This window comes from Prunus avium, chromosome 2 (assembly GCF_965620075.1).
Source record: "Prunus avium chromosome 2, drPruAviu1.hap1.1, whole genome shotgun sequence".
NCBI classification, from domain to species: domain Eukaryota; kingdom Viridiplantae; phylum Streptophyta; class Magnoliopsida; order Rosales; family Rosaceae; genus Prunus; species Prunus avium.
Window position 1 is genome coordinate 4001538 of NC_142285.1, and position 133080 is coordinate 4134617.

At 40.1% G+C, this 133080-nt stretch overlaps 8 protein-coding genes, 1 long non-coding RNA gene and 1 other non-coding gene across 10 annotated transcripts; 5 read left to right on the forward strand and 5 right to left on the reverse strand.

Moving 5' to 3' along the window:
* Positions 1-16865: 16865 nt before the first annotated feature.
* On the reverse strand, positions 16866-16972 carry LOC148296287 (small nucleolar RNA R71). The gene has a single exon (XR_015834158.1). It is a non-coding gene; the product is annotated as a small nucleolar RNA R71 (small nucleolar RNA).
* A 25655-nt stretch (positions 16973-42627) lies between these two features.
* Positions 42628-43002, forward strand: LOC148296288 (uncharacterized). The gene has a single exon (XM_088248465.1). The coding sequence runs from the start codon at positions 42628-42630 to the stop codon at positions 43000-43002; it is 375 nt and encodes a 124-aa protein (XP_088104591.1).
* A 787-nt stretch (positions 43003-43789) lies between these two features.
* Positions 43790-44355, reverse strand: LOC148296289 (uncharacterized). Its single transcript, XM_088248467.1, has 3 exons — positions 44173-44355; positions 43983-44084; positions 43790-43900 (listed from the first exon to the last, which is right to left on the reverse strand). Exons 1-3 carry the CDS (start codon positions 44353-44355, stop codon positions 43790-43792), a joined length of 396 nt encoding a protein of 131 aa, XP_088104593.1.
* A 31-nt stretch (positions 44356-44386) lies between these two features.
* On the reverse strand, positions 44387-46344 carry LOC110744622 (uncharacterized). The gene is made up of 2 exons (XM_021944608.2): positions 44451-46344; positions 44387-44409 (listed from the first exon to the last, which is right to left on the reverse strand). The coding sequence occupies exons 1-2, from the start codon at positions 46342-46344 to the stop codon at positions 44387-44389; spliced, it is 1917 nt and encodes a 638-aa protein (XP_021800300.2).
* Positions 46345-48988: 2644 nt separating this feature from the next.
* LOC148296290 (uncharacterized) lies at positions 48989-52913 on the forward strand. The gene is made up of 3 exons (XR_015833981.1): positions 48989-49126; positions 49416-49500; positions 51824-52913. It is a non-coding gene; the product is annotated as an uncharacterized LOC148296290 (long non-coding RNA).
* A 2302-nt stretch (positions 52914-55215) lies between these two features.
* Positions 55216-63232, forward strand: LOC110771855 (putative disease resistance protein At4g27220). The gene is made up of 5 exons (XM_088249357.1): positions 55216-57963; positions 58326-58562; positions 59207-59806; positions 60241-60826; positions 62908-63232. The coding sequence occupies exons 1-4, from the start codon at positions 55216-55218 to the stop codon at positions 60778-60780; spliced, it is 4125 nt and encodes a 1374-aa protein (XP_088105483.1). The 3' UTR covers positions 60781-60826; positions 62908-63232.
* A 12929-nt stretch (positions 63233-76161) lies between these two features.
* On the reverse strand, positions 76162-77393 carry LOC148296291 (uncharacterized). Its single transcript, XM_088248468.1, has 2 exons — positions 77181-77393; positions 76162-77121 (listed from the first exon to the last, which is right to left on the reverse strand). Exons 1-2 carry the CDS (start codon positions 77391-77393, stop codon positions 76162-76164), a joined length of 1173 nt encoding a protein of 390 aa, XP_088104594.1.
* Positions 77394-78840: 1447 nt separating this feature from the next.
* Positions 78841-83972, forward strand: LOC110771853 (TMV resistance protein N-like). The gene is made up of 5 exons (XM_088249548.1): positions 78841-80178; positions 80435-81539; positions 81629-82063; positions 82197-83084; positions 83193-83972. Exons 1-5 carry the CDS (start codon positions 79700-79702, stop codon positions 83844-83846), a joined length of 3561 nt encoding a protein of 1186 aa, XP_088105674.1. The 5' UTR covers positions 78841-79699; the 3' UTR covers positions 83847-83972.
* Positions 83973-103099: 19127 nt separating this feature from the next.
* On the reverse strand, positions 103100-110683 carry LOC110752485 (glycosyltransferase-like KOBITO 1). The gene is made up of 11 exons (XM_021953149.2): positions 110224-110683; positions 107974-108123; positions 107802-107854; positions 107157-107265; positions 106898-107032; positions 106694-106738; positions 105499-105686; positions 105271-105412; positions 104483-104529; positions 104232-104319; positions 103100-103615 (listed from the first exon to the last, which is right to left on the reverse strand). The coding sequence occupies exons 1-11, from the start codon at positions 110584-110586 to the stop codon at positions 103331-103333; spliced, it is 1605 nt and encodes a 534-aa protein (XP_021808841.1). The 5' UTR covers positions 110587-110683; the 3' UTR covers positions 103100-103330.
* Positions 110684-116503: 5820 nt separating this feature from the next.
* On the forward strand, positions 116504-122446 carry UBP24 (ubiquitin-specific protease 24). Its single transcript, XM_088248996.1, has 7 exons — positions 116504-116893; positions 117439-118101; positions 118285-118472; positions 119302-119549; positions 120273-120418; positions 120749-120925; positions 121925-122446. Exons 1-7 carry the CDS (start codon positions 116879-116881, stop codon positions 122111-122113), a joined length of 1626 nt encoding a protein of 541 aa, XP_088105122.1. The 5' UTR covers positions 116504-116878; the 3' UTR covers positions 122114-122446.
* Positions 122447-133080: the final 10634 nt, after the last annotated feature.

A 133080-nucleotide genomic window follows, 5' to 3' on the forward strand; every position in this document is an offset into this window, starting at 1 on the left:
CGTCCGAATCGGCCTCTCCACACTGGGCCGTGAAACGGCCGATGTGTTCAATGGACGAGGTCTGCCCATCCCCGGAGAAAAGCATGAACTCTGGCAATCGATAGTTCCGGGGGAGGAGGGTTCGGTCAATTTCTGGCGGATACGGCCTCGTGTATCTCGGCATGTCCGGCCGCCTCTGAGCTAAGCCGTCTTCGATCATCCGACGGACATCTTCGAGCCGGATCCCCTGAGGTGCTGCCTCCTGTTGGGCCGCAAACGGCCGTGTGGCCTGTGGCACCTCGTTCTGAGGCCTTGCCTGCTGGGCCATTTGAACAAAAGGCTCGGCCGGGATGACCGAGCTGGTCGATGCTAGATGAGCACCGTAGGTTTGGCCAGCGTGCACATGCGTTGTTGCTGGGACGGCCGACCCATAGTGAAGGTGGGAACCCAATGGACACGACGACGCCTGCAAAGGTGGTGAGACGGTCAGGCTCCCCTGACTGTACTGTTGTGTCGTTACTGCAGATGCGTTGCTTGGGCCAGGATGGGTATGGACGGCGGTAGTATGAACCGAGCCGAGCGGGTGAACCGCGGGATGTGTGACACTGCCGTGCCCTAGTGATACGGCCAAAGCATGGAGCGGTCCGTGCGCCGTCTCCGCCGAGTAGGTTGGTCCGGAATTCGTCCAAATGGGCTGGGATTGCCCCCAGCTGTTTGTTGGTGGCAGAGAATGCTGGCCATAGCCGGATGCTTGGGTATGGGCCGAGACGCCGAGGCTGCTGCTTTCGCCATAAGGCTCGATTCTATCGCGCTCTTGGCTCCTCGGTCCTGTTTTGGGAGGTGTGGCAGGTGAGGCCGCCGGCATCCTCTCTTGAAAGAGCGTTCGCAGTTCTGAGGAGAACCTGTCCATCGCGGCCATGAAGGATGTTTCTATCCTGAAACGATGAAATTAATAAGATCTTGGAGGGGCCGAGTCGTCAGGTTTAGAGTGTGTCTGCCGCGCAAATCTCACGGCCTGGAGTTCCGGGCCGAGGGGATGTGCGTTAACACGGGGTTTCCTGCTTTTGGGTGCGGTGCGGTTGTGCACGGACGTGCCAGCACGGTTTACCGTGCGTTGATTTTTCGATGAGTTTTGGATGGGTGAATGGTGCGCCTGTTTGATCTGCCTTCCTGGTCAAACGATTGTAGCCGAGAGAGGAACTGGTCTCGGCTGTTAGGTTCACGGCCTGAACTACAAGGCCGTCGAGTGATGGTGTTGGTGGTGGGTTTTGGGCGGTGCTCCGGCGCGCTGCTCAGGGAGCGACGGTCGTGTGATATATGGGGTGAGTGAGCGGACAAACAGAGATGGTGCTCCGGCGCCTTGAAAATCAAGGGTCGTATGATATATTAATGAATGGATTCTGCTTACAATCTAACACTACACCTAGGAAAGCAAGTAAAGATATTGAAAGTGCATTACAGAAGAAAATAAGTTGCTCCGTGGGAGGCTTGTTTTGGTGTTTGAACCCTTTGAAAGTAGTCTTGAGCCTTGTATTTATAGGAAGAGTCCCTGGATGAGTAATCGAGGCTGAAATTACGCATAGTGGAGTCTGATTAGCGCAAGTGGGCAATCCAATCGACATTTGGGATCGTGAAGTATGGTGATGAGACTCCAGAAATCCTGGTGAATCTCGGCCGCCGCGCCCAATCGTGGGTTTTGAACCTCTGGCCGTGGAGACGCATTTATTGCCTGGATAGCTGGTGAACCAACATCTCAAGCTGTCAGAATTCTTGTGAGAATGTCCACGTCTAATCACTCTGATCTTCACCACCAAATCTTGACTTCAGTCACTTCCCACCTTCCCTCATGCATTAAATGCTACTTTGTGGCCAATGGGTTTTGCTGCATTAAGCAGGCACTACTTCATTAAATGAAGCCTGGGACCCTGCTGTCACGTGATGATTTGCCTTTAATGTCTTGGCCGCAATTTTGTTCGGCCTCGGCCTCGGCCTATGCTTGAGGCCGAGATGATCATGCCTTAGCATTTCTTCTTTTATTCTTTAAGGAAGGCGAACATGCCCTGGCGAAACGCTGCGTTTCAACCTCGGCGAACAAGTGCCAGGGCCGAAAGGAAGGGCTCCTTCGGCCAGCTCGTGGCCGTGATTTATCAGGCACAAACAGAGTGCCTCCATATACCCCTTCATCCCTTTGCACCTCGTGTTTCCACGAGTTCTGGGAAGGAAGGCTGTTTTCCTGGCTCCCTGAACCTGCTAAGCTCTTCCACACTTCCGCTTTCCAAGGCTGTCCTTTTGCCCGAGAGATGACGAGTGAAGAAGAACAGTCTATGAGGAAGAGGCTGCTGCATCTCAAGGATATAGCAGTGATAGGTAAACGTCCAAGACTCTCGCGCTTTCTTTTATTCTTGATTTGTTAATTTCTAACAATCTGGATTGTTTTTGGTGATTGACAGAGACGGCTCAAGGCGAACCCCTTATTCCAGAAACCACTGGTAAGACTTTGATTGATTTTACTTTTCTGATCTCTCTTCCTTTATATGGGTCATTCTTCTTATTGCGGCTCGGGCTGATGTTGCTTCTTCTGTTAATGTTATCTCAGAAGAGAGAGTGGAAGGACTTTCTGTCCCCCCTTCTTCTTCTCACCCCTCTGGCCCTGAGCCATCAAGTGTAGACAAGGGAAAGGCCCCTCTGGTAGAGGAAGCAGAGGAGGAAGCAGAAGAAGAAGAAGAGGAAGAAGAAGCAGGGGGAGACTTGCTTTTTCAGAGAAAACGAAGGGCCTCATCCTCGCCAAGCTTTGAGAACGTCAATCCTGACGGAGGTTTGAGTTTTCCCCTCTCCTTTTTTTTTTGTTCTTGCCCTTGGTAAGCGATCTTTAAATAAGATTATTTATCTCTGATCCCAGGTGCTGGTGAGAAAAGGGCAAGAATAGATTCCTCTTCCAGCGAGAGTGATGAGCCAGACTTAGACCCCCTGCCAGTCCCTCAGGTTCGGCTCTCAACCTTGCTTGTACTCCTTTTGATTCTCTTCAATATCTGTCTGAAATCGTTGGCTGCGATTGCAGCGCCCAGGCAAGGAGAAAGTTTCTGGCCCTGTTTCATTTGATGGGCGCCCTCAAAGGATTTGCCTGAAGGTGAAGACCATCAAGCTTGAAGAAGGCGTTGACCTCCCTCCATATGAGCCTTTACCAGTGCCAGATTCAGCCATGACCCACATGGATCGCCCTATTTTTTCGAACCTTAGAGCATCTGGGGCCTTCGGGCCCCAGTCCAGGCGTGCTACCGATCTTACAAGTGCGGAGGGGAGGAAAGTCCTGATGACCTTGAGCAAGCCGAATGTGGTGCTTGTCAACGCGGTGGAAGGGCTTAAGGTTTTGTGGAATACGATTAGGGCTCCGACTTTCGATCCTGTGGAGGATCATGATACCCTCTCAAAGATTCAGCCCCTTCTTTGTCAGATCGCTGAAGTGAAGCCACATATTGCCCCGGCGTGCAACCACTTGGAACGATGGCTAAGCAAGACACTGAAGCACATCTGTACGATCAAGAGCGTCCTTCCCTCTGCGGTAAATCCTGAGGAAATCCTGGAGGATCATTGTGATCGCCGAGCAGGGTTTGCAGAAGCCGTTGAAGCGGCAGAGGAGGTTCTGGACAGGCTTGAGGAGTTGGAGCAAGAGGAGGCTGCTTTGAAGGGCGAGATTTCTGCTGATCTCAAGTCGAAGGCTGAGCTGGAGGCCAAGATGGCGGACATTCGGGCCCGAATTGCGGCCAGTGGACCTGCTGTTCAAGATTTGACTTCTCGCACCTTTCGGGCCAGGTTGGCCAGCAAGAAATTAACCTCTACAAGGCGGGCCTTTGATTTAGATATGGACAACCTGTCGGACTTGATTTCCACCATTCTAGAATTCATCGCTTAAATTCCAGTTTTTTTTTATTTTGGTCCGTAGACATTATGATGATTTGGATCATGGCATGATACTCTCTCTTCTTTAATTTGTCTTCGGCAATTATTTTCATTCAACCATTAATTAGCTCAATAACTGCAATTTTAGACAAAACGAATTTCAGGAGAGTGGCTATTTAATCCCAATAAGTATAAACCTGGTACCAATATTCGTTTTTAAGGAATAAAAGTAACCAAGTCTGAGAAACCCTTCCAAAGTTGTTTTTTGGGCCTATCCTCATAAAGTGGGCTTTTTGTCTGTTACGCGTCGTGTCCCCAAGCGCTGCTTTGTTGAGAGTCGCGCCTCGGAACCCATCATGCCCTTTTCGAGCACGTGTCATGCCGATGGAAACTTGTCAGGCGGCTGAATCGAAAGGTCGTGTCGGGTTTTAAATGCCTGACACAAACCTGCTCCCTCCTTTCGCCTTTCCATTTTCTGTCTTTTCGACGTTGCGTCAAAAGAGTCCGTATTTTTCTTAGAGCAAAAAATTTTCAACTTCCTTCTTCCTTCCGAACCTTTGAATTCTTATTTGTTCCAGAGCTTTCTGAAAAATGGCGCCTAAGAAATCTTCGACCTCTGCCCCCGACACCTCTTCTTCCAGTGCAGCTTCCGCCGGACCGCCGTTTATTTCTGGGTTGGGAGTAAACACTTTTGCCGCCGTTTTTGACGGTTGGGTCGAAAGGTTTGTTGCTGGTCGTGCCCAGTTTTTTCTATGCAAAGATGCCATCAGTTTCGTCAATAGCCACTGCATATTAGGCCCCCGGTACTTCGACCAGAAATCTGATCAACTTTGGAACTATGAGGTGCATCTCGTTCGCGCTCCGTTGCCGGTCTGTCGCAAAGGGGGTGTTGACTGGTCAAATTGGAACAAAATGCTTCCCCGGTTCTTCCCAAAAATCGATGTATCGAGTGTTGAACTCCACTGGGCAGACTGGGTGAAGAGAATGGAACCTCGATACGGGGATCGCTGGCTTGATAATGGAATTTATTAGGCCATCACTTGCTCTGTCATTCAAACGCAGGCCGATTCTCCTCTTCTAGGTTCGGCCCTGGTCTTTTGGAACAGTGCGTCCAACACCTTCGACTTCGGGGTCGGGCCTATGTCGATCTCCATCCTCGATCTTGCGGTGATCTTTGGATTTCGACCGCATGGGCGGAGTGCTGACTGGCTGGGGGATTTTGAAGATGGTCTTTCTCAGGAGAAGGAGAGAAAGAAGAACCTCGAGGATCAGGAGGTTGATTACCCAGATGGGGAGCATGTGATGTTCCTGTTATACTGGTTGAACAGGTTCATCTTTCCCAGCGCTTCCAATTGCATCACCATGGAATGGCTCCATTTGGCCGAGGGTTTGTCTTCTTACAGGGATATAGCTACTGGTCCCTTGATTCTGGCCTCAATTTACAGAGCCTCGAGGGAGGCGACCGTGGAGCCCATCAATTTCAACGTGAAGGGACCCTTATGGATGGTTCAGGTCTGGCTTCAGTGGACTTTTCCCGAGTTGCGGGCCCGAAAGCTGCGAGTTGCCTCTAACGCTGTGCCTTTGAGGGAATTACTGTTGAGCACTGCCTCTGGTAAGACTACTGAAGAGTGTTTTACCTTCTTTTTATGCCGGAAGACTAGGCATGCCTTTCAGTGGCTGGTGAATCTGAAAGGGGGTTCGCCCTGGTTCGAGAATCGATCAATCTGTCAAGGTCCTCGAAGTGGCAGAGCCCCATTGGCTTCTGATAATGTGGACATTTTTTCCTGTCTGCAAACGCGTGACTTGCCCTGTGGTGGGAGGATGGACTCCAGGAACTACCAGTATGGGGTGGAGGCCTACAGTCCTCAATTTTTCAGCAGACAATTTGGATGCCCCCAGGTGATCCCTGAATTGGACTATTCACTAATCAATAAGGGTTCGTCCTATAGGTTCCCCAAGTTAAGTAAGGATGATCTTTTGGGTGTCCGGGCCAAGTTTAGAGAATCAGCCCGAATCCTGGAGCTGAGGCCTTATGAACCTGACTGCTGCTGCACTCAATCCTTTCAGTTCTGGTGGGATCATTGTTTAAGCAGATATGGACCCCTGCACGAGGCCTATCCAAGAGCTTTCAAGAACTGTCCCTTTCGGGGGGATCTCAAGATTGAAGACAGACGGATCTTGCTTGAACAAATTGCGGAAGACAACCAGCTATCCTTAACTGGTAAGAATCTTGCTTCTATTCCTTTCTTTTCTCAGTTTAGGCATAATCATTTTCGTCTTCCAATGCAGTTGCGGTCAACTATCAGTCTTTTTGCACGCCTGGCCAATTGACTACCTTGAGGCAGGGAATTGCTGGTGGACTGAAGATCCCTGCTGTTGTTCAGCGGAGCCAGAAAGAAAGAACTCCCCTTTCTTCTTCGCAGGCCGGTGGTAATCTTCCATCTTCTTTTCCCCAAAAAAAAAAAAAAACTTTTGGGTAGACCAATTTTTTGTACTTCTAAATTCTGGTCCGATTGTTGGTTTAAGCAGGCGTTCGTGTGGGTGGCAAGAAGAGGCCTCAGCCCGAGGGAGCTGGGAGTGGTGTGAAGGAAAAAGCTCAACCCAAAGTGGCTTCAAGCAAACGGGCCAGAGTTTCTTCAGTTGAGGCTCCTGGGATTGCTCCGGTGGGCCTCTAACTTTCCTTGTTTTGCCTCTGTTGCTTTTTAGATTACTTACTCTTCTGATTCTTTTGCAGGTTCCTGTTTCTTCCTCTCCTTCAATAGTTCCGCCGCCAGGTGGTGGGTCCGAGGGAAGAGTTGCTGAAGCTGGCTCTGCTGCTGAGGTCAGTGATGACCGTTTTTTTTTTCTTTTTTTTTTTTTTTTTTTTTTAGCATGATTCATAAAGACAATAGAATCAATACTGATACATGATTTTAGGTTGCTGGGCCGGACCCGCAAGTAGAGAAAGCCCAAAGTGGAGGCGCAAGTGAGGTGGAGAATCGGACCAAGGTATGGTCCGAATAAACGCCTCTGTGTAATGATTCTTGGGAAGTATCTTCTGACATGTGGATTTGTTGCAGGCAACTTCAACTTCTTCCATTCCAATTGAGACTTCTGGTCCTGAGAAAGAGGTGCCCGAAGAAGCTACTCCCAAGGCAAAGAGCCCTATTGCAGAGACCTTGGCCGAGAAGAATGACCAAGGAGGGGATGCCCCACATGATGATGCCCCCCGAGCCCAGGAAGATGTGCCCAAGATGTCGGCCGCTACACCCGCCGCTGATTCCCCTTCTGGTTCTGGGAGCGCGAAGATACTTGTCGATCCAGGGACTGGGAGCTCTGACAGCACCTTTATTTCTAATGCAAGGGCGAAGATTCTGCTAGGAAAATGGCTGGCGTTGCCTCTGGCAGACAAGGTGGCGGATGAGCAAGGTGTCAAGGTTTCCAACGCTTTAGACTCCATTTGTCGTGCCTGCCCTGATTTCGTAAATTTCTGCGAGACTGCCAAGACGGATCTGGAAGCCCTCGTTGGTAAATTCAAACGTGATGATCCGTTGATGCAAACACCCAATGTCCTTCCTGGCTTGGAGGCAGAATTGGTCCAGGCGAAGAAAGTGATGGAGGCGCAAGACCAGGAGCTGAATGAACAAGACGCAGTGCTGAAGCAAGTGTGTTGGCGTTTGAAAACCGCAGAGGCTCGACTGGCAAGAGTGCAAGCGCAGAAGAGAGACCTTCAGGATGCGGCGGATCAAATGCTCACCATTCTGTCCTCGGCTAAAGAAGATCTGGACAAGGCAGACATGGATGTTGGGCTGGAAATATGGAACGAAAAGTTGAAGAAAATCCGAATTGATCGGCTGCGTGTGGACGTGCTGCATTTTTCGGACAAGATCAAGACTTTGTTAGACCTGCTGGTGTAAACCTTGTTTAAACTTGTTTCGGACATCTTTGTTAATTTTCTACTCGTTTATTTGCCCTTTGAATGCTTCTGAAGATGGATGAATAATTAAGTACGAGACTGCAAGTGGGCTAAAATTTCAAATAACTTTTGTGCATACATGTTCACCCTTGATGTGGGTAATTAGTTACAACCCAATGGCAAACAAGATTTTGCATCAAGCATCACTCCCCTAGTCATTACTAAGATCGATGCCTGTCATTTCCCATAAAGATGGAATAAACTTCTTTATCCATTGCCCGTTTATAGGGTGTTGGTGGAGGGCTCCGTCCCTGTCCCACAATAGGTAAGCTCCTTTTCCCAGGATTCGATGTACCACGAATGGACCTTCCCAAGTTGGGCTCCACTTCCCAAATCCTGACACGTGGGCTCCTAGGGGTAGAATAGCTCGCCAGACGAGCTCTCCTTCCTCAAACGTCTTTCCTCGGACCCTTTTGTTGTAGGCACGGGCTACAGCCTGTTTACCAACCATGAGGTGATTCAGGGCTTTAGCCCAAATCGGACTCAGCTCTTCCAATTCCTTCATCATGGATTCGATGTATGCTGCGTCATCCATGTCAGGTTGTTTTTCTAGGCGTAGAGATTGCACGTTGATTTCAACTGGCAGAACCGCATCGTGACCGTATGTCAATGCGAAAGGGGTAGTACCGATAGATGTCTTCTTTGAGGTTCGATCTGCCCAAAGTGCCTTGGACAACCTTTCGTGCCAGTCCCTAGGATTATTTTCGGCCATCTTTTTGATGATGTTGATCAAGACCTTGTTGGTAGATTCTGCCTGACCGTTTGCCCGCGGGAAATACGGACTTAATGCCGTAAGCGTCTGAAAAGTCTTGGATTTCCTTGGAAATAAAAGACGTGCCTCTGTCAGTCGTGATTGTTTCTGGAATTCCAAACCTGTAGATGATGTGCTGTTTAATGAAGGTGATTACTACCGAAGAAGAGATGGATTTAACTGCGCTCGCTTCTACCCACTTTGTGAAGTAATCGGTGGCCACGATGATAAATGTGTGCTCATTACTTGAACTGGGCACAATTTTGCCTACAAAATCCATAGCCCATCCTCTGAAAGGTCGAGGTTTGACGATCGGATTTAAAGGGACAGCTGGTAGGTGCTGTATCGGACCATTTTTTTGACAATCTTCACAACCTTTGGCGTAGTTAAAGCAATCCTTTTCCATAGTTGGCCAGAAATAGCCATATCTTTTAATCAGCCATCGCATCTTTTTTCTGGATTGGTGCGCACCACAGGATCCTTCATGAATTTCTCCCATGACCCTCATGGACTCTTTCGGTCCCAGACATCTCAAGAGAACTCCTTCCTTGGTTCGCCGGAACAAATCTCCATTCATGATTAGGAATTTGGTGGCGTGATATTTAACTTTCCTGCTCACCCTTGGGGATGGGTTGATCAAATAATCAATCAGAGGTTTCCTCCAATCCCCGACTTGCACCTCATTTGTATTTATTTCGAGGTCCATCCCTCTATTAAGGATTGAAGGAAGTGACCTCTTCTGAACTTTAATGACCCTTTCGGACTGATGCTCTTGTATCTGAATGCCAGATGCTATTTGTGCCGTTTCGTTGGCCGCCAAATTGTCGTTTCTTGGGACATATTTGACTGATATTTCCTTGAACATAGAGCTTAGATTGCGGGCTGCGACGTAGTAGGCTGCCATAGTCGGATCCCTGCATTTATATTCATTTGTCAGCTGCCTGATTATTAACTGAGAGTCTCCGAAGACCTCCAGGTGGGTAACACCAAGTTCTAGTACCATCTCCAGGCCGATGATTAGAGCTTCATATTCGGCCCTATTGTTGGTACTATCAAAATCAAGTTGAAATGAATATGCATACTTGGCCCCGAATGGGTCTTCAATGACAATGCCTGCACCAGCTGTTGATTCTGATCTTGATCCGTCGAAGAAAAGTTTCCATGGCTTGATTTGGACAGTTTTTACAGGAATTAAAATTTGTCCTTGCTGACCAGGGAGCTTTCCAAATACATTCTTGATTTTTATTTTTGGAGCTCTCTGATCGGGCGGGAAGCCTAAGTTGGCTATTTCAAATGCGCTTAAATCCTCAATTTCGACGCAAGGATGAGCAGCTAAAAAGTCTGCAATAGCCTGGCCTTTGATTGCCTTCTGCGGAACGTATCTGAAACTGAATTATGAGAGAGCCAGAATCCACTTTCCTAACCGTCCCCTTAGTACAGGTCTATTGAGCATGTACTTAATTAGATCAGTTTGGGCTATTATATGAACAGTAAATGGAAGCATGTAGTGACGTAACTTTACTGCTGTAAAATACAATGCAAGGCATAGTTTTTCAATGGCAGAGTAACGAGTCTCAACCTCCTGTAATATTCTACTTAGATAAAATACAGCCTGCTCTTTACCCTCTATATTATCTTGGGCTAATAAGCTACCGATGGAACTATCTGAAGCAGAAATATACAATTTTAGAGGAACGCCCTTCCTTGGAGGCGTGAGGACTGGTGGATTACTCAGGTATTGTTTTATTTGATCAAATGCTTTCTGCTGAATCGGCCCCCATAGGAATGGATCCTTGTCCTTTATTCTCAGCAAAGGAGAGAAGGGTTGAACTTTTCCAGCCGAATTGGCGATGAAACGCCTGAGAAAATTGATCTTCCCAAGTAGGCTCTGTAATTCTTTCTTGTTGCGAGGAACAGGGGCATCAATGATTGCCTTGGCTTTGTTCTTATCCACTTCGATACCTCTCTGATGAACCAGAAAACCTAAGAAGTTTCCTGCCTGGACGCCGAAAGCGCATTTCTTTGGATTCATTTTCAGTTGATGCTTCCTCATTCTGACGAAAGCTTTCCTGAGATCTCCTACATGATCCTCCTGTTCCTTTGATTTGATGACCACGTCGTCTATGTATACTTCCAGGGTGTGTCCGATCATATCATGGAAAATAGCGTTCATTGCCCTTTGATACGTAGCCCCAGCATTTTTCAGTCCGAAAGGCATGACTACGTATTCATATGCTCCCACGTGTCCTAGGCATCTGAAAGCTGTCTTATGAATGTCTTCTTCAGCCACCATGATCTGGTTATACGCTGCGTTGCTGTCCATAAATGACAGAATCTTATTGCGAGCTGCCCCGTCGATCAGCATATCAGCCATTGGCATGGGGTATTCGTCCTTCGGGGTAGCTTCGTTCAGGTTTCTGTAGTCGACACATACTCTGACAGCCTTGGTGACTTTTTTCAGGACGGGTACGATGTTTGCCAGCCATTCGACATATCGGGCTGGCCTAATGAATCCTGCCCTCAATAATCTCTGGATTTCTTCCTTTACCTTCAACTCAGTTTCGATTGACATCCTCCGCTTTAACTGCTTTACTGGTTTATAGCCTTCTCTTATGGGCAGACGGTGTTCTATCAGACTTCTGTCCAGTCCTGGCATTTCATGGTAATGCCAGGCGAAACAGTCTCTGAATTCCTGCAGGAGCGAAATTAATTCTTCCTTCCTACCAGGATCCAAGAGGCCACTGATGAAGGTTGGCCTTGGATCCTCGTCAGTTCCCAAATTAATTTCCTCAAGAGGATCTTGAATTTCTGGAGGTGTTGTGCTGAGCTTGGTGGGCCCCAATTGAATCTCTTTATTTAGCCCTGCTAATTCGGCCCAGTTATCTTCAGAAACGAACTCAGCCATAAAGTTGGCCGGATCCATTCCTAATTCTTCTTGCATTTCTTCTTCCATTTGCAGCCGTTCCACTGGAGATATCCCTGCCAGACTCGGCTCTCGTTCCTGTAGGTCTTGTTTATCCATGGGAATTGGCGAAGGATATTTGGGGCCTTTCCCACTCTTCTGCTGAAAAAATGAGGCCCTGCTGGATGAACTTCTGGGCCATCACTACTGGAGAGTGGCCGTTCTTGATTAGTTCTGGAATGGTGAGAGGAGCTATGTCCTCGTTATAAAATCGTGCATCAATACTATTGGCAGACGGCAGGAATGGCTGTGGATCTGCCTTTATCATCTCATAATCTTCTAATTCTTCGTCCCACATTAATAGTTCTTGTTGGAGGGAAGATGGTATAGACATGCTCTGATGTATCCAGTCCCTTCCCATCAGAGCGTGGTAAGAAGATGTGCTATCCACCACCAAGTATGATACCATTAGATTTTTCGATCCGACCTCAAATTCAGCTACCAGAATGCCATGAGTGGCAGTAATGGTTCCCGCGAAGTTAGACACTGTCAAATCTGTAGGAATGAGATCTGCCTTGTTCTTACCCAGCTTCTCTAACCTCTTGAATGGTAAGATATTAACGGCAGCTCCTCCGTCAATTAGCACTTTCTTGAATGGTACGCCATTGATCCTGGCTGAGATGAACAAAGGTCTCAAATGCTTTGTCATTGCTCGGGTAGGTCTGGTGAAGAATACCCGAGGAATTCCTTCCTTGGAATTTTCCATCTTTCCAGCCGTGTTTGATTCGTTTACCTTCATGATCTCAGGTCTTTCATCATGATCTTCGATTATATGTATCAACGCGGTTGGGTGATCTCCAACCAGGCTGTCGCCCTCCATGTATCCTGGCTGATCCTCTTGTGACCTATAGAAAGCTGGGAGGATGTATACCATGTTTATGGGCATAGTTTTCTGAACCGTGGGCATCGACTCAATTTCCATCGGCTGATTTCCCTGACATTCTTTCTTTGCGGCGATTGTTGAGGATGTTGGGTTCGCAGCCTGTCCTGTTATGACAGTGGTCCTCGGGTCCCCTTCCAGGGTTCCGAATGTCAAGGCCGGGGTGTGATTAGGCTGCTCACCCTCCTCTCTGTCTTCGATCTTTAAACCCAAGGCGGCTTTAAATTCCTCATGATCGAGTTCATAGTTCAACCAATCATCATCCTCTTCTTCGGACATGTTCTCATCTTCTTCTTCTTCCAAGGATAATTTGGCCCGAATCATCTTTTGTGGCATTATCACCTTCAAACCGGGCCTTGATGGTCCGGCTTCAGGTTTTGCATTCTGATTGTGCGAAACATCCTCACTTTCGGCCTTTGCAGGGCGTTTGAGGATAGTTTTGCCTATTGAAAGCCTTGGCATTTTGGAATAATGTGGTGAGTGATAAGCTGAAGCCTGCTGTTGTGATTTTGGACCTTTTGATTCTCGTTCGTCCTGGATCCTTGGAAAAGATGGCGATGCTTTCGGTCGAAGAACTCCAGTGGTTGGTCGTTTTCTACTTTGTACTTCATTATCCCTGTCTTCGGCGTCGGCAATAGAATCAAGGTTGACCGCCTGGCTCTCCAAATATCTTCTGGCTTTCCCGTATTGCCTTTTGACTCTTCGGGCCTGGGTATTGGTTAACTCCCTTTGGGGCTTGCCTCCCTTCCCCACTAGGTACCACCTACCGTTTCGGACCGTTGCGATTTTTTCAGGTTCGATTGGCTTTACATTGGTCGAGTTGGATGTGGTAGATGGTCTGCTATATCCTTCGTTCCGTATGCGCATTTTCCCAGGTTGTGCGGATGATGTTCCGGATTCGGGCCGGACCAATCTTGTGCGCCATTCGTCTCTATCTTCTAGTCGCATGCGCCCGGCATTCTTTGGTATTAATGGTTCTTGTATAGCCTTTCCGTTCACCCTTCGGGCCCTGACGCGGGCTAAAAGGACCATAGTTCCGGGCTTCGCCCGGGTTCTGAAGTAATCGTTCATCTATATTTCCTCCCGCAGCAGGTATCTCGAGCTCGCATTCACACTTGCATCGGCTGCACATCACGATACCGGCCGTGATGGTTGCTTTTGGCCTTTCCGCCAAGGAGGAGCTAGTCTTTCTTGCTTCCTCAATATCGACTACGACCCTCTTCTTATTCTGCCTTTCGGGCCAGTTGACCCCGACCATGTGAGTGGGAAATGGCTCGTTATCGACTCTCATAGAGGCTGGTTTATCCAGGAGGATCTTACCTTCGTTAATGAGATCCTGGATGGCATCTCTGAACTGAACACAATTGTTAATAGCATGAGAAAAGGAATTATGCCATTTACAGAACAATTTGCCTTTTACTTCTTCTTGCTTTGGAAATACGTGTTTCTCGTCCAGTTTGATCATCTTCCCTCTGAGTAGTTCATCGAAGATGTTTTCCGCTTTGGAGAGATCGAAGGAATATGATTTATGTTTTTGCTTGTAGGGCACGAAACCTCCGGTTGGTGGAGGGTTACTCCGCTGTTCTTTTCCGGGTCTGATTACTGCTTTGCAGGTGATTGGATTCTTTATTTGAACAATCTCTGCGAGTGACACCTCTGGACCGACGTTCTCCACGCTGGTTTCAGCAAACTCGTTGATGACTTCCAGATGATGGACTGGGTTCTGTTAAGCTCATAATTTCATACATATACATGCCCAATTTACTTACTTCTTTTGCTTAGTTCCTATAATTCTAAGTTATTTCCCTCCCTTTGTGTGTTTTGTAGGCCAATAGAGCAAGAGAGCATAATTCATGCAATTCAAGCATGTTAAGGCCTAATTTGGATGAATGGAAGAAGAGCTTAAAAGACAAACTCATTTTGGCTACAGCCCCCTGCCAGTCCAGTTCCGTAGGTCATATTGCAAGCTTTGTTTCAGCAACCTACACAGCTCGGATGAGGCAGCATTCTTCATGAAAGTTGTTCCAATGGGTGTGTACTATAACATATCCAAAATTCAGCCCCATTGGATAAATATGGAGTCTGTTACCTAGCAAACACAGAGCCATGCTCAGGATGGATTTTATCAGCGCGCAAAATGCGTTAGAAATTTGTTTTGGCCTTAACTTCCTCCTCCGACCTTGGATTGGCCCAAATGATATATGGCTGGAAAGAAGACATTCTGAACTTCAATTTCGAGTGCTTAAAGTCCTAATTTGATTAAGAGAAGCCCAAGTTGTAAGCCCTTGAAGTTGCTGGTTATGCTGACCTCAACATGTGCTGGTTGGATGCTTGGTCATGGTGAGCTAGGTATGAGCTATCATTTCTGGTTGGAAGCTTGGTCATGGTGACATGAAGATGAGCTAGGGCTGCTGGTGGGATCTATTGGTGAAGTGCATCAACCAATTCAGATTTTATAATGCAAGTGTTGTATGCATTAGTGAAGTGCATCAACCAATTCATCTTTTATAATGCAAGTGTTGTATGCATTAGCCATATTGAATTCAGATTTGTCACTCCCCTCTCCCTATAAATACCACATCCATTCCACATTCAAGACAACAAATCCTGAGATTCACAACCCCCACAATTCACTCCAACCATCCTCAAACACTCTCAAAATCCCAAACACTCCAACAATCACCAAAACAACTCCAGCAAACCTCTCTTCCATTTCCCTACGAATTTCATCTTCCTTAGCCATCACCACTCACTCAAACTCATCCCAAATCACCTCCATATCCTCCATACATCTTTCTAGAAGTGGGGAAGCTCTTGGAGAAGCATTAGAAGTGGAGAAGCACTTGGAGAAGCCTTGGACACCACAAGAACTTCAGAAAAAGGGTTTTTCTACTCTTATTGTATTCATTATGTTTTCTCATTTCTGTTCAAGTCTCTTTTCCATTATGAGTAGCTAAATCCATAACTAGGGCTTCGATGTAACCTAACATGAATATTCTGGGTTTATAAGTTTGGAGTTTCAAGTTTGATTCATGATTCATGTTCTTATTCATTATGCTTATAAGTTAACATGCTTGTTTGAATGATTGATCACCATTAGAACTTGTTTGTTAACTATCTTGGTTTGAATTAAGAGTATACACCATGCTTTAATTCGAATTGAACTATGAATAGGAAGAGTATGTATGGACATTCGACAACAGGGATTAGATACATACTTGGTTGTTTAAAATGTTCTTCTATGCTTAATGGGTTCCTAATGCTTAATTTTAGGTTAGACAACAAATGATCAAATTAGGGAATTAGGAACACAAGGTTAGGACCAAACACCATGGCCTAATCATACTTTAGCTAGAATCAATCTTTGAATCTGAATTAGACTTGTTACTTGAATCTTTATAACCCAGAATTGAATTGTTATGGTGATTCGAATGCCCTAGTCTCAAAATCTGTTTTCCAACTCTTAAAACCACTCTTTGTTACATTTGTTTACTTGTTTTTGTTTGCAATTTCATTTTGCTTCTTTTGTTCAACAATCACAACCACTCTTGTTTTAAATTCTGTTTTAGACATAACCTCCTACTTTCTTGAATTTGGTAATCTAAGTACATAACTAGTTTTAACTTCTCAGTCTTCGTGGGTACGACCTCGTACTTGTCTTGCTATACTACTAATTGCCCCGTACAATTGCGAGTTAACATAATATTAACAACAAATTTTGGCGCCGTTGCCGGGGACTGAACGAAAGTTCTTCCCTGGTTATGTGCCCAAGGTTACCCTATTCTTTTTAGTGTTTCTAATTAATCTAATTTTCTGTTTCAGGTAGTTTATGTCTAAAAATCCATTACTTGAACAAGTGAGGTCTTCGTTCCAACGTTCTAGATCTTTGAACGCAGGACCATCATTGCAACCCAGACGAGTGACCTCTGAAATTCAGAATCGTCTAGAAAGGGAGTTGTCAACTGCAAAAGAGCAAGCTCTTGCTACATTTACAAGTCTTGCTCTCCACACTGAACTTCCCGGTTCTTCACTTTCAAATTCGGAAGCAAGTTCAGACCAAGAAGAAGAAGAAATGATGGCTGCCATTGAGTTCATGGGAGAACTTGATATCCCAACAATTCCAGCATCTCCTTCAAGCATTTTGCTGCCCACTGTAGCTCGAAATTATGAGCTTAAATCTTCTCATCTTAATATGCTGCCTTCCTTTTATGGTTTACCTAATGAAGATCCATTGACTCATATAAAGGATATTTTTAATGTTGTGAGTTCTTTTCCCTTGACAGGTGTGACAGAAGATCAACTTCGAATGAGAGTGTTTCCATACACTTTAAAGGATAAGGCGAAGTATTGGTTGAATTCTTTGAAGCCTGGTTCACTCACTACATGGTCTGCCATTCAAAAGAAGTTCCTGGAAAAATACTTCTCCACGCAAAAGACCGACATGCTTAGGGACAAGATCTTGTTATTTGCACAGCAAGATGATGAATCGTTTTGTGAAGCATGGGAGAAATTCAATGGGTTGCTCAACCAATGTCCTCATCATGGGATTCCATTGAAGCTTCAAATGCGTATGTTTTATAAAGGACTAACCCCTTCTAGTCATAATATAGTCACCAATTTTGCAGGTGGTTCTTTTAAAACCAAAACTCCAGAAGAAACGTACGAACTCTTTGAGGAGATAGCAATGGAGACCCAACATACGGATACAAGAGGTAAACGTGTTATTAGTGGTTCTAATGATGCTTCTAGTGTGCAGATTTCAAAACTGGAACAAAAGCTAGATGCTCTTCTTGCATTAAACTCAAGAAGCCCTCCGAAGGAAGTGTGTAGCATTTGTGAATCTCATGACCATGCTACCACAGCTTGTCCACTTGGGGCTGGATATCCAGAATTTGTGCAAGAGCAAGCTAAGTTGGTAAATTCCTACGACCAAGGTCCAAGAAATGATCCATACTCTCAAAGTTATAATCCAGGTTGGAGGAATCATCCAAACTTTTCATGGAGAAATACCCAGAATCAAGCAAATCCCCCTTCATTCCAAAGGCCACAACAATCATCATCATCATTGGAAGATATAGTGAAGCAGATGGCAATCAACCAATCCAATTTTCAGCAAACTACACAAGCTGCCATCTCCAAATTGGAAGTCCAATTAGGCCAAATAGCTGCTGAAATAACTCAAAGAGTGCCTGGGAAATGGCCAAGCCAAACTGAGATCAATCCAAAGAACCCAGAAGCCAAGGCCATTCATGTGCTCAGATCAGGTAAGATCATTGATAATAAAGATGATTCTAATCTTTCAAATGATGTTGTGATTGTAGAAAATGAAGAGGAGGAGACCATGGCCACGGAAGGAGAACAACTCAAAACTTCTCAATCTGCTCCTAAGGCCAAATCAGATTCTCAGAAATCCGATCAATTCCAATTGCATAAAAGGGATGACAAATTTGTGCCACCACATCTTCAAGAAGATAGATACGTGCCACCCGCTCCATATGTTCCACAGATTCCATTTCCAGGCCGTCTTAAGAAAGCAAAGCAAGATAAGGCTTTTAAAGAGATTTATGATATTTTGAGTAAAGTTAATATCAATTTGCCTTTGCTTGATCTTATTGAACAGATTCCTGCATATGGAAAATTCATCAAGGACTTGAAAACTCACAAGCTCAATTTCGCTCCAAATGAAGGAGTAAAGCTCGACCAGAATGTAAGTGCTGTATTGCAAAGGAAGCTTCCACCAAAACTAGATGATCCTGGCAGCTTTGACATTCCCATTAACATTGGAGGCAAGAAGGTTGGAAGAGCCATGTTGGACTTGGGAGCAAGCATCAATGTTTTGCCATATTCAGTTTATCAAGAGCTTGGCTTAGAAGGGATGAAGAAGACTTCAATGCGACTTGAACTAGCTGATCATTCTATAAAATATCCAAAAGGTATTGTAGAAGATATTCTAGTTCAAGTTAATACACTAATTCTCCCTGCTGATTTTGTAGTGATGGACATGGAAGACAATCCAAATGGAGATCGTGTTGATCCCATTCTCCTAGGCAGGCCATTCATGGCCACTGCAGACACAATCATCAAAGTGAAAGATAGCACTCTCTCCATGACTGTTTTGGGTGAAACTGTTGAATTTAAAATGCTTAATGCTCTATCTCAACCTTCTATCTCTCTTGATTCTTGCTTTTCAATTGATGTTGTGGATCATGAGGTTTCTTCCAAAATTTTGCAGAGAAAGTCTAATGATGCTCTAGAAGCTGTCTTAACACAAGAAGAGGAAGATCTTTGTGAACCGGAGTTCCAAGAAGTGGTGGCTGCCTTAGAAGTGTTTCCGCCATACCCACCATCCTTTAGGCCACCAATCGAGCCTCTTGGACCATCATCCACGAAATTGGAGCCATCCATTGTCATCCCACCAAAGCTAGAACTTAAACCTCTTCCCAATAATCTTAAATATACATATTTGGGTGCTAACGAAACTCTCCCTGTTATAATTGCTGCAGGTCTCTCCTCACATGAAGAAGAGAGCTTAATTAAAGTTCTAAAAGAGCATAAAACAGCCATTGGGTGGACCATAGCAGACATCAAAGGAATTAGTCCAAGCATGTGCATGCACCGGATTTTAATGGAAGAAGACAGCAAACCATCTCGTGATGCCCAAAGGAGGCTAAATCCCAACATGAAAGAGGTGGTTAGAGCTGAAGTTTTAAAGCTACTCGATGTAGGAATCATCTACCCAATTTCAGATTCTAAGTGGGTGAGCCCTGTGCAAGTTGTTCCAAAGAAGTCCGGAATCACCGTTGTGAAGAATGAGAAGAATGAGCTAGTTCCTACACGAACTGTCACTGGTTGGAGAGTTTGCATTGATTACAGGAAGTTGAACACATCCACTAGAAAAGATCATTTCCCCTTACCTTTTATTGATCAAATGCTTGAACGTTTATCTGGCCATGCTTACTATTGTTTTCTTGATGGTTTTTCAGGTTATAATCAAATTCCCATTGCTCCGGAAGACCAAGAGAAAACCACATTCACATGCCCATTTGGCACGTTTGCTTATAGAAGGATGCCATTCGGTTTGTGCAATGCCCCAGCAACTTTCCAAAGATGCATGATGTCAATCTTTTCAGATATGGTGGAACGATTCATTGAGGTATTTATGGATGATTTTTCAGTTTTTGGTTCCTCTTTTGATAATTGTCTTCACCACTTGTCTCTAGTGCTTAAAAGATGCCAGGAAACAAATCTGATTTTGAATTGGGAGAAGTGTCACTTCATGGTGAGACAAGGCATTGTACTAGGCCATGTGATTTCAAGCAAGGGAATCGAAGTGGATAAAGCCAAGATCGACCTCATCTCAAATCTTCCACCCCCTACCTCTGTTAAAGGAATTAGAAGCTTTCTAGGTCATGCTGGATTCTATAGAAGGTTCATCAAAAATTTCTCAAGCATTACAAGGCCATTGTGTAATCTCCTTGCTAAGGATGCTGTTTTTGAGTTTAATGAAGCTTGCATGGAAGCTTTTTCTACCTTGAAGAGGGAGCTAACTTCAGCCCCTATTATCATAGCTCCGGATTGGTCTTTACCATTTGAAATAATGTGTGATGCCTCTGACTTTGCTATTGGTGCAGTTTTAGGTCAAAAGAAGAACAAGCTGCCCCATGTGATTCATTATGCTAGCCGGACCTTGAATGATGCTCAAATCAACTACTCCACAACAGAGAAGGAGTTGCTTGCTGTGGTTTTTGCTTTAGAAAAATTTCGTTCTTACCTTGTTGGTTCTAAAGTAATTGTTTATTCTGACCATGCAGCCCTTAGATACTTGCTCACTAAGAAGGATGCCAAACCACGCTTGATTAGATGGATTCTCTTGCTGCAAGAATTCGATTTGGAGATTCGAGATAAGAAGGGATGTGAGAATGTGGTAGCTGATCATTTGAGCAGAATTGTGGTTGAAGAAAAAGGAGGAGCTGTGCTACCCTTGAATGAGACTTTCCCTGATGAACAACTATATGCTGCCCAAGTCAAAGAGCCATGGTATGCTGATTTTGTTAATTATCTTGCTTGTGGTGTTCTTAGAAATGATCTAACTTCTCAGGATAAGAAGAAGTTCTTTTCCATGGTGAAACATTATGTATGGGATGAACCTTTCTTATTCAAGCATTGCCCGGATCAACTCATCAGAAGATGTGTTCCAGAAGAAGAGCAAGAAAGCATACTTAGGCATAGCCACGAATTGGCCTGTGGAGGTCACTTTGGAGCTAAGAAAACAGCACTTAAAATTCTGCAATCTGGTTTCTTTTGGCCCACTCTATTTAAAGATGCATTTAATTTTTGTGTTAAGTGTGATAGGTGCCAAAGGATGGGGAACATAAGTCGCAGGAATGAAATGCCATTGAATAACATACTTGTTGTGGAGCTCTTTGATGTGTGGGGTATTGATTTCATGGGACCATTCCCATCTTCCTTTGGTTATACTTACATACTTGTTGCTGTTGATTATGTGTCTAAATGGGTGGAAGCCATAGCCACCAAAACCAATGATTATAAGGTGGTGCTGAAGTTCTTGAAGGATAATATTTTCACAAGGTTTGGTACTCCAAGGGCTGTCATTAGTGATGGAGGCAGCCACTTCTGTAACAAGCCATTCGAAGCACTCATGAAGAAGTACAACATCACCCATCGAGTCTCTACACCATATCATCCGCAAACTTCTGGTCAAGTGGAAATAAGCAATAGAGAAATTAAGCACATCCTGGAGAAGGTGGTGAACAATACAAGGAAAGATTGGGCAGCCAAGCTCAATGATGCATTATGGGCTTATAGGACAGCATATAAGACTCCCATTGGAATGAGCCCTTATCGTCTTGTGTTTGGGAAAGCTTGTCACCTGCCAATGGAGCTTGAACACAATGCTTTTTGGGCCATCAAGAAGTTAAATTTTGATCTAGACAAGGCAGGCCATGCAAGAAAGTTTCAGCTGAATGAATTGGAAGAAATTAGACATGAGTCTTATGAGAATGCAAAGCTTTACAAAGAACGAACCAAGAGTTACCATGACAGAAACATTCAACGGAAAGAGTTCTCCAAAGGTATGTCAGTTCTTTTGTTTAACTCACGTTTGCGTCTCTTTCCAGGAAAATTGAAGTCTAGATGGCAAGGCCCATTCACCGTGGTCAATGTTTCTCCCTATGGAGCTGTGGAGATTCAAAACCCTAAAGATGGCTCGACTTTCAAAGTAAATGGACAACGTTTAAAGCCATTCTATGAGGGAGTTTCAGCTGGCATCCAAACTGGCCATGTGGTAGATCAACTTCCCTTCGTACCATCAACTTAGCTGATTGCACAATGTCTTGCCAAGACAGTAACTAAGGCGCTTCTTGGGAGGCAACCCATGTGTTCAAGAAGAAGGTGCTTGGTAGCAATCGACCTAATCGCATCAAGGGGGAGCATTTCAATCCTTTCTCTTTACTTGTTATTATTTTAAATTTCTGTTTTTTTAATTTATAAAAATTTAAAAAAAATAAAAAAATTTAAAAATTTAAAAAGATTTTTCATATGAGCTAACTTATGGTAACTCCAGTGAGCACTTCCGTCAATACAGTGTCTAGGAGTTCTTTAGGCGACACCTTCGGTGTCTAAGAAGTTTGGGTTTTAAGCGGGACCATTGTGACCCCTCCAACCTTCCCGGATCCCCTGGCTGTGTTTTCTGAGGCCCTTAACTGGTCATCCGTGAGTTGCTTATATATTCATTTTTTTTATTTTTTTATTTTTCCTAAACCTTCTTCTAAACTTTTCCCTTTATCATTTGTTTGTTCTCAATCATCTTTTGTATGCTTTCACATTGAGGACAATGTTCAATTCAGGTCTGGGGGGAAGGTTTTCAATTTCAATTTTCTTATCCATTTGTGTTTTCAATTTTCGTTCTCTTGTCACTTTTTTTTTTTTTTTTTTTTTAATTTTTTAATTTTTTAAAGAATGTCATACAATCAATGCTATGGAGCTGCTATTTGAGGTTTTCATATCAGAATTTTGCACTTCACAAAGCTTTTGCTCTTAGAATTCTGGTGGCTAAAGTACCATGCTCAAATTCTTGAAGGAAAATAGTGGAGACTACCCTAGTGAGCTATATCGAGCCTAATTGCTTTCTTGAGAGGGTTTAAAGTGTTCTATTTCTCATCCATACTTATTTTCTTCAATTCACTCTAATTGATCTCATTATTCCATTTTGATTGAATACTAAGGATGATTCTCTTTTGCAGATATCATGTGCTTGCTCTCATTCATGAATGAACTCATTGAAGTGATGCTAGGCTATGTGTGCATAACCATTCTATGTGCTTTCTTTTCACCCTACCTATATGTGTGTTCCATCAACCCTCTTGAAGCCAAACACTTAAAGCTTTTTCTTCTATCACCCTCATCATTTCCCTACCTTTGTATCTCAATCTGAGATACTTGACCTATTGTAGCCATACCCTATAGCTTAGAAATATACCAAGGTGTGCCAAGATAAAGTTTGAAGCAAGGAAGTTGCAGCCATGTACCTAAATAAAGATGATGTGAATCTGTGCAATGAAGTTAATGAAGATGCAGATCAAATCAACGAAGATGAAAGTGTTTCGATTTGATCTAAGTGTGAAAAATAAAGTCTATGCCAGGAGATACCATGAAGTTTGCTGCCATGCCAATCTAAATCAATGATGCCTTGCAGATTAATGAAGCATGCAACCTTGGTATGTTCTTAAGTTATTTGTTTTTCCTTCCAATTCTTCCATTTCCCCTAAACCTTAGCCTTTCATTACAACATTGTGAAAGACCTAGCTGATCTTTGAGGATGTATTCATGGGTGCTGGTAAGTATGTGTGTATCTCTATTCTTAGTATTTAATTCCTTTCATGAGATCTAACCAAATTTGTGCTTCTATTTCATACACTCACTTATGCTTTCTTGAGAGAATTAAAACATAGGTTCTGAGTGATTGAGTGTTATCTGTGAGAATTAGAGTCGAAGCATGTTCTCTATTCAAGGTTTGAGTGTGCTTGCTTTGAAACTGTGTGCCTTTGAGCTATAGCTTCCACTTGTACACACTGATTGATGACCTATCTTGGCAACTCTATGGTGTTGGAGGTATGACTAAAACTTTCTTTCATTTTCATTAGTTGATTTCAAAGTAAGTTTTCTAACCATTTTGTTTTGTAGAGTTAGAAAAACGTTTGTGGGTATCGTATCTGTTAAACCCTCAGGAGACACAACTCCTCCTACTAGGGATGCCTAGAGGTTTAAAGGCTTGTTGCATACGCTCAATGCAATCGAGTTACCTACGAAAGTGGTCTAGTTAACTTCTTATTTTGTTTTGTTTTTAGCTTTGTTTTTCTTTTGTTTTGCTCGAGGACTAGCAAAATCTAAGTTTGGGGGTGTGTTAAGCTCATAATTTCATACATATACATGCCCAATTTACTTACTTCTTTTGCTTAGTTCCTATAATTCTAAGTTATTTCCCTCCCTTTGTGTGTTTTGTAGGCCAATAGAGCAAGAGAGCATAATTCATGCAATTCAAGCATGTTAAGGCCTAATTTGGATGAATGGAAGAAGAGCTTAAAAGACAAACTCATTTTGGCTACAGCCCCCTGCCAGTCCAGTTCCGTAGGTCATATTGCAAGCTTTGTTTCAGCAACCTACACAGCTCGGATGAGGCAGCATTCTTCATGAAAGTTGTTCCAATGGGTGTGTACTATAACATATCCAAAATTCAGCCCCATTGGATAAATATGGAGTCTGTTACCTAGCAAACACAGAGCCATGCTCAGGATGGATTTTATCAGCGCGCAAAATGCGTTAGAAATTTGTTTTGGCCTTAACTTCCTCCTCCGACCTTGGATTGGCCCAAATGATATATGGCTGGAAAGAAGACATTCTGAACTTCAATTTCGAGTGCTTAAAGTCCTAATTTGATTAAGAGAAGCCCAAGTTGTAAGCCCTTGAAGTTGCTGGTTATGCTGACCTCAACATGTGCTGGTTGGATGCTTGGTCATGGTGAGCTAGGTATGAGCTATCATTTCTGGTTGGAAGCTTGGTCATGGTGACATGAAGATGAGCTAGGGCTGCTGGTGGGATCTATTGGTGAAGTGCATCAACCAATTCAGATTTTATAATGCAAGTGTTGTATGCATTAGTGAAGTGCATCAACCAATTCATCTTTTATAATGCAAGTGTTGTATGCATTAGCCATATTGAATTCAGATTTGTCACTCCCCTCTCCCTATAAATACCACATCCATTCCACATTCAAGACAACAAATCCTGAGATTCACAACCCCCACAATTCACTCCAACCATCCTCAAACACTCTCAAAATCCCAAACACTCCAACAATCACCAAAACAACTCCAGCAAACCTCTCTTCCATTTCCCTACGAATTTCATCTTCCTTAGCCATCACCACTCACTCAAACTCATCCCAAATCACCTCCATATCCTCCATACATCTTTCTAGAAGTGGGGAAGCTCTTGGAGAAGCATTAGAAGTGGAGAAGCACTTGGAGAAGCCTTGGACACCACAAGAACTTCAGAAAAAGGGTTTTTCTACTCTTATTGTATTCATTATGTTTTCTCATTTCTGTTCAAGTCTCTTTTCCATTATGAGTAGCTAAATCCATAACTAGGGCTTCGATGTAACCTAACATGAATATTCTGGGTTTATAAGTTTGGAGTTTCAAGTTTGATTCATGATTCATGTTCTTATTCATTATGCTTATAAGTTAACATGCTTGTTTGAATGATTGATCACCATTAGAACTTGTTTGTTAACTATCTTGGTTTGAATTAAGAGTATACACCATGCTTTAATTCGAATTGAACTATGAATAGGAAGAGTATGTATGGACATTCGACAACAGGGATTAGATACATACTTGGTTGTTTAAAATGTTCTTCTATGCTTAATGGGTTCCTAATGCTTAATTTTAGGTTAGACAACAAATGATCAAATTAGGGAATTAGGAACACAAGGTTAGGACCAAACACCATGGCCTAATCATACTTTAGCTAGAATCAATCTTTGAATCTGAATTAGACTTGTTACTTGAATCTTTATAACCCAGAATTGAATTGTTATGGTGATTCGAATGCCCTAGTCTCAAAATCTGTTTTCCAACTCTTAAAACCACTCTTTGTTACATTTGTTTACTTGTTTTTGTTTGCAATTTCATTTTGCTTCTTTTGTTCAACAATCACAACCACTCTTGTTTTAAATTCTGTTTTAGACATAACCTCCTACTTTCTTGAATTTGGTAATCTAAGTACATAACTAGTTTTAACTTCTCAGTCTTCGTGGGTACGACCTCGTACTTGTCTTGCTATACTACTAATTGCCCCGTACAATTGCGAGTTAACATAATATTAACAACAGGTTCTTGAAGTAGACGGGCTTAGAACTATTTCTTCTTTGCGCCTCTTCTTGGAGCAACAGCTCATATTTTCCAGCTCTTTGGGCCACGTCTTGCAAATCCATGAATTCCTGATCGTCGAACTTCTTCCGAAGTGATAGCCTGAGAGCGTTCTGCGCCATCTTGATGAAGTGCTTCTCATCCATTGGGATTTTGCATTTCATTTTGAGCTTCTTAAAACGGGCGATGAAATCCTGCACCGTTTCGTGTTCTCCCTGCTTCATGTCAGTCAGGTTGTTGATAGTAATTTCGGGTTCAGGCCGATAGTATTGCTCCATAAAAGCTCCTTCCATCTCTGCCCATCCTGTAATAGAATTCGGGCCCAGATTTGAATACCACATGAACGCTTGGGCCGAGAAGAGGCTGGGTTTCAATGGCTACGCATTGGGCCGAGAAGCGTCTGATATGCTCCAATGCTGATGCGTATAAATCTTCTCCATTGAACAGACTGAAATTTGGTACCTTGAACCCTCTTGGAAAGGGCAAATCATCTATGTATGCAGGGTATGGTTTCTGGCCATTGTAAACAAGCTGCCTCAGCCCTTCTATTTCATTTCGTATGGCTTCATCCGGATGGCGTGCCGGAGGTGGTTCGACAGCGGCCTGAGGGTTCTGACCTGCCTCGTCGTCGTCGTCAGAATCTTGAGCCTGCTCGACTGCTCTTTCATGATCTCGTCTATTTCGCCCATTACCCCCGCTATTACCGTTGTTGTGGGCAATGTGGACGTTGAATCCTGCAGGTTCTCTCCATTTCTCTGCGTACATATTCTTTCGAACGTGCCCTGGTGGTAAGGCTGGCTCGCCGGTTCTTGGTGCTTGATATTTAGAAGAAGTACCAGAGGGTGTGAACCGCTGACCCCCCGGTTCCTTAGATGGACTACTTGCTTGCGTAACGATTGGTCCAGCGGGCATCATGTCTGGAGTACCTGTGTTAGTGACCTGGAAAGGTGTTCCACAAGAACTTCCTATCACTACTTTGGGCGACGTCGAGTTAGCATGGCCGCTCGTTTGGCCTAGAGAATATTTTGGAACTCCTGAGGAATTATTTTCATTCTCGAGGAGCCCTTTTTCTTTCCTGGGGGCATCCTCTTCCTGTGCCATTCATATGATTCGTTCGAAGATTTGACTTAGGTGAACCCTAGTCTCGTTCCCTTGTAGAGTTGTGTTCTCATGTCCTTTTTCGACGGTCTGGACGATGTTCTGCGACATGAGATTCATGGAATTGGTCATGGAAGTGGTCATCGTCTGAAAACCTTCTATCATGGCCTTTTCCAGTCGTTCAAAGGGATATTCCGTGGAGGATTCCATTGACTCTGTTTCTACGATCCCTTTGTTTCTTTCGTCAGTGGCTAGTGTGGACTCCGCCATATAGACTTTCCTTCTGGTCCTTCTCACCATACACGAGTGAAAGTCCCACCGGGCGTGCCAAAAATATGTTGGTCTTTCTTCCTGTTAAGTATTCTTTTCGCCTAACGTCGCGTTGGGCCTGCTCGGAAGAACACAGGAATCGTTGGACCTACACCAATGCCCCGATTGTGTCTTTTTGACCCGCGCAGATGTTACTTCAATATTCAACGAAATTGAAAGTTGAATCAGGTTGATAAGAGGTCCGGTTCAGCCCTATCTTGGGCCTAACCTTCGAGCCTCCTCTGATTCGTGAGTTCTGCTTGGTAGGCGTGCCACTGTTGGAGATATGACCAGTCCAACAGACCTGGTATGAGCAGATGTGGTTAGTATGATGTGGAGTTTGCGCCTTCTTTCTGAACCTCTGTTCAAGCCATTGTGCACCAGGTGGGGTACTGGCCTGGATTAGTTCTTTTCTATGCCCCGGTTAAGAGGACTTCACAATTCTTTCTCTCGTGTGTATGTCAGCTATGGTTGGTGCGAGCAATACCTATCCACGCAAGGGGAAGAGACAAAGTTCTTGGTCAGCCAGTACCCTGTGTGGGCTTGTAGACCTAAATTCAAATATGTATATATATGTTTTTTTTTTTTAACACAACTTCGGGCCCAACTGTGTGCCTTTCGGGCCCGATTGGTCTGTATCCCTCAAGCCTAAGTGGCCCGATTCGGGCTAAACAACCCTTCGTGATATTTGCAATTTAAATGAAATGAAAATGAAACAATTTAAGTATGACAGACACAGAAATAGAAGCGAGCATGAGCGCAACATGATTCTTTGAATATGAGTTCCATCGTTTTCATTTACTTAGTTCTTAAATTAGTGAGAAAGATAACAGAAATCCATGCTCATTAATCCCAAACTAAGAAATACATTATCATTGCGATCTAAGGTTCATAGCCTGCTATATTATACAAATTCAAATTGAACATTTTCAGAAGTTAATCGTACCATGGGAATGGCAGAGAAATAAAAAGACGAACGCAGAGATCGTCTGGGTGTCTGAAGTCTGGGCGAAGTAACTGGAATGCTTTGAGTGCTTTTTTGAGTGTTTTACAAGACGTTGCGTCTGTTTTGGAGAGAGAGTCCCCTTCTTCTGTGCTGGAAGCCTTCTATTTATAGAGGCGGAAGAGTTCTCGAATGATGATGACTGGGTAAGGATATTTGCTTGTTATCCAAAGTCAGCTTGCTGATTTGACGTCCTGAACTGGTCCATAGAGGGAAAGATCGATCTTCTTGCCGAGAACCGCCAGACTTTCGAATTGGTTTCCCGGTCTGAAGTAGTCTCGTACTTGGCGATTTGATGTGCAAGTTGGCTTCTAGCTTGGTGGCTTCCTCAGGCGGCTGGCTTATCACTGGAAGAGGGAAAAGTCAAATCGTCATTTAATGTTGATGTTCCTTCTCTAATCTCGCGTGGGTTTGGAACAGTTTCCGACTTTTCACTTGTCAGTGGTCCAATCATTTTGGGCCTTCTGCCCTTTGGGCTTTGTTCGTCTTGCTTAAGTGTTTATTTTAAACAGGAAGAGTCTTTCTGAGATATAACCCATGGACAATTATTGGGCTTGGGCCTTTGCCCTGTCTCTTTTTTGGGGATGTAACCAGTTTTGGTTTATTGACCAAAATTGGGTACAAACAGTAATATTACCATATTGAATCTTTTGGATGTTTGGCTCAACTGGATTTCGTTGGATGTTTGGGCCAAGTGGCAGTAGTCGCATGGCTTGAAGCTGATTCAGTTTGTGGCAGCCACTCAATTGCAATCCCTCTGGTGCTTGTTTTTCCTTATCTTTGCCGTTATTTCAATGTCTTCGTCAATTCAAGGATACAAAAGAAAAGACAACCCTTTTCAATGGTAATAGCTCTTGGTAGTTTGAGTCCTTGTTATCTTTAGTTGTGATTCTAGTGAATTGTTAAATGCTCTGGCTCCCCCTTTTTTTCTTCAGATAAATTGCAACCAAGCTTGAAATATTATGCCTTTCATGGTTGCAGGGATTCATTAATAGTGGGAAACATTACAAAATGAGAAAAAACTCAATTCAAAGAAAAAACTCAATTCAAATGCAGCCCAACACCAACAAATAAAGCAAGCCCATAGATACAAACCATAAAAACAACAAAATCCATAAAACATTACACAATGAAACCCTAGATCTAGAACACAGGAGCCGCCACACCACTAAGCATGCCAACAACACCACCTGAGCAGATCCACCACCACCAAGAAGGAGTAACCGATACCAGGGGGTATCAAAAAGGCCAACGGAAGATGGGGGTGAGCAAGCCACCCACGCGAAAGCGCTCCCATAATCTGAGAGTCAAGTGCAGTTTGCACTTTAATCGCAGCCACATCCCAGAGTTGATGGACTCGCAGGGCAAACCGCGAGAGAGAGGAAGAGAGAGAGAGAGAGAGAGAAGGGTGGGGTGGTTGGGATGAGATTTGGCGGCAACCAAAGTGGTCGGATCCACCGTGGTTGGCCCGAAAACCAACTACATTAGGATGGGGGGAGGTTAGGAGAATGCGGGGTGGGGGTTGGGAGCTTCGAGGTGGGGTGGGAGCGGGACTATGGTTGCAGCTAGGGTGGGGGTGGGGTCTGGGTTACAACTGATGCTAGGGATTGTTTGGGTTCTTGGGGAGAAGAAAATACAGAAGGGGAGAGAGAGAGAGAGAGAGAGAGAGAGAGAGAGAGAGAGAGAGAGATGATGGGGTTCTATATTTAAATTTTTTTTAATTTTTCAAATATTTTATTAATATTTTAAAATAAAAAACAAGCGAAAATTGGGACTCACAATGCCATGTAGGCAACTAAAAGGGAGATCTTACGGAAATCTTAACGGTGGAACTACATTGTAACAAATTGAAAACATCGGGGTATGTAATTGTAAAAATTGAGAAAATATGAACCAACATGTCTTAAGGCTGTAACCACGGAATACTAAACTATCATTAACCCTAAAAAAATGGTGCACCGAGTGCACTGTGTCTACCGCGCAAATCTCACGGCCTGGAGTTCCAGGCGGAGGGGATATGCGTTGACACGCGGCTTCCTGCTTCTGGATGCGGTGCGGTTGTGCGTGGGTGTGCCAGCACGGTCTACCGTGCGTCGAGATGTTGATGTGGATGAAAATGGTTGAGTGGTGCGCCTGTTTGAACTCGTCTTCTGATCAAACGATTGTAGCCAAGAGAGGAACTAATCTCGGCTGTCAGGTTCACGGCCTGAGCTACAAGGCCGTTTAGTGGTGGTGTTGATGGTGGGTTTCGGGCGGTGCTCCGGCGCGCTGCTCAATGAGCGGCGGCCGTATGATATATGGGGTGAATGAGCGAATAACAAGGACGGTGCTCCGGCGCCTTGAAAATCAAGGGTCGTATGATATATTGATGAATGGATTTTCCTTACAGTCTAACACTACTCCTAGGAAAGCAAGTAAAGATATTGAAAGTGCATTACAGGAAAATATAAGTTGCTCCGTGGGAGGCTTTGGTTTGGTATTTGAACCCTTTGAATGTAGTCTTGAGCCTTGTATTTATAGGAAGAGTTCTTGGAGGAGTAATCGAGGCTGAAAATCTGCATGGTGGAGCCTGACTAGCGCAAGTGGGTAATCCAATCGACATTTGGGATCGTGAAGTATGGTGGTGTGGCCCCATAAATCCTGGTGAATCTCGGTCGCCGCATTGATCGTGGGTTCTGCGCTTCTGGCCATGGAGACGCATTTATTGCTCTGATAGCTGGTCACCTAATCTCTCAAGCTGCAAGAACCCTTGTGAGAATGTCTGCGTCTAATCACTCTGTTTTCTGTCGCCAAATCCTGACTTCAGTCACTTCCCACCTTCCCTCGTGCATTAAATGCTTATTCGTGGCCAGTGGGTTTGCTGCAATAAACAGAGGCATTGCTTCATTAAATGAAGCGTGGCACCCTGCTATCACGTGATGATCTGACTGTAATACCTTTGGCCGTGATTTTATTCGGCCTCGGGGTGAAACATCTGCTTGTCCGGCAAGAAGACCACGAAGCCGTTATTCGTAGATTTAGGATGTGATTTTTCCTCATGTGTATTTGTAATTGGCCATGACCTGGCCGTTTCCTTGTAAACGTGACCCCTTTTTAAATGAAGTATGATTTTCCTTTTCTCTTGTCTGAAAGTACGCTTTTTCCGTTCACCTCTGTTGTGCCGTTTACTTTATTTACTTGCTAATTGCAATCCTTAGAACTCCTTCTCGGCCGTTTTCCATAACGACGGGGTATATTTCTTCAAATACTGGCCGTTTATTGGCAAGTTGTGCCATTCCCCATCCTTGTCTCTCAACTGAAATGCACCTCGGCCAAGGATTCGTTCAATAATGAATAGCCCTTCCCAATTGGGTGAGAACTTGCCGAACCGAGGGTCCTTCGTCTCGATAGGAAGCACGGCTCGCCATACTAAGACGCCCTCGGCGAAAGTATTTTGTTTGACTTTTCTGTTATAGGCTCTCGCCGCAATCTGCTTCTGCGCCTGCATTAGGTTATAAGCATCGAGTCTGGATTGCTCCAAATCTTCTGACTCCTGAGCCATGGCTTGTGTATAGTCCTTCCCTTTTTGCTCAGGTTGTTCGGCCACACGAAGAGACCGAACCTTTAACTCCATTGGAACGATGGCGTCGTGACCGTAGGTTAAGGCGTAAGGAGATGCGCCCGTGGCCGATCGCTTTGAGATTCGGTAAGCCCAAAGGGCTTCGGGGAGTAAGTCGTGCCATGCCCTAGGTTTTTCCTCAATCATTTTCTCAAGGATGCCCTTGATTACCTTGTTGCTCGCCTCGGCCTGTCCATTAGACTGGGGATAATAAGGTGTTGAGTGGACCAATTTGATTCCCATCCTTTCGGTGTATTCCCGAGTCTCAGCCGATGCAAAAACTGGGCCGTTTTCGACCGTAATAGTTTCAGGTATACCGAATCTGTGGACGATGTGGTTCTCGAAGAACTTGACCACCTGTGCGCTAGAAATTGACCGATAAGACTCTGCCTCGACCCATTTAGTAAAATAGTCGATCGCCACCAAAATCCATGCGTGTTGGTTGGACGCGGCCGGATGGATCTTGCCGATGATGTCCACGGCCCACCCTTTGAACGGCCACGGTTTAGTAACCGGGTGGAGGGCTTCGGCCGGTACCCTTTGTATGGGGCCGTAAATTTGACACTTAATACACCCCTTCGCATACTCTATGCAGTCTTTTAAAATGGTCGGCCAGTAATAGCCGTGCCTCCGAACCAGCCATCTCATCTTAACGCCAGACTGATGAGCCCCGTAAATCCTCTCATGGGACTCGGTCATGATAACCTTGATGTCTTCGGCGCTGGGACATAAAAGCAATAAGCCGTCTGATCCCTTTCGATACAGCTCATTTTGATAAATTAAATAACACCGAGCCCGGAAACGTGTAGTCCTCTCATGGCCGATGATACTTGAGTCGTCATTCCCTTTTCGGCCAAAGTTGGCAAGGTACACCTCCCAATTCTTATCACCCGATCATGGTCATCGTCCGGGATGTTCACACCTGACACTACCTGGGCCATCTCGTTGGCCTCATGGTTTTCGGCGTGCGGTACATGAATAAAGGAAATTCTGGAAAACTCATCGGCCGTGTTGAGGACCGTCACATAATACATGGTTAAATTCTCACTTGTGCATTGGTATTCCCCGGTTAGTTGGTTAATCACCAGCTGAGAATCACCGTAGACCAAAACACGGGTTGCCTTCATTTCTTTCAGAATCTCGAGACCGATGATGAGTGCTTCGTATTCGGCCTGATTATTGGTGCATTTGAAGTCGAGTTGGAAAGCGAACTGCCATCTTTGCCCTTGAGGGGATTCGATCACGACTCCGGCCCCTGACCTGGCCTCGGTACTAGAACCGTCAAAGTACATGGTCCAGTAGTTCTTTTCCATGCGGGACATGCCGATCTCGACCTCCAACTCCTCTTCTTGCCCATGAGCCGGGTGATGAGCCAGGAAATCGGCCAATGCCTGACCTTTGATCGACTTCTGAGCCACATATTGGAAGGTGAATTCAGACAGAACCATTGTCCATTTCCCAATTCGGCCGCGTATGATCAGCCGAGTGAGCATATACTTGATGAGATCGGTCTTGGAGATGATTTGAACGATCAAAGGAAGCATGTAATGCCGCAACTTGGTGGCCGCGAAATAAAGCGCCAGGCACAACTTTTCGATCGGTGAATAGTTTAGTTCGGCCGTGTTAAGGGTGCGGCTCAGATAGTGCACTGCTTGTTCTCGTTCCGACTCGTTGTTCTGAGCCAGCAGACAGCCGATAAAGCCCTCTGAAACCGAAATGTAGAGCCTCAAGGGTTTCCCTCTTTTCGGCGGCATAAGGACCGGTGGTTGGGACAAATATTTCTTGATGTTGTCGAGGGCCGCTTGATGCTCTGTTTCCCATACTAACCGTTCCGTGTCTTTTAGCTTGAGCAGAGGAGTCAACGGCCGGATTTTTCCTGCCAAATTGGATATGAACCGCCTTAAAAAGTTGACCTTGCTGAGGAAGGACTGAAGCTCTTTCTTGGTCTTCGGCGGAGGTGCCGTCATAATGGTCGTAGCTTTGTTTTTATCCACCTCGATTCCTTGTTGGTGAATCAAAAAACCGAGGAAATTCCCGGCGGTGACGCCTAAAGCACATTTCTTTGGGTTCATTTTTAAACCGTAGGCCCGCATTCGGTCGAAAGCCTGCCTGAGGTGGCCTACATGGTCAGCTCTGAATGGGGATTTGACGACCACGTCGTCGATGTAGACTTCCACGGTCCAGCTGATAAGGTCGTGAAAAATAAGGTTCATAGCCCGTTGATATGTTGCGCCGGCATTCTTCAGGCCGAACGGCATGACCACCCACTCATAGGTTCCGATTGCGCCTGGGCATCGGAACGCTGTTTTGTGGACATCCTCCTCGGCTATGAAAATTTGGTTGTAACCAGCATGGCCGTCCATGAAAGACAGGAGCTCGTGCTTTGCGGCTCCGTCTACCAGGAGGTCCGACATGGGCATGGGGTACTCGTCCTTGGGAGTTGCGAGATTCAGATTTCTGTAATCGGTGCAAACCCTCAAAGCCCCCGTCCTCTTTAAAACTGGCATGATGTTGGCCAACCATTCAACGTACCGGGCCGTTCGGATGAAGCCGGCTTTAAGGAGCCGTTCAATTTCCTCCTTAACTTTAAGTTGTACCTCGGTCGAGAACCGCCTCGACGACTGTTGGAAAGGTTTAAATCCTTCTTTGATTTTTAACTCGTGCTCAACTAAACTTCTTGGCAGTCCAGGCATCTCATGGTAATCCCAAGCAAAACAATCCTTATATTCATGGAGCATGCCGATAATCTCGGCCACTAATTCAGGGCCCAGAAGTTGGCTTACAAAAAGAGGCCGTGGTTCGGCCTCCGACCCTACATTTATTTCTAATAAAGGGTCCTGGACTTCGAGGTAGTCATCCTCCATTTCGGTGGGCGCCGTTTCCAGGTCGTCAAAAGTCAAGGCGTCCGTTTCGTCTGACTCGTGGAGGAATTCGATTAGGTTGATTGGTGAGTTCGGCCGTAAGGATTCCCCCGCCCAATGTTCCAGCAGTCTTTCTAGCAGGTCGGTCACGGCCGCTGCTCCTTCTTCTTTAGTGGCTTTATCTATCATCTAAAGGCTGGTGAGGTCGATCAATACTTCGCGCGCCGAGTCCTGTCGGACATTCTCGGCTCCTAATTCCAGTACTTTCTGGGCCGTCGTTCTGGTTGGCCGGCCGCTCGCGTCGTGGCCGGTGAGGACAACCCATCCCACGTCGTCGTTGTAAATTCGAGCTTGTACGGCGTTGGCCTCGAAGGGTTTCTCGTCGGTCGGGTGTATAGACACCTTCTGGCCGTCCCAAAAGAACAGTAGTTGGAAGAGGGAAGATGGTATGCACCCAGACTGGTGGATCCAGTCACGGCTGAGCAATATATTGTAGTCCGCGCTGGACTCAACTACGTAGAAGGCCGCAACTCTTGTCTGGTCGGCCACGGTAATCTTTAATGGCAATACACCGATGGTTTTAGACTTATCGCCGACGAAGCTGCTCATGACCACGTCGCTAGGGATGAGGTCCTCTTTTGACTTGTCTAGCTTCCTCATCAGGGAATAAGGGAGGATGTTGACCGTTGCCCCGCAGTCAACGAAAACCTTGGACACGGGTACACCCTCCACATGAGCCGAGATGTATAACGGCTTGAGGTGTCGGTATTTGTTCGGCTCGTCTCTAGGTATTACCTCGTTAAACGCTACAGCCAATAATTCTTCCTTTGTCTTTAGCCTCTGATCAAGCTGCTCTTCGGCCATGTCATTATCCAGGCCATTGGTCTACCCTCCTGGGGCTGAAAACTCAAACGGTAGCACCTAGATCATATTCATGCCGACTTCCTTCGGCTCCTGCGGGTTTCCCCTACCAGCTTCTTCTTCGGTCTTACAGCCGTCTTTGGTGAGGACCCCCTTCTCGACCATCCCGAGGATCCCCTCATATTCTTCATCGGAGCTTCCTAAAGTGGGATCGTCTTCGGCCTCATGCCCAAAGAAAGGATCACCGAGGCCCTCGATCATAGGCCTTCCGGCCCCTGGGATATCGCCTGTGGATGTCTTGATATCAGGGGGGTTCGAGGCTTCGACCTCCTCCTCTAGGGCCCGTCTGGCTTTAGCCAATGTGTCCCTAGCCGTTAAGTAATCGTCCAAACGGCTTACCCGGGCCCTTTTCTCGGCCGTCAGACCAAAGATAGTGTCCGCCGAAGTCACGGTCAAATATTGACGGAGATATTCCAAATCGCCCTTGCTGAAAGGGACTTTAGCCTCCGATCCTCCGAGGTCGGGCTGGTAACCTGGCATGCCCCTCGCTCTGGCTTCCCTGTTCGCCTGGTATACGGCCTTAATGGCCGAGTCGGATCTGCTAGTGATGAGGAGCCCTTCCGCCTTTGTGTTCCTGAGGGCCAACTCCACGATTTTGCAGTTCTCAGGGGTCATGCCATATAGGTCTGTGGCCGAGTGGTCTTTATGGAATTCCATGAGAAAGGACAAACCGTTTGCCGAAAAAGGGGGGCCCCTTCTGCGGTAGATGTCGACGATACCCTCGTCTGTTCTCTCCAGGACCGCGGCCTTTGGCTGAACCGAAATGGCCGTCGTTCCAAGGGGACTCTCGTCCTGCCTAGGGCGCCACGTCCTTGGCGGCTTGGTGCTGGCAACTTTTGCCGCCGATGGGACAATTGGAGTGGATGGTGGCCCGTCTGTAGCCGCCATTTTCTTTTGGCGCTTGGAAACTTCGGCCTCGGTCGTCCGTATTCTGGCCTGCTGAACGTGTCTCTGCATTCTCCTCAGCTGGGTTTTTGTCAGCGGTTCGGCCCTGCCCCCAGGCCGTGCATGGTACCAGCGGTCATCCCGTATGACCAGTGGTTTGAAAGTTTTTACTGGCCTAGGGGCGGCATCGTCCTTGGGGCCCATCAAGGTACCGGGGGTTTGTGCCCCCAGTCGGTCGAAAACCGTCCTGCTGGCAGGCTGATGGTCGTACTGACCGCTAAATTTCTTCATGGTTGGTTGGGGTGGCTCGGCGGCTTTCCTCTTGTTCTCCTGCGGCCTGGGCTAACCGATCTCATATTTGCATCGCTCGCAAAGCAACGGCTCTAATTCGGCCAATGGCTCCTTTCCCTTCGCCGGCCGACGAATTTCCCTATATGCGGCTCGGAGTTGGGCGTTGACCATGTTGATGATAGGTGGGGGGAACGACTTGGAATCAACCTGCATGGCCGCCTTCTCCGGAAACTAGAGCTTCTTTTCGTGTATCATTTTCTGGATGACGTCTCGCGGGACAACGCAGTTGTTGGTGTTGTGAGACTAAGAACTGTGGTATTTGCAAAACGTTTTCCCTTTGAGCTCGTCGGGCTTCGGAATTTTATGGCCGAAAGATAATTTGACCTTTTTCTCGGCCAATAACAGATCAAAGATAGCCTCGGCCCTCGTTAAGTCGAAAGTGTACGCCTTTGTCTCCTGCGTCGCGAACTTGGCGTCGGGAATTTATGTGCGGCTTTTGTCGGTTTTAACAAGTCCTTTGCAAACGAAGGGTTTGTCTATGCTGACTTCGGCCGAACTCATCTCTACTTCGTCGCCCTCGGCCACCGCGGGGCCGTCTGCTTCGGTGTAGCTGACAATGGGATTTCTGTAGTAAGTCCCTTTTGAAGCCGTCTTCTTCTGCATCTCTTCCTTCAACAAGGATGCATATCTGTCCACCTTGTTGGTCAAGTCATGCATGTCTCGGAATTCGAGTCCCTGGAATTTCTTCCGGTACTCGAATTCAAGCCCTTCTTCGGCCATCTTGACAAATTCCCTCTCTGGTAGGTTCGTCCCGCACCAGTTCCTGCACCAGGTAATCACGAGGTGATTCGTCTGACGCCTGGCTCATTCTAGCTAGCTCGGCGACTGTTATCTCCCGGTTGGTCTGATAGAAATGTTCGTGGAATATTCTTTCCATGTCAGGCAAATCCCTCACCGAATTCACTGGAAGGTTTATGAACCATGAGAAAGCCGCGCCGATCAAGGAGTGAACAATCAAACGGAGCTTTTGGGCGTCCGAATCGGCCTCTCCACACTGGGCCGTGAAACGGCCTACGTGTTCGGTGGAGGAGGTCTGCCCGTCTCCTGAGAACAGCATGAATTCTGGTAATCGATAGTTCCGGGGAAGAGGGATTCGGTCGATTTCTGGCATGGACTCGGCCGTACGATCCGTCGCCTCTGAGCTAAGCCGTCCTCGATCATTCACCGGACGTCTTCGAGTCGGAGCCCTTGAAGTGGCGCTTCCTGCTGGACCGCACACGGCCGTGGGGCCTGTTGCACATCGTTCTGCGGCCTCGTTTGTTGGGCCACTAGGACAGGGGACTCGGCCGGTATGACCGAGCTAGTTGACGCCAGATGAGCGCCATGGGTTTGGCCAAGGTTCGTGTACGTTGCCACTGGAATGGCCGAACCGTAGTGAAGGTGAGAGCCCGGCCGAAACAACGACACCTGTAATGGTGGTGAGACGGTCGGATTGCTCTGACCGTACTATTATGATGAAACAGCGGTCGCGTTGCTTGGGTCAGGATAAGTCTGGACGGCCGCAGTGTGAACTGGGCCGAGTGGATAGATCACGGGATGCGCGAGGCTGCCGTGCCCTAGCGATACGGCCAAAGCGTGGAGCGGTCCGTGCACTGTCTCTGCCTAGTAGGTTGGTCCGGGATTTGCCCAAGTGGGTTGGGACTGCCCCCAGCTGTTTGTCGGCGGCAAAGAATGCTGGCCGTAACCTGACGCTTGGGTGCGGCCAGAGATGCCGAGGCTACTGTTTTCGCCGTAAGGCTCGATCCTTTCGCGCTCTTGGCCTCTCTGTCCGGCTCTGGGAGGCGTCGCGGGCGAGGTTGCAAGCATCCTCTCCTGAAAAAGCATTCGCAATTCTGAGGAGAATCTGTCCATTGCGGCCATGAAGGATGTTTCTATCCTGTAGGCCTGCTTGGACATCATGTCACATCCCGGATCGGCTCTGCCGTAGCACGATATTGTCCGCTTTGGGCCCCCCCTCTCTGGCCCTCACGGTTTTGTTTCTGGGAGCTCACGACCAACTTCCCAGTGGGTCACCCATCCTGGGATTGTTCTCGCCCCCAACTCGCTTAACTTCGGAGTTCCTACAACTCCGAAGCCAGTGAGCTCCCAAAAGGCCTCGTGCTATATGGATGCGGGTGTGTACATATAAGGCACATCACTCACTCTCCATTGGTTGATGTGGGATCTCACACATCAGCTACTCCACTACTGCCTGTTCTTGCATGGACTCGGCCGTACAATCCGTCGTTACTGGAACGCTGGCTGTGATTGGCGGGGTGGACTCAGGAGACTTAGAAGTCATTTCGACTGCTTTGTTTTTTAGCTTTGCTTGTGCCCTGGTTTCCACCATAAGTTTTTGACAAGTGTCCCACCGAGCGTGCCAAAAGTGTCTACTGCGCAAATCTCACGGCCTGGAGTTCCGGGCCGAGGGGATATGCATTGACACGCGGCTTCCTGCTTCTGGATGCGGTGCGGTTGTGCGCGGGCATGCCAGCACGGTCTACCGTGCGTCGAGATGTTGATGTGGATGGAAATGGTTGAGTGGTGTGCCTGTTTGAACTTGTCTTCTGATCAAACGATTGTAGCTGAGAGAGGAAGTAATCTCGGCTGTCAGGTTCACGGCCTGAGCTACAAGGCCGTTTAGTGGTGGTGTTGATGGTGGGTTTCGGGCGGTGCTCCGGCGCGCTGCTCAGTGAGCGGCGGTCGTATGATATATGAGGTGAATGAGCGAATAACAAGGATGGTGCTCCGGCACCTTGAAAATCAAGGGTCGTATGATATATTGATGAATGGATTTTCCTTACAGTCTAACACTACTCCTAGGAAAGCAAGTAAAGATATTGAAAGTGCATTACAGGAAAATATAAGTTGCTCCGTGGGAGACTTTGGTTTGGTGTTTGAACCCTTTGAATGTAGTCTTGAGCCTTGTATTTATAGGAAGAGTTCTTGGAGGAGTAATCGAGGCTAAAAATCTGCATGGTGGAGCCTGACTAGCGCAAGTGGGTAGTCCAATCGACATTTGGGATCGTGAAGTATGGTGGTGTGGCCCCATAAATCCTGGTGAATCTTGGCCGCCGCCCTGATCGTGGGTTCTGCGCTTCTGGCCGTGGAGACGCATTTATTGCTCTGATAGCTAGTCACCTAATCTGTCAAGCTGCAAGAACCCTTGTGAGAATGTCTGCGTCTAATCACTCTGTTTTCTGTCACCAAATCCTGACTTCAGTCACTTCCCACCTTCCCTTGTGCATTAAATGCTTATTCGTGGCCAGTGGGTTTGCTGCAATAAACAGAGGCATTGCTTCGTTAAATGAAGCGTGGGACCCTGCTGTCACGGGATGATCTGACTTTAATACCTTTGGCCGTGATTTTATTCGGCCTCGGCCTCGGCCTATAGTCAAGGCTGAGATGATCGTGCCTTAGCAACTTTTCTTCTGTTTTCGGAAAGGCCAACTGTCTTGGCGAAACGCGACGTTTTGGCTTCACAAGCGAGCGCTAGGGCTGAGAAAAGGGGCTCCTTCGGTCAATCCATGGCCGTGATTTATTAGGCACAAACACACTGTAGACGTTGCCGTTTAAGAGTAAGAGGCAGGAAGTGAAAGGTTTATCCAATGAGTGGTAGGGGTGGGCATCGGGACCGGAAAACCGGAACACCGAACCAAACTGGTGAAAAAAAATCGGTTGAACAAAAAAGTCAACAAATCGGACCGAAACTGGACCAAATCGGTTCCGATTCCAATTTTACACCACACCACACCGGACCAAACCGGACCGGTCATATATATATATTTTTTTATTTTTACAAATTGTTAAAATATAATGTCATATTTTAAATGTTATCATCACTATTTTTCCAAGTTCAACTTCAAAAAATTTCTAAATGTATGAATTGGATTATTTGTTAATTTTTAAGCCAAAAAAATAAGTTATTTATTATAATTTTTTAATTAAAATTAATAATAAATTAATAATCCGGTTCAAAATCGAAACTAGTCAAAATCGAATCGGTCGGTTTTTGAAATTTTTTTTGGCCAAATCGGACCGAACCGGACCAGTTAAATAGTACCAATTCCGATTCCGATTTGAAGTGAGAACCGGACTGCGCCCACCCCTAATGAGTGGGTTGTTGGAGTCCAGATCTTCTGTCCCTCTCTTTCTTGTACCCACTTGTCCCCTATCTAATTCTTTGACACCTCTCTATTCACTGAACTCTTTTTTTGTTTTTTGTTAATCAAACTTAACTCTTAATACACAGCGTTAACTTTTAATAATTAAGCATAAAAAAATTGAAAATTAAACAAAAAAAACCAACATCCATCAAACTCCCACCCACCCAACACCGTCAGCCTACCCACCCTGCCAACAGCAATACCTTCTTCACCTCGTCGGTGACAACACCATCTCCACCTAGACGGCGAGAACACCGCCTCCTCCTACCTCTCTCTTTCTCTTTCGGTCTTGAAGATAATCTCATATCTGGATCTAATTCAGCGAAGCTCATCATTCAATCCCTTGCAATTGAAATGATGGATCGATCTATAACAGGTATTTTGCACACAAAAATCTTAAACAAAACCACCCCAAATGAATACAGATTTTGCACAAAGGGATGGATGCCTCTGTCTGTTGGGCCCAATGCTCATCCAGATTTAAAGCTTTCTTCAAGAAATAGAAAAACAGATAGAGAGAGGGAGATAAGAGACTTTGAGGAGGAGCAAGGTGGAGATGGTACTACCGTCGGCTAAGTGGGATGGCTATGGGCCGTCGGTTTGGATGGGGACGGGGGTTTCTGGTGTTGGGTTGTCTTTATTTTTTTTTCCTTGTCAAAGTTATGAATCTTCTATATATATATAAAGTAAAAGGTATAGAATGGTAAAACATTCAAAATATCAGAAAATGTCATTGGTTAATGCAAACATCAAGAATTGAAATTATTAATAAATGAGAATAATATGGTAAATTTACAGTTTTTCATATTTAAAAAAATTAAAATTAAAACAAAAATTAAATAATTAATCCTATTTTTATGGAACACAACTACCCATTATCGTTTTTAATTCTAAAATATCGACTCACTTTTCTTTTCCTCGTGCATTAAGAAGGTATCTCGCAGAAATTCATTAATATAAAACTGGTAACAAAAATATCCTTAAAATCCAAGTTAATTATTTGAAAATTCCTTCGCAAGTTTCAGAGGAAATTGGGTTGGTGGAGATGTGTGTTGTTACTGCCTGCCTTTTGTTTCCCAGCATGTTTTGATATTCATAGTGAAATTATATATAGGATTAACTACACTTTAGTTCCTACAGGTTTAGTGCCAGTATCGAAATGGGCCCAAAGATTTCATTTAAGTCAATATCTTACCCAACATTTCGAATCCTAACCAATTGACACCCGCCGTTACATTGACCGTCAAAGTCAGACGTTAAATGCTGACGTGGCAGGCGTGGGACCCATCTCATACCCAAACAGCAGTTAGACAGAGACGACACGAAGGGCAATTTCGGCCAAAAAAAATACCAACGTTCGCCTTCTCTCTCCAAGGCACGCGTTCCAAGGCGATGCCTCGATTACCCAAACTTGGAAAAATCAAAGAAATCAAAAACTGAGTTTTGTTCGTGTATTGAGAGAGACATAGAGGAGAGACGAGGGTTTGTTCGTGTTTTGGAGAGCAAATATTTGAAATTGACTGCAAAAAGAGAGGAAAAAAGTTGAGAGGAAACTGACGAAGAAGATTCGATTGGCTGGCCGGAATGGATGAAGAGGTGCCGATGTGTTGGTGCGGAAAGGCTGCTACAATTCGAACGTCGTGGACAGATTCGAATCCTGGGAGGCGATTTTCCATGTGTGCAGCAAAGGTACGTGAGACTAACGAGGGTTTGAAGGGTTGTCAATTCTGGGCATGGTTTGATCCGGCCATGTGTGAACGGTCAAAGGTAGTGATTCCTGGGCTTCTAAAATCGCGGAATAGGCTGGAGAAAGCAGTGGCGAAGGCAAGACAAAGAGAAAAGGTTGTTTGGGTGTTTGTGGTGGCTTCGTGGGTTCTATTGGCAAGCATCATTTTGGGAGGGATGTGTGGATGTGGAGTGAACAAAAAGAGGAGCTTGGAATTAGCTTCTGCCATTTAATGAATTGTTTGTGGGTTATGTTTGTGATTCCGTGATTCTGTAAGTTTGTAAGTCTTGGGTTGTTAGTAGCATTTTGTAATGGTTTAATTGTTATGTACATGTTTAGGGTTTTAGGGTTAAGGGTTATGGGGTTTAGCTTAAGGGTTATGGGGTTTAGCTTAAGGGCTTAATCAGAAACTGCCATGTAACTTGATGAAGTGAATGGAATGGCAAATTTTGTACAGAATTACATTGAAAAGAAGTGAATGGCCATCATAAAGAGTATGCAAATGAAGTGATTGGCCATCTAAATCTGTGTGGTAGTGAAATAATGCAAAGGAATGCCAAAAATATAAAGAGAAGTTAGAATGAATCTTATAGCCAGATATGGCAAAAACAATGTAGGAGAGAAGTCACCTTATGCAAAAGAATGGCAAAAACAAAGTAGCAGGGAAGTTAGAAAAAGAATGGACCTAGAACAATAAAGTGAATGGCCAAAATAACGAAGTACAATGCCAACCCAAAAACTCAGAAAATTATGCATTCAAATTGGGCTCAAAATAGCCAGATAATAACATTGCATATCGTACATATTTCATGTCCATTCAATATGATTCCAAAATGGCAGTTTCAGTGGATGTATTTGCATTCACAGTGGTTGAGGCTTATGTGAATGCCATTACATCCATAAAAAAAAGTCAGTACTTAAGTTACACAGGACCAATTTATCAAAAACGAAAAGCTCCTAATCACAAACTGCCAGTCTAACAAAAAAAGGCGAGTCATCAAATTCCTGTAACAGTGAGCTTCAATCTACAACATTTGATCCTGCAGTTGAAATAGAAGTTGATGGACGAGGACATGAAGTTGAGGCCGGTTGTGCTTCAGAAGTGGCACGTCCTTTCTTACTTGGTTTTGGCTGCAAAATGTTTAGGATGTTAACCTTTTATTTGGATATTTACGAAAATTGATAATAACCATCATAAAGACAAGTTACTTACCAGAGGCTTCCCTTTTTGCACACGCCTAGGAGGCTTGGATCCTTGCTTTAGGGTGCTTGGACCAGCAGCTGGAGTGGATGCGGCAGATGGATCAATAGTGCTCTACAACAAAAAAATGCTTGTTAGTTAGCAACAAAAGCTTAGGGTTAGTGTCAGTATAATCCCTGCACTCAGGATGAAGTTACTATACCTGGGTATTTTCAGTACCCCTCTTCCTCTTAGTTGCAGGTTTGGGTTTGGGAGGAAGATTCCTATGACAAGTCCTCTTATTGTGCCCCTTTTTACCACATTGGCCACATTTGACAGAGTCCTGTGTGTTGGGAATGCGAGACGATGAAGTTTCAGCTTGGTTGCTTGACGCTCTCATCTTCATTTTCCTCTTCTGCTCTCCCTCTTCCTTGTGTCTACATTTTCTTGGCCTTCCAGGCTGTTTAGAGTAAGACAGAGGAAGACATGGCGGAAAGTCACTCTTAGCCCACATATCCATCCCATTCATAGGCAGTATGAGATTATCATATGTCTTCAAGTAAGTTGATGTGAAATAGCATCCCTCCACAAAATCCATGACATTCACACCCCCTTTATAATTTATGGCTGCAATAGCATGAACACAAGGCCATCCCTGCAAATCCCAAGCTCTGCATGAACATGTCCTCAAATCCAAGTCCACAATATATTGTGCATGGCCACCAGCTGCCACTTGGAATTTACCTCCACCTGACCACATTGCCACACAAGCACCTGCCTTGGCTTTATTTCCCTCCACCTTCTTAAATATTCTTGGGCAGATAGGCTTGTTCCATTTCAGCATTTTTTCCCTTCTTCCTTGTATTCTCCTCATCAGCTTACATCTAATATACTCAAACATTGACAGAATTGGTCTATCCCTACATTCCAATATGGTAGCATTGAAAGACTCGCACAGATTATTCAACAACATGTCACACTTCAAATGAGTGTTGAAGTGTGACTTGGACCAATGCCTTGGAGGTTTATCTGGAGTGGTTAGCCAACCATATGCATCCTTGGACAGGTTTTTCAGGTCTTCCATGGCCTTTGTAAAGTGGGGGACAGTTGTTGCATATGATGCTTCCGAAAACTTGTCTCTCAGGCTTTTTGCTTTGAATAATAGCCTATAGTTGGAAAACAAGTGTCTTGCACAGAACCTGTGGTCACAATTAGGGACCACTTGCTCAAAAGCAGGCAGTAAACCTTTTTGTTTGTCGGATATAAAGGTGAAGCCAAATTGATTTACAATTTCACAATCCTTCACCAATAGCTCCAGAAACCAAATCCAAGATTCCTTGCACTCTGATTCCACAACTGCATAAGCAATCACCCAGGTTTCATTGTTGGCGTCTATACCCACAGCAGTTAACAGTTGCCCTGCATAAACACTCTTCAAAAAGCACCCATCTAAACCAATAATAGGCATGCACCCACATTTGAATCCTTCCTTAGCAGCCCCTAAACAAACATACAACCTTTGAAACAAAGGTTGTCCCAACTGTTGTTGGAAATCACACTTAACCATTGCTGTGGTTCCTGGGTTACTCTTCCTTAATTCCTCACAATAATCCCAAATTCTTGAATATTGTTCATTGAAACTGCCCTCAATCAGCTTTAGTGCCTTATCCTTTGCCCTATACACTTGTTGTCTTGACACCCCTGTATTATAATCCTGCTCAACAGTCTGCTTGAATGACCTGATTGGCCACTGGGGATTGGACTTCAAAGTCTCAGCATATTTCTTGCTTATCCATGTTGACTTCATAGTAGGATTCTCCCATACCTGTGTACATGTGTGCTCACCTACATATGTCTTCACTTGCAATGTGTTCTCGTGTTGCATTTTGGAAGCATATATCATCCACCCACAATCTGGGTCTCCACAAACCGCCTTCAGCTTCAAAGCCTTATTCCTAATAAACACTACATCCCTATTATGCAAAATCGAGTATTCTCTGACAGCTGCCCTAAACACCTTACAATCAGTAAACAACATGCCAATCTCAAACTTTGGATCCGCCATCTCAGTTGCAGGATTGAACTCTGGCCAATTCTTATCAACTTCCTCGTCAGAATTATACTTGGCATAATCCCTGCACTCAGAATCTTCAGAATCCAATTCAACATCTGTAGGCCAATCAGGAGCGGCCTCCTTCTCAGTTTCTTTAACCCCTGTCCATTCACTTTGGTCATCCACCCATTCATTAAAAAAAACATCATCTTCATCTGCATCTTCATCTTCACTAAAATTCTTGGGAATCATATATTCTGAGTCCTCACTATTAGAAGCATCATCATCATCATCATCTTCAAACTCTGCAGCATTTTCCAATCTTCTTCCACTTCTCAACATCATGGAATGCCTTTTGGACTGGGTCTAGAGGCCATCAACCCTTCCTTCCACAGCTTTGTCTTTATGGTGAATGGTTTTTTGTCCTCCTCAAACGGCCGCATCTTTTTTTACCAAAAGCACGCTTCAACCTATGAGACATGTATTGATCCTCGCCTTTGCCTTTATCAAAACAACCATGAGTTGGCTTTTCTTGGACCTGGTCAGAATTCTCCTCATTATTCACAGTGGCAGTTTCTTTGCCTTGTTTAGAAGCTTCATCAGTGAACCCATCTTTAGTCAACCCTACTTCATTCAATGCTTTGCCTTGTCCACCTGCTTGTTCTGTGAACCCTTCTTCATTCAATTCTTTGCCTTGTCCACCTGCTGGTTCAGTCAACCCTTCTTCATTCAACTCTTTGCCTTCTCCACCTGCTTCTTGATTCAACCCTTCTTCATTCAACTCTTCTATTACAACACTTGTTTTTTTCACATTTTGCACCAGGGATACTCCCCCACCCACTGGAACAATGGCACCATAATTGTCATCAAGCTCTTCAATGACTACCCCAGTGTTGGTCCCAACATCATCATCCAAATTTATAAATATGTTTGAACCCACTTGACTGTAAAACTGCTCTTGACTGCATGCGAAGACATGTTCTAGAAATATATTTATCAACCTAGTGTCTGGCACAAAGACTAGCATGTCTAAGACATCTGCATCCTCACTTAGCTTAACTAGGCCACCATCAAAATTATCACCTGGAATACTGTACCAGTAGTTAATCCTGCCGTCGTGCCCTAACTCCTTTACCATCGCATCTATCTCAGTCATTGACATTCTATCCTTATCACAATAATCGAACCAATCAACAGACCCATTCACATAATAGTTACCTCTTATTTCACCATTGTGGTACATCTGAATAGAAAATCCTGCCTCATCCCCTGCAATTCGAAAGCCACACATGAATTTTAGCAAACAAAAATACATGTAAGCCTATTTACAAATACACACATACAAATACAAATACAATACAAATACAAATACAAACAGACACATACGCACACACATATACAAATACAAACTTTCTATGTCAGTACACACATAGACAAAAGGTAAGATTCCCAGTGGTTGAAGGACCACATACAAAAGCCAAAGTTTACTTCCGTTAACCACCTACCATTCACACCATATTCCATTTACCAATTAAATAGACACAGTGATACCGACACCTAACTCGAAACTCACAATCCAATATAAAAGCCAAACTTTCACTCCACACCAAACTCGAAACTGAGACTCTCTATTTGAAAGTTTCACTCTGAAACATCAGCTGCCAAGAACCTTACACAACAGTAAGCCATACGTACCGTAGAAAGGTTCTCCATATCCTTTCGGGCGAACTTCCCAACTCATATTCTTCAGATCTCTCGTCTTCACTCCGTTTTTCCTCTTTTTTTGCAGTCAATTTCAAATATTTGCTCTCCAAAACACGAACAAACCCTCTTCTCTCCACTATGTCTCTCTCAATACACGAACAAAACTCAGTTTCTGAGTTTCTTTGATTTTTCCAAGTCTGGGTAATCGAGGCATCGCCTTGGAACGCATGCCTTGGAGAGAGAAGGCGAACGTTGGTTTTTTTTTTGGCCGAAATTGCCCTTCGTGTTGTCTCTGTCTAACTGCTGTTTGGGTATGAGATGGGTCCCACGCCTGCCACGTCAGCATTTAACGTCTGACTTTGACGGTCAATGTAACGGCGGGTGTCAATTGGTTAGGATTCGAAATGTTGGGTAAGATATTGACTTAAATGAAATCTTAGGGCCCATTTTGATACTGGCACTAAACCTGTAGGGACTAAAGTGTAGTTAATCCTTATATATATAATATATTTTCTTTAAAGTTGATAAATCAAGAAAATTTGCTACAAAAACTTGGGCATGGCATGCATATATGCTTCAGCTGATGTTCAGGGAAATATTTAGGTTTAGCTTTTAAATATTCTAAAACCATCTTTTAGAAAAGGGTAGCAGGATCCCCTTCGCTTGAAGAAATATTTGACACTTGAGTTGGGTTAGTTTTCTATCTATATGGAACCAAAAAGTGATATTTCTTTGTTAGAGGTATCAATGAGGAGAATACGTCAAGTATCCCCTCACTTTTATTTTCCTTGTTATAGAGGGCTAGTATTTATACCAGCCTTCCTCGTTAGTTAAGGTTAATGAGGTATATATTCTTTCTTATCATTCTTTATTGTTGAACGACAATTCATTAATAAATTTGGTAACCCATATCCTTAAAATCCACTTTAATTATTTGAAAATTCCTTCACAATGTAAATGTGTGTTAGGCAATGTTGACCAATACAACGTGGCAGCTCAAGTTCGATCGATATTATCATACATTAGAGTAGTTTAGAATATTGAATCTTCAAAAATACAAAAAGATCCTTGAAATTTTTTATTTTTGGTAAAAAGATTCCTTGAAATTGGGTTGGTAGAGAGATGTGTGTTGTTACGTGCTACCTAGGTTTGCTTTTAAATATTCTAAAACCATCTTTTTAAACATGGCATCACCTTCTCTTGAAGTAATGCTCGTTATACATTTTCTCCTCGTCTCTTTTTATATATAGCTAACACAAACTCATCCTTTAGCTCTTCTACATAGCGAACGTGACATACTCATTCACTTCCTCTAAGTAATTCTCAGTTCATATATTGTCCCTTTTGTGGTTATAATTAATTATATCATTCAAGCTTCTCGCAAGAGTTCACCAGCTGAAACATTGCATTGGAGAGCTAGGTAAGTCTTGAAATAGTTGTTTGCCTTCACACTTCAGCACAACGCAAGTGATTCGCTTGACACTTTACTTGGAAATCTCATGTTCGTGACCTTTGTAATATTCTTTCTGTATTTTTGGGGATTAAGGGCCTGTTTACTTTTTTTGGTTTCATGCCTATAAGTTTTCTTGCTTTTCTTCTTCCAAACCTACTTAGCATTATTTTGTCCTATTTCTGTATTATTTATTATCTCACAGCACAAATATATATATCTTTGTTTCATCTATATATTTCTGGCTTTATGTCTGCAGTCTTTCAAGGTAGTTGTTGCATGGCGTTAGTGAGATAATGAGCATTCGGATTACGGATAGTGCTATAAATTGCTGCTAACTCAAGGTTGGTTTTTCTTAGAAATTTTTAATTTTCTTTATCGACTACCTCTTGGCACACACTCATGCGTTCACCAATTTACTTTTGTTTCTTCTTCTTATTTGTTTTTTATAATTGTGATGGAGAACCTTTTAGAGTAAACATACATTAGTTTATGCATTAAAAAACAAGAAAACAAATGAAAAAAACAAAAGAATGAAGTTGTTCAGCAAAATTACATAACCAGGGATATTTGAAGGGTTTTTAATGTTTCACTATTTGTGGTCTCTTCCTTTATATATAGATTTCATTTTATGATCATACACCCATTTTATTAGATTGCTTTCTTAATTAAATAAACTTTTTAAGTTAGAAAACTGTTGAAGTTAGCTCAAGTGGTGAGGGAATGCAAGGTAATGACAAAGAATTAGGATAGGTGTAGGTTCAATACCCTCTAACATAGCCAGAAAAAGAAATAATGATTAAAAAAAAGGAATGTTATTTTCTAGAATTTTGAATGCTTCACCCAAAAAATGTGTTAATTTTAAGTTAGTATATATCCATGTTTTCATTTTTAGCAAGTACCTACCATTTTTTGAAATTGTTACACGTAGGGTTCATTTTAAATGACAATGTGGCACACATAGGGTCCACTTAAAAAAAAAAAATGAAGCAGAATAAAATATTAATAAAACATTTGAAAATTCAACTTAAGATTAAAAAAAAGATTCTTAAACCAAAAAATTAAACTTAATAAAATAAATACTTATGGTCCGCTTGATAATGATTTCAGTTTTTTGTTTTTATTAGTTTTCACTTTTCATTTAAAAAAAATTAAAACTACAAAACTTGTTTGGTAACCAACTTTAGTTTTAAAAATTAAATTGAAAATTGTTTAAAAGTTGTTTGATAACTTATTTCAGTTTTATTTGGAATTTGGAAATGAAATTTTTTTGGGGTCAAATTGTGAAAATATGAGATCATATATAATGAAAGTCCATGTTTCAAATATGATCTTAGTCGGGAGGTCCCAAATACGGAGTTTGGTGACTTAAGTGCAATGCATGTGTGGTGTTGTTAATTGGTAAAAGAGAAACGAGAGAGAAAAAAAACTATCCTTATCTCTCTTAGGGGTCGTTTGGTACGGCAGACTGTCATGGACAGGACTGAATTCTGGGACTGTCTTGGATTAGCTCGGATTGGCTTAAGCTGGATTAAGTACTGACCTACGTTTGGTGCTATGTCGGACTAAGAAGCTGGATTATAAAAATAGTGAAAACCTATGTTTGGTGCTGTGTCGGACTAAAAAAATAAATATTTAATTAAAAATTTTAACCTAAAAATAAATAATTAAAATTCTAATATTTATTTTTTTGTCAATTCATTATTTCATTAAACCACAAACAACAAGGAAAGAACGGAATAAATTCTAATATTTAATTAGTGTTGTCCCTTGCGTTATCAAGTAAAGAGCAAGAGGACCCAGCAAGCAGCAGCATTCATTTTCTTCTTCTTTTCTCTCTCTCTCTCTCTCTTCTTTCTGATCTCATTTTCTTCTTTTATTTTCTTCCTCTTTCTTTCCTTCTTTCTTATCTCTGTTTCTGGTTTAATTATTTCTAGCTTTTTCTTTTTGGAACTTCTGCGAATTGGAACTGCTTTTCTCTTCTTTGTTTTGGGGTTTCATTATTCTCTTTTTCTGGTTCTTCTCTTTTACCAATTCCCTACCTAAACCCTTTCTAATTCGTGTTTTTCTCTTGTGTACAAACAGAGATGGCGAAGAGAGATGGTTCTGGGTTTTGCAGCTGGCTGGGGTGGCGAAAAGAGATGGTTCTTCTTCGGGTGGCTTGGGCTTCTCGGTGCTGGGTCTGTGCATGGCTTGCGGGTGGGTCTATATTTGAATATAGGATTTGTTTTGAGGGAGAACAAATCCCGGGGAGAAGGGGGAGTGCTGGGCGTTGGGTTCTACCATAGAACGTCGATTGGGTCTGTGGTGGCTTGGTTTTGATTCAAGCCGTAAGGACATCCAGCCAGACTAGCGAGTTCTAAATAGCGATGGTGCTATTTTGCGAACCGCTTTTGGGGCTCACTCTATTAGACATGCGAGTACAGATATTTTTTTCACTATTGGACTATATAGTCTCATTTAAGCTAATCTCCTCTCTTACCAAACATGGGTTTTAAGTGTTATCCAGTCCAGTGAGCATAGTGAGGCATAGCAAACATACCCTTAGTGAATTAGCAGTAAATTAGAGAGAAAATTAGTCAAGTGAGCAACGTTTTCGAGGACAAAGCACTGGTCATGTGCCGGTTATTGATTTGAACTTTGTGATATTATTTGTCTGCTTTGCAGTGAGCTGAATGAAACTATGAGGAATTAATTGGATTTGAAACTCGGATATAGGTTTTAAAATGATGGATTCGACTGGAATTTGAGCGGGGTAGTGTTTGTCACCAAAATAGGTGTCGTCTTAAATTTATATAAATAATCGCAAGTGCATAAATCGAATGTAATGTAGACATGTAAGAATGAGGTCATACAAACAAGAACTGCACGAAGAAGATAGAAAGCTAATCCAACCCGAATTAATTCAATTACTAACCTAGTTCCATCCAAGGATGATTTGTTGGTTGAAAAGACAATTAAATAAAGCATAAAAAAAAATTATGGGAATGACAATAAACTAAGGTATTAGAATCCACACCACACTATTCCATAAAACTCTAATTATTTACCTATCAATTCCCATAGAGTAGCAATCTAGAAATCAATTTACTACTTTCTCAAGATATATCAATTAAGCCTCCAATTTAATAAATCTTTTGTAAATCCCCCCTTCATTTATTAGTATAAATTCTAAGCATCACATGTAAAAACAATTATTTAACTATAAAGGATCAAAGTTTCCTAAGTATCCTAAGTGAAAAAGGTTATTTGAATGACAAGAGATCAAAGAAATTTGTATACTAAAAATATAAAACCAAGGATGTATTAATAAATTAATCCAAAACTCTTAACTACCATAAATATATGATAAAAGCGGTGAAGAGAAAGTTAATTTATTAATCATGTGAAGCCAAAGTTATTAACATTGAAGAATATAATTAGGAAATAAAAGAAAAAATATGATAAATTAATTTTATAATGGTGTTTCATCATTAACAGAATTTAACTAGACATAAATAAAATAATAAACTACAGCAAAAGATAAAAACTAAAGTAGAAAGGAAAAATTAAAAACTGCATCATAAACCAAGATTATAAATTTACGTTCGATTTGTTGAAACATTCTTCACAACTGGTTCCGTTCGATTTGTTGACCAAAACCAAAAATTAAGTGAAAAAACCCAAACCACTGATTCTGTTTGGTCGGTTTGGCAGTCTATCGATGTAAATTGCAGCCCTAGGTGAAATGGGATATGAGGGCGACAACTAGGGTGAGATAGAGGGTGGGGGCCGCGTCTGGAAGTTAGATTGGGGGAGGGGCTGTTTGGCCTCGTCGCCTAGCGTGGGTTCGGGGTGCCCCTTGAGGTTGACGATGTCCTTTTAGAAGAGATGAAAAAACAAGGTTTTGTTTGTTTGTTTTTAAAATATTTTTTTTCTTATTTTTAAATTCTTCTTTAAGAACAATCAAGGTAGATGACCCTTGGGGGCTTTAGGTTGCTTTGCCTGGGCCTTACTACACACACATACCTGTATGGATTAATCACAAACCCAATAATACATGATCTACTCATAAGACAAATAGAGTGTTCAAGATTTAAGGACTAGTATGCATTATTGCGACTTAATATTCTTATTTGACATAGAAGTACAACTTCCACGAAAGAACTATTAATTGATCGCGTTTAGTAAATTCACCATCTATAGAGCAGATGCATACTTTTCTTAGTGTCTCTACATTAATGACTAAAGAACAGTCGTCCTCCTAATTAAACAAACATAAGATGCCCCAGTTTTTATGGATTATCAATACTCAGTTAACAATCCTATGGCTATGAACTACATTGACTATGAGGATGAGAGAGAAAGATCTCATGAATCTAATTAACTTTTTTACTTTCTCTCTATTTCATTTTCATTCGACTATTGTTTAAGCATATAATTATTTATTGGAATATTTCTATCAATAATGATCTGGCCATTAATTTAATATAATTACTAAGTAAATATAGGTAATATCCATAAATGATTAGGTTTTATAGGATATTTCCCACACAATATATAATGGAACAGTATTATAGGTGGCCCTTTGAGTTGGGCTTGACTAAGCATCTACTGATCGATTGTTTATTGAGCTCGACTTGACTTAGCATCTATTGATTGAGTGTTTATGGTTGGCTCGACTGAACTCATTTTTTAAGTGAGTTTAGAGCATCCATAATTCTAAAACACCTCTTTAGACAACATTTATGGAGGAATTGAAAAATAGAGAGACCCCTAGAACACCTCTTTAGACAAATTTTACTGAGTAATTGAAAAATATGGAGACCTTTAGGAGCTCCTAAATTTGAGAGAGAGAGAGAGAGAGAGAGGGGATTTCTAATGGCTCCCTATAATTTAATGCTCCCTTATTTTAATAGTATTTTAACCATTTATTTAATGCCAACTATTTTTTGTTGTTGCTTTTGTGTCTGCACTTTATTCAAAAATTGAATTAAAAAAAATATTAAACTAGAGAGTATGGTTGGAGTTGAAATTTGATAGAGAACTCCTAAAATACTAAAGAGCATGATTGTGGTGGATGCTCTTAAACTCAAGTTTAGCCCAAGTTAATAAAATATTAAAATCAATGAAAAAAAATAAATCAATGAACGTTTTTAAGTACACAAATATAATAATTGCGACATCTTTGCATTTAATTATAAGATTGTAAAGCCTAACGTTTATGACCAAACTTGAATGAAGCAAACGCAAGCTATTTCATAAAAAGATGTGAGCTGCTAACGAGATTTGTCAGCTGGGCACACCAAAGCTCAAGCTGGGGTCATTTTAACAAGGGGAGAATTTCACTTAGACTCCCTGAAGTTTGGTATAATTAGAGTCAGATCCGACATGTTTCATTTACTACAATCACACCCTTTTGTTAGTCTATATCTGTCTCGTGTTAACTATAGTTCAAAGGTCAAAATAAAGACTAAAACTTAAACAAAATAAAATATAGAAAAAAATCCTAGAACAACCCAAACACCCCAAGAGCATAAGCCCAGAAAATCACCCCACCCTCGTCGCTCATAATCATCGTTTCAAACCTGCTGTGATTGACATAAAAACTAAAGTTTAGTTGCATATCTAGAAACGCTTAGTTTCAAATCTAATGAAATCAAATCACCATCCATGAAACAACCTGAAAGTAGATGGGAGGATTTCAAATTAAATTGAAACAGAGCATCTCGTCGGTAGAATATAATATAATATCATATACGAATCCATTGATGATGGGATGATTGAGAGATCTCAGAATCCCATTACCTTGAGCAAATCAAGGAGTGGGCGGTGGGTGTTTGGCAAACGTGTTGTCAAAGTAGGAATTGAGAAACAAAAATAAGAGAGAGAGATACCAGCGGTGGGTGTGGCTGTGATGGTTTGGTGTGTTGAGAAGTTTTTTTGGTGGGGGAGGAGGAAGAGTGTTGTTTATAGATTATGAGTTAGAATTGCTAGGAGATTTGTTTGGTTAGGTTTTTGATTGGTTTACCTTTGAATTTTTCATAATTAGAAGTGTAGGTGTTGAACTGCAACATAAAATGGAGGAGATTGGTACTTCAATTGCATCTAAAATTGTAGAAAAACCGGTGGCACTAATTGGGAGACAACTCAGTTATCTAATTTACTACGTTTCTAACATAGAAAGTCTAAAGAATGTGCTTAAAATTCTTGATGACAAGAAAAATGACCTGCAAAGATTTGTGGATGCTGCAAAAAGGAATGGTGCAACCATCAAAAATCAAGTTCAGAGCTGGCTGGAGAATGTAAACAAAATATTTCATGAAGTGGAAGAACTTGAAAAAAAGGTCAACGAGCAAAGGCGGTGTTTGTATGGATTGTGCCCAAGTTTGAAATCGCGGTATTCTCTGAGTAGGAAAGCCAAGAAAATTGCTGAGCGTGTACTTGATCTCAAACTAGACGAAGGACTAAGTAATAATGTTGCCAATCCTGCACCTCGACAACAACTAGGGTCAATAATCTCTAGTGAAGGTTTTAAGGGTTTTGAATCTAGAAAAGATGTCATGAATGATGTACTTAGTGCTTTGAGGAATGAAAAGACAAGAATAATTGGGATTTGTGGGATGGGAGGTGTGGGTAAAACCACAATGGTGAGAGAAATCATCAAGAGATTAGAAGGAACCAGTCTGTTTGATGATGTTGTGATGGCAACTGTCTCCGCAACAGTTAACATTAGGACAATTCAAATTGCAATTGCACAGTCACTAAGTATGAAATTCGTCGATGAAATTGAATCTATAATAGCACAAAGTTTACATGAGAGAATCAAGCAGAGTAAAAGAATCCTGATTATATTAGATGATGTATGGTCAGAGCTTAAATTTCAGGATGTAGGAATCCCTTTTGGTGTTCATGAAGGGTGCAAAATTTTGTTGACATCTCGAAATGAAGAAGTTTGTAAAGTAATGGGGTGTAAAGATGACATTTTTAGAGTCCAAGCCTTAAATAAAGAAGAAGCATGGGAGCTTTTCAGGGCGACTGTAGGTGAATCCTTGGACAATGATCCTGATTTGTCTCATGTTGCAAAATTGATTGTTGACGAATGCAAAGGTTTACCCATTGCTATCATAACTGTTGGGAAAGCTCTTCTACCAAGTAATGGCAAGCATGAATGGAAAACTGCCTTGCATGAACTGAAACATTCCCTCCCTGAAAACATCCCTGGAATGGAACCTGAGGTTTATTCTTGCATAAAATTGAGTTATGATAAATTGGATAGTGATGAAGTCAAGTCATGCTTTTTACTTTGTTGCTTATTTCCAGAAGATTATGATATTCCGATTGAGTATTTGGTGAGGTATGGGGCGGGTCGAGCAACTTTTAGAAACACCAACACAATCGAAGATGAAAGAAACAGAGTGCATTCTTTCGTTGGACAACTAAAAAGAAGGTATTTGTTGATGGATAGTGAAGAGGAAGAGTGTATCAAAATGCATGACATAGTTCGTGATGTTGCTATATCAATTGCCTCAAAAGATCCTCACAAATTTATGGTAAGATCGTTTGATACAGAAGGTGGAGATGGAGGATGGTCAGGATTACAAAAAGCTACAAACCAAGAACATTACAGTGCAATTTCATTAATTAATTTTAAGTTAGATGAAGATAATACAGATGGTTTGGAGTGCCAAAAACTTGAGCTTCTACAACTAATAAATTTCTCCAGTTCAGAATATTCCCACCACTTTAAAAGGTTGAAAGAACTCAAGGTTTTAGCTTTCTTGGGGATGGATATGTCAGGTTATTTGGCCTCGAAAAGATCTCTAGCTCTTGGAGAACCCAAGTACCTTCATACCTTGTGTCTAGAGGATTGTAAATTGGGAGACATATCTCATGTTATTGGAGTTTTGGAGAATTTAGAGATTCTCAGCTTTGCTCGCTCTGATATCAGTAAGTTGCCTAAAGAAATCAGAGATCTTCAACGATTAAGGATTCTAGATGCAACAGATTGTGAAGGACTTGAAGAAATTCCTCATGGTGTCTTATCCAACTTAAGGAGGTTAGAAGAGTTGTACATGGCAAAAAGCTTTCTCAATTGGGGGCCAACAATAGGAAGCAAGGACGAAACGAGCATGGCAAGCCTTGATGAGGTGACGTCTCTATCTGTTCATTTAAAAGTCTTAGTCATAGAAATACTTGTTGGTCAGATAGTGCAGAATGAGTTTCTCTTAAAGAACGAGCATATAAGATTTCATGTATCTATCAATACTAGTCGATCACACAATGCTGGAATGCCTGGTTATCTATTTGAAAAGAGTTTGATGCTTTATGGTGATGTAACGGAATATATGGAGATTGGAACAATTGGATACGTTTTGAAGCAATCTGAAGACTTAAGCCTACAGGACACATACAATTTAAAGAGTTTGATGCTTTTGAAGCAATCTGATGATCAAGGGAGCTTTCAACGCTTGAAAGTTTTATCAATCATGTTTGACTTCACCATAAAGTATCTTATGAATGGAACAGATTGGACTCGTCAACATCCAGACAAGCGCTCCTTTATGAACCTAAGATCCATTGCAATTAAATTGTGTTATGAGTTAAAATATGTCTTTTCACTATCCGTAGCACAAAACTTGGTACAACTCCAAAGCTTAACAGTTGAAAGTTGTCATAAAGTAGAAGAGATCATATCAAATGAGAGAATGGAAGATGAAAATGCATCTCACATGATAAAATTGTCAAAATTAAAAGTTTTGAAGCTTTGTTATATGCCCGAGCTCTTTGGTTTCTACACGAGCAACCAACACGACTCTACCTATGAGGTATATATGTATCTAAATATGTTAGTTAAACAAATAATTAATCTTTTGATGCTTAAATGGTACATATGCTTTTGCAATAAATATGTCATTGAATATTGATTTTTGTGTTATTATTTCTACATACATAAGTTAGAATAATAGTTAAGTTTGTCTGCATATGCAATAAATGTTTATTTGTAAATAGTAATTGAGGGAAATAGTGGGTAGGAAAAGGATTTCTCAAAATTTATGACAGAGGATGTGGGAATATAATTAAGGCAATTTGGAAATAAGACAAATGGTGGAAGTTCATTACTTATGTATTTCTTTCTTTTTGGCTCATGTGTAAGTTCATTATTTATGTAGAATTAATTATTTTACAGATTATAAAGCCTAATGATGAAAGTGTGAAGAAGATGAAAGAGACTAGGAATGACAATCAAGTTGCTGGGTCGACCTCATCTAAATCAAAAGTATTTCCTTCAAATTGCATTTCATGGTTACCAAATCTAGAGGAACTACAAGTGAATTCTTTGACAAGTGATGTGGTATTTGATTTAGTAGGGCATGACTCAGCATTTTCTCAACTACAGACATTTGAAGTGTGCGATTCAAATGAGGTATGTATGTGTTTGTTTGCATGTGATTTTCATAGCGATTTTAGAGTCCCTTGGATTGCATGGAGGTAAGTAACTTGAAGTTTAGAGTCCCTTGGATTGCATGGAGGTAAGTAACTTCTGTGAGTAAAATGTAGTAGGTACCCATAGCACAGATATCACGTGCTAAAATTAATGATAAGCAACCAGCCACGCCATCAGAAACAAAAAAAAATAATTAAAGAATCACGTGCCCTGATCATGGGGGTCCAATATCACACCACAGAGCTACTCAGAAAACAGCTTTATTCAGACCAAAAAAAAAAAAAACAGCTTTATGATATGACCCATGCGCCGTGCTACTTGTTTTCTTGTTACTAAAAATAAAAAAATAACAATACATGTACCACAACTATTGCTTTATGATATGACCCATATGCCCCAGCTTTAGAATATTAGACATTATTTATAATATTAATTCTATGCATTACTCAAATTTTAAGTTATATGTCATCTATTAATCTCATAACACATGAGTGAACGAAGTACCATATAATAATTTCTCTGTAGAAAGAGCAAAGGAGTCGAACATGAAGTTGTCGCCTTTATGAGTAATACTTATTGAGCTGTCATCAAATAACACTATTTTTCTTCTTTTACATCACAAGGAGCATTTGTGGAAGAACGTTCAACCTGGATTCCAAGGTTTTCAAAATGTAAGATTTTTAACAATTTTCGGATGTGGCAGTCTGAAATATCTATGCCCCTATGAAATTTACAAGCTCCTTGAGAATCTCCAAGAAGTCTTTATATATTTATGTGAGAATATGGAAACTATAGTACTGGCAGCTGCTTCCATAGAGGACAATATCCATGAAGAAGGGAAAGAGACAGGTGGCAGTGGCGCGAGGACTTTGTTTCCCAAACTACTGATCAATAGCTTCACACTTGAGAGATTGCCAAACCTTGAGAGATTTTGCCCTGATGTCTTTTCTTTTGCATGGTCCTCCTCCACGAGAACTATGGTGGTGAAAAGTTGTCCCAAATTAAAGACATTGGGCTTTGCACCAGTAAACAAAAAGCTCCCCGCAGCAGTTGCAGAGAATTTGAGTGATGATCATGTAAGAGGTAGAAAAGAATCAGGATCTGGATGTGCATCATCAACTGGATCTAGATCTGGATTTGGATGTGCGCCACTAGTTTGCTTACAAAGTCGTCCATCTAGTCGCAACTTTACTCAAATACTGCCCTGCCCTGCAAATAGAGAGGTACGTCATTATTCTAAAGCAATATTTAGTGTCTATTTTGTGAAAATTGGTCTTAGGTATAGATGTCATTGAAGATAAAAGATAAATAAAATAAAAAAGAAAAGTTAAATGGGCTTGGCCCAAGCACGACCCATGACAATTGTAAACACTTGTTCATTTTCATTTGGGAAATGATCACCATTATTTTCGCAAACAGTTTTATTGATATCTAGAATGTGATAATATACAATAATTAAACTGCTTAGTTAAACAATAAACAACATTGGTAACTTCTTTTTATATGAATACTGGTAACTTGCTTAGTTCAACAATAAACAATTCACTTTTCTTTTTTAAACAACGTTCTTGATTTCTAGAATGTGATAATATCCCATATGTTTATGATTGAAACACTAACAAATTAATATACAATTACTTTTCTACCCTTTTGGCAGGTTACGCCGGCGAATCTTCAGACCTCAAGTGCTAGCCACAATCTAGAAGATCTTCGTGTAGAAAGTTGCGATTTATTGGAAGTGATATTTTTGGTTCAGGAAACCCCTTCTACTCAAGCATTTGATAAGCTGAGGGAATTGACGTTGGAGAATTTACCAACGCTGAGCCACATATGGGAAAAGGGTTTACAAGTTAGCTCAGGCTTTGGAAACCTGAGATTACTGGGAGTAGTGGGCTGTGGCAATTTGAGATACTTGTTTTCACTGCACATAGCCAAACTTCTTACCTGCCTTGAGATAATAGGAGTTTTCAGTTGTAGTGCGATGGAGAAAATTGTTGGAGAGGTAGAAGGAGGAGGAGAAAGTATTGAGGATGAATTGACATTTCCGCACCTAAATTATATCATACTTCGGAATTTACCCAAACTTGAATCTTTCTGCTCTCAAGCTTATACTTTGAAGTGGCCAGCCTTGGAGGAAGTCAAAGTTGACGAGTGTCCAAAATTAAAAGTGTTTGCTCCTGAGTCTCTGTATGTATAAGCAGCCGACATGTGTCTATAAAGCGTCCACGTGTAAAGAAAAGAAGGTATGTTTTCAATTGAACCAAGCACTATGGTCGGTCACTATAAAATCAGTAGAAGATATATATAGCTTAATATATTTTCATGAATTGGCGTTGCTTTTTATTTTTCTTTGCCTTATCTTTCTTATGTCATTCGTCCATCTCCACATTTTTTATTATTATTATTTTTAAACTTCTTTTCAGGATTTACTATTGTTTAAGCATTAGAGAATAATTTCTATACCATAATTTTGTCTCTAATTGGCACAGAGAAGCCATAAACCCCTGATTACGGGTCTGACCTCTTATCCCAAGGTATATCTTGGCGTATTGGTATGGGGGATCGGACTTTGTTCTGGAAAGACAAATGGCTCTCTGACAAACCTCTCCTTGAGCATGCTGGGACCTTGAACCCCATTGAGCAGGATTGCCTTGTCTCTAATTTCTTTAAAGATGGTTGGTGGGATATTCCTAAGCTTAGAACTGTGGTTTCTGAGGAACTTGTTCAACAGATTGCATGTCATCCTATTTGTTGTCTTAATGGTATGCAGGATACTCAAATTTGGTCTCCTACCTCAAACGGTATCTTTACAGTTAAGTCAGCTTATAATTTGTTTTTCAGTAACCATGGCGATGTTTCTTTGCCCTGGAAAGTCCTCTGGAAAAAGAAATTGCCCCCTAAACTCCACTTCTTTCTCTGGCTCTTGCTCCATGGTAAAATTTTGTCCAATGAACAGAGAGTTATTAGACAGATTGCTGTGGACCCTACCTGCGATGTCTGTGGTTGGTTCTCTGAGTCCATTATTCACATTCTTAGGGATTGCCCTCGAGCCCGTTCTGTTTGGAATTCCATCCTCCAGCCCAACCACAATCCCCACTTCTTCCTTGCTGACACTCAACCTTGGCTTCTGAGCAATATTTTTGCTAAAGGTAATTAGTCTGGTCAGCTTCCCTGGAGTGTTGTCTTTGTTTTCACCTGTTGGTACATTTGGAAGTGGCGAAACAATTTCATCTTCAAGGATAAAGAGGATCTCCCTTATACTCCTAGGCGTGTAATTGTCTCTGCTGCTAATGAATGGTTCCAAATCATCCATAATAGCATTGGGCACAGTCAGAAAGTTCATGCCTTCTTTGTCTGGGTTCCTCCTAGCACTGGCTATTGTAAACTCAATGTCGATGGGTCCAAGCGTATGGCCTCGGGTTGTATTGGGGCTGGAGGTGTTATCAGAGATGAGCATGGCAAGTGGATAAGTGGCTTCTCTGTGAATCTGGGAATGGGCCAGGTGTTGGACGCTGAGTGTTGGGGTTTATATTTTGGTTTGAAGCTGGCTGTGGCAAAGGGGTTGTCTAAACTTATTGTGGAGTTGGATTCGGCTGTGACTGTGCAACTTATCCACAAAGCTGATCACTTGGATTGCCATCCTCTTGCTCCCTTAATTAATAGCTGTTGTGATCTAATGAAGCAAGTTGGGGATTGTGTGGTCCATCACATTTACAGGGAGATAAATTGTGTCGCAGATAGGCTTGCTAACTGGAGTCACAACCTGGACCTTGGTGTTTGTGTCCTTGATTTTGCTCCTCCTTGGGCAAGTGACCTCTTGGATGAGGACTTGATTGGGATTCCCAGATCCCGTTTCATTTGTTCTTAAGTCTCTTTTTTGTTTGTTCTTGGGGCTTTGCCCCCTATGTTTATCAAAAAAAAAAAAAAAAAAAAAAAAGCTCTATGTTCTTAAAGATTATTCTACGTACCCTGATAACACAAATGTAACTCAATAAAAATTACACTAATTTACTTATATGCTTACGAATTAGGCTTTTAATTGGACTATAATACAAAATAATCTCTAATCAACTAATTAATATAAAATAAAATAAAAATTGCATTTAAAATGTCTATATATGGCTCCTGAAAATGCTTATTTATATATGGCTCGTTAAAATGCTTCTAAGGATGGTATCCATTACATGCATTTTCTATTTTTTAAAGTAGTATTTAACCATTAATATTTGTCCAGTAGCACTTGCATAATATCCATTACATGCATTTTCTATTTTAATCATAGATAATAATTTTTTATTCTTTATTTTGCATAATCTTTGAGAAGAATGTCATCAGAAGCCAAGAAGCTACATGATATGTTGCGGTGCACATCTACAAGATACCATGACATACGAATTTCGTTACCGTTGCTTTCATCACTGATTATACATGTTCTTTGTTAATGTGCCTCATATCCTGCCACTGCATCTCTTTGATCAGATAATTTAGTTATTATGTTTAGTTGTATTATAAAACTGGATTTATTTGGACCTTCCTTTTCATATGTATTATAAAACTGGTAATATTACCATATTGAATCTTTGGATGTTTGGCTCAACTGTTAATCAAATTACAAGCATGATAGTCAGGCGTGGCTTCAAAACCCGCTTGTGTGCACTGTACATCATCGTTTTAGTTTTTTTTGGTAACAACAACAATTAATAATAATAATAAAGGAAAAAACGTTATTTTCTGTAAGTAAGAATCATCACCATATCTATCTTTGGCTCTCTTTTTTAGTCCTTTGACAACCTTTTTTTCAATTTCAAGGATTTCAACATCAACAATCGAAATTCCTAATTTCTAAATTCATTAATTTCACTCAAAATCAAATAGTCATATTTAAATCTCAATTCAAATTCAAGTATGTATCTAAATTTCAATCTATATTATCATGTTGATTGGTTATCCCCACCCACCTTATCTTCAAAATTTTAAGGACAAATGTAGCTCTTTGTAAAATGACTTTTAAGGACTTATGCCACCTCATTAAAATTTAATCCAACATATTGAAATTTTTTCATAATCAAAAAGAAAAAAAAAACTCTAATGCAACTTAACAATTTGAACCTTAACTCCTGCCATCATTTACTTTTTGTTTTCTTTTTTTTCCCTATCTCTTCAACCTCTCCCCCTTTCCTGTTTGTTTTGTTTGCAACATCTTTCCCCAATCGTTTTTTTTTTTGTGGTCAATATCTCCCCCAATCAGTTTAGTCTTTTTTTTTTTCCTTATTTCTTATACCTGCAGCTTCTCCACCCAATTGTAGAGGTTTGGTTTTTCCTTCTTCCTTCCTAAACCCTAAACAAACTCTCCAAAAAAGAAGTTTTTTTTTTCTTTCTATACTCTCTTTATAATGGCTTAACTGATCTATACATAATAATCAAAATCGTTCAAATTCAATTTAAGGTGACCTTTCTTTCTCAGCCCTGTCTTCTTATACGCCATCTACATTTGTCATTGCTTCGTACATCCTCTCCTAACAAACCCTCCAACTCAACAATGAGACGAACCTCCAATTCTTGGGTCCCAACCCCGAATTTTCTCAAGCCACCACCAAAACCAACCAAACTTAGAGAAAGGATGAGGGAAAAAAAACCTATACAATTGGGTGGAGAAACCGCAAAGAAAGAAAGAAGAAAAAAGAGAAGAAAAGAAGAATAACGATTGTAGGAGTTAATTGTTAAGTTCCATTAAGCTTTTTTTTTTTTTAAAGGTTTTAAATTATTACATTTGATAAAAAGAAAATAATAATTAAAGGGTATTTTAGGAATAATGGTGGGTGTAAAGATAGGATTATGTTTTTTAAAATTTATATGGTGGGTGGGGAAATAGGACAAGGGGGTGGAAATAGCAGCACTCTTATCTACGGGCCATATCTCAGTCAGCTTGGGACAATTTTTCAGTCTCGGCAAACCAAGATTAATAAAAATTCCAGCTTGGGCCACTCCAACAGATCTTCGAAAGTCAATTCTTGTAGATATCTGAATGGCTTAACTCCACAAGTATCATTGCCATAAAACTCAGGACCTATCCGCACCACGTTGTTTAACCCGAAAATATGGACGGCAGTTGCCCCAGCGATGGCAATAAGGAACAATGTTTACAATCTCAAAGTTCAATGGAAGATAGATTAGAGAAAGAGGTGTCTCCTAACCAAACTGCAAATCTCATACCCCCAAAAGATTCAATTACAAGGTCCTTGACGTTTGTATGAGGCTGGAGCTTTTGGAGCAGTTCTCCATCTTTTGCTGGATCCTCAGTTATACCATCTCCCCATCTCATTATTAGTTTATCCAGATCCTTCTTGCCGCTCATGATATTCTCTTCCAAATCATCCTCGTCATGCGCAATGTTACCAAGTCCTGAGATCACAAGTGTTTTGCTCAAATGCTCAAGCTTTTAAAACTCTAATGTAATGGCCAGTGTGTTTGTCTAAGACAAAATATGGTAACTGTTAGCAATATTGGCATCTTGTGTGAGTGTCACCTTGTGAAACACAAAGACATGAAACACAAGACAACCCTTGTCTCATGGCACTTGTCTCATTCCTTGTTTTAGGGAATACTTTTCTTGAGCAATGTAATCCTTGTCTTAGGGAATGTTTCATGGAATGTCTTAGGGAATGTTTCATGGAATGTTTTAGGGTTATTACATGTATATATGTTTTGATGTGTAATAGAATGAACATAAGTTGAAATCAGAAAATATGCATAGCTTCCAAAATTCTCTACACTCTCCATTATCTCTACTCAACCTTCAATATTTCTTCCTAATTTGACATGGTATCAGAGCAGCGATCTTGCTGACTCTAGTCTTGAATCGTTGCTGCAATCATGGGAGAAAACGACTTCTTTCCCACTGAAAGTAGCACCACCGACCCGGCTACTCCTTCTACCTTCACAGAATTTGCTACTCAAATGGCTGAGTTGATGAAGATACAAGCATCAACATCGACTACGACTCCGACTCCGACAATTACCTACGAAACCTCCTCTGCACAAATTGGCATTAAATTGGATGGCTCCAACTATGCCTTATGGTCTCAAGTTATTGAGATGTATGTTGCTGGCAAAGACAAGCTGGGATATCTCACGGGTGAACTCCCAGCACCTTCCCCGACAGACTCTACATTCAACCGATGGCGGACAGAAAATGCAATTGTGAAAGGGTGGCTAATCAACTCCATGGAGCCAAGGTTGATTGGCAACTTCATTAGATTCCCGACGGCCAAAGGAGTATGGGATGCAATAGCCACAACTTACTTTGATGGCACTGACACCTCCCAGGTGTATGATCTTAAAAGGCGAATCTCCCGTATGCGACAAGGGGGAGGCTCGATTGAAACTTACTACAATGATCTCCAAGGCTTATGGAGAGAAATCGATTTTCGTCGCCCAAATGAAATGAAGTGTGAGCTGGATATCAAGAAATACTATGATATCATCCAAGAAGATCGAGTTTATATTTTCTTGGATGGTTTGGATGACCGACTTGACAAAGCCCGAAGTGATGTGCTCCAAATGAGTCCATTCCCTACAGTAGAGCAAGCCTATGCTCATGTTCGACGAGAAGATATTCGACAAGCTGTGATGTTAGGAGCTCCAACACCAACCGGAGTAGGATTGGCAACAAAAGGAACATACCGACCCTCTCGCCCAACTCCAACCCCAGTTGCTGCTTCTCTCCAACTACAAACCACTACCAACAAGACGACTACTCCACCACCTTCTCGACCCAAGGCTCCCACAGATGGGAATGGTTGCACTCACTGCGGAAATCCAAAACACACTCGAGAAACCTGTTTTAAATTACATGGCTACCCGGAGTGGTGGGAGGGTCTCAAGGCTCGTAAACTTGCTGCTAGAGGAACGGGTCATGCTGCCCTTGTCACCATGGACTCTCCGATAACATTAATTCCTCATGAAGAATCTACCTCAGCACCAGAAAAGAACTCTTCATCTTTTAGTGACTCAGGTAACTGCGGATATGTATTTCATACATCATATACAAGTGACCCCACATGTTGGATTATTGATTCAGGAGCCACAGATCATATGACGTTCGATCCAACTGATTTTCTAAGTACAACTACACCACAACGAACAAGTATTGCCAATGCAAATGGTGTTACCTCTCCCGTGGTCGGTGCTGGAACCATTGGCCTCTCTCCATCCCTTACTCTTCAAAATACTTTGCTTGTCCCATCATTGTCTAATAAATTGATGTCTGTTGGCCAAGCTACTGAGCAACTAAATTGTTGTGTACTCATGTATCCCGACTTCTGTTTATTTCAGGATATTCTCACCAAGGAGATCATTGGTCGTGGTACTAAGAGAGGGGGGTTGTACTATGTGGATGATTTCAGTATGGGAAAGGCACATAGTGTGAAGCACTCATCGACTTGGAAGGATCGACAACTTTGGCTATGGCACCGACGTTTGGGGCATCCGTCTTTTGGCTATATGAGACATCTATTTCCAGATTTGTTTTCAAATTCCTGTACCACTGATTTCCAATGTGATACTTGTATCTTGGCCAAGAGCCACAGAGCCTCTTATCCATTAAGTACAAATAAAAGTGTTGCTCCATTTGCTTTGATACATTCTGATGTTTGGGGTCCTTCACCTATCTCTACCACTTCTGGCGTTCGGTGGTTTATTACCTTTGTGGATGATTGTACCCGCATGACTTGGCTCTTCATGATGAAAAATAAAACTGATGTGTTCCCTATATTTCAGTTATTTCACAAGCAAATTGAAACTCAATTCTCTACCAAGATTCAAGTCCTTCGTTCTGACAATGGAGGTGAATATATCAACCATGATTTTCAGACCTACTTCCAAATGCATGGCATCATCCATGAGACCACTTGTCCTCAAACTCCTCAACAGAATGGTGTTGCGGAACGAAAAAATCGACACCTCCTTGAAACAGCACGAGCTCTTTTGATTGGAGCTCATGTTCCTCGCCACCATTGGGATGATGCTATAGTCACTGCGGTCTACCTCATCAACCGAATGCCTTCCAAAGTTTTAAACTTCCGGACTCCATTACAAGCACTTGCCCAACATGGGCCCTTGCCCTCTGTTCAAATGCTTCCGCCCCGAGTCTTTGGTTGTGTGGCATTCGTACACCTCCATAAGAATCAACGTGGCAAGCTTGATCCATGTGCTATCAGATGTGTTTTTGTAGGCTATGCTGCCCATCAGAAGGGATATCGATGCTATCACCCCTCCATTCGTCGTACATATGTCACTTTGGATGTCACTTTTATGGAGTCAGAAATGTTTTTTCATGATCCGATGACCAACTCTCCGCCTCATAGAGACATACAAAGAGAACCACTGGGCAAGGAGGCCCTGGAAATTCAAGAACTTGAAGATTGGAGCAAAACGGATCCCAAAAGTCCAGAAGAAAATGTAACCTGCCCAAAAGCGACCGGTCGCCAGGAGTCTAGCGACCGGTCGCATAGAAATCCTGAAGGTGAACAACGGTTCTGCCCAAAAACGACCGGTCGTCAGGAGCCCAACGACCGGTCGCCAGACAGTCCTGAAGCTGAAATTCGAACCTGCCCAAAAACGACCGGTCGCCAGGAGCCCAGCGACCGGTCGCTCCCACGCACTGAAGCTGAGCATCGACTCTGTCCAGAAACGACCGGTCGCCAGGAGCCCAGCGACCGGTCGCTTCCAAGCACTGAAGTTGAGCATCGAATCTGTCCAGAAACGACCGGTCACCTGGAGACCAGCGACCGGTCGCTCCACAGCAGAGAGCACAATATTTTTTCATACTTCGCCGACGATGATGACGAAGACCCCCCTCACATCTCAGTACCAGCTGATCAATCTCCTGAGAATACTCCTGAGGTACGTGATTCTACTACATCTACTGTTTTAGTTGATGAAACTGTTAGATATCAATTACCCAATAGACAGAACCGTGGAAAACCACCAATTCGGTATTCACCGGAGAATGGCAAAGCATCGAAGTATCCAATTGCAAACTATGTTTCTGCGGAAAAATTATCTGCACCCCTCCAAGGCTTTGTACACCAGTTATCTGCAATTCATATTCCAACCAAAGTGAGTGAGGCATTGAAGGATCCAAAATGGGTTCACGCAATGAAGGAAGAGATGCATGCTCTGGAGAAAAATCACACATGGACACTGGAGAATTTACCTCGAGGAAAAAGGACTGTCGGATGCAGATGGGTTTACACCTTGAAATACAATGCTGATGGGTCAATTGAACGTTACAAAGCACGACTTGTGGCAAAGGGATACACGCAAACATATGGTATTGACTATGAAGAAACCTTTGCCCCGGTTGCAAAACTTAACACTGTTCGAGTGCTATTGTCCCTTGCAGCAAATCTTGATTGGCCTCTCCACCAATTTGATGTGAAGAATGCCTTTCTCCATGGAGAACTCACAGAAGAAGTCTACATGGATATTCCACCAGGATATGTTACATCTATTCCTGCTAATGTGGTGTGCAGATTACGAAAGGCATTATATGGATTGAAGCAGTCTCCCCGGGCATGGTTTGGGCGTTTCACCTTGGCAATGAAGACTTATGGTTTTAAGCTGAGTAATTCTGACCATACTCTGTTCTTAAAACACAAGGGAGGAAAGGTAACAGCTCTTATCATTTATGTCGATGATATGATTATTACTGGGAATGATAAGCAGGAAATTTCTCAACTCCAACAATGTTTAGTAAAGGAGTTTGAAATGAAAAATCTTGGTGGACTCAAGTACTTCTTGGGCATTGAAGTTGCTCGATCAAAGCAAGGCATTTTTCTCTCACAAAGGAAGTATGTTCTAGATTTATTGGCAGAAACGGGAATGTTAGATTGCAAACCTGTGGACACTCCAATCGTTCAGAATCACCGCCTTGGGGAATATCCCAATCAAGTACCCACTAACAAAGAAAGATATCAAAGATTGGTGGGACGACTGATCTACTTATCCCATACCCGACCCGACATTGCGTATGCTGTAAGTGTTGCTAGTCAGTTTATGCATTGTCCAAGTGAAGATCATATGGATGCGGTTCTTAGAATTCTTAAATATTTGAAGTCCGCACCGGGTAAAGGACTTATGTTCTCTAAAAATAGTCATCTGAATATCAGTGGCTATACAGATGCAGATTGGGCAGGGAATATCACTGATCGACGATCAACTTCAGGGTACTTCACATTTGTTGGTGGTAACTTGGTTACTTGGAGAAGCAAGAAACAGAATGTTGTTGCTTTGTCTAGTGCAGAGGCCGAATTCAGAGGAATGACCAAAGGAATTTGCGAACTCCTTTAGTTAAAGAAATTGCTTACAGAGATTGGATATGCACCTACAGTAGGAATGCATCTACAGTGTGATAACAAGGCTTCAATATCCATTGCACACAATCCAGTCCAACATGATCGTACTAAACATGTTGAAGTGGATCAACACTTCATTAAAGAAAAACTTGACAATAAAGAAATTCAGCTTCCGTTTGTCAAGTCCGAAGACCAACTGGCCGATATTTTGACAAAAGCAGTTTCTAGCAGAGTATTCCACAACTCACTGATCAAGTTGGGCATTGGTGATATCTATGCACCAACTTGAGGGGGAGTGTTAGCAATATTGGCATCTTGTGTGAGTGTCACCTTGTGAAACACAAAGACATGAAACACAAGACAACCCTTGTCTCATGGCACTTGTCTCATTCCTTGTTTTAGGGAATACTTTTCTTGAGCAATGTAATCCTTGTCTTAGGGAATGTTTCATGGAATGTCTTAGGGAATGTTTCATGGAATGTTTTAGGGTTATTACATGTATATATGTTTTGATGTGTAATAGAATGAACATAAGTTGAAATCAGAAAATATGCATAGCTTCCAAAATTCTCTACACTCTCCATTATCTCTACTCAACCTTCAATATTTCTTCCTAATTTGACAGTAACAATCGGAGCTCTTTGAGCTTCCCCATATTTGGCGGCATCCTTTTCAAATTTGTACCTCCGGTTCCAAGACGACGCAAGTTGATTAGCCTTTCCAAGTTGGTTGGTAACTCAACAAGAGCTCTTTGAGCTTTACAATTGAGCAACATAGTGCTTGTAAATTATACAAAACACACATTGTATCAGGTAACTTTATCATTCACAACACATATAACAAAATTATCAGAAGTTCACACAAGCATTTTATTAAACAGTTAATGTGCAATAATCCAATGCAACAAGTATTATGAACCACAATTAACATGACTTCACAATTTGATGACTCAAATCTGGGCTCGAATGTTTTTTTTTTCGTGTAGATTATAAATATTGAATAGGCTTATTATCACAAAACGTCCTTAAGGTTTACGAAACTATCAGATTGCATCCTTAATGTTTTTTTGTGTCATTCATAGTCCTCAAGGTTAGTATGTGTGATCACAAATGGTCCATGCCGTTAGGTTCTATAAAAAACTTCGTTAGTTTGCTGATGTGGCATATATATATATATATATATCACAAAACATCCCTGAGGTTCACACATCTATCACAAATGGTCCCTGCGAAATTTTTTTACATTTTTTAATTTAAAATTCATAAAATTTTGGTTTTCTTTTTTATTTTATTTAAAAATATATATTGTATTTTAAATACATATGGCACTATATTTTTGAAGATGTAGGCTCCACATATATGCCACATCAACAAACTAATGAAGTTTTAAAAAAATAATTTAAAATTCATAAAATTTAAAAATGAAAAAAAATCATTTATAGATGGATTTTAACCATGAGGACCATTTATGAACCCCAAACCCTTGGTTTTTTCATTTTTAAATTTTATGAATTTTAAATTATTTTTTAAAAACTTCATTAATTTGTTGATGTGGCATATATGTGGAGCCCACAACTACAATAATAGTGTCATGTGTATTTAAAATACAATATATATTTTTAAATAATTTAAAATTCATAAGATTTAAAAAAGAAAACCAAAATTTTATGAATTTTAAATGAAAAAAATTAAAAAAATTTGCAGGGACCATTTGTGATAGGTGCGTGAACCTCAGGGATGTTTTGTGATACATATATAAACCACGTCAGCAAACTAACGGAGTTTTTGACGAAATCTAACGGCAGAAACCATTAGTGATCACACATACGAACCTTAAGGACCACGAATGACACAAAAAAACATTAAGGATGCAATCTGATAGTTTCGTAAACCTTAGGGACGTTTTGTGATAATAAGCCTATTGAATATATACGTGAGTGCGCAACATATTCGCATAACCAACTAGACAAGATTACCAAACCATGCAATAATGTTACACTTACAACATGCAATACTGCTCCAGCAATGGTATTTATTTTTCTGGATTCATGGATAGTGCTATAATATTCGTTTTGTAATTATTCATAAAATTAATCCTAGCTTTCAAAAGAGTTAATCTAAGCAATGAACTCTTTTACAAAGGCAGTAATTAGTCATTCAACGATTAATTCATGGATTCAAGAGAGTTGTGGATTATCAGGTTGCTCTTGTTCATAGGTCAGCTGATAGTCCTTGCGATGATGGCTTTAATTTCCTTGGAATTAATCACCATTGAGCGTCTATTCGTCATTTCAGCAAACAAAGCCATGCAATTTGTTACTATTTTGTCCTTTTAATTAATTTTTCTTTTGGAGACATTAATTTATTGACTTGCAAGTACGTAGTTGAGTGTATAACTATAAATTATTATATCTTTTTTTTAAAGGAAAATTAAGATTTCATTACCACCAACCATCAATTACAAAGAAACAATATCTAAATACGTGGTCTTGTTAAAACCTTCCTAAAGAAAATTCAGTGGGACAAAACTTTGGGGTAGGAAAGAATGCCACACATACCAAAACAATACAAAGACAGAAGGGGTACATTAAGTTATAGAGCAATCAGCTCGCACACAATCCATGAGCCAAGGAGGACTGGCCTCCAGCCAAAACGCAAGGCTATGGTCTCGAAGACTGAATCTGGAAATTTGATGGGCAACCTTATTCGTTTGGTGAGAGATAATGTCTAATGGACACCTGAGGTAGAAAGGAGAGTTGTGAGCTAGTTTCTTCCACTAGTCCACCTACCGCAGCAAAACAAACGGCATCAGAATTCACAAGGTTAACGGCAATAAGAGTGTCCGACTCAAGAATCAAGTGTCGTGAACGAAGCATCAGCCGCAAAGGACAAACCAGATTTCATAGCAGAAAGCTCAGTGGTCAACACAGAGAGCATACTAGGTGCAGCCATAGCCACCGCACCAGCAAGGTCCCCATCAAAATCCCGAACAATGTTACCAATTCCGTGGGATCCATCGTTCATATCCACTGCAACATCAACATGTTGGAGTTTTTATATTGTATGAGTTTTCTTGTAGAGGAAGTATATGAAGAAATGCAGCAGAGAGAAGAGTTGGTGTGGGAGAGAGAGAAAGAATGTTACTGAGCTCCAATAGCAATAGAATGCAACGTGCTCACACACATTTCATTTCTAACAGAAACATTCCTTTTTGTACAACAGAGAATATGATCTCAGCCATACAATTTAGTGTCAGCAATATGAGCTGCACACTTGGCATGAGCTAGGACCTATGAGACCTACACTCTAGAATGAAATCTAAGCCTTACACCTATCTATCTAACAGACTTAAACCAGTAAATGATTTACATTTCAACATTCCCTTCTAAATTGTTAACTGGTTTAACACCAAGCAATCCTCTCAAATAGTTGAATCGATCTTTAGGCAGAGCTTTGGTAAAAATGTCAGCCACTTGTTCTTCAGACTTGCAGTACCTTAAATCCACTACACCATCTTGTAGGGCATCTCGAATGAAATGATACATGCGGTTGATGTGCTTGGTCTTTTGATGAAAAGCTGGATTTCTAGTCATTGCAATAGCAGAAGTATTATCCACCATTAATGGAGTTGCATCAGTTTGCAATTCCCCAAAATCTTCTAGAACAAACCTCAACCATATAGCATGTGTAGTAGCCTCACTTGCACTAACATATTCGGCTTCAGCTGTGGAGAGAGCAACACTGTGTTGCTTGACTGATGCCCAAGAAAACACTCCACTGCCAAAAGAGAAAGCATAGCCAGAAGTGCTTCTCATGTCATCTTGGCTTCCACTCCCATCACTGTCACAATATCCAATTAGGATAGCTTATTTTCCCTTCTGATATTCAATACCAAAATCAATGGTGCCTTGGATATACCTTAACACCCTCTTAGTTGTTCCATAGTGTTTCTTTGTTGGACAATGCATGAACCTAGCTAATAGGCTAGCTGCAAACATTATGTCAGGTCTTGTAGCTGTCAGATACAATAAGCTGCCCACAATTTGTCTGTATTCACTCTCATCTGCAGAATCACTCCCATCATCCTTGCACAATTTTTCACTTGCCACAAGAGGAGTACTAACTGGCTTACATTGTTTCAAGCCAAACTTGCTCAACAGTGTCAGTGCATACTTCTTTTGGTTTATGAAAATGCAGGATTCAGTTTGAATCACTGCAATACCAAGGAAATGATATAAGAGACCTAAGTCAGTCATTTCATACCTTCTCATCATTTCAGACTTGAACTCTGCAATCAATTCCCCAATGCTTCATGTATACACAATGTCATCAACATAGATTGAGACAATTAGAGTTCCAGAGTCTTCCTTAGTCTTGCAGTACAATGTGGCCTCACTTGTGCTTCTGATATATCCACAGCTAATGAGGTAGGCATTGATCTCCTCATACCAGGCTCTTGGAGCCTGTTTTAAACCATACAAGGCTTTCTTCAGTTTATACACCTTATCTTCATAGTTTGGAACCACAAATCCATCAGGCTGATCTACATAAACTTCTTCTTTAATTACACCATTTAGAAATGCAGATTTAACATCTAACTGGTATAACTTCCACCCCTTTTGAGCTGCCAATGCTATGAGAGTTCTGATGGTATCTAGTCTGGCCACATGAGCAAAAGTCTCATTGAAATCAATTCCAGGCTTCTGTGCATAGCCTTTGACTACCAGCCTAGCCTTATGCTTCTGTATTGAGCCATCAAGGTTCAGTTTAGTTTTATAGACCCATTTAACACCAATTACAGGTTTGTCACCTGGTCTATCCACTAGTTCCCAAGTTTCATTCTTCTCAATCATCTCCATTTCTATCTCCATTGCCTTATTCCAAGCTTTATCCCTTGAAGCTTCAGCAAAAACTTTCTGGTTCAATGATGCTCATATTGCATCTAGCATAGATCTCAGTGATATCTCTGAGCTTCACAGGTGTAGAACTTGGTGATTCATTTGGTGAATCAGCATTTGAAGCATTTGTGATCATCTCATTTGAGCTGGAGATATTTTCAAACTGTGTTTCTGGTGTAGATGAAGTTGTGACTTCATACTCTTCTTCAATACTTCTAGAATTGTCTTCAAAGCTCATTGGAACCGTGACATACTCAACAGCCTGTTTGTCCAAATCCCATAATGCGCGTTCATAAAAAATGACACTTCTAGACACAGTTATCTTATTGGTCTGCAGGTTGTATACTCTATAGCCCTTTTCACATTTTCCATAGCCAACAAAAATGCATTTGACAGCAGAGTCTTCCAATTTAGACCTCAATTGACTAGGAACATGGCAAAAACAGATGGAACCAAATACTCTCAAGTGTTTAATTCCAGGCTTTCTCCCACTAAAGGCTTCAAAGGGAGTTATGTTAACTAAAGCCTTTGTAGGACATCTATTTTGAATGTAGACAGCAGTATTCACTGCCTCTCCCCATAACATGTATGGTAATTTCTTCTCATTCATCATTGCCTTGCTCATTTCTACTATTATCCTGTTCTTTCTCTCAGCAACTCCATTTTGCTGAGGTGAGCAGGCCACAGTTAGTTGTCTTTCCAAACCAATTTCCTCACAAAGCTGCAGAAATTCAATGGAAGTGTATTCTCCACCTCTGTCACTTCTAAGTTACTTGATTTTTAAGCAACTTTGCAATTCCACCATAGCTTTAAACTTCTTGAATATATTAAACACTTCTTACTTAAACTGCATGAAATACACCCAGCACATTCTAGTGCAGTCATTAATGAAAGTCAGGAAGTATTTATTTCCCCTTATTGTTGTAGTCTGCATAGGTCCACAGACATCTGAGTGCACCAGCTCCAGTGGCACACTTGCTCTCCATGGTTTCTCTTTACCAAAAACTTCTCTGTGTGCTTTTCCAATTGCACACCCTTGATAGATTCTCTCTACATTACCAATGACAGGCTATCCATAGACTAGCTCTTGTTGTTGTAACAGCCTCAAGCTCTGCAGATTCAAGTGACCAAACCTCTTATGCCAGCACCAAGTGGATTCTTCAACAGTTGCCTTCATAGCTATAGAATTTGCATACTTAAGTGAAAGTGGAAAACATCTATTTCCTGTCATGGAAACTTTTGCCACTAAGTTTTTCATATAGCTGTCATCAAATATCTCCACCATGGAATTTCCAAAAACCAGAGAATAGCCATGTTCTACCATCTAACCCACACTAAGTAAGTTCTCATCCAACCCTGGTACAAGCATGACTTCTTTAATGTATCTAGGACCAGATTTTGTGTCAATTACCAGAGTTCCTTTCCCAGTTGCTTGCACCAAGTCTCCAGTGCCCATTTTTACTTTTGCAGTGACCTTGGTGTTAATGTTGACTAGAAGAGATGCATGTGAAGTCATGTGGTTGCTACATGCACTGTCCACATACCACACACCATTATTTTTCACTATTTCAGCAGCATGACAAGCATAGAACATAGTGCCTTCTTCCTCTTTGTGTGATGCATAGTTAGCAGCTTGATCTGGTTTTCCTTTGCAATCTTTGGCTATATGACCAAACCTCTCACATTTATAACACTTAGGTTTGCCTTTGAACCAACAAGCACCATAGTGCAACTTGTCACAGGTTTTGCAAGGAACCTCGGCTCCTTCAGTCTGATTTTCCTTCTTGGAATTGTTTTCAGACTTGGTGTCCCACTTCTTCCCTTTCTGAGATTTCCAATTCTTCTTAGACTTGGAACTACCTGCTTGTCCTGTGTTTGATTGGTCTCTAGAACCCACATTTAGGCTGTAAAATGCCTTTTCTATCACTCTCTCATTATGCCTTAGTAAACGTTGTTCATGGGATTTTAGGGAGCCTATATCCTCCTGGACCCCTATGGATTCTGTATCCTTGGTTTCCTCTATAACTTCAGCAATAGAATCATATTCTCTAGTTAAACTAATCAAGAGTTTCAGAACAATTCTTTGCTCAGTTAACTCTTCACCATAAGCCTTCATTTGATTCACTAGCTCAAGAAGTTTAGTGACATAACCAGATAATGATTCATCATCATGCATACGAGTGTATTCAAATTCTCTTCTAAGAGCTTGAAGTTTCACATATCTCACCTTCTTATCTCCTCTGAACTCTTGTTGCAGGATTTCCCATGCTTCCTTGGTTGACTCCTTCAATGCAATTCTGGGAAAGATGTCATCAGAAACTACACCTAGTATCAGCCCAAGGCCTTAGCATCCTTTGCAATATTCTCTTCCAAAGCAAGCTTTTGAGCTGTAGTAAGATCTTCTCCTTCCTTCTTCATAGGTTGATCATATCCATTTTCAACCATATCCCACAGCTTGTGAGATTTGAAGATTGTGCACATCTTTATTCTCCAGAAATCATAGTTGCTCCCATTGAAGATTGGAGCACGAAGCTCACCCGTTCCAGATCCAGCCATGTGAGACCAGAATCAGAGGGTATCTCAGCTAGCTCACTACGATTCCACTATGCCTAGTCTCAGATCTGAACCTGGCTCTGATACCATGTTGGAGTTTTTATATTGTATGAGTTTTCTTGTAGAGGAAGTATATGAAGAAATGTAGCAGAGAGAAGAGTTGGTCTGGGAGAGAGAGAGAGAGAATGTTACTGAGCTCCAAGAGCAATAGAATGCAACGTACTCACACACATTTTATTTCTAACAGAAACATTCCTTTTGTACAACAGAGAATATGATCTCAGCCATACAATTTAGTGTCAGCAATATGAGCTGCACACTTGGCATGAGCTAGGACCTATGAGACCTACACTCTAAGAATGAAATCTAAGCCTTACACCTGTCTATCTAACGGACTTAAACCAGTAAATGATTTACATTTCAACACAACATTTAATTTAAAATACCCAGTCGGTGGCGGTTGGCACCGGACCACATTAGACTGCAAAGAAGCCCTCCTATGACGATCCAAAATATCAGCTTTGTGTTCGACATCATAGTTCTTTACTCGACAAAGAATCTCCCATACTTGTAGAGCACCAACACCAAACAGCACATTAACTCTTTGAGCCAAAAAAAAAAAAAGCAAAATAACTATACATATTATATTAAGTATTCTTTCCGTCTTTTTTTTAGAGTATCTCCAATCATGCTCCCTATTTTAGAGTATAGTTTTAATAAAGACTAGATAGTTATTTTAGAGCTCTTCATAAAATTTATATATGGGGAGTTATAATGAGTATTAATCTCTCCAAAAAAAAATTTCAACTTGAAAATAAGAATCATGATTGATGGTTCTATAATAGGAATAAATTCATTTAAAATATAATTAAATTATTAATTATTAATGATAGAGAGTCATTTGGAGTTCATTTCTCTTCTCGGAGCTTCTAGAGGTCTCCTTAATTTAAGAGCTAGATAGAGAGCACAGTTGGATTTAGATTTTCTGACATTCTCTCTAAATTTTAACTTAGGAGCACATTCAAGTTACCCATTGGAATTTATCATTCCAAGTGTTAGTTTCGAGTTTGAAGATGTCATTTTCTTAACTCTCCCTCCTTTCATCTTATTCCCTCAAAATTCAAAAACCATTTACTTCATCAAAACAGAACCCAAAGGTTTATTTTTCAGTTAAGAAAATATTACTTAAAAGGTGAAAACGTTCAATCCTTTCAACTTAAATGACGTTGGAAACAAAAAAAATAAAATAAAAATTACAAGAGATCTTACCACATAAAGCGACCACCATTAGATTTCATTTAAATGAGCTTGAGTGGATGAGATTCAATGAAAATGAGAGAAAAGGAGACAGTAAAAAAAGAAGTGCAAGTTAAAATTGAAATTGGTTAGTTGGTTACATGTAAAGATGGTTTAAACTAGTTGGTTATGTAAAGCTGGTGCATAACTGAAAATGAAAAGCTGTACAAAACAGAGAGAACGTTTAGGGCAGGGCATTTCACCTATATAATTACATTTCTCTGTAGCTGGGGGGAAACAAGGGAGGCATATGTAAAGGAAAGAAGAAGAAGAAGACGACGTCGTACGAGGGAGGATTCAAAGAAGTAAATAGATAAGAGTATATAAATGAGTCCACCAGGATCAGGAGACGCAACAGTTCGGGTATGTTATAAGATGACAGTTTTCATGAGAGGAGATTTTTGGCATGCGGAAACCCCCACCAACAGATCTCTCCCATCGCTCAACAGCCAATTGGTCATCGTCATGCTCGTCACTCGCATTCTCAGGGTTGCCTTCAAGCCTCGTATTGTCGCTGATATTCTTTTAAGTAGTCTTAGCTCTTATAAATATTGAAATGTCATATCTTCTTATATAAATGTGAAAAGAAAACTGAAATATACTTTCGTACAATGTGAGTTCCATAGGATTTTCATGTCAAAATTGTGTTATTCATCTATGTTCGGAAATAGGTGCTAACACAACAGTTCGTTTGTTATTATTATATGTGTAAGCATGTTATATGTGTTGGTTCGTATAAAATAAAAATCAAGTATAATTTGTTGAGTGCATTTCACCCGTGACCAGGGACAGATCTACAGAGGAGCAAGGGTGGTCAAGTGACCCCTGCAACCTCTGAAATCTGCCAATGAAGGGGAGAAAATTGACCCCTGCAAAGTGTTTGATGAAAGTCCCCAAAGGGGCGCAGACTATTGCTCCAGTTTTATATTAAAAAAAGGGCGCAAACTCTGTTTAAACAGACAGCCCGATACCTCCCCTCCCCCAAATCAGTTTTAGCTCATATTTTTTTCCAAATGTCAAACCCTAAATCCCCAAACCACCGGTGCACTTATGATGCATTCTTGAGCTTCAGGGGCACAGATACACGCAAGGGATTTACTGATCACCTCTACAGGGCTTTGGAGGTGGCAGGGATCCACACTTTTAGAGATGATGACGAAATCGAGAGAGGAGCAAATATTTCAGCAGAGCTTCAAAAAGCAATACAAGAGTCTCGAGTATCCATCATTGTCTTCTCCAAGGACTACGCTTCCTCGAGATGGTGCCTGGATGAACTAGTGACGATCATGGATCGTAGAGAAACTACTGAGCACATGGTCATGCCGATTTTCTATGATGTGGATCCATCCCATGTCAGGAACCAGACAGGAATTTTTGAAGAAGCATTTGCCAGACACCAACAGTGCTTCAACAAGGAGATGGACAAGGTGGAGAAGTGGAGAAAAGCTCTCGGAGATGTTGCAGATTTGGGAGGGATGGTTTTAGGAGATCGGTACTTTTTCATTCCCAAAATGATGCTTTTTAAAGTAGATTATAGTGAAGCTTTTTCTTTAATCTCATGGCGTTGTTAGATGGCAGCACTTCTGTTTTGAAAGTTCATTTACTTAATATCATTCATTTCAACCTATGATATAAATATCAATTCTCTTCTATAAAATAAAAATAAAAATAATAAAGAAATAAGTTTCTGTTTGTTGAAAAGAAATAACTTATTGTGCCTTGTGTATTTTAATATCAATAATTTATAGGTCCGAGTCGCAGTTTATCCAAGAAATAGTTGAAGTTCTTGGAAATAAACTAGATCACACATGGAATAGGAGATTAAGAGTCAATCCCCATGTAGTTGGAATAGATTGTCGTGTGAAAGGCCTAAACATGTGGTTAGAAGATGGATCAACTGATGTTGGAGTAGCTGTAGTCTATGGGATGGGTGGAATTGGCAAGACCACCATTGCCAAGACTGCTTATAACCAGAATTTCAATAAATTTCAAGGTAGCAGCTTTCTTGCAGATATTAGAGCAACTTCAAAACTTCCCAATGGTTTGGTTCACTTGCAAAGGAACCTTCTTTCAGATCTCCAAAAGGGGAAAGCAAAGAAAATATACAGCTTGGATGAAGGAATCACAAAGATCGAACGGGCGATACGTTGCAAAAGAGTTCTTATTGCTCTTGATGATGTGGACAACTTGGAACAATTCAATGCAATTCTTGGAATGCGAGAATGGCTTCATCCAGGAAGTAAAATAATCATAACAACTAGACATGAACATTTGTTAAAGGCTCATGAGAATTGTGCAATATTTGAGGTGGAAGGGTTGCATGAGTATGAATCACTTGAGCTTTTCAGTTGGCATGCCTTTGGACAACCCCATCCTGGCGAAGGTTACATGGATTTTTCAAGACCTGTAGTGCAACACTGTGGAGGGGTTCCATTAGCTCTTCAAGTTCTAGGATCTTCTCTCTTCGGAAAAGCTGCAGATGTATGGAAAAATGCATTACAGAACTTGGATGTGATTACTGAAGGAAAAATTCAAAAGATTCTCAGAATAAGCTTGGATTCCCTGCAAGATCATGACAAACGTCTGTTCCTCCATATAGCATGTTTCTTCATAGGAAAAGACAAGGATTTTTCAACTACAGTCCTTGATGAATGTGAGTTTGCCACAAACATTGGAATTCAAAATCTGGTTGACAGATGTCTGCTGATAATTGATGGATTCAACAAGTTGACCATGCACCAATTACTTCAAGACATGGGAAGGGGAATTATTCGCGAAGAATCGCCTGAGGATCCTGGAAAACGTACTAGAGTGTGGAATAAAGATGCTTCTAATGTTTTGAGAAAATTAACTGTAAGAAATACCTTCTTTTATGTCTATGTATTCGTAATTGTGTTGTGCATGTGACAAGTTACTTACCCAATGTTCTTATTTGTTAACAGGGTACAGAAACTATTAAGGGCCTCATGCTCAACATTCCTATGTTAATAAAAGATGAGTCTTCTAAGATAATATCCAGTGGAAGTAACAGAAAAAGATTCCACGTTGAAGATTATGATGGAAACTGTTCAAGCAGCCGACGTCGGCTTGGTTTCTTCTCTTGGCAGTCAATTAGTTCTTCTTCAACAAACTCATTTACCGTATCAAATGAGATAGGTTTCAAAACAGAGGCATTTAGAAGGATGCACAATCTTGAACTCCTGCTGCTTGATAATGTAAAAATCAGTGGAGGCTTTGAAGATTTCCCAAAAAATTTAATATGGTTGTCTTGGCGAGGATTCGCTTTAAAGTCAGTACCAACCAATTTTTACTTGGAAAGTCTAATTGCTCTTGACTTGCGGAACAGCAGCCTCCAACATGTTTGGAAGGGAACTAGGGTATGCTACTAATCTCTCTCTAGCTCTCTCTCTCTCTCTCTCTCTCTCTCTCTCTCTCTCTCTCACACACACACAGACAAATTTAAAGATGATTATATATTCATAAAAACTAATTACTTCTTTTTTAAAACAGTTTCTTCCAAGACTGAAAATCTTAAATCTCAGTCATTCACATGGCCTTGTGACAACCCCTGACTTGTCAGGATTCCCTAACCTCGAGAGATTAATTCTTAAAGGTTGCATAAATTTGAAAGAGGTGGATGAATCCATTGGAGATTTGGAGAAACTTGTTTTCTTGAATCTAAAAGATTGCAAAAATCTCATGAAGCTTCCAATAAGAATTAGTATGCCGCGATCTCTCCAGAAACTTATTCTCTCTGGTTGCTCAAATCTTGTGCTGCCTGCCAGTATGATCCTTAAAAATCAGTCAGACTCTACACCTACTGACATGAAGAAACTCAGTCTGTTATTTGCAGTTAAATCGTGGCAATCAATCCGATCATGGGTATTGCCAAGAAAAAATCTCCAACTTACCAGTGCAAGTTTGCCACAATTTTTAAAAAGCTTAGATATGGCGTACTGCAATCTGTCAGAAATTCCCAATGATCTTAGTAGCCTATCCTCATTGGAGTATTTGGATCTAAGTGGAAACCCATTTTTGAGCCTATCAGTAAACATGAATGGTCTTAGTAAGCTCCAGACTCTTTTGTTGGAAGGTTGCACAAACCTCGAAATGATTCCCGAGCTCCCACCAAGTGTAGAGATTTTGCGCGCATGGTATTGTACTTCATTGAAAAGAGTACTACTAAACTTACCCGACATGTTAAAAACAATTAGACGTGCGGTTTTAATATGCGAGAATTTAGTTGAAATTCAAAACGTGTTCAAAATGAGACCGTTGAGAAGCGTCGACATAGAAATGATCAAAGATATCGGTTTGTTCAATTTGGAATCCATAGGAAGCACTGACGTTGAAATGCTCAACTGCTTGACAGGTACAACAAGGAAGGGTCCTCTCCAGGTTCTCTCTCTCTCTTTCTCATGTATTGTATAGTTTTTTATGATGATTATTTTCTGTGGCCTGTAATATTTGAACGTATATAAATCTCTCCATGCATGCATGAAACAGGGACTGGATGAATGTGGTATATTTAGTATATTCCTTCATGGGAGCGAGGTTCCAGATTGGTTCTGCCACAAGTCGAGCATGGGTAACTCTGAGCTGTCTATAACTATACCTCCACATCGAAATTTGAAGATCCGAGGCCTAAATGCATGTGTTGTGTATGCACAAGGTAAGGTTCGTGATGAGAGATTGATTTACTTGGGCGTTCCCGTTCTTCGCATCAGTAATGAGACCAAGGGTCTTAAGTGGAGCTATGTGCCAGTCACAATAGGGTTTCCAAAAGAGAAGGAACATATGTTATGGCTTAGTCATTGGCGATTCGCAAACGATGAATTGGAGGGTGGGGATGAAATACGTGTTTCGGTAGATAAAATACGTAGTTCGGTTAGAATTGAATTCGATACGAAGGAATTTGGAATCCAGGTTGTGTACGAGCAGAATAATAATGAGGGTAGTGTAACCGAAGATATAACCACAATGTTCCAGCATGAAACAACTACCCCTTTGATCCAGAATCAAGTCATTGCTGGAGATGTGTCAGCGTTAGCATCAAGGTTTCATAAAAATTATACAAATAAGGTGGGTGAATACTTTATTTGTAATCATAATGAATTATCATATTTCTGGAGCCAATTAAGGCCTACAAGGGTCACTTGACCAACATTTTGAAAATATTTTTCTCTATGTTATCCAAATTGTTTTATAGGTATAATTATTAATGACCCTTCTCACAAATGTAAATTGTCTACAATGAACATGAATATGATCTATATTTGTTTTCATGTCTTCATATGTCATTTATATGTGTGTGTCATGGATTTTATTTGATTTTCTCATTCTATCTAAAATTAATCAACTTTTGATACTCTTTCATTATTTTTAGGTTGCTAGAATTTGGGTTACACTTACTAAGATATTAAATTTGTGATATTGAAATTTAATTATTACAATGAATTCTTATATATATTTTCCTATAAAAACTAAGTTCATTGTAATTTAATTATTATAATGAATTCTTATATATATTTTCCTATAAAAACTAAGTTCATTGTAATTATAAAGCTATTTAAAGTTGACCCTCCTTAATAGAATTCCTAGCTCCGCCATTGCCTGTGACACGTAAGTTCTAGCCTTAATATGCATCCATTGATGAACACTATTTAAAATACCATTTGTTGAGTGAATTGCACCATTGTAGTTTGATTATCCCAACCAACTTTTTTCTTAATCTCCATTAAGAATTATCCTTGTAAAAAGAAAATAAAATAAAAAACATATCAATCAAATCGGTCGACTATTAAATAACCTATTTGAGGAATTGCTCAATTAAAGGGTCTATATGTTTTTTTTTCTCTTTTGAGAGGGTGGCGTGCTAGTGGGTCCATCTGTTATCAGTGGTATGAGCTTTGCTCGCGCGTACATAGCACTTTCCACAACTTCTTGATTATAGAAACAAGGCTTAATTATTGTAGCACCCCCTGAAACTTCGGTTAAATCTCACTTAACCCCCCCAAAGTTAAAATGGCCCACTTTACCCCCTTGACCGTGGTTTTGTGTTCCATTTAACCCCCCACCGTCAACGTCATCCAAACGACCGTCAAAAAAGCTGACGTGGCAGGGGCATTATGGTCCAATCATCCACGGTGCCCAATTGCTGACCCTATTCAGTATCCTATGTGGCATAGTGGACCCCACATGTGTTGAAAATCCTAATCTAAGCGACTGAGTTTGTATAGTCTATTGACCCAAAAAAAAAAACAAATCGAGTTTGGCAAAAGAACCCCCTTCTCAGTCGATATAATTTGGGGATTAGGGTTAGGAACGTATAATCGAAGAGAGAGAGAGAGATTTGAAAATCTAAGAAGAAGCGAATATTGTAGATGAGTGAAATCTCTTATCAGTCGATATAATTTGGGCATTAGGGTTTGGACTGTATAATCGAAGAGAGAGAGAGAGAGATTCGAACATCTGAGATTGCAGAAGAGTGAAATCAGAACAATCGACATCTTGGGTACTGCGCGAATATTGGTAAAGGACAATGACGGTGCCGAGAGAGAAAGGAGGTTCTCAACCCGAGTATGGTAAGTGGCCCTTTGCTTTTGAAATGGATTCGACGAAAGCGATAGATTGTGTGGTCCAGGTTGAAACTTCTTTATTGTCTGCTTGCTTTGTTGGGTTTGATTAGCCTGGAATAAAAAAGTGTTGTGGTCCCCTATGCGTTGCTGTTATGTTTTGTTGTTTACTAGTAGTTTAAAGGTTGTTTTAGTGCTTTAAACATGTTAGGTGCGTTTGAATCTTGTTCCATATCTGTTTACTGGTAGTTTGGTGGTTGTGTTGTCCTTTTTAAACTATACATATGACTAGGCAGTGGTTAAAGTATATTCCAAGCATGAGTAGGCAGTGGTTAAAGTATACATATGAGTAGGCAATGGTTGAACTATACATATGACTAGGCAGTGGTTAAAGTGTGTTTTTTTATGTTATGTTGTGCAGATGACAAAGCAATAGTCACCTTTGAAGTACACCATGGAGGTAGAATGGTAAAATCCCCAAATGTCAATGGATGGTGGTTTTATGTGGGGGGGTCTGTTGATTATTTGGACTGGTGTCTTCTGGACTACATAAATTTGCTAGAGATATATGCGTATGCAAAAGAGCTTGGGCACCATGACCAAGTGGTTGTGACAGGGATACAAAATGGTAAAAAGGTGTGTATAGATAGTGATGCTCGGCTACTTGATTGGTGTCATTTGGTGCCTCCTAGCTTTCAAAGAGTCATTGTCATTTACTTGGAACACCCCACTGTTATTAATGTGGACGAATCTGCAGTGGCTTGGAGGGAGAGGGGTCCTATTGCAAGAAACCTAACTGCTGAATTTGAACAGCCTGGTTATGAGGGTATGTATGAGGAGGATGAGGAGGATGGCATTGTTGTTGATGAGGAGGAAGAGGGTGATGAAGGTATTATTCCTGTGGGTACAAATGTGGCTGAGGATAGGCATGAAGGCACCGTTCCTGAGGGTATAAATGTGGATGAGGATGGTGATGAAGGTACTGTTCCAGATGGGATCAACGTGGAGGATGAGACTATATATGAAGAGGGAGAGAATGACAACCGGGCTGAAAATGAGAGTGAAGACAGTGAACACAGTGAAGATAGTGACGACAGTGAACACAGTGAAGCTAGTGAAGACAGTGAATTTTATGATAGTGCGTATGAGCAAAGTGAAAATGAACAGTGCTTGCTGGAGAAGGATGATAGAGCATTTGACAACTATGTTGACCACAATGCTCCAGATATTGATCCAGCTGCAGATGAAGGAGAGAAGTCATATGATATGGCTGTAAGTGATGTTAATAGCTTGGATAGTAGCTCATGTGATGAGGTTGATTTGCGTATGAGAAAAAGGAAGAGGAAACTGCCCAAGTTTGAAGATTTTAGGCCTGAAACAGATTTGAATAACCCAATATTTAAGCTTGGTCTTAGATTTCCCAGTGTCTATGTATTTAGGAAAGCAGTGAGAAACTATTCAGTGTTCAACAGAAGGAAGATTAAGTTCTCCAAGAATGATAAAGATAAGGTTAGAGCAGTTTGTGATGGGATCAAGAATGGAAAATGTCCATGGTTTGTTTATGCTTCAGCTGTAAATGGAAGTAGCATGGTTCAAATTAAGAGTTATGAAGAGGAGCACACTTGTGGGACTGTTGAACGCAATGTCCATGCTAACTCATCATGGTTAGCAGAGCGATATGCTACACAGTTGTCTAGAATAATCAATTGGGATATAGGAGCTTTTAAGGAAAGGGTGAATGAAGATCTATGTGTCATAGCTTCAAGATCACAAATATACAGAGCAAGGCAAAAGGCAACTGCTGTAAGTGAGGGCACTTACACAAAACAGTTTGAGAGTCTTTGGGATTATGTTGAGGAGCTAAAAAGGACAAATGTGGGAACTACTGTCAAGATTAAGTCCAATTTGGAGGGTGACAAATCCAGATTTGAAAGGATTTATATATGCTTGGCAGCTACAAAGCAAGGATTTATTGATGCTTTGAGGCCAGTTGTTGGTTTGGATGCTTGTCACATCAAAGGGCAACACCCTGGGCAATTACTATCTGCTGTTGGTGTTGATCCTAACAACGGCATGTATCCAATAGCTTATGCAGTGGCAGAGGCTGAGAATTATGCAACTTGGACTTGGTTTTTAGAACTTTTAGCTGTTGATCTTGGCATTGAAAATAGCAATGGATATGTGTTCATTACAGATAGACAAAAGGGCTTAATTGATGCAGTGGGTGACATGTTCCCAAACTCTGAGCATAGGTATTGCCTTAAACATTTGCATGCCAATTTTATACTTGCTGGGCATAGAAGATTAGTTTTGAAACAACACATGGAGGGTGCTGCAAGAAGTACAACTGTACCTTGGTTTCAAGCTGAGATGAAAAAGCTCCAAGATTTGTCAGGACCAGCTTTTGATTGGTTGTCACGGCTTGATCCAATGCAATGGTGTAGATCTCACTTCAGAACACACTCAAAGTGTGACATTCTCTTGAATAACATGTGTGAGGCATTCAACGGTTCTATCCTTGATGCTAGAGACAAGCCTATTATAACATTGCTTGAGAGGATCAGGTATTACATCATGTTGTTGATGGCAACTAGACGAGAAACTATGGCGAAATGGCATCATGATGTGGGGCCAAGAGTGTTTGCAACTCTGGAGAAGCTTAAGAAGCAGTCAGCCTGGTGCATTCCAAGGCTTGCTGGGGAGAGCAAATATGAGATCAAGTGTTTTGGAGGCACTCAGGTGGTTGTTGATTTGAGGAACAGAAGTTGTTCATGTAGGCAATGGGATCTAACTGGGATCCCATGTAAGCATGCTTGTGCTGCCATTGGGCAGTTAAATGGCAATCACATTAGCTATGTCCATGATTATTACAAAAAAGAGGCCTTCATGAAAGCCTACAAACCCATGGTTCATCCAATGCCAAGCCAAGACTTGTGGCCTAAAACAAATTTCCCACCTTTGCTGCCTCCTAAATTTCATAAGCAGCCAGGGAGGCCAAAGAAATCTAGGATAAGCTTAGCCGGTGAACCATCTTCAAGCTCTAATCCTAAAGCTAAACACTTGCCAAGGTATAATTTGGAAATCAAATGTTCCATATGTAAGCAAGCAGGGCATAATAAGAGGAAATGTCCAAGGGTAAATGAAGCAGGGAGTAGCAGCCAGGTATATTCAACAGCATGTGATTTTAAAAGTTTTGTATGTTTGGCATTCTGATATGGATTTCCCAGTGATGTTTGTTTGCCAGGTACCATCACAAAGGCAAAAGAAGATAGCACATCAAGGCAAGAGATCAAGTCAAAGAGTTACAAGACAATCAAGGCAGAAACAACCAGTAAGTTGGGATACTTTTATTCAATTAACATTATGGAACTCTTCATTTGTACATATTAATCCAAAAGCAGCCATGTTAATCTAACTCTGTTATGTTTTCAGTTCATATCAAAAGCTAAAAAAAGGACCAATCATGACCAAGCTCCTCAACCATCTCATCAACCACCTCAACCATCTCACCAACCAGCTCAACCATCTCAACCATCTCAGTCTAACCAAGCTCAACAACCATCTCCTCAACCAGCTCAATGTTGCATTCCTAAAAGGACACAAATTAATGTGCAAACAACCAATTAAAAATACCCGCAAGTGCACGAATCTATCGAAGTATAGATTATGTAAGTACGGGGTCGATCCCACGAAGAACTTGTCGGCTTCCTATAAGTTCTAATTTGAGTACGTAAAGAACACTTAATTGACACACCACAAAAGCAAAATGGAAACTAAAAATGAGTAAAGAAGTGTAAAATAAATGAAACTATACAAGAAAACTAGAGAAAAACACAAACAGCACTTTCTATCACCCTTTTATCACCATTTGGACAGATTCGTTTCTCTATTTTTCCAGTTTCGACCTCTGTCCAGTGTTTGACCTATAACTTTCCAACCGTATGTCCAAAATTTACGTTCTTTATACGGTTGGATTCAGCACAGAAAATGGAAGAACACAACACGGACCGAAAGTCCAAAACAGTTACGAAAATAAACAGAATTCAGTAAACAAGACATACAACGTATCAAACACACAACTCACACACACATTGGGGGGGGGGGGAGGGGGGTTTGATTTGGTTCAAGTGACCTATTTCTATTGCATGAAAGTAAATGGACTTTGAATTTAAATGAGAATAGCAGAGATGAATTATCAAATTGTGAAATTAAAATGTAACAAACACTAGGGTTTCGGAATCCACCCTAAACAATTCTACCAAAGTTCATGAATACTCAAATGATGAACTCTAAACATGTTGATGAAAATGTTCGCAATCAAGACCATGGGTCATGGCTCAAGACGCATTGATTCTCTCTAATATACGTAAGGTGCATGGTTCGTGCTACAATACTTGTGCCCTCCCCATAACCGAACCTAGGTATGGTTCGTACTTCGATTCAATTACAAGGAGAACCCATTAAGTTCAAAGAGAATATGAACATCACAAGAATCCTAATAGCATGGTGTTTACATTAGGTATTCAAGAAACCAATTCACATGGATGATTCTTACTTCATCCATTGATTGCTTAGGATAACATGAAGATACACATAATCCCAACAATCTCAAGAAGCATGCTTTCAAAGATGGCCAACCAAGGAAAAACACACATCAAGGATAGATTAATTTGGTGAATTGGAATTCATCAACAATATCTAGAAATTCATACACTCAAGTATCAAAACAATAAGGTAATCATGTTTAGGGCTTCAACCTAAGCCCTAGCTATGGAGTTTAGTTGCTCATACTTATTCCAAATACAAACTCAAAATAAAATTAGAAAGAGTTTACAGATTTTGAGAAAATTGTGAAAGCTTCAAGGTCATCAATGGTGGAAGCTTTCTTCTTCACTTTGCTTGGCTGCACCTTGGCTTTCTCCTAGCTCCAAACTCTCCAAAATCTGCTCTCAATGTGTAGAATGATAGAATGAATTGGCTACCCACGTTCAAAACCTCTCCCATTTCAGATTGCACTTCCCTTTGCTCCTTTTCCCATCATTTCCAGCTCACACTTTTAATATAAAACTCATTCTTTCCTCTAAAGCCTTTGCCCATTGTCCCCTTGCCATGATGAAGCTTTGACTTCACAAAGATGCCAAAAGCTTCAGAAAATATCTCATTTACAAAGGTAATTCCTTGTTACCAAGAGTTATGGTAACATGAAATTAAGATGACACAAAGGAGGTAAAAGCTGGCCAAATCCGGATTTCCAGAGCTGTGGTAACATGCTGGATTGGTTGGATAGGCAATACTTGTCCAATGGAGCTCAAATTTGGATATGTTGTAGTTAACATCCATTGGAACAAGTCTCATGAAGAGCATGACCTCATCCGAGCACCAGAGCATGTTGATCCCAGGCCAAGAAGTTGACCTACGAAAATGAACAAAAACAGAATTTATAACTAATAATGCACTTTTAGCTCATTTTCATTCCAACCAAGGTAAAATCTAATAAAACACAAAAAGGAAGTAAAAAGCTATAAAATGTCAAGAACTAACTCAAAATAGTGGGTGAATAACATGAAAAATCATGTGTAAAAATGAACCGAACACTCAACCATGTCAAGCATCTCAGTTTGAACAACCATCTCAAGCTTCTCAGTTTGAACAAGCGTCTGAAGCTGCTTTGTTTGAACAAGCCTCCCAGTCTGAACAACCAAATTCGTCTCGGCCTTTACAAGCTTCCCCACAAAGGAAAGTTAGGCTTAAGTCTCCAGCTAAGAGGAAAGCCTTCCTGGGAAGGTTTAAGCCATGGAGATATTGAAAAACTCACCTTTGTTTTGATGTTTTGTTGTGTGTTGGTAGACGCATATGTTATTGGGTAGAAATGTCTGTTTGGTATTTTATTGTCTACTCTTTTTTTGGGTTCAAACTATTTGGCATTTCCATGGATTAAACAGGTGCATATGAGGTCTTTTGTAACATGTGCTTAGAAAGTATTTTGAGTTATGTGCCTAAAATATATGTTCAAGACTCTGTACAATTTATGTATTAATCAATGGCACTTTAAAAGCTCTTAAATGTTTGCAGAATTAGTGGTGCTTACAAAAGTCTCTAGTCTTAACCATTACAAAAGGGCTTTGAAACCATTACATTTGCAAAATGCTACAGCCATTACATAAGGCTCTCATCTCCAACTTGCCATTCAACTACGTACATTACACAAACTTACCTAACTTTCAAACATACCACATTGCCTAACTTACATTACCCAACATTGCCAAACCAAACCATAAACACAAAGGCCCAAGAAATAAACAGAGCAATCCACAACTTCTTCTCTCTTGCTCTCGCACGCACAATCTGATCTTCAACTTCTCTCTTTGTCCTCAGCAGCCAAGCCATCAGAGCTCTCTCACGGCGAGGCATTTCAATATCAACCCATACAAAAAACCCACAACCGTTTTTCCCCCTCTGCATTCAAACAACAATTCCATCACATTCTCAAAAAAATTTGTCCACTTTTCGATAAACTAGCAAATCCAAAACCTACCTCTGACTTTGGACACACAAAGAACCTCCGAAGTGAGTTGGACTCTGTCCAAGAAGTCTGCAGCCGAGCAAGCCTCCCACAATAGCAATGAGGTGCTGCAACAGCCAGCTCTTCTCCTCCTGGAGGTTCTTTCCTCATCTTCACACCCTCTAATCGAAGAAAGATGGAGAGATTTTTCTCTGGGGAACCCTAAATCCTTAAAATGGTGGCAAGTAATTTTTCTGGGTTTACCAACCCTATTATCGAAGAAGAAGAGGGGAGATTGTTATTTGGGGTCCGCTCCTTAAGTCTCCACCTTAGATTAGGATTTTCAACACATGTGGGGTCCACTATGCCACGTAGGATGCTGAATAGGGTTAGCAATTGGGCACCGTGGATGATTGGACCATAATGCCCCTGCCACGTCAGCTTTTTTGACGGTTGCTTGGATGGCGTTGACGGTGGGGGGTTAAATGGAACACAAAACCACGGTCAAGGGGGTAAAGTGGGCCATTTTAACTTTGGGGGGGTTAAGTGAGATTTGACCTAAGTTTCAGGGGGTGCTACAGTAATTAAGCCTAGAAACAATTGCAAGCTTGGGCCTCCTTTACTACATGTTCATGTTGGGTTTGGAGCTTGATTTCAAACCAGTAAAACGTGCTGGGAAGAAGGCTCTTAGCATTGCCCTCGCAGGCCTCGTTGTCACCGTTCCCCTCAGCGCGGCTCTTCATTACTTTCTTCTTGGTGACGACTCTCGCTGGAAGTACAAGGGCAAAAGGCCCACTTGGTACGGGCCCTTGGTCTGGGACATTACCCTCGCCACCACCAGCTTCCTCGACCTAGTTTGAATCCTCGCCGACCTCAAACTCCTCCATTCTGAGGTCGGTCGGCTTGCCCTATCCGCCGCCGTCATTGCCGAGTTATGCTCATGGTTTCTTCTTGTGGTGACCATGTCGGTAATGAATGCGGCCGGGTGGCGCGGGTTCACGACCACCGTGGCCTTCGTACTCTTATGTGTTTTTGTTCTTCGGCCTGCTCTCTTGTGGGCGATCCACTGCAAATTTACCGAGAACAAAAGGAATAATAATAACGATATGGACCTCAACGTGTGCTTTGTCCTGTTCGGTGTCGTGATATTCGGGTTCACAATGCAAGCATGTGGGTCCCACTTCATCGTTGGGCTTTCGTGTTGGGAGCCATCATGCCCAAGAAGGGAGAGATGAAGAAGATGGTGATGCAGAGGATCCAAAACTAGGTGTATCTGCTCAAGATGCCCCTTTTCTTCTTGTTCGTCGGGCTAAGGACCGATTTCAGACATGTTTTTTATGAGGACGTTGCGAACCAAGTGCCCTACGGTGCAGCTCACGCGTGCCGTGTCATGGTGGTTATCGTTCTGTCTTCCGCTTCTAAGATTTTCACCACCTTTCTTGTCGCCTTAATCCATAAAATTCAACCTTGGGATAGTTTTACTCTTGGGATACTCATGAACACTAAAGGATTATTGGGACTTATCATTCTCAACTCTGCTAAAGACCTACAAGTAAGTACTACTCTATCTCACTCGTTATTTTATAAACTAGTTAACAAGTTAATACGACATCAAACATTATTTTTTCAAGTTAAATTATATATATGATTCTAAACAACACATATTCAGACAAGAATTGACTTGATCAATCAATTGTTCGAATTCGTAATCTGACAACGTCATAGTGTTAATTAATTACATATCTGTATGGTGCATCATGTCTATAGGTCTTGGACCACCGAACGTTTGCAGTAATGATGAGTCCAATTTGGCTAATGACGGTTCCGGTTGGACCCTTCCTAGCCCTGGGTTACAAGACCACAAGGGCTTCCACACAACACAAAATCAGGAACATACAAAGCTTAGAACTTGATACCGAGCTTCGAATCCTCACATATACCCACACCTCCATCAACGTTCCGGCTTTGTAGACCTCCTCAAGGCTTCAAATCCATCCCGACAATCCCGGATCTATGTCATCGCCGTCCAACTGGTGGAGCTCATCGACCAAGCTTCGGCCATGCTCATCGTGCACGACGCTTGCAAAGCTAACACAAATCATACCTGGGCCAACACCGAGGCACAACCTGAGTCATTCACCTCTAGAAATGCCTTTGAAAGCTACGCCAAGGGAAGAGAAAACGTTTATGTTCAAGCACTCACGACCGTTTCCGCGCTACAACACCATGCACGAGGAAATATGCAATCTGGCCGAGGCAAAGTGCATCAACCTCATAATCATCCCGTTCCACATGCGAGCTAATATAGATGGTGCCATGGAGGATGCCAACCCTAATTTGAAGGGCATCAACAATAACATGATCGAAAAGGCTCCCTGCTCCGTGGCGGTTTTTGTCGACCGCGGGCTTAGTATGTCCCATATGACCGAGTCATACAAGTACACCTCTCAGGCCTACCGCCACTTTGCCACGTTCTTCATCGGAGGGGCAGATGACCGCGAGGCGTTAACGTATGCATGGAGGATGGCAGGAAATTCGAGGGTTAACTTAAAGGTTGTACGGTTTATCGTTATCCCAAATAACAACGGCAACAACAACAACGAAACTGATCCAAAGGTAATGGAAGACAGTGGGAGGGAGAAGCAAATAGACGAGTTGTACGTGGACGAGTTTAGGCTGAAGTCCAAGCACAACCCCAACATACAATTCTTGGAGGAGGCTGTTAATAGCTGGGAACAAACTCTGAATCTCATAAGGGAGTTGGATGGTGAATATGACTTGTATGTAGTGGGAAGACGGAATGGAAGCACATCACCGGCGAAGGCATTTTCGGATCATTATTTGAGCCAGACTGACGATCAATTGGGGCCTCTCGGGGAAGCATTATTGACTTCAAGTTTTGCAATTAACGCATCCATTCTTGTAGTGCAGCAAGGGGCCGCTATGGATGAACCAGAGGATGAAAACGTTTCGGTTATATGAAATTAGCAAAAACCCTTCAAAATTCTTGGTGAACTTAGAATAGGATGACTCGACTTAGATCCTTTTCCTTTCCTTTTTGCTTTTTGTTTTGTTTTGTTTTGCTAAGGGCCAGTTTGGCATTGCTGTGCTGTGAAAATAATCACTGTCGAATTTGCTGTATGAGAAATCAGCTGTGAAAGAAAGTAGTTTGGCGTTTGGTAAACTTCTTGTTAAAAGTGATTTTGGTACAATAATCAGTTTCTAAATGTTTGACAAATTTTTATGTAAAAGTGCTGTGAACTGTGTATAATGACTCAAAAGGGCATGAGGTTATTATTTAAGATTGCAATACCTAAATTCTGAATGTTATGACCGGAACTCACAAATAGATATAATAACAACTCAAAATTGTTATGACCAACTGAAATTTTCATATGGATATAATAATAACTCAAAATCTTCCCATCATGCTGCTAGTATTCAATGCCCTCCTTGCCTCTTTATCCATGACCAACACAACAACCAATTGCCAATTAATTTCCAATTCACTTTGACCCCTTATAAGAAAATATGGTGAATGTTTTCTATATTGATCACTGTACAAAGATTACAAATATATAACAAAGCTTAAGGAATACAAAAGGAAAGAAATCTCCAGATCCTATGTCTAAGGTAATTACACAGAAAAGGAAAAGAATTGTTGTCCAAGTAAGACAACTATACAACGTTAACTTAAATATAAAGTCTTCCTTCTATTAAGCCTTGATTTCTAACACTCCCCCTCAAGTTGGAGCATGTATGTCTAAAAGATTCAACTTGCTTTTCAATCGTAGGAAAGTTTCCTTGCCCAATGCTTTTGTAAAAATATCTCCGATTTGATCTCTAGAAGGAAGGAATGCAGTACGTAATGTTCCATCTTGAATTCTTTCACAAACAACATGGCAATCAATTTCAATGTGTTTGGTTCGCTCATGATAGACCGGATTTGCTGCTATATATATGGCAGCCTTGTTGTCGCAATAAAGTGTACTAGGAAAGGAATGTGATATAACAAGATCTTGTAAAAGATATCGTAGCCATTGTAGTTCACATGTAACTACTGCCATTGCCCTATACTCGGCTTCTGATGAGGACCTAGATACAGTGGGCTGTGTTTTGGTTTTCCATGAATTTGGACTTGTTCCGAGAAACACACAATAACCCGTTGTTGATCTTCTTGTCATGGGGCAACTTGCCCAATCTGAGTCACAGAAAGCTTGCAATTTTAATTCATTATGAGAGGATAATAGAATACCTTGACCTGGTGATCCCTTTAAGTAATGAACTAAACGTGTGGCAGCTTTCATATGTGGTTGGCGTGGTTGGTGCATGAATTGGCTAAGGATATTAACTGCAAAAAGAATATCTGGTTTTGTAATAGTTAGATAAATAAGTCTTCCAATCAAGCGGCGACATGAGGCTGGATTGTTGAGTGGATTGCCATCACTATTGTTGAGCTTTAGATTTTCTTCCATGGGAAAAGGCTCAGGTTTAGCTCCCAATAAACCTGCGTCTTTGATAATATCCAAAGCATATTGTCATTGGTTCAAACAAATGCCTCTTCGTGATTTTGACACCTCAATCCCAAGGAAATATTTGAGATTGCCAAAGTCTTTTAGCTTGAATCGCTGATGTAGGAAGTTCTTAAGCTTGGAAATCTCATTTGCATCTGAACCTGTGATAATTACATCATTGACATACACTAGTATAAACACTGAGGAAATACTTTTGTGTTTATAAAACAGAGAGTAGTCGGCTTTGGATTGAATATAACCAGCATCAAGAATGGCCTGTGAAAATTTGGCAAACCATTGCCTAGAAGCCTGCTTAAGTCCGTAGAGCGATTTATGTAGCTTGCAAACAAGATTCTCCCCCTTACGGACATAACCTGGCGGAGGCTGCATATAGACATCTTCATGTAAGTCACCATGCAAAAAAGCATAGTTGACGTCTAATTGATGAAGAGGCCAATCCTTTGAGGCCGCAATGGTAAGGAGAACCCGAACGGCGACCAATTTTGCAACGGGAGAGAAAGTCTCTTTGTAATCAACACCCTCTAGTTGAGTGTACCCTTTAGCAACGAGGCGAGCTTTAAACCACTCGATGGTACCATCCGAATTTCGTTTGACTTTGTATACCCATTTACAACCAATGGGGTGTTTGTTGGCAGGGAGAGCAACAAGGGACCAAGTGGAATTTGATTCGAGAGCGTGGAGTTCATCATGCATGGCATCACACCAATGGGGAATAAGAGAATCTTGTGAATAGGAAGTAGGTTCCTCTAGAGTAGAGATAGAATCCCGTGTCTGGCTTTTTCCTTTTCTTTGAAAAAATTTGCTTGGCACTAAGCCCCCAAGTATTTTGGGGTTTGCATGTGTAGCTTGCTCAATGGCATGAATAATGCATTTGCCAAAGCTTCTAGGGCCTTCTTGCAAGATCTTGTTTTGCTTGAGAATGAAGATCTAACACACAAACAAATGGAGCATGTGAGTAATCTGTATTATGTTTACTCTGCAAATTAGATAGCCAACAAAAGGGAAAAAAAAGAAGAAAGAGGGAATGTTCTTATCTCTTTATTTTCTCTGGTTTATTGCTTTTGGTCTTCTTCTTTGGAGGCATCGGTTCAGATATTGGCTTAATCCCCAGCAGAGTCGCCAATTTATGTGGGGGTCTTTTTGTTCCAACAGCCAGACGAATGGGCTTGGGCTACTGTAAAGGATGAGCAGATGTGTGAAATTGCCCCCTTTGTGTTCGAGTTCGAATATTAAGCCCCAAAGATGTCTCGAAAGGGTGATGACGCCTTAGGAAACTATTTGGTTACCTTCACCAATGAAAACAATAATAAATTACAGATAAATCTTCTAGCTTTGCATGAGAAGATTATGGCATGGAGCAAAATTATCATGGGTTTAGCACTTGATGAGAGAGAGCTGTGAGTTCCTATGAGAGACAGAGGTTCTAAGGGAAAGAGAAAGGGATTCTAAGGAGGTTTGATGAAGGGGGAGAAGGATGGTGAAGAATTGTGGGTAATCTTAGCAGTTTCCGGCAGCTTGACGGTGACTCTGTCAAAGCTATGCCAATCTGCCAGAACAGGGGAAATAGGGGAAATAGGCAAGGATAGCACGAAAATTATTGGGTTTGCATGTGAGAGAGGAAGCTTGCTCTCTGAAGGTTGTGGGTTGTGTTGTGTTGGGTAGAAGAGGCCCTATTTATAGTTGCTGAGGTTTGTTCTTCTCCAAGAAACCCTAATGGTTTCTTCCCAAAGAAACCCTAATGGTTTCTTCCCAATCTAGCTAAGCTTTCCTCTCCCTTTTTCTCCTATTTCTTGACTTACTTCATGGTGGCAAAGTCAGCTCTGCCCAATCCCACAAAATCAGAGATTTTTGGGAGCTCAATGTTTCTTCCCGCGGCTGCTTCAGAGGGGAGCTTCCATTTTCACCCATCTTCTTTCTCTTCTTTCTTCCTCTTTCCATGGCCAAATCTGATAAAGGAAAGAAAATGGGTATGCCTGCTGGTTCGAAAAGTGGCATCCTTCCCTGCGCGCCAATATCCCTTGGTCCTTTGAATGCCTTTGCTGGAAATTTGTTCCCCCATCACGTGTTGAAGCTTCCAGCGGTTCTGCATACATGGACACCTTTGCTCCTTTTCGTAGCTTTTGTTTTCACCCAAGTGCTGAGGCTCCTGCTGACTTTTATGCTAATTGTATGGGCTTATTGAGACAACAATATGACTTGTCAAATAAAAGGGCTAAGCTTATCAAGTGTTGGGCCATCTTGGTTGTAGTAATGGGCTATCTTTTTGGTTGGGATATTTTAATTGGGGCAATGGGCTATTTTTCTCTCTTGTGCTTACCCACATTTGGGCCTAAGAAATGGGCTTGAGTCCCGAGGCCCCCAAGCGACCCGAGACTTCCATTTCTCGACCCATCGATGGGCCCCATGACAACTCGTTACCATCCATACCACAACCCACTCAAGCAAGCCCCGAGCATTTGAGTGGCTTGGGCCCACTTAAGCTTGTAGTGCGATTGGGTGTGAAATAATACTTTCCCGCTTGGCATGATATGTCATTTGGCATGCTTTTAATTATGACGCTTGATAGGATAATTGGCATGGATTTGCAGAGCTAAATGCATCTTTATAATTTTAATCTCAATTTCTAGCATGACAGATTTTTATTTGGCATGGCATGCAGGGTGTGGCTTGTGCATGGCAGACTTTCGTGTACTCCAAATCGGGTCTTTTTCCAATAATATATCGTTTTGGGCTAGGAATTTATTCGGGCCCAACCATGGATTTTTTGGGCCTCAACAGTAGGCATATTTGGAGGTGAAAAAAGGATGGGATCATGAGTGGAAGGTGTTGTTTCATAAGGAAAATGGTTTTCAAAAAACTGGACATCCCGACTAATAAAAATTTTATGGGAGGAATAATCATAAATTTTGTAACCTTTTTGATTGTGGGGATAACCAACAAAAATTCCAGGTGTGGCTCGTTTGTCAAATTTGTGCGCTTTGTGTAAGACATTGTTGGCAAAGCAAAGACAACCAAAAACTTTTAAGTGTGTATATGTTGGTGGTTTACCAAATAAAATTTCATAGGGTGTTTTACCTTTTAAAACCTTACTTGGTAATCGATTGATGAGATATGTAGCTGTCAAGATGCATTCTCCCCAAAATTGGAGAGGTAGATGAGATTGAAAGCGGATGGATCGGGCCACATTGAGAAGGTGACGATGTTTTCGCTCGACGACACCATTTTGTTGTGGTGTGCCAGGGCAAGTGCGTTGATGTTGCACTCCCATAGAAGAAAATAATTGTTGAAGATGAGCATTGAGAAATTCTAAACCATTATCGGTGCGAATTTTGCAAATAGAAAAATTAAATTTCAATTTGATCATAGAAAAAAATTGTTGTATAAGTTGGAAAGCTTCATATTTGAAATGCATGAGATAAGTCCAAGTGCAACGGGAATAGTCATCAACAATGGTTAAGAAATATTTAGCACCAGTAAAGGATGAAATAGTGAAAGGGCCCCAAATGTCCCAATGTATTAAATCAAAGCATTTGGAACTGGAAATAGTACTTAAAGGAAAAGGAGTTCTAGCATGTTTTGCTAATGGACAAATCAAACAAGTATCCTTATTAAAACAAGAAACAGAATCTGAAAGGTGCGAAATCTTGGATTGAACCATATGGGAGGGATGGCCTAAACGCCAATGCCAAAGATTAAAGGTTGTAGATGTGATGGTGGAAACAATGGGAGCATCTTCGGAATCCAAGTAGTAGAGACCACCACGCACACTACCCTTGCCAATCCTCTTCTTCGTAACTAGGTCCTGGAAAATGCATTCATTAGGATAAAATGTGACGGAACAATTTAAGGACTTGGTAATCTTATGAACAGACATTAAATTGAATTGAAAAGAAGGTGCAAAGAGTACATTTTGCAAGAGTAATGTGGGGGATGGATTTGACTGGCCTATATGTGTAATAGATGTTGTTTGGCCAGTGGGTAATTTGACTGGTGCACAAGTAATGGGTGTTTTGGTATGAAATAATTTTGAATTTGATATCATATGGTCAGTGGCACCCGAGTCAATAATCCAAGTAGAGGAATTGAAACCAGAGGTTAGGCCACATGAAATACCTGCAAAATTATTTGCCAAAGGACTACTTTTACCATTGGAAACCATGGAAAGAAATTTTTGATATTCCTCTGGAGTGAGAGTTACGCCGGTGTTGAATGGTGATGGATTGGCATGCACAGCAGCAGTAAATGGAGGCTTATTGGATCTATTCAGATTATTCCTGCTAGATGCATGGTTTCTATTCGACTGATTTCCGGTGGATTGATCTCCCGTAGACTGATTGCCCTGTCTCCTTTTGTATCGGCAATGAGAGTCGGAGTGCCCATCCTTGTCACAGAAATCACAATAATATTTTGAAGGATCTTTGTTCCTGCAATGAGATTCAGTATGACCATCTGCTCCACAAAAATCACAATGATATTTTGGTTTGGATGATGAACGAGAAATATCAGCCAAGGCAGATTGATCTGGTATTTGTATAGTTGGTGAACTCAATGAACGTTGACGTTCATCCTGTAAAATAAGAGCATGGGCCTTAGTAACTGTGGGTAATGGTTCAATCAATAGAATATTGCTTCGAACAGTAGAATAAACTTCATTAAGGCCTGTGAGGAATTGCACGAGTCTCTGCTCCTCTAAGATATCATTACGAGAGTTGGTGGCACCACAGGAACAAGGAGCCACAGATGTGTACGATGAGAGTTCATCCCAAAATCCTTTGAGGACAGTGTAATAGGTTGACACAGAAGACGTCCCTTGGTGCTGATTAGATATACTACGATGTATCTCAAATATGCGTGGAGCATTTTTTTGCGAGAAACGTTCCTTGAGATCAGTCCAGACATCAAGCGCACTCTCGGTATAAATGACGATGTTGGAGATCTCCGCAGAAAGTGAATTGACAATCCAAGAATTCACCATACTGTTGCAGCGAATCCATTGGTCATAATCTGGGGATGCTTTTGTAGGCATGGTCAAGCTTTTATCAATGAATCCAAGTTTATTCTTGGCTTCCAGAGCTTTGCGTATAGCTCGACTCCAGGTAGGGTAATTATCTCCGATAAGAGGCTTGGAGACAATAATAGCGCCAGGGTTATCTGAATGATGAAGGTAAAGTGGTGAAGAAACTGCATAATCAGGTATTGAAATAGTTTCCTGGTTGACGGATTTTTGTGTTTTCGGTGTGACACTGCTTTCTTCGGTATTTATCATGATGAGGATTGCAGGAAGAGCAAAGAGGGATCAGACGTTTTGCTCTGATACCATATAAGAAAATATGGTGAATGTTTTCTATATTGATCACTGTACAAAGATTACAAATATATAACAAAGCTTAAGGAATACAAAAGGAAAGAAATCTCCAGATCCTATGTCTAAGGTAATTACACAGAAAAGGAAAAGAATTGTTGTCCAAGTAAGACAGCTATACAACGTTAACTTCAATCTAAAGTCTTCCTTTTATTAAGCCTTGATTTCTAACTCATACTGCCTTGTTTTTGTTTTTATCAATTAATATAGCATTTTATTGAAACCCATAAAGAAAGTAACAAAATACACCAAAGATCCAAAAAAAAAACAGGGAGATACAATTAATATAGCATATATGCACTCCTTTCCATATATTTTAAGTAAATTTAGAAATTAAAAGAGTATAGATTGATGATGTTTTCAATTATCCTCTTTCAAGAAGGTATGATGAGCCCCTTCTTTCCAGATGCGATATGTGGCTCATCCATTAGAACCCAGAAGGTAGGATGAGTCCCCCCCTTTTTTCTTTTTCTTTTTTCGTTTTTCTGTTTTTATAAAATCAATTCATAGCACTCCATTGAAACCCAAAAAGAGAGTAAAGAAAATATACTAGTGATCCAACAAAACCAATAAATTCATAGCAACCCACCCTGAGGGTGATGCGGAGTAAAACCTTGTTTGAGAATACAACCTAGAAATGAAGGGAGAAAATTTTTTAAAAAAGAAGAAGATGAGAAACAAACCTAGATCTAGGTAGCAGGAATCATGGAAAAAAAATTCAAGAAAAAGGTGTGAAGAGAAGATGAGAAAAAAAAAAAGATGAAGAAGAAGAATAATTGAGTACTGATCGTGAGGGAAGAGAAAGGAGGGTTCAGCAAAAGTGAGAGGACACTAGATGTCATTTGTAAAAGCCTAGGAGGATAATTTGGGCATTTACGAAACATTCATTAAAGAGCACCGTTCCCCAAACCGCTTTCCGCATAAGCGGAAATGAAATCACCCTCCTAGCAGCTTTGTCAAATTCTGTGGCTAATAGCAATTATTCTTAAAATCAGATTATTTTTTCATTTACCAAACAGGTAGGTGGACGAAACTTTCCAAGAAAGTGACTTTTGCTCCAAATAAGCAATGCCAAACAGGCACAAAGTCAGGAAAAGTTACGAAGAAATCATTCACCCATTCATTGCATCTAGTTTTGAACCGTGTCAGTTCTATATTCAAGATATATTAGAATGATACCAAGAGTTTCAAGAAAGAGCTTGTAGCTATTCAAGATATATTAGAATGAGCATGTAGCTAAAGTGATTTACCACTAAGGAGCGGTGTTAGACCAACAAGTAAATGGTCGGAGCTCGGATGAAACATTGGACGTGCAGCTTGTTTGCATATGTTTGAGCTAAAAAAAATTTCTGGAGTTTCTTAATCACATTTATGTTAATACATAATTTTATAAAGAATGAAGACGGTGCTAATAATGCAACTTAATTAGTCTATGGATAGAATTGTGAACAAAATCCTCATATAGAATTTCAATGTCTATAATGAAATATCTGTAGAATTTCAATGAACTTTAGCCTATAAGCTAGACTTGTCACATGAGAATTTTCTGTCTGACTAATAAAAAATTACAAAAGAATAATTACAGCTATATTTGAAACTTACCTATTAACCTGTCCATTCACACTATGAAGAAGAAGAAGAAGAAGAAGCAATCACGCTAAGAGACCTTATTACACTTGTACACTGAGATGGTTGTCATCCATTCCGGGTGGCGACAATGGTGGAACAGCAGCTTCTTCAAATTCAGCTGCGTCAACTTCCAAGGCCTTCCTGATAGTAGCCTTACTCTCTCCAATTCTGCCAATCTTCCTCGATGGGAGGGATTGGGAGGCAGTAGCTCTAGAAGAGTTACTACTATCAATTGTCAACAAAAACTTTTCTTTTGAGAGAGCTGTTGGGGCAGATGCAATAACAGAGCTGAACACTCCCGACTCCCGTAGTCCTTGTATTATGGCCTGAGATGTACAACAAGGGATAGCTTTTAAAATGATTCAGATCTACACTAATAAATAAAACCAACTCAATTGTGTTGTGTGTGATATTTGAAGTTCATAGACAAAGATAATCCACTTCCCACTATCAAACTAACTTCCTCCTTTACTTTCGTTCTTCTCTTTCCCTCTGATTATTAACCACTTACGCCCTATCTATTGTAATATACATTATTTTCAGCAAATGAAATTTTTTAGGAGATGAAGGCTGCTCTGTTATTTAGCAAGACAACCAAGGGAAGACTTCCAAAAATAAAGGCATAATATCTAAGATGAAGTGAGTGAATCCTCAACTGCATGATATAAACACTAGATATGACAGTCTTTCATGACTAGCCAAAAGAAAAATTAAATATATGTCTACTTCATCCATCACATTATATAAAAATACAACTACAATGTATCACACTATGCAAAAATACAGTTACAGTAAATTTTTCATTACTAGTCAACTTCAAATGTGTCTTCTGCACTAGATATATCAGCTATGAAAAAAAAAATTGTGACCACTAGTTAGATTCTTTTGTATTTCTTTTGGATTAAATTTTTTGTGGTGAAGAATATTGATAAACATGCTTACCATGGGAGCATATATTCGAGTCAAAATGCCTTTTCTCAAAAGTTTCAATTTTATGTCTTTGTCATCCCATACAATGTGTTCATGGTACCTAGAATAGAAGCCAAGCTCAAACATTAATTCACAATAAAGGATTATCAATAATGAAGAGTAAGCTAATTCCAACAGTTCTCTCCAAAATATACAGCATTTGAATTAATACAACTCAAATTTTAAAAGAGGATGAAGATAAGCACTTGCACGGAAGATTTTACCATTTCAGCATTTCATCCTCGGTTGCAGTCGAAGCAACTATGAATGCCTGAAATGCTAATTGTTAGTTAGTATATGAAAGAGTTAGCACAATGAAATGCAATGAAATGCAATGAAAAAGCACTCAAGAGCTGGCAGCTATTTTAATTGTTACCAAAAGAAAGGGGAAATAGAAGGGAAAAGACAAGTCCAAATTCTATTTACAAATTCGTAGAATATTAGCCAAATCTGCTAAATGATTGCAGTAGAAAGTCACTATGCCATATATGCCTCGCCGTAAGATTATGCTTGAAGTTAGAAAATAACAAAACTATATTCCTTTTTAATTTTTCAAAAAACAGCTCAATCAATAAGAATGTGCTTCAAATTTTCAAGAATTCTATTTCTATAAACAACTGAACTTGACAGTCACCAGTAGATCCCAAGTTAATCCAAATAGCCTCCTTGACTGCTTTGAATGAAAATGACCACATACAAGAAGTAAATTTCCATGACTGACATAACTTTTTCCAAACTTATCAGATTAATAACAGCAACTCATCTTATTGCCACATTACCCTCTCCTAGGCCTCAAATTTCTTCCAACCAGTTGTATAAGTATCCCTTGTGAACTTTCCCTTTCTATATTGGACCCTTTATAGCTTAGTGCCTATCATGGTCACATTATATAACTCTTCTGTATGGACCAACTAGTTAGTTTTATAAACTCAACCAGTTATATCATGTGCTTGATGATACTGTAATGCAAGTGGAAGAGTTTAACAAGATCTAAACAAAGCATTGAACTCACAGATCTGTCAAATTCCAACATAAAGCATCTTTTCACATCTTCCTTTGTTGGCTTGCAGCCACACCGATCACGTCTAGAAGTCAAGTCTGAAAATCGGGCATATGTGTAGTGTAGAACAGCAGCCTCTTCAAATTTGACCTCACTAAAAGGAATTACAAGAAATATGATTACTGGGATGAATAAGTTCAATAAAAAAAACACTTCTCTTTCCATATAAAATTACAGTACTTTGGGGTTTTCATATAATTGTGCCATCTGTGTGCACCATTAGGACGGAGATGATCTTGGATTCGAGCAGCTGACTTCCCATTTCCATAAGTCAAAAAATAGTTTGGGTTGCCACGAGTTGATTCTTTGTACATGCCAAAGTATGTATCTTTTGGTACATGGTCATAATTCCTCTTAAACATGGATACCTGTTTGTGTAGATACAAGAGCAAGACATAGATCAAAGACCATATATGAATGCTAATTGAAATGTAAAATAGAGATGATGTGCAGCATTTTCAAAAATCAACCAGGATAGATTTATTTGTAGGAAGGTTCGTGACTACCGCATCTTTATGCAGCACACTCCATATCCTATATATTACCTCTCCTAATCCCACAGTTGCCTACTTCTCTCCAAACACTATGCCATTATTGAACTAATAACACGTTAACTTCAAAGCTTTCTGTATAGATTTGAAAACAAGGCAGATCAAGGTAATAGCAAGTTTACTTACAAGTTGGAATCATTTCACGTTCTTGGGTAAACATTTCAAACAACATAGCTGGTCACAGATCCATTAATTCGGATTATATAAAGGCCTAATTTGATTTTGGTAAAAAAGTATTTTTGATATTAGGAATTGATCAGAAATGTTTTTTAGCATTTAGTTTTAGATCAAAGTTGAAAAGTCGAGCTAAAGTTAAACTAAAACACCAAAAATGATTATAAAATTATACAAAATGCCACAATTTTGACTTTCCAAAAGGTCAAAAATTGGTTGACTTGTGACCTAAAACTAATATAACATAAACCACTGTTGGTTAGACTCAAAAAAGAAAATAGGATCCTCGCATTTCCAAATTTCAATACTATTTGTGACCTAAACCAAATTTCCTATTATATAAATTGGCACCAAGTGTGCATGTGTGTGTTTAACAACTTTGTCCTTGCACAGTTTAACTGGGCAACAATATACTGTTTCCTAGCATGGTAAGTCTAAGGATAAGGTTAGGAACTCATCACAAATTCAAAGTTATGATACGCATGATGAAGGAACAGGCAGCAACATATGCTATGTACCTTATTTTACTATCTAAAGACCCATATAGAATAACAAATATCAATCTATTGATTGTTGAACTCTAGAGATATAGTGAAGTCTATTTAACTAAATAAAAAAGGCAAGAATGATGGACGGTAGAGGAAATTCACCTCAGTAAAAGGTTCCTTAATATCATCGCGTTCAACACTGCTCTCCTACTCAATAAAAATAAGCACAGTTAGTTAAATCACTGAATAAAAGCATCAGGGCTGAAACAGGAGCCAATACAAGAAATTAACAAGACTAGCATGCTTGATCATCTTTACATGTCCCAAAATCACACAATTTAAAAGTATCTAAACAATTTCACATACATAGTTCGGGAAAATAACCATATCCACATTCCTAGGCACATCAAGCAGCAACTGCCTCAAAGAATACTCTTTGGCACCAGCTGGGTGCAGTAACTCATCCGTGTCAAGATGAATTATCCAGTCCATTCCAGCATCCTGATATTTTTGTATGCAGGAGAAAGTTCCAAGCAGATAAAAAAGAAATAAATCAACAAAACCTATTATCATAAGGTAAAACTAACAACATAGGAACCAGTAATATGAGAAAAATCTTTCATACCCTTGCCATGACAATAGCCATCTCCATATTGAGAGATTGCTTCACAAATAGCTCATAATTGCAAGGTTTGTAAAAGAAACTGGACAGCCAAGTCTCATTCCAAATTCGGCTGATGGTACCAAAAACAAGAAGCTTAAAATACAAGTGATTTCAGCGAAAATGAAAATAGAATTCTTCTCAGAAGCAGATAACCACACTGCTGATATGACCTCCACTTGGACAGCTGTGCTTGCCGTTCAAAAAGCACCGCCATGTTTTACTAATCTATTTTTTAGTTTTTGATCCATTTCCCGGCAAGGTTTATTTCAGGTTAGGTTTTAAATTTTAACTCTCAACTTTAAGGACTCTTTAGTAGCCCAAAACTCGGGAGTTAAAACTTAAAAGCTAAGCCCTAAACAGGCATGTTTTGCTCTTTTTTTCAGTGCAATTTGAACGGCCAGAGGGGCCATCTGAATTATGCGGGTCTCCACAGAGCAGTTATCCATTCCAAAGGCAGATTGTGTGTGTGTGTGTGCATCTACCAAACAACAAAAGAGATAGATATACAGAAGATTAATCACAACTGACAGGAATTGTAATAATAACAGAAGATTACATTATCAGTAAGCATATAGTCCAAGAAGAACAGCGGCAAAATCAACTAACCTGTTAGCTTGTTGCTCCTCAAGCTGTTTTGTTCTGTATATCACTTTTACTCCCTGAAAAGTACCACAAAATTTATTCTAGACAAATTTCACAACATTAAGCACAGTAGAACTAACAGTAGAAATGCATTTGAAGAACATAAGCAGTCAGAGTGAAGTATATTTTAACTCACAGGAATGGACTCCAGAATTTTAGCTACTTCAGGAGATGCAGCCTTTCCTTCCACAAAAAGGAAAAAGGTAGTAGCTCCAATGACCTTGTGATAAAACATCCATGGTAAAATCTGATCTAAGCCAGCTGAAGTACTCGTAGTAATACATATCTGCACACAAAACTAACTTGTTAAGAGAGGAAAACTTCATTCTACCAAAATGTTTGCTTTCCTGATATTAATAAGCAGTACTCATAAAATAACTAGAACAGGAAAGTCCTAATGATACCTGATTCATATAATCAAATTCTAATACCCAACCATTCACTCTATATACTGGTACCATATAAAGTCTAATATGTAAACGGCAATGTTATCGTATGTTCTCACCGCGAGTCTGCAGAACAGGTTGTCAATGAAACAATCAATCGCATTATGTTTTGAATACCCAAGTTGCTCATGATTATTCATCAAACCACATATAACACTCATTAAATGGCTGTAGCTAATTCTTCATTACATTCCATGATTTGAAGAACTATGATATTCCCTATATTCTTAGGCTGTGCAGAATCACTTGACATGCCATTGTCAATGTTTGATCTCTAGAGCAGGGCCTGCACGGTGGGTTCAACTCGGGGGGAAAAAAAGAAGAAAAGGAAAACCCATCTTTGCAAGTATAAAGCATATATAATAGTGTCTTCTATTAACAAGTCAGGCAAGTCTATTTGGAAAGCAAGGTTAAGTTGAGGTTTCCAGAATACGGATAAAGTTGGTTCACATTACACGGCATTTGAACAGAAAGTGCTTCACGATTGAGATGATAATATGGAAACTCAAGCACCATATGTAATCTCCAGTGAAGAGCAGCTACTACTCTGCAACAAAATTCACTTCAATTGTAAGCTTTTGGTTTTTTATTCATTTTCGGTTACCTCTGTTCTAGATTCAGCTGATCTGTGTTTGCTTTGCCTCAAATTATTGAAGCAACTTACTGCATTAACTAGCTCTGAAAAACAATTTAACAATCCAAGGGTCCATGGTTCAAGTGAAAAATCAAAAGCTCTGGTCTGACAAGAGAGAATTCAAAATCCATAACAAAAACTTGCTAGTTCCTAGATTCTCCGCAACAAAACTATTGCTTGACCAATGCACCACCAACAAATCACACCTAGTGTTGGGATAGTGGCTCAAATTAGTTGTCAAAGGCATGGAGGATAACCGACGACTGGTCGGTGACAAAGGGCGACCAATTGGTATTAAAGTTTGGTCACTTTCGGTGCAAACCGACTGGCGACAGGTCAGCCCTGCTCATGATTATGTTTCCTTTTTCGATTTTGAGTCCTATTAGGGTATGTTTTTGGATTCCTAGTTCTATTGAGCTTGGGTAACTTGCTCTAGTGAAACTAGGGTTTTGAAAGGGAGACTATAAGTATATCCTTATGGTGTTAGTCTCCGTGGTGTGTGATCAAAGGGCATGATCAAAAGATGTCTAGTGGCTTTGAAGATTTCGCCTATAGGGTTGTGGCATACCGAGTGAGAGAAAAAACTTTGAGAGTGTGAGAGTGAGTTTCTTGGGTGTACTGGGGTTGAGATGAGTGAAATTACTTGTGAGTGTGAGGGAAGAGGCTATCTCCTCTTCATTGTAATTTTACTATCTTTCTGCTGGATCGTCTTTATTAGCCCAAACCAGGGTGAACCTCGTAATTTGTGTGTTGGGTGATTGATTGTTTTCTTCATTTTATTCTCTTGGTTGTTTCTGCGATCTTCGGGCTAGGAATTGTGTGTGAATTCTTAACACCTAGTACACACCAAAAACTGTTCAACCAATCAATGAAAAAACAAAAAACAAAAAACTACAAAGAAAACACCTATGACCCAATTGGGCAGACGATCCATTTTCAAACATGAGCATACCAGCATGAGAAAAAGGATCTATTAGCCAAACAGCATTGAACCAAAATATATCTAAAAGAGCTAAACTTATCGCAAAAAGTGAAATGCAAGATTGGCACAACTCCTCTAAAAAAAAGGCTCACTACATATAAACAGCCTCAAAACAACTCTAGAACCCGTAATCTTAAACCCAGATACAGATCAGACGACGGTCGCCAATTTCACAAAGTAACAAAGCTTTTGGCCTCAAACTGGACGACCACTCAGAATTTTCGAATACAGCAGCAAAAACCCACTAAACCCAAATCTATAACAAGCAAAACCCATTACCAGATCAACCTCAAATCCAAAAAGAAAGAAGAAAAAAGAACACACCTTTGGTCTCAAATTGGACACAGAATCAAACTTCCAATTCTGATAGTAGGGAAACGAAGGCGAGGCTGAACGGCCGAGACTGAGGCAATCGGACGGCGTGGAGTGAACGACGGCGGAGGAGAGAGGAGAGGCGTCCATGCCGGGGAAGAGGTGGTGGGAACCAGGTGGGGACCACCGAGTGGTGGGGTCGGGGATGCCACCGCGCCATTGGAGAATGAAGGCTAAGGCTGCGAGCGAAAGAGGGAGGAGAGTGAGGAGGAGGAGGAGCTTCGATGTGAAAGTCTGAGATGACGAGGTGGAAGAGGACTGCGGAGTTGAGCGGAGCGGGGCGTGGAGGTGGTGGTGGTGGTGGTTGTTAGTCATGGTGGTTGTTTTACTTTTACGTCATGTGAGACTTTATAGCTTCACTGGGATTTTAGCAAAACAAGTTCTTCTTTTCTTTTAAATAAAGTTTGAAAAACAGCTCCTGCTACAGTCTCATCACGCTACCTTTTCAAGAATTGAAAATTAAATAAATAAAATAACACTAAGGGCATGTTTACGTATCAGTAATGGGTATGGGAGGAAAGGGAATGATTTCCATTCCTGACTTCCCCTGCGTTTACTTGCAATCAGGAATATAAAAATAAGTGGGCCCCACCTCAAAATCCGTAATCACATCCCCTAAAAACTGGGTATCAAATCACCTAGGGGGGAGTAGTCGATACGATTCCCATTCTTGTTTTCTCTTAATAACTTCCAAAAATACCTTTACTACTTTACCATAATTACAAAACACTCCAAACCATAAAAAAAATAAAAACTCACGCTAAGAAGTACCAAGACGCTCCAACTTCATTTTCACGTTATCGTTGCAGACACAACCTCCCATTAGCAGCAGCAACGCCTTGTTATGTAAATCATTCTATCTATCTATCCTATGTCTTCACATTCATCACAAAACATAGTACGGTCATAGATAAAGACTTTTGTGGAGATTATATATATCTTTTTTTGGTAGTATGAAGATTATGCAGGTCATTATTATTTGATTGTTTACTAGTTACGTAGGTGAAAGATATATATTTATTGGAGTTTATTTTTTTGTTTGAAATTGGATCTTGACAAAGGTGTTATTAACATTATCATTGAACTAGCCTCTTGTTGTGCATCTTGTTCAACATATTGATTCCTCATGTTTACACCGACTTACTAGTTTTCTACTGGATTAGTTTGGTCTCCTTAGACAATTTGAGAATTATACATGTGCTGTGGTGAAAATGTGCAGGGCATTTTAGTAATCAAATTAATTTGGATTCTGATTCATGAAAATTAGTAAACAATAACAATGGGAATCAACCCCATACCTTTTCTAATTCCATATGTTTAGTAAACAGCTTAATGGGAATGATTCTTCCCATACCGATTCAGTAGTTCCCCGATTCCTAAATTCTCTGATTCCTTACTTTCTTCATTACTGATACGTAAACATGCCCTAAATTAGAGAAAAGAGAAATTAAAATACAGGGTTTTTTTGGTTCAGATCCTCAACGAATACGAATCCATCCCGGATTACATTGCATAATGACGCCCGTCCACGAAGATTATGAGGCCAATAATGAATTTGGGTTTTTTATTCAAATGATGACTTTAATCCAGGGTGTATCCTTATCATCATTCTTAATGAGTGTTACTATTTTCATCCCCTGTCTTATTTCCCCGCTCACCTTATCTTCAAAATTTTAAGCACAAATGTAGCTCTTTGTAAAATGACTTTTAAGGACTTATACCACCTCATTAAAATTTAATCCAACATATTGGAATTTTTTCATAATCAAAAAGAAAAAAAAAAACTCTAATTCAACTTAACAATTTGAACATTATCTCCTGCTGTCATTTACCTTTCTTTTTTCTTTCTTTTTTCCTATCTCTTCAACCTCTCCCCCTTTCCTGTTTGTTTTGTTTGCAACATCTTCCCCCAATCTTTTTTGGCCAATATCTCCCCCAATCAGTTTAGTCCTTTTTTTTTCCTTATTTCTTATACCTGCAGCCTCTCCACCCAATTGCAGAGGCTTGGTTTTTCCTTCTTCCTTCTTCCTTCCTAAACCCTAAACAAACTCTCCAAAACAGAAGATTTTTTTTTTTTTGTAGACTCTCTTTATAATAGCTTAATTGATCTTTACATAATAATCAAAATCATTCAAATTCAATTTAATTCAATTTAAGGTGACCTTTCTTTCTCAGCCCTGTCTTCTTATACACCATCTACATTTGTCATTGCTTTGTACAGCTCCTAACAAACCCTCCAACTCAACCCTCCAATTCTCGGGCCCAAACCCCGAATTTTCTCAAGCCACCACCAAAACCAACCAAACTTAGAGAAAGGAAGAGGGAAAAAAACAACCTATACAATTGGGTGGAGAAACCGCAGAAAAAGAAAGAAGAAAAAAGAAAAGAAAAGAAGAATAACGATTGTAGGAGTTAATTGTTAAGTTCCATTAAGCTTCTTTTTTATGTTTTAAATTATTACGTTTGATAAAAAGAAAATAATAATAAAGGGTATTTTAGGAATAATGGTGGGTGGAAAGATAGGATTATGTTTTTTAAAATTTACATGGTGGGTGAAAAGATAAGGTGGGTGGGGAAATAGGACAAGAGGGTGGAAATAGCAACACTCTTCTTAATACTCACATGTCCATGAACATAACCATAGGTCCATAGTTCCATAAATATAAAGCAAAAAATTAACTATGATTATGTCAATAGACAAGTGTCAAGCGGTGAGAAAGATTACACCTTGGATTAAAGTAGTGGACAAAAATATTTCCATGAACTTATGCCCGAATTCTATTTTAGTCCTCCAACCAAAATGTTCACTCTAATGGTCCTCAAACTCTTTCTTTCATGTCAAATTAGTCATTCCGTTACATTTTATGTTAACTTGAACCATGTGACTGACACATGATATAGCTTTGGGGCAAATAAAACTTTGAACCCAAAAAAAAAAAACAACAGATCCACCACTTTGAGATGCCCTAATAACCCCAGACCCCAGCACCCACCGCAGTTAGGGCTGACAATGGGTCGTATCATGTCGAATTCATGTTGTGTCAAGATTACATACGTGTCAAGAATGCTCAAACCAAACCCGACTCGTTTAATAAACATGTCATGCACGAGTTGACCCGTTAAGTTTTCGTGCGGATTTCGGGTCGTGTTGGGTTGACCCGTTAAGTGGTAGCAACTAAAAGACATTTTTAAAAAATTAGAAAAATGAAGAATAAACAAATAAACGGGTTCGTGGGTTGGCAGGTTATACAGATATTTTTGCGGGTTTGTGGTTTGACCCACCATGACCCGTTTTATTAAACGGGTTACATAGGTATTTTAGCGGGTTGGCAAGTTGACCCGAAACTCACCCATTTATTGAACGGATCATGACGGGTAAATGACCCGAATTTTAATCGTGCGGGTTGAACCCACTAAATTCTCGTGCGGGTTTCGAGTCGTGTAACGAGTCATGCCCGAAATTGCCACCCCTAACCGCAGTTTAGACCTAACAATATTGTACACAACTCATTAACATGACACGAATTTGCAATCCTAAATCAATATTCAAGTCGGGGCTTAACGGGTTGTGTTGAAAACGGTGAACCCATTAGCCATCGATCAAGTTAACGGGTTGTGTCCTGTGAATTCTCGAATACTTGTTATCACCCGTTAAGAGTATAGTAATTTTGTAGTTTTATATGTCTTTCTATTTTTTCTTCCCTTCCTTCTCCCCTCCCCAACTCTTCTTTGGTTGAATTTTATTTCTTATTTTTCAGCTTTCTTTTATTTTATATTTTATTTTTAGTTTCTTTTTGTTCTTAATGGGTGAAATAGATTGTGTCATGTCGTTCGCTATTTTAAGGGGTCGTGTTCGTGTTTGGTATTTTCTACCCGTTAATTTAATGAGTTGTGTCGTGTCAATCTGATACACAGTAAACACGAATTGTTTACTAGGTCTACCGCAGTTGCACCTCCACCTGCATCTCCCCCATGACCGCACATCTACCTCCCTCTCGCTCCATGGCACCCACCTCCCCTAAAAATAAAGGGGCAGAAGAAAACTGGCAACAACTATTCGGCGTCACGGCGTGGCCTTAGGAGAGAAAAGGCCATCAAATCATACTATGCAAACTCAAAAAAATATGAGAGAACCCAGTTAATCAATTTGAGAATAAGATTAATTCAACAAAGAAAAGTGGGGAATATGATTATAAATGCTCTAAGTTGTGTTTGATGTTTAGTTTAATGTTGTTTATAATTTAAGTCACGCGTTACTCACTTTTAATTTCAATATTGTTCTACTTGTTTTTATTTTATATGTTGTTATACTTGTTTATTTTTATGAGACAATATTTGTTTTAGCAATTTGAACTTTTGAGGTTAAAATATTTGTAGATAATTTAAAATAATATAAATAAAAATTAACTAAAAAAAGTTATGAAAAAAGGTTTAAATAATTGTTAAACAACAATTATTAAAGCTTGGGTCTCATATTTTGATAGTGTAAGATGGGTGAAAAGAAAACCATTTGAGGCTTCGCATGTCAATTTTTTGGAGCTAATTTTTTCACTTTCCTCTTTTCTACTTGGGGTCAATTTGACATTGCTAGGCTGTGAAAATAATCGTTATCAGATTTAATGTGAGAGAAATCAGCTGTGAGAAAAAACAGTTTGGCGTTTGGTAAGCTTTTTGTTAAAAGTGTTGTTGGTACTGATTCTTGCATAATCAGAAAATGATTGCCACATAATCATTAAACCCAGCGCCTATTCGAAACTGATTCCTGCATAATCAGAAAATAAATCACCTCATTAGCTGATTTTCCCTATAGCTTTCTCTTACAACAATTTTTAACAATAAGTGATTTTCTCATAGTTTACCAAACGGGTTGGGCTTCTAATTTTTTTTTAAAAAATCACTTATCACCCCAAATAAGCAATGCCAAACGGACATTTTGGCATTGCTGTGCTGTGAAAATAATCGCTGTTAGATTTGCTATGAGAGAAATCAGCTGTAAGAGAAAGCAGTTTGGCGTTTGGTAAACTTTTTGTTAGAAGTATTGTTGGTACTGATTCCAGCATAATTAGAAAAAAAATTGCAGCATAATCATTAAACCCAGCACCTCTTCGAAACTGATTCCTGCATAATCAGAAAATGAAAGCACCTCATTAGCTGCTTTCCCTTATAGCTTTCTCTCACAGCAATTTTTAATAATAAGTGATTTTCTTATAGTTTACCAAACGGACTGGGCTTCCCAAAATTTTTAAAAAATCACTTATCACCCCAAATAAGCAATGCTAAACGGGCACTTACATTCTCTTTTGCTTTTTAATATTTTTTAATTAATTTTGTTCTTTCGCTTTCCTATTCTACCCTTATCCTACATTAATTTCTTTTTACTTCACTTTTTTCTTTTTATTTATACTTAATTTTCCAACTTGCACTCCATTTTCTTTTTGGAGTTGAACAACCAATTCATATATACAACACTAAATATTTTCTTAATGTTGGTTGAATAATTAGAAACTTGTATCTATGCAAATAAAATGTAGCCTAATTAAAAGTAGTTTAAAAAAAGCCGGTTAGATGTCGATCAACACTATTATTAATATATCCCATACAACTTGCAAACTTGTACATCTTTATTTGGAAAATCGAGAGATAGACCTGCAATTGAAATGAATGCCGTATGCAACAACGACTCCATGATAGTTAATTGAAATGAATGCATTAATTTTCTAAAATTATTTGAAAAGAAGTTAATTGTTGTTTTATAACACATATTTGTTAATAAAAAATAAATATCCCTTGTCGGGCTGGGTTCGGAAATAGGGATAACAATACCATCCTCGACCTATCTTTGACCAGGGATTTTAAAATTCGGGGATCCCCGTATCCGTCCCCAAATTTCCCCATAAATCTTCTTGTTATGGTCGGGGACCCGCTTCCACGGGGATTTCTGCCATCCCTAATTCGAACAGGAGACCGGTCTACAAGTCAATGTCCTTTTTTACTAAGCTAGACCCCGTTGGCATGAATAATTGTATTTAAAAAAAGAAAATTTAGGTCTAAATATGCTCAGTTTTTTTTTTGATTCAAGCGACATTCTATTTTAATTTAATTTAAACTGTGAGGAGAAGAGGTGTTCGACATGCTCAGTGTCTTAATAATGAAAGAGTTGTTTATTTATTTTTCCTGAAAACAGTTTTGTTTTTAGCTTTTTATTAAAAAGCCTCTAAAAAATTTCCTTTGAAAATATCCATCCTAAATCAAAAGAACCAAAAAACAGAAACCTATTCCTACACCGACCCTTAAACCTAAGCAGCACTCTCTCTCTCTCTGCGGTCGATGTTGGGGTTTGTTGAGGGGGTTCTTGAAGGTGAAAGAGAGGGTTTCTTCGTTAAATGCTCTCTCCCTTCAACAATCTCTCAGTTCCCTCTCTTTTCATGTCTTCAATCGACGTCTCTCTCTTCTCCTCTGCTCCTTCAGGGCCTTACAAAACCCTAATTCTTGGTTTCGGTTCCGACGTTTTTCACATACTTCTTCCTCATTTTCAATCCTCTCACAGGCAAAATTCGTGGTTTTCGTTGGGTGTTTCTGTGATTTTCAATTCGGTTCTGTGCGCAAAATGAGTGATTCTAAGGTGGGTTTTGTATTTGTTATTGACTAGTTTGTCTTTTTGTATGGGTTTCATTTGAGGAGGATAATTTTACTAATCTGTGACTGGTTTTGTGAAGTTTAGTAATTAGAGATTGGAAATTTCGGTATTGTAACTGTGAATTACTTCATGCTTCGATGAAACATCTGTTGGTCAGATTGATTTTGCTCTATGGATGACGAAATGCCTCAATTTGCTATTTGTCATCGTGGATTGGTTCGTTTGTGATGCATGTTTTCAGTTCCATTTTATGATGGATATTTAGTGTGGGAATTTATTGTGGTGGCAATGGCTATTCCATTATAAACACAGCTTTACCTCACTAGGCCCTAAATTAGCTGTTGAGTAATAATGCAGAAGTAGATTTGTTGTTATCATTGCTGTTTCAGCATCTAGTAGGATATTTTGCACCGTTCTAGTCTTATGGTTTAATATGTGATTTTGAAATACTAGTGTTAATTGGCATGGGATTTTTCTCTTCCTTTGTGCTATAAAACCTGCTAAATTTTGTTGTTATTCCTTGTTTGCAGCTCTTCGTTTTTGGGTCATTCTCTGAAGACGAGACCAGGTCACTGCTGCAAAAGCAATCACCTGGGAAGGCTAAAAAGCCTGTGGAAAAAAATGTATTGCAGTTTGGGTCTATAAATTTTGTTAGTAAAATATCTTCGGGTGAATGTAATGGTGAATCAAGCAGACCACAAAATTCTGTGAAAGGGCTCAGCAAAGTTCAGCCTTTAAGTTCACTTAATAAGCAGAATGAAGCGGAGTCTGTAAAAGCAGCAAATGATAGTTTACCAGCATCTTTAACTACTCCTACAGAGAATGGATGTACTGATAATTATAAAAATGGTTCTGCCCATAGTAATGGTGTGAAAGAGGTGACAACGGATAATATTGATGTAGCTTCATTACCTTTATCCAATAACGAAGGTGGTCTCACCAATCAATTTTCAAGTCTGGAATTGCAGAACAGAGAGCAGAATGGTCGTGTTGATGATTTATCAGCTTCTAAGGTAAAGGGGGAACTACAGAAGTGTTTGAATGGGCCTGTTACAGTTTCTACAGTTTTGTTGCCTCGTGGTTTAATCAATTCAGGGAATCTGTGCTTTCTCAATGCAACGCTACAGGCTCTTCTATCCTGTTCTCCTTTTGTTCAGCTTCTGCAGGAATTGAGAACTCGCAAAGTGCCTAAGGTTTCTTTTGTTTGTTTGATTACTTTGCATTTACGTGGTTTTAGTAGAATTGCTATTTGCAAATAACAAAATTTATATTGACTGCTGATCTCAGAAAATGGGAAGCTACCTTGCCTAATGCTTGTTCTTTTTCTGGCTAATCACTTAACTAATATGTTGTCCATTTGAATTTGAATTTATTAGGTTGGCTATCCAACATTGGGTGCATTTGCAGAGTTCGTCTCTGAATTTGACATGCCTAGTGGTTCAAGTTCAAAGAACAAAGATGCAAGTGTTCTTGAGACTGGTAGGCCTTTTAGCCCTGCCATGTTTGAAGGCGTTCTTAAAAATTTTACTCCAGATGTACCAACTAGCATCTCGGGCAGGCCAAGGTTTGTATCTGATCTGGGTCAATAATTTTCTGATCTAGTTTTTGTCTTTTTGTATTTTTTTATTTCTATGTTGAGCCTTCTTATTGCCAATTTAATCCTTGATGGTATTGCTGGCCGAAATTCTAAGGCACGATCATTGCAAAAAGATTTAGACACATGCATCTATTTGTAGTCACAAAAGTTGTCCTTCCCTGCCACTTTTTTTCTTTTAAATCCCTTATGCACTGGTTCCTTTCTTTCCTTGTATTAATATCTTTTCACTATTTCCAAATAAACAAGAAAGGTCAGACATGTAGTGCAATTTTGTTACTTTGTGATTCTCATAAATCTTGTATTGATCGGTAATGGTTTTCCATCAGTATTATGATTGATAATTCTCATGATTTACAATTTGTCTGATGGCTTGAAAAAGTGCCACTGCCTGGCTGCAGTTACAGTGTCACCACTTAAATTGTTTAGTTGCTGAAAACATGTTACACTTTTTTCCAATTTATTTATCTGTTTGTGGTTTATTACACCTGTTGCAACCCATTTAATGTGAAATAATGGGTTGGACTGAGATATTTTAGAAGTTAACTTGTGATTGGTAAAATGTTATAACAAATAGGTTAACAATCTTCTATATTATTCTGAGTTTGCCAATATTTTCATGGACCAAGGAATGAAGAAACCTAGAACACCTCAAGAGTAATTACCAAAGGGTTAAATTTGGATTAGAAATAAGTAGCTTGTTCAGTTTCTTCTCTGTCTAGTGTAAATATCAATGTCAGCACATCTATATTCTACTCTCTATTTTAAGTTGCCTAGTGAAACTATTTTTTTTTTTCAGACAAGAAGATGCTCAGGAGTTCCTTAGCTTCATTATGGATCAGATGCATGATGAATTACTTAAGCTTGAAGGACAGCCCTCGAGTATTAATGGGCGCAAATCATCTCTAGTATCTTCTGCAGAAGAAGATGAATGGGAGACGGTTGGCCCTAAGAATACATCTGCAGTAACCAGGACACAGAGTTTTGTTCCTTCAGAATTAAGCGATATTTTTGGAGGACAATTGAGAAGTGTGGTGAAGGCAAGAGGTGTGGGGATTGCATTATTCATATGGCTGTTTAAGTTTTTAAATTTTCGAACAGTTTTGTTAGATATATCTTTGTACTTCCAAATTCTTGCTGTTCACACTTGCATTTTGAGGCTGTGAGGTTCTTCAGTTTTTCTTCATAATTCAAAGAGGTAGACAATTTTACAGTTGATTCACATTTTATTTTTTGAAAATTTGAAATTTAGATACAGTTTGAACATATGATGTTCCCTTATTGTTAGCTTCTTAATGTCATATGGACGTTTGGCTCCTTTTCCTGTGTGCATGTGAATTGATAAAAAGATTTAATTATCTACGATTCTTGAGTTTTAGCAAGAATTCATGATTCTTGTGTTGTTGTAAGTTAGATGCAGTATTTGGCATTCTAGAGGATGTACTTAAGCGTAAAGGAATTCCACATCAGAAAATTTTAATTATATTTGTAGACAAATATAATTTTAATCTACTCGAGGGGCTTGACCTTAGCTCGTTAATAAATTTATTTGGATGAATAACCAGAACTTCTGTTTGCTAGTGCATTCGAAGAAACTGCTGGGATCAATTGTCAGCATATGGTTATAGAAGATATTTAAAAAATAAGTAATTGCAGATTAGTTTGCTAGTAGAGTTGATCTACTTTTATTTTGGAGCACTCTGCTTTTTTTTTGCCTCAGTAGTGATTCTATCATGAGTTTTATGTGTGTGTTTGGTTTTTGTTAAGCAGGAAATAAAGCTTCTGCTACTGTTCAACCATTTTTATTGCTCCACCTTGATATTTACCCTGAAGCTGTTCGTACTATCGAGGATGCACTCAAGTTGTTTTCTGCACCAGAAACTCTTGAGGGGTATCGAACATCAGCAGCTGGGAAGGTATACTCTCTCTCTCTCTCTCTTGGTGACTTATTGTTGTCGCTTAGTTTTGGGTGTAGTTGTAATGTGTCACCCTTTTTGTCCTTGTATTCTGTATAATCAAATTTGAACAGATTGCTTGGTCATGGTTATTTTTTAATTTTTTATGCACACTTCTACCCAGAATAAAATTGTTTGAATTTAAAGGTAGTGCATCTGAAATACTTATGTGCCACAGCCTAGGTTTTATAATAGTTTGATTTTAAAAAAAAATTAATATCAAGCATAGTTTATTTTCTTACAAATAATGTTAACTGTTGTTTGACTTTTATGTATATCATCGCTTTTCAGGCTGGTGTTGTAAGTGCTAGTAAAGCAATAAAGATACAGACACTTTCAAAGATAATGATCTTGCACTTGATGCGTTTTGGTTATGGAAGCCAAGGAAGCACTAAGTTGCATAAGCCCGTGCATTTTCCACTTGAGTTGGTTTTGGGTCGTGAATTGCTTGTTTCTCCAACTACTGAGGTGATGCTCTTTTATATCTAAATTTGTTATTTTAAACTTTTATCTAATGACCCATATTTCTTCTATTATGTGGAAATAATGATACGCCTGTCCTACTCCTTTCTGTTACCAATTCCATGTTTATGTGTTTGTTCTATATTATTTTTTCTTTCTGGTTTACACGTTTGTTCTTGAGCTGTATTTGTCTGTTAGACAACTTATAATTTTTGTTTTCAGAAATTGCAGGTGTGTTATCAATCAGTTGCTTTACTGGGAAAAAAAATCTAATGCATAAATCAAGTTATATAAGATTTATATGTGAGTGCAGCAAAGACTTTAATGAGTGAAAGATACAAGGAATTGAGAATGGCACGTAACTACTCTCAAAATGAAACTTTTCATTAAACTTTCCCTAAACCCTGAAGTATAAAAACTCTAGATATAATTTAAAACTACTAGTACAAACTGTAATATTTTGGAATGACTGGGTTCAGTGAGTCATTTGAAATTAAGAGCATTCTAATGAATAGTTTGAAATTGTATGATATGAGCACAAAGTTCCTAGATTTGAAATCTTTTATCTAGATGGATCTTTCATTATATTTGAAACCATAAGTTCATATTATATAGTAGTATAACCTTGTACTATGGGTTTTGATTGAAAATTTCTTGGATTTGTCTGTTGTCATAGTGTGTTTATACATTATATCACCTCTTGTGATCGGAGTTGGTACAAAAAATCTGTGTTACATCTCTATGTAGTCTCACTGTGGAACTTCACCATTTGTTAAAACTGGTATGGAAACATTAATGATTGTGCAGACCCAGAAATACTCAATTCTTTAGCAAAAAAGAAGAAAATAAAGATATTCCTTATTGTCTTCTTGTAACTTGTAAGTCTTGAAGTACCAATTATGGTTTGACTACCTTGTGGTAGTCGCAGCCAGATTTTCAAGATTACTTTTGCCTTTTATATAAATTCTCGTTTTCTTGTTTATTTTCTTCACTTTGCTTCTGTAGGGTCGAAAATACAAACTTGTTGCTACAATAACTCATCACGGGAGAGAGCCCTCAAAGGGGCATTATACAACTGATGCTCTTTATACCAATGGTCAGTGGCTACGCTTTGATGATGCATCTGTCACTGCAATTGGAACCGGCAAAGTATTGCATGACCAGGCATATGTCCTCATCTACAAACAATTGTAAAAGGGCAGTTTGGGACAAGTAATGTGTTGCATTACCAGGCTTATGTCTACAAGCAATTGTGGAATATAACCGAGCAGTACTGACTTCCCATTGAGAGAGACCTATCCCGTTCATGTAATGTGTTGCCCTCACTTGGAATCGTATCTCGTTCTGTGTGTCGATGCTATAAACTTGCCTACGATTCCCATACGAGGGTGGTGGCTAGAGAAAATGGTTGTAACAATTCTTTTAACTTATGTCTAGGGCAGCGGTTTTCAGTTGTTTTATGATGTAATATATATGGAAGATGCTGCTGATATGCTATATTTAGTGAATGCTTTCGTATTGTACTTATTTTGGTCGCGTTCATATTATCCAGTAACATCCTATACTACTGTAGCATAACAATCCGCTATTAACTTCTACAGTTTTAGTACTTCCGAAAAGTGTAAGAAAAACTTCTTTTGACTTTTGGTTTGTCAATTTATTTCAGTTGGGACTCTACCAAAAAAATGCTAATAGGATTCGGGAAAAAATCGTTGCCTTTTACAGTAAAAACCAATGCCTAAACAACATCGGTCTCTTCAAATCAACTGATGCCTCAATGAGCTTCAGTTGTTGACTTTCTTCAAATAACATTGACTTTGATGTCTTTTAAGGAGAACCACTTCGCTTATGATATATTTCCCAATGTTTTTAAGGTATTTAGCATCGGTTATTGTTCATACATTGTAGTGTCTAACTGTTATGAGCATCGTTTTCTACCAAACTTAAGGATTTATTCGAACTTGAATCTTTCTTGATAATTGTGGGGGTCTTTTTGTTGAGAAGGCTTAGCTGGGCTGGATAGTTAAGAAGAAATGAATACAACCTTCAAGTCCCTATTTCTGAGTGAGCAAGAGCTAAGCCCAAAGCATCTCGAAGGAGAAGCAAGTCCTAGAGAATACTCTGTTCTTCTTCTAGCGATTGTTTTGATGGGTTCCAGTGGCTTTGGAATGAGTTAATGATGTACGCAACTTGTGTTAGAAATGTGCCATAAGAGCCAATACATTTGATGTAATATCCTTAGAATACATTTTGTATATGATAAATAAAGGGCAATCTTATTTTGTTATCTTTTATATCATGTAAAGAAACAAATGTCCATGGTATACTAAATAAGAGATAAAGTAATCTAAAGAAGTTTAGATTCGGAAGACCTTTAATCTCTAACTGTAGTATCCCAAAATGTTCCTAATCATAGGGTTATCAAATGGGCATTGATAAACCGTCAAGATTGGCATATATTATGTATGCTCAATAATGAGGATGGTTGATCTCAAACCATTTGTGTAGTTGACACTAATACAAGTATGTGGGTGCTCATTAGTGAATGAGTACATTGAACGCGATCAACTGTAGTTCTCGTATAGAATATTTATCTATATGTCAAACGAGAACTCTTAGTTGCAATAATGCAAATTAGTCCTTATGTTCTATTGGGATCTCTTAATTCATCATGGAGGCATGTGAATGCACAATAAGGAATCTCTACCTTTGATAAGAACAGGAGAATGTTTTAAGATATGATTCAATGAATCTTTGGCCAAAGTACTTGAACATGATTTTGAAAATGGTTTTTAATCATGTTCTATTGAATCACATGAGGTTAATCATATTAGAGGTTTGACATAATCAATCCATACCCTAATAATATGATTGGAAACATTGTATAAGAGAAGGACCGTATTGCATTGCAATTCCAAATGAATAGGTTCTTCATCTATTCTAATTAGCTTGAGTAGCCTTGATATATTGCTAGATGTCACTCTTGGCTTGTGGAAGTCCTAAGATTGATTGTGATCGATCCAAATAAAGGAAGAATTAAAAAAGGGTTTTAATTTCAGTTGGTTAGAAAGAGTTCTAATATTTTCGCATTGCTTTGCTGTTGCGTCGATTCAGCTGTACCAAAATGGATTCAGCTGCATCCTCAACTTGTGATACTCGCAAGTGCACGAGCCGTTGGTAGTTTAGCACATGTAAGTGCGAGGTCAATTCCACATGAATTGGTGATTAAATGATCCAATTCAGTTTCCCTACACAAAATAGAAAAGAAGAAAGAAAATAAATAAAACAAGAAAGAAAGAAAAGAAATTAACTCAAGCAAATAAGCTCCCAAGTTCAATTTAGATTCACGGATTGATTCTAGCTAAAGTATGATTAAGCCATGGTGTCTGGTCCTAACCTTGTATTCCTAATTCCCTAATTTGATAATTTGTTGTCTAACCTAAAATTAAGCATTAGAAATCCATTAAGCAAAGAAGAATGTTTTAACAACCAAGTATGTATCTAATCCTCGTTGTCGAATGTCCATACATACTCTTCCTATTCATAGTTTAATTCGAATTAAAGCATGGTGTCTACTCTTAATTCAAACCAAGATAGCTAACATACAAGTTTTAATGGTGATCAATCATTCAAACACGCATATTAACTTATTAGCATAATGAATAAGAACAAGAACAATAATTGAAACTTGGAAACTAATTAAACTTGAATATTTAAGAAAAGAATTTACATTACAATGAAAAATAAATCATAACTAAGAAGGAAAAGGGTTTTCTACGACAATTGAGAACATTAAAGAAAACTTAGAGAATTTGAGGAAGAGAAAGGAAAGGTGTTTGAGAACATGGAGAATTTTTGGAAGGGAAGAGAGAGGTGTTTGAGAACATGGAGAATTTCGGAAGAGAAAGGAAGGTGTTTGAGAAAAAGGAGAATTTTTGGAAGGGAAGAGAGATGCGTTTGAGAACTTGGAGAATTTTGGGAAGAAAAGGGAGAGGTGTTTGAGAGCCTTAGAGAATTTGAGAAGGGAGAGGTGTTTGAGAGCTTTAGAGAATTTGAGGAAGAGAAGGGGGAGAAAGTGTTTGAGAAAGAGAAGGGAGAGGAGCTCTAGAGAGGTGTTTGAGAGCTCCCCTCCTTGGGGTGTGTTTACAAGCTTGGAAAACCTCACTATTTATAGGCCTAAGGGGAGTCAAAATCTGAATTAAGTATGCAATAGAAAATTAATTTCTTTTCTTATTTGGCTACTGTTGCAGTTCCCACTTCATCTTGTTTTATTTCTTTTGGCTGCTGCAAAACTCCACTAACAAATCCCACCACAAACAATTAGCTCATGCATATGTCATGCATGACAATGCATTGCAGTCTTCTTTTGGGCTTGTTTTGGGCATGTTTCTCAATTCTGAAAAATCTGGAAAAATATGGATCTTGAAGCTCTTTATCTTATCTTTCCAACCATATGAATTATAGCTCAAGGACAAATCGAAAAGGCCTTCAAATGTCAGTTTTGGCATAGTAACGCATATGCTGTCGAATTTGACCTTAAGCTACCAACACTTTCATAACTTCCTCTAGAAGATTCAGAATCATGAATCGTAAAATTCTTCAAAAACTAGACTTCTGCATCTTTCCAATGATGTATGGCTCATTATCTGGTTCTTCCTGAGCAAGTACAGTCCAATCCATGAATTTGACTAATCTGCAGACACAGTTTTGAGCTCACTTGACTCCAAAATGCATTAAATGAGTCCCAAAACTTAATACACTGAAAAAAATACAAAAGAGATTAAAAGCACAAGTTTAACTCAAAAACATAACCAAATTATTAGTTATAAAGGTACAAAATGATATGTAATTATGCACCGATCACTTGCTAAATTAGAACCTAATGGATCACACACCTTAAATGGTTAACTTTGAGTAATAAAAATGACAATGAGAAATCAATTTGATTGATTTGATGTGGATGATTTACTACGTGTAAAAACATATTTGGGCCTCGGTAATAGTTAATGGGAAGCCCAGATGGTTGGGTATCAAGCCCAAGGGCTTAAGACACCTAAATATTATGGTTTAATTGTCATAAGGCCCAATTTTGGAAGCCCAATGGGATTTGGCCGAAAATGCTTAAGTAAATGTGTATGAGAATTGTTTCCATAAGCTCATTAACACACAAACACAATCCAACATCAACCAAATAGGTTTGGGAGATCAAAGAGAGATAAAAGTGAGTTTTCAAGAATGAAACACTATCATCTTTTAAGGGGTTTAGATTGAAACCAAGTCGAGGGATCTTGCACTAGCATCCTTAAATTCCCAAGATTCTTCCTTCTCATCTCAAGGTTCCATTGGTGTGGAGACTTAGAGGCCATATCCTTTTGTGGCTCACAAGTAGAAGAAAGATCAAAGAGGAGATGAACAAAGGGAAATCATCAATAGAAGACCAAAACACAACTTGGTTCATATTATAGCTTCAAGGGTAATTGGAACTTATCCTTTTCTCTTGTACTTTCATTTTATGAAATCATATCAATGTTCATGGCTTAAGATACTTGGAAGAAGTTTTGTTTTTGAATTTCCGGTTTTATGTTTTGATGATTGATGCTCTATTTGTATGCATATATGTATGTATGAACACTAGAGCACGGTTGCATTAAAACCTACATGATTTAACTTCATGAAATATTTGATATTAAGAGCATGAGATGGTTAAAATGGAATATGGATTTTTCCGGAAATAGCATGAACATTCATATTAATTCATATGTGTGTTCTTGGTGTTCTTGATGTTCTTGTTATGGGATCTTTTTGATCCATAAGTTAAGTGACTAATTTTGATGATTGTGTTAGTGGAATTTTCCACCAAGATAGGTTCAAAAGATGATGATGATGTTTTATTATAAAATTGAAAGTTTTTCAAAATGTTTCCACTTGGTAAACATTTACCCACCACACTAAAATTAATAAGATTACTTTGGTGAGTGTGTAGGGTCCATCTAGATGTAAATGATGGTGATTTGATATAAAATGCAAAAGTTGATCAAATTATTCCTATCAACAATTATTTGCCCACCACACTAAAATTAATTTTGATTACTTTGGTGAGTGTGGTTGGCCTACCTAGTCACATTCATGATTATTCACCTTGTTGGATTAATCATGAGCACCACTTTGTGTATAAAAATGCATGCCTTAACCCCATACCCTAGTGGATCAACATTGGATCCATTATTAATTGTTTAATAGTTTTGGACCTAGTTGCAATATATGATAAGTGTAACTATGCCTAAAAGGTTCCTACAATTACATTTACTATTGTAGTAAAATATTTTCACTTCATGGTAAATTTATTTTGTTTGAATATGGTTACCACTTGAATTAAACCTATATATATGTATGCAACCCAAGAGCATGTACTTACATTGCTAGTTTAATTGTTTAAAGCATTTAAATAATTAAAGGATGGTTATGGACTTAGACCAAACAATTGAGCTATGTGATTGGCCGCTTATTGGATATGTATTCGATTTTGATTGGCTATGTAATAAGGAAATGGCTTTCATGCCTAATTTATTTTTATGCGCCCGTAATTAAAATGAATCACCATCGAAGACCGTGATTCAACATGGTGGCTCGTGTTGGATTAATAAGAAAGTCCATAATCATCCTATAAGCCCAATGCAATTGGAATGTTCGGTAATGACAATAATTAACCAATTAGTAGCACCATGTATTCTCACTATCTCAAGCAAATGGTTTCTAAAATATTTAGTGGAAGTACTATGTGCTACTAATATGTTGCATTGGGAACCATTTAATGAGATTAGATAGGTCATTTTAATAGGATTAAAATTGGATTAAAATGAGACCAATTTAACTACCTCAAAGCAATATTAAGTTGATAAGCGAAATGACACTTTGAATGCTATTTTGTGGCCTTCCAATGTGGTAGTGTCTTATTGGGTGGCACATTTACACTTTGTTGTACCTCAGTGAGGCAACATCCAGTACTTGTGACCATCCAAGGGGAGCCTATTACACATACTTAATGTAGTGCGGACAGATAACGAGTGCGGCCAACAAATTGTTAGGTTGAGGTCATAGTTGAAACCTTATACCCACAAGCATGGTGGGAATAACTTAACTAAGACGACCTAAACCAACAAACTGTTAGGTTGAGGTCTAGTTCTCTAGAGGGCATGGTGATGGGTATTCACATAAATGATGTGATTGGATAAGAATATCATCTCATTAGTAAGATAGCAATCCAACAAACTGTTAGGTTTGAGGAAAACTATGTGAAATTGAGACTCCCATCCTCACTAAGAGTTTCAACGGAAACTCTCAGATTTCAAGAGGGATATGAAATTTACCAAAAATAGTGGGAGCTACCATCATGACTTAAAGACCCTAAGTCCTTGGTAGAAGATTAATCTAAACTAAAATTTGTTTATGTTGTTGCAGAATTTTCAAATGGCTGCTAAAAACCCAATCTCATCGATACTTAACAATTACATCCTTGATGGCACGAACTATCCGGGTTGGCTTCATAAAGTGAAACTTGTCCTTAAAATGGATGAGATTGATTATGTGTTGACACAAGTCCCACCACATATTCCTCCCGACCCAACAGCAACTCAGGAAGAAAGAAATGCTTATGAGAAGCATGTCAAGGATGATAGTATAGGTAAATGTTACTTACTAGCATCCATGAACGATGAGCTACTAAAACAACATGAAGATATGGATGATTGTACTTCCATATTGCTTCACCTTAATGAGTTTTATGGTGAAGGTGCTCGTAGCTTGCGTTACAATACAATATGTGAACTTGTCAACACAAAGATGACAAGAGGGACTCTGGTTAATCAGCATGGTCTCAAGATAATATCATTACTTGAGAAATTGGAAAAATTGGATTCTCCATTTAATGCTGAAGTTCAACAAGACTTTTTTCTTTCGTCCCTCTCATCAGATTTTTCCCAATTTGTTATGAACTATGATATGGGAAAGATGGAAAGCATCTTATCTGAGCTGCTCAATATGGCTACAGTAGCTGAAAAGAATATCTCAAAGGATAAAGGGTTAAAAGGGACAGTTTTGATGCTTGAAAAGAGTTCTTTCTCCTTTTCCAAATCCGAATTGAAAGGTAAGGATAAAGGAAAGAAGAAGAAAGGTTTTCTAAAATCCAAGGAAGGAAAAATAAGAAAGAAAGGTAAGGAACCGAAAGGAACTTGCTCTCACTGTGGAAAGAATGGACATTGGAAGAGGAATTGCAAGGATTGCCTCGCAAGTTTAAAGAACAAGCCATCGGAAGGTAACACTTTTGTCCTTGAATCAGTTTTTACAGTTAATACTTCTACCTGGATAATTGATTCAGGAGCTAGTCAACATATTTGCAATTGTACGCAGGGACTAGTGGGAAGTAGAAGACTCGGAAAAGGAGAAATGGTACTAACTGTGGGTAATGGCACTAAGGTAGCTGCCAAAGCTGACAATAGATTGAGATGATAGGTCCCTATAGCTTTGGCAGCTACCTTAGTGCCATTACCCACAGTTAGCACAATTTCTCCTTTTCCGAGTCTTCTACTTCCCACTAGTCCCTGCGTACAATTGCAAATATGTTGACTAGCTCCTGAATCAATTATCCAGGTAGAAGTATTAACTGTAAAAACTGTTTCAAGGACAAGAGTGTTACCTTCCGGTGGCTTGTTCTTTAAGCTTGCGAGGCAATCCTTGCAATTCCTCTTCCAATGTCCATTCTTTCCACAGTGAGAGCAAGTTCCTTTCGGTTCCTTACCTTTCTTTCTTATTTTTCCTTCCTTGGGTTTTAGAAAACCTTTCTTCTTCTTTCCCTTATCCTTACCTTTCGGTTCGGATTTGAAAAAGGAGGAAGAACTCTTTTCAAGCATCAAAACTGTCCCTTTTAACCCTTTATCCTTTGAGATATTCTTTTCAGCTACTGTAGCCATATTGAGCAGCTCAGATAAGGTGCTTTCCATCTTTCCCATATCATAGTTCATAACAAATTGGGAAAAATCTGATGAGAGGGACGAAAGAAAAAAGTCTTGTTGAACTTCAGCATTAAATGGAGAATCCAATTTTTCCAATTTCTCAAGTAATGATATTATCTTGAGACCATGCTAATTAACCGGAGTCCCTCTTGTTATCTTTGTGTTGACAAGTTCACATATTGTATTGTAACGCAAGCTACGAGCAGCTTCACCATAAAACTCATTAAGGTGAAGCAATATGGAAGTTCAATCATCCATATCTTCATGTTGTTTTAGTAGCTCATCGTTCATGGATGCTAGTAAGTAACATTTACCTATACTATCATCCTTGACATGCTTCTCGTAAGCATTTCTTTCTCCTTGAGTGGCTGTTGGGTCGGGAGGAATATGTGGTGGGACTTGTGTCAACACATAATCAATCTCATCCATTTTAAGGACAAGTTTCACTTTGCGAAGCCAACCCGGATAGTTCGTGCCATCAAGGATGTAATTGTTAAGTATCGATGAGATTGGGTTTTTAGCAGCCATTTGAAAATTCTGCAACAACATAAACAAATTTTAGTTTAGATTAATCTTCTACCAAGGACTTAGGGTCTTTAAGTCATGATGGTAGCTCCTACTATTTTTGGCAAATTTCATATCCCTCTTGAAATCTGAGAGTTTCCGTTGAAACTCTCAGTGGGGATGGGAGTCTCAATTTCACATAGTTTTCCTCAAACCTAACAGTTTGTTAGATTGCTATCTTGTTAATGAGATGATACTCTTATCCAATCACATCATTTATGTGAATACCCATCACCATGCCCTCTAGAGAACTAGACCTCAACCTAACAGTTTGTTGGTTTCGGTCGTCTTAGTTAAGTTATTCCCACAAGGTTTGTGGGTATAAAGTTTCAACTATGACCTCAACCTAACAATTTATTGGCCGCACTACATTAAGTATGTGTAATAGGCTCCCCTTGGATGGTCACAAGTACTGGATGTTGCCTCACTGAGGTACAACAAAGTGTAAATGTGCCACCCAATAAGACACTACCACAGTGGAAGGCCACAAAATAGCATTCAAAGTGTCATTTCGCTTATCAACTTAATATTGCTTTGAGGTAGTTAAATTGGTCTCATTTTAATCCAATTTTAATTCTGTTAAAATTACCTATCTAATCTCATTAAATGGTTCCCAATGCAACATATTAGTAGCACATAGTACTTCCACTAAATATTTTAGAAACCATTTACTTGAGATAGTGAGAATACATGGTGCTACTAATTGGTTAATTATTGTTATTACCGAACATTCCAATTGCATTGGGCTTATAGAATGATTATGGACTTTCTTGTTAATCCAACACGATCCACCATGTTGGATCACGGTCTTCGATGGTGATTCATTTTAATTACGGGCGCATAAAAATAAATTAGGCATGAAAGCCATTTCCTTATTACATAGCCAATTAAAATCGAATACATATCCAATAAGCGGCCAATCACATAGCTCAATTGTTTGGTCTAAGTCCATAATCATCCTTTAATTATTTAAACAATTAAACTAGCAAAGTAAGTACATGCTCTTGGGTTGCATACATATATATAGGTTTAATTCAAGTGGTAACCATATTCAAACAAAATAAATTTACCATGGAGTGAAAACATTTTACTACAATAGTAAATGTAATTGTAGAAACCTTTTAGGCAGAGTTACACTTATCATATATTGCAAGTAGGTCCAAAATTATTCAACAATTAATAATGGATCCAATGTTGATCCACTAGGGTGTGGGGTTAAGGCATGCATTTTTATACACAAAGTGGTGATCATGATTAATCCAACAAGGTGAATAATCATGAATGTGACTAGGTAGGCCAACCACACTCACCAAAGTAATCAAAATTAATTTTAGTGTGGTGGGCAAATAATTGTTGATAGGAATAATTTGATCAACTTTTGCATTTTATATCAAATCACCATCATTTACATCAAGATGGACCCTACACACTCACCAAAATAATCTTATTAATTTTAGTGTGGTGGGTAAATATTTATCAAGTGGAAACATTTTGAAAAACTTTCAATTTTATAATAAAACATCATCTTCATCTTTTGAACCTATCTTGGTGGAAAATTCCACTAACACAATCATCAAAATTAGTCACCTAACTTATGGATCAAAAAGATCCCATAACAAGAACATCAAGAACACCAAGAACACACATATATGAACTAATATGAATGTTCATGCTATTTCCGGAAAAATCCATATTCCATTTTAACCATCTCATGCTCTTAATATCAAATATTTCATGAAGTTAAATCATGTAGGTTTTAATGCAACCGTGCTCTAGTGTTCATACATACATATATGCATACAAATAGAGCATCAATCATCAAAACATAAAACCGGAAATTCAAAATCCCAAACAATCCTTTTTCACTGCATTTGGTTTTTATTCAATCATATCAAAACAAATCAAGTATAACTATTATACTTCGGAATGAATTTACAACCCATATATGCAGTCTAAACCCTAGAAACATATCAAGTTCATGACCTATGGCTCTGATACCAATTGTTGGTTATAAAACATTTTCAAGAAGTTCATTTGAATATTAAACATGCATTTAATCAAATTAATTGCAGCAGAAGAATATAGTGGTTGTTTAAATTCAAAAACAAAACTTCTTCCAAGTATCTTAAACCATGAAAATTGATATGATTTCATAAAATGAAAGTACAAGAGAAAAGGATAAGTTCCAATTACCCTTGAAGCTATAATATGAACCAAGTTGTGTTTTAGTCTTCTATTGATGATTTCCCTTTGTTCATCTCCTCTTTGATCTTTCTTCTACTTGTGAGCCCCAAAAGGATATGGCCTCTAAGTCTCCACACCAATGGAACCTTGAGATGAGAGGGAAGAATCTTGGGAATTCAAGGATGCTAGTGCAAGATCCCTAGACTTGGTTTCAATCTAAACCCCGTGAAAGATGATAGTGTTTCATTCTTGAAAACTCACTTTTATCTCTCTTTGATCTTTCAAACCTATTTGGTTGATGTTGGATTGTGTTTGTGTGTTAATGAGCTTATGGAAACAATTCCCATACACATTTACTTAAGCATTTTCGGCCAAATCCCATTGGGCTTCCAAAATTGGGCCTTA

Bases quoted from the DNA above. Each gene is read 5' to 3' on its own strand.
- LOC148296289 (XM_088248467.1), bottom strand. From the start codon at position 44,355: ATGAAGATGAGAGCGTCAAGCAACCAAGCTGAAACTTCATCGTCTCGC. The intron at 44,085-44,172 runs GTATAGTAACTT...TTTTTGTTGTAG, and splicing joins GGGGTACTGAAAATACCCAG to AGCACTATTGATCCATCTGC. The intron at 43,901-43,982 runs GTAAGTAACTTG...AACATTTTGCAG, and splicing joins TGCAAAAAGGGAAGCCTCTG to CCAAAACCAAGTAAGAAAGG.
- LOC110744622 (XM_021944608.2), bottom strand. From the start codon at position 46,344: ATGTTGAGAAGTGGAAGAAGATTGGAAAATGCTGCAGAGTTTGAAGAT. The intron at 44,410-44,450 runs GTGACTTTCCGC...TACTCTAAACAG, and splicing joins GATGGATATGTGGGCTAAGA to CCTGGAAGGCCAAGAAAATG.
- LOC110771855 (XM_088249357.1), top strand. From the start codon at position 55,216: ATGGAGGAGATTGGTACTTCAATTGCATCTAAAATTGTAGAAAAACCG. The intron at 57,964-58,325 runs GTATATATGTAT...ATTATTTTACAG, and splicing joins AACACGACTCTACCTATGAG to ATTATAAAGCCTAATGATGA. The intron at 59,807-60,240 runs GTACGTCATTAT...CCCTTTTGGCAG, and splicing joins CCTGCCCTGCAAATAGAGAG to GTTACGCCGGCGAATCTTCA.
- LOC110771853 (XM_088249548.1), top strand. From the start codon at position 79,700: ATGTCAAACCCTAAATCCCCAAACCACCGGTGCACTTATGATGCATTC. The intron at 80,179-80,434 runs GTACTTTTTCAT...AATAATTTATAG, and splicing joins GGGATGGTTTTAGGAGATCG to GTCCGAGTCGCAGTTTATCC. The intron at 83,085-83,192 runs GTTCTCTCTCTC...TGCATGAAACAG, and splicing joins CAAGGAAGGGTCCTCTCCAG to GGACTGGATGAATGTGGTAT.
- LOC148296288 (XM_088248465.1), top strand. From the start codon at position 42,628: ATGGATGAAGAGGTGCCGATGTGTTGGTGCGGAAAGGCTGCTACAATT.
- LOC110752485 (XM_021953149.2), bottom strand. From the start codon at position 110,586: ATGACTAACAACCACCACCACCACCACCTCCACGCCCCGCTCCGCTCA. The intron at 107,033-107,156 runs GTATGAAAGATT...CAAAAATATCAG, and splicing joins TGGCTATTGTCATGGCAAGG to GATGCTGGAATGGACTGGAT. The intron at 106,739-106,897 runs GTATGTGAAATT...TTTATTGAGTAG, and splicing joins TGGTTATTTTCCCGAACTAT to GAGAGCAGTGTTGAACGCGA.
- UBP24 (XM_088248996.1), top strand. The intron at 119,550-120,272 runs GTGTGGGGATTG...TTTGTTAAGCAG, and splicing joins AAGTGTGGTGAAGGCAAGAG to GAAATAAAGCTTCTGCTACT. The intron at 120,926-121,924 runs GTGATGCTCTTT...TTGCTTCTGTAG, and splicing joins TTGTTTCTCCAACTACTGAG to GGTCGAAAATACAAACTTGT.
- LOC148296291 (XM_088248468.1), bottom strand. From the start codon at position 77,393: ATGGCTGGATCTGGAACGGGTGAGCTTCGTGCTCCAATCTTCAATGGG. The intron at 77,122-77,180 runs GCCTTGGGCTGA...ATTGCATTGAAG, and splicing joins ATATTGCAAAGGATGCTAAG to GAGTCAACCAAGGAAGCATG.